The sequence below is a fragment of the Mytilus galloprovincialis genome, chromosome 5 (genome assembly GCF_965363235.1).
Source record: "Mytilus galloprovincialis chromosome 5, xbMytGall1.hap1.1, whole genome shotgun sequence".
In the NCBI taxonomy this organism is placed as follows: domain Eukaryota; kingdom Metazoa; phylum Mollusca; class Bivalvia; order Mytilida; family Mytilidae; genus Mytilus; species Mytilus galloprovincialis.
The window spans coordinates 72,375,834-72,484,676 of record NC_134842.1 but is presented as its reverse complement, the minus strand read 5'-3'; the positions used below and the strand labels follow the sequence as shown (position 1 = coordinate 72,484,676).

The window sequence follows — 108,843 nt, the reverse complement described above, 5'->3', positions numbered from 1 at the left end:
TTGCTTTTGAGAACCAGCTTTGAGAGTTGAAACCAGACATAAGTAGTTGTCGTTCAGCTAGATCTTTTTCTATTGAGGATTCCATTCCACATATTTTGTTATAGATATTTATGACAGCTTTATGTACATGTATTGTTCCTTGTATTGGAATTACTCCTGTCATAGTATAGACAGCTGCATCTGCCATATTATTTGGCAGTGATAGGATTTGTTTGATTGCTTTCCTATAGAATACTTCTAATGGCTCTATGTGTTTTTTGTCTGGAAGTAATATATCTAGTCCATAAATAAGGACAGGTAGGATATATATTTGAAAGATATGTAGACAAGTAATTGGGTTGAGCCCATTCTTTCCGTGAAGACCAGCCCCCATCAGGCTATACATTGTCCGTCTGGCTTTAGAAATATTTCCTTCAATATGATTGTTGATTTTTTTCTTTAAGTCAGAGCTGTGTTTAATTCCTATATGAGGAGCCGAACTTGGCTGAAGCATAGCTGTATCTTTGATCTAAAATTCAAAGTCTGTATTTCTTGTGGCGGGCACATTTTTCAATACAACATGATACAAGGCTCTTGGCGGGTTGGAGTTTGTATTTTTCATGAATACTGTAGTTTTCAACTGCACTTATCATCGACTGGAGATCTGAAGGTGAATTTGCAACCAGGGCGACATCATTAGCGCAGGTCGGGGAACCACAATTATATATATTCCCAATGTAGGAACACAGACTGCTATTTTCCAGTTGGTCTAGAATGTCGTTTATATATACTTTATAGAGTTCGGTACTGAGAATTCCACCTTGTCGTACTCCTTGGTGAACAGGGAATGGATTTGATATTAAACCATTCCATTTGATTGAGGTTATGGCATACATTTGTAAGTACTAAGTTGGCGTATTAAGAGCCAGAGCGTTCTACCTACTCCTGATAATATAAGAAGAGTTTACAATGCAAGCTATCATGGTTGACGGCATGGAAAGCAGCCTTAGCATCCAGTAGAGCAACAAAGACAGGTAATTTTTAGTCCATGGATTCTGCAATTGATTCTAATAGTATGAGAGCACTGTATAGTGGAGAAACTCCGGGAATAAAGCCTCTTTGTAAACGATTTTGAAGATTTCAATAATGTCTCTGATCAGCTGTCTGAGGAGTATTTCTAATATTTTCCTGATAATTGGGAGTACAGTGATACTGCGGTAATTTTTTGCATCTGTTGGTAACCCTTTATTTTTGAAGATTGGGGTAAGTATTCCATGTTTTAGGCAATCTGGAACTGAGGCTTCCTTGCATATGTTGTTAATTATTGTGGTAATTCCTTGTAGTAAAGCATCACTGCCATACAGGCAAGGGGTAATCGTAATCAGTAATCGTAATCAGCTGTAATCGATTACATTTTGCAGTGTAATCCTATGTAATCAGTAATCATGCCATTTCTGATTACAAGTAATCATAATGTAATCGATTACATTGCAAAAAACAGGTGTAATCATGATTACTTTTAGATTACTTTAAGATTACATTCATATGATTACTTGCTGATTCAAATCTTGTATGTATATGAAAATAGTTTTTGAAAGACAAGTTGAAAATAAGAAAATGTAAAGCTTGAATGAAAAATCATGGAACTAGTATTATTCACAATGATGGGACCTTGTTTAATGTGATAAATTGTATCATCTATATAACAAAGGAGTAGGTCCGGTAAGACCCCTTTTTGGCCCCAAAATATAACAGTTTTACAAAATTGTTAAAATGTAAACTTTTAGTTATTTATTGGACAGTTGAATGCTTCTGCTACATAAATATGGGCTGTTTTTGACAATACAATGCACATATATCGGGTTGTAGCACCAGTAAGTCATGCTAAATTACTGAAATCTTCAAAATTCTATCATTTTAGTTAAATTTTAGACGGTTTCCTTGTAAAACGAAAGTGGCCGCATTCGTGTTCATCCTTAATATTGAAATGTAAGTTGTATTTTATGATAATACATAACATATATAAAGGTTGTGGATGAACACGGATGCGGCCACTTTCATTTTTGACAAAAACCATCTGAAAAGTGACGTTTTTTGGCATATTTGAGAGATTTTTCATATTTGAGCTTGAATCGGATCGTTTTAATGACTAAATCAGTTAAAATCTTTCACTTATACTAATTAAATCAAGTGAAATAGACACTTAAGTCTTTAAAAAGTGGTCAAAATCTTTCGTCAGATGAAACTGAAATTTGAGGCCAAAATGAGTCCTTACTGGACCTACTCCTTTATATTTTGTTTCAAAAAGATTTCCCACAATTATCAATGAAACGTCACTTCACCCGAATTTCCTGAATGTTCGATTCACATTATCCGGAAATTCGGGTCTGTCAAAATATACTGTTTTTTATATTTTATATTCACGGGAAGTGACGTTTCATTGATAATTGTGGGAAATCTTTTTGAAACAAATAAATATTTGCCCGACTCCAATGGAATCGTATCTTAGTTACCACTTCTTCTGGATATTTCTGGAAATATTTTACATCTATAAGCACAAAAAAGGTAGGACTTTGTAACTACATAAACACTTTAAACCTGCAAGGAAAACTTTATGTCAAAATTAGGTCTCAAAGTTCCCCCAAAAATTTGCTCTCAAACTCCAGATGTAAAAAATGGCTTCAGCGTTATCATGGTTATGACGTCATAGGAAGGCGTCCCTGAAAAAAAATTAAAATAGCCTTGCCAGACGTCATAATTATTTGGACTACCAGTGACCCAAACTAACTATTAAACCAACAATCTAGGGAAAAAATGCACCCTTGATATCTCTGTGATTATCCTAAATATTCTTCAAGAATCCATAGAGAGACATAATTTTCTTGAGCAGTTCTCAATTTTTGTAAGAATATGCCACTGCCCATAATTTTGGACCAACAGCCCAGGGATGATACTGGACCCAGGGTAGATCCGAGAATTGTCACGTGAATAAATGTAGGTAAATACGTTTATCTTATACTCAAAGTAAAGTAAAGATAACGAATTCCTATACTTTTCAACGGAAACCATAATTTTGTTTAGGTATATTTACGTTTTTATCCCTTCATGTGATGCAGGAAGTCAATAAACTAAATTAGTAAAGAACCGGTTCCGGACAAAAGCGGACTATCCGGTCGCGGTATTAGGATATTTTGTTCTTTTGGTATACCCGAGACATGTAATACAATATTGTATTAAGCTAGTTCTCTGCTGACTACTATACTTTGTTGAAAGACAGCTGTTCCAGTTTCATATTGTATAATATGTCTCCGGGATAAAAAAAAAAAAAGATAAAAAAAAGGGGGGGTTAAGGTGTCAAAGGAAGATTGTCCTTGACCTTATAGTTAAATATTTTTTAAAAGGTATTTTCTCTACTATTTTAAATTTAAATATTTTTATATAATCAATGGTTACAGTGTCTCAGATTGTTATCTCTTTTTCACCGGCTCTATTTTTTTACCCTGGTTATTCACTGTAATTTCACGGGAACCTCTATCTTCAACCTCGCTAATGATGTCTAGTTTAGTTTAATTAAACAAAAATGCGTAACGTAAAACTTTTAAGTTTTAGGCAGCGTTCAAATAATGTGTTGTTACTGTTTCAAAAAGTTTGCTTTTTAATGAATATTCTGTACAGAGTGACTTTAGGAACAAGTTTTCTTTAATAGCACAATAAAGGAAATTGGGGGGAAAAGTCAGAAAAAGCTTCCCAAAGCACTGTCTTGCTCAACTTAGTATTATTTATAGAAGAGTCATTTTAAAAATGTTTTACGGGGGATGGGGGTCAAATAAAAACAGACAGATTTTATGGTGGGGGTCAAGAAAATTTTATGTTTGATTTCAAAACCAGCCCCCCTTCCAGGTAAAAAAAATATGTGCTTTATATCGATCCGATGAATAACAAACATTATTGCCAAACAATTATAATCTCTTTAAAAGAGGGAAGAAATATACCAGAGGGACAGTCAAACTCATAAATCGAAAATAAACTGAAAACGCCATGGCTAAAAATGAAAAAAAGACAAACAGACAAACAATAGTACACATGACCCCACCCCCAACAAAACTAAGGGGGATCTCAGGTGCTCCGGAAGGAAAATCAGATCCTGCTTCACATGTGGCACCCGTCTTGTTGCTCATGTTATAATATCAAATCCGGTAAATAGTCTAATTCGGTAGGTCACATTAATGAAAGGGAAGCGGATTGTTTTCTTATTAGTTTCGACATCAAGGAACATATCCGATATCATTTGTGAAACGGTTATTCCATAACAATAACGGTCAACCAACTCGTAATGGCGTCCGTAAAATTTACGAAGTGATGATTTCAATCTCACCATTTGGAACTCTTGATTTACGATGATCAGAATCAAAAAATGAACCAATAGATTTAAGCAGCCGCAGAGAGAGATGAAAATATAGGTTCCACAACTGCAACAAGTGTATTACGATATTTCTCCACCACAGTCGAGATAGTTTAATTTTAATATTTAAAGCGAGAGGCGTGCCGAGCTTTTTAAATAATTAAAATTTAACTGGTGAGAGTGGAGAAATATCGTCATACGGCACGAGTTACAGTGGTGGAATCTGTTTCTCTTATGATTTTTATCCTTCCTTTTCAAAGATTTGAGGAAAGTTGTGTACTTTTGATTTCCGGCAGATCACAAGTAATAATAGTTGTCGAATGTAAAGTATCAAAATAAAAGTAAAATCTGGAGTGCAACAAGTGTCAGATGGACCAAGTTTATTTCTTCAATGTTAATGATCTACGAGAAGTTATCAAATCACTGATCAGACTGTTTTAGTAAATTATTTCGTCCCTTTGACTATTTCTTTGACAAAGACTACCATCAACTTCGAGAAAATCGTACAGATTAAAAAAATAAGAAGTTAAAGGTTTCAAGGAAATGTATCACTCGCCTAGTATTTTGAATAAAACTGATTCAAATAAATAAAAATATTGCTAAAAGTGTCCATCAAAAACGAAAAAAAATAAATTTAAATCCTTAAAGGAGTCGATTGACGATATCGGTCATGTTCACTTAATTGTAGGCATTATCCTGCTGACCATTCTTGTTATTCTTATTCTCTCTCTTTCTTCTATAGTTCTCATAAAAACACACAATGCAAAATATCGTCATTCAAGGGTAATAACTCTTATGAGGAGTCATCTGACGTTTTCACGCATCTGACGTATTAGATCTTGTCATGCTGTACTTTTTTTGTCATATCTACTTAAGTTTCTGCAACAACAAAAAACGAATAATGGTAAAAAATATTACCCGATGACCATCATCACATAAACATAGAGTCGAATGGGCCATGGTTGCTTTCATGTAAATCTTGTCCAACTGTTATTTGTTCAACTTTCTTGTTGTACAAACATGCCTGTTAAAAGTAAAATAACACAAATACCGAACTCCAACGAAAATTCAAATCGTAATTTAAAGTCCCTTATAAAATCTAAAGCTCAAACACATTAAACCAATGGAAAACAAATGTCATCTTCCTGAATTAGTGCAGGTATTTTCTTAAGCAAAAAAGGTTGGATCAAAGTCATCAAACCTGGTTTTAAAACTAGCTGAACCTCTCTTTCCTAACGTACTGGAAAGACATAAAAAAAAAAAAAATAGGGGTACAACAGTCAACATTGTGTTATAATCTTATTCGCTATAAAAACCAACAAATATGTCAGCAAGGTAAAACTAAATGGCATGTATAGACACGCTATAGACAAAACACGTGACATAAGCACAAATGGAATTAATACAAGAATACACTAAATGATCAGAACACAATGGCGGGATGCACAAGTACCTAGCCAAGCCAAAAGGATATTACTAAAATGGAATACACAGTTAAGGTTAATAATTGTCAAAGACAAATAAAAAGAACACCATAACACGTAATAAAGATGATTAACAATTAACGTCATTACCTAGAATCTATACTCCAAGACAACTTTTTATGCATTGTGGCTTGGATGGAGAATCGTCTCATTAACACTCATTCCACATCCTCTTATTCACATCATGTATTATTTGTGAAGTTGATGATACGAAATATTTACTAACAAGGTCTTGGTATTTTCCGATGAACTTTTTTTGTAGAAAAAGGACGTGATGTTCTTGGACTTACCCCTAGTTCATCAACCTTCTGCTCAGATTATGATGTTGTATTATAAAGTCTGACATAGCAGCTGCAATCTTTTGAATACCGAAAGAGTTGGTAAATGTTTATCCCATTTGCAGATGAAGTCGGTATATTGCTACTAAGGTGTTCTAGATGATATATTATTGGAACCCAATCAGAAAAGTTTGGATTGTTAATGGAAAACATATCATCAATTTATCTGAATGTGAAATTAAATGGCTTCTTTGATCTTCTTGTTTTTGACAAATGTCTGAAGGAACTCCGACTCATATGAAAACAAGAAGAGGTCGGCAAGGAGAGGCGCACAGTTCGTTCCCATAGGAATGCCGTCAATTTGTGGGGAAAGTCAACCTCCAAATTCAACAAATAAGAAACTGCGGCATACTGATCACTTGTTCCTCTATGTAGCATGTTTTACAATTTTTTTCTCTATTAAAAATTATTTGCCATATGATATCCCAAAGAAATACATTTATTGTCTTATTTGCAGATCTCTATCTGATTACAAATGTGGTTTAATTATAGATGTGATTATGTTATTGTTCTTTCATAAATTTGAAAATACTGTGAACGACTAACGAGAAAATTATTTTACTCGCGTAGTAATGTTATTAACCAAATGTGAATTCTTAAAAATTCTAAAGAACTTCAGGATAATTTTATATCTAGTAAAATTGAGAATGGAAATGGGGAATGTGTCAAAGAGACAACAACCCGACCATAGAGCAGACAACAGCAGAAGGTCACCAACGGGTCTTTAATGCAGCGAGAAATTCCCGTACCCGGAGGCGTCCTTCAGCTGGCCCCTAAACAAATATATATTTACTAGTTCAGTGATAATGAACGCCATACTTAACTCCAAATTGTACACAAGAAACTAAAAGTTAAATTAATACAAGACTATCAAAGGACAGAGGCTCCTGATTTGGGACAGGCGCAAAAATGCGGCGGGGTTAAACATGTTTATGAGATCTCAACCCTCCCCCTATAACTCTAGCCAATGCAGAAAAGTAAACGCATAACAATACGCACATTAAAATTCAGTTCAAGAGAAGTCCGAGTCTGATGTCAGAAGATGTAATTAAAGAAAATAAACAAAATGACAATAATACATAAATAACATCAGACTACTATAGCAGTTAACTGACATGCCAGCTCCAGACTTCAATTAAACTGAATGAAAGATTATGTCTTCATTATTAAATATCAGGCACACTCCTTCCCGTGAGGGGTTTAGTATCATACCATCATAACATATATATGAGAAGAACATAACCCGTGTCATGCCAACAACTGGTTTTCAAATAAATGTGTTGAGTTCCGACGCAAAGACCCTGGTCTGTTTCTGAAATTAGTCTGTTTCAGAAATTAGTCTGTTTCAGAAATTAGTCTGTTTCAGAAATTAGTCTGTTTCTGAAATTAGTAGTAACATAATTTTTGATTTTTAATCCTGCATGTATACCATTATTCCTCACGTGAAATTATATAAATTTAAAAAAAAAAACTTTGAACGACAAAATTTTGTGACGTTTACAAAGAAAGGGTTGCTGCTCACAAGAAAGCTATTAAACCAAGTGTTCTAAATGGTGAAGTTGAAATCATCCCTTCGTAAATTTTACGGACGCCATCACGAGTTGGTTGACCGTTTCCCTTTCATGAATGTGACAGTACCGAATTAGACTATTTCCCGGAATTGTTATAACATAAGCAACGCGACGGGTGCCACATGTGGAGCAGGATCTGCTTACCCTCCGGAGCACCTGAGATCACCCCTAGTTTTTGGTGGGGTTCGTGTTGCCTATTCTTTAGTTTTCTATGTTGTGTCATGTGTACTATTGTTTGTCTGTTTGTCTTTTTCATTTTTAGCCATGGCGTTGTCAGTTTATTTTCGATTTATGAGTTTGACTGTCCCTCTGGTATCTTTCATCCCTCTTTTACAATGAATGTGGTTTTTAAATTTGATAAGAGGTTTTTTTTTTTATTAAATATTAATTTGTTTATTTTGAGATTGTGACACAGTGATGACTGCTGTACCCATATTTTTACAATTTTACATATTATGTCTGTCTTGTTCACGCATTGTTGTAAATATAATGGAATTTGATGCGACTGTCATACAAGTGAGAGGTTTAGCGCTATTAAACAAGGTTCACTATGATCCACTGTTTTCTACACTTGAAAATGCCTGTACCAAGTCAGGAATATGACAGTTGTTGTCCATTCATTTGATGTGTTTTATTATTTGATTTTGCCATATGATTAGGGACTTTCCGTTTTGAATTTTTCTCGGAGTTCATTTGTTTTGTGATTTTACATTTTTTTCTCCATACCTTTTATATTGATAGTTAAACGTGTGATTGGCGTACCAAGCTATAATTTTGGTATCTTTGATAATCTTTAACAACCACTGAGTCGATGCCACTACTATTGCTTGTCTTTTTGTTTGTGATATTTTCGTATTCTTGTTTTTTGTTTTTGCTGATTTGCTTTGGTGTATACATTTTGGTGCTAATTTGATGCATGTGGCGTGGCTCTGTGCTTAAACATCCCGTTATTGTGCTATGGTTAAACTTGTTTCTCGCTTGTCGTTCGCGTTTTGCTTTGTGCTTTGTCTATATGCCTTTTTTATGTTTCTTCGTTACATATATGACGTGGCTCTGTAATTATACATCCCGTCACTGTGTTATTGTACTATGGCAAAATTCATTATTGTGTATTCTTGTCTCTAAATTGTTATGCCCCACCTACAATAGTAGATGGGCATTATGTTTTTTAGTCTGTGCGTCCGCTCCAGGTTAATGTTTTTGTTGGTCAAGGTAGTTTTTGATGAAGTGATTCAACTTGAAACTTAGTACACATGTTCCCTTTAATATGACCATCGAATTTTAATGCCAAATTAGAGTTTTTATCCCAATTTCACGGTCCATTGCACATAGAAAATGATAGTGCGAGTGGGGCATCCGTGTACTGAGGAAACATTCTTGTTGCTAATATGCTTGGTCTATATGCCTTTTTGTGCTTTTTTGTTACATTTTTGTTTGTTATTCTTAGTGATTAAGATTATAACGCAATGTTGACTGCAGTATATTTGACATTTTTACCTATTATGTCTGTCTGTTTTGTTTACGCATCGTTGTCAATATAATGGAATTTTTATGCGACTGTCATACAAGTGAAGGTTTAGCTAGCTATGAAACCAGGTTCAATCCACCATTTCCTACATAAGAAACTGTCTTTACCAAGTAAGGAATAATACAATTGTTTTCCATTGGTTTGATGGGTTTGATTTTTGATTTTGCCATTTGATTAGGGACTCTCCGTTTTGAATTTTCCTAATGGTTCAATTTTTTTTTTGATTTTACTTTTTGTACACATTAACTGTTTAAAAGATGTTAAATTATTCAAAATACGAAGGATTTTCCGACCTTAGGCTGACCTCATCTGGATTTGGCACAAGTTTTTGAAATTTTTAGTTTTCAATGCGCTTAAACTTTGAACTTGATTACATTTTTATTCGATCGTCACTGATTATTCTTATGTAAACGAGACATGCATCTTGTGTATCAAATTGTAAGCATGGTCTCTTTGATAAGTTTTCACAGAAACACGAAAATTGGCAAAATCAATCTTCAAGATAGATATGGACAATTTCGGCCATTTGTCTCATTTGGAGATCTTATCATTCCGATCATTTTTTGGTGCTACAGTTTCTTTTTATCTTTTATAGTTTTAAAGTTAATATCCCAAATCGGAAACAAAACTAGATAAAATCCTTCCAGAACAAAAACTCCAATAAGAAGTCGTATGACAGTTTTGGTCAGAATAGACAGATGAAAGATCTTTGGTAGATCTTGAAATTTTCAACATTTCTGTCAATTTTCGATTTCATTTATCTAAAAAGAAAATTATGATTACAAATACTTGCATTGTACCCATATGTTCATTTGTATCATTGCTGTTACATTTGAACTGTTTTTTTTTTTTTTTTTCGGGGGGGGGGGGGGGGGGGGGTTGGCTTCTGTCCATTTCAGATTGGCTCTGACAAAACTTTTGTTTAGCTTCTCTTTATTATTATTAGTATTCGAATCTTATCTTCATCGATTTCTTTTCATTTTTCTTTCTTGTCTACCCATTCTCCACAATTCTGCAATCGCATCTTATCTTCCTTTTTTTAAAGTCCAACGTAGGTTTGACAAATTATTTAAGCCTTAAAATCGTAAAACATAGACTATTGGCTTCTCATTCTTAAATTATAAGTGAAAACACAATAATGACAAAAGTTAAAATTTGAATTTCTTTATGCATTTTTAAGTTTCGAAATATCATCAACGTTCGAACAAGATTTTTGTAAAAAAAACAATAAACGAAAAACAGATATAGTATACAGCAACACACAAAAGCCGCTGAATTACAGACTATTGACTTAAAACAGTCACATGTATAATGTGGTGGGTAAAACATATTTTTTTGTCGCCCAACCACCTAACCTGGGAAAGTTGTGTAACAGCACAACATAAGAACAACCTATACACATCAGGTGAAAAGGCTTAACTCATCATATGGATAAAAAGAAAAACCACCTAACAGTTACTGAAGGCTAGTTCAAGATGTTCAAAGCCTATATAAACTAATAAAACTCATAACTATGTATATGAGCCTAAAATATCAAGTAGTACACATCAAACATCCAATGGATTTAGTGTAAAGACGTCAATAAAAAAAACCATGGTCTTGTGCAATTCCAAAATATAGGTATCGACAGAATGTAAGGCCATGAATGTACAAATGTATTGAGCAATGATATTTAAGTGGGTTCAAATATTTTGATAAAAACAATCAATATTTGAACCTAAAAATCATTATTTAAAGAATTATTCACGGTGTAATATATATAACCTTTACCCGGATCGTATCTAAATTGACGAGTTTGTACAGCATCACTGCAAATATTAGAGGTACAGCCAAACTTCCAAGCCAAATCTGTGTATATATGAACGAATTTAGTAAAGGTTTTGAGTTAGTTGTTGTAACGAAATCATTGGCTTTATTATCTACAAGTAATACATAGATTACGTTCAGTAATGTGTTGTTGAATTTACCAATGCACTTTGGGCGGGTCTTTACAAACTTTGGCCATACACTGTAATTTATGACAATAAGGAACCCGTTTGCTGTTATAAAGGGGCGCAATTGAAGTCTATCGACGTACTCTGAATTAAAAAGAAATAGATAAATCTATTCAAAAGTGTAGGGTTGCTTTCGTGCTCGTCCATCAAAATAACGTTTTCTTTTATGTTCCGATTTGCATTCGTTTGGTCATTTTAAATAAGTTTTACAGGACAATGGTAAGTTCAGTTGTTAATTTTACGTGAATGCACAGGTACCAATACAATGTACACAATAAGATTACATAACATATTCTTTTATAAATGTCCGTTCCAAGCACACGCCCGTAAAGGTACATGTTAAAGTCTCAAAACTCTGTAACAAAACAAAAACCCAAGAAAATTTTCAAAATCTACTGGAGCTTTATGTTATCAATCTATAAGAGAATTTCAAACATCTCTTCAGTTGCTTATAAATGCTTCTATTCACGTCATTTGAAATGAAGTCGATAGTTGTCTCATTTGCAATCATACCACTTCTGCTTTTTTTTAAATGTAACTCCAGACTATATATATCCTTACGTTAACTGCCAAACAAAAGGTCCTCCAATTTGTAAAATTATTCAAACATTTTACTCCAACTGCTATCTCTTGGTATACTTCAAACTATTATATTGAAGAAAAGCTGTAAATTGGTACTGTTCAGGCTCTCCTGTCTATTGAATTATAAAGTGATAAGTCTCCTCAGGATTCTTGTACTACATTAAATTTATCCCTGTGCTAGATTAAAACAAGTATGTTGGAAATGATCAATAAAAAGATGTGGTTTAAGTGCCAATGAGACAACTCTCCATCTAAGTCACAAGATGTAATGTAAAATGTAAACAATTATAGGTCAAAGTACGGAGCCTTATCTCACATCGAACAGCATCATAAAAAATGACGTGATATGAGAGTCTAAGGGAATTGAACTAAGCATATTTAAAAGATATAGAAAACGTCACGAATCTGACTTAATCCTGAAAACGTAATGTTGATCACTAAAGTGTCTAATGAAGTCAAGGTCAGACGAATTTTGTCTGGCCAAAATATATATACTAGTATCCTAAACTTTCTGTAGATACCAATTAAAGTTGATCTATTTCTCATAGTTGACGAAACATTTTTGAATATAGTTATCAAAGGTACCAGGATTATAATTTTTCAAACTATTTATTAAGCCAAAAAAGAACAAAGTTGAAGAGCATTGCGTTGAAAAAAATTGTCAATGAACAATAACATGAATACAAGTTTGTCATATAATTACAAATGGAATCTTCAGACGATAAGTAAACGCAATAGTAGTATACCGCTGTTCGAAAGTCAATTGAGAGAGAGGAAAAAAACCCGATTACAAACTAAAACTGAGGGAGACACATTAACTATGGACGGAAAACAACGAAACAACAGAAACACAAAACCAAACTACAATGCAATACACACAATATAAAACATTTATATTCAACATATAAATTAAAAACCTCTTCATTGACGTAAATATAAAGGCTTATCCAATTTTCAAAGCGGAGTATAATGAAATATGGACAAAATAGCCACGATTGAGGTAATTATAAGGTTTTATTGTTTAATTTTACAAATTGTCGAAATAAAAGCATTTTTAAAAAGATGTTTGCATTGTTTTTAATTATTAATTATTTTAAGTAGTTTCGAATTTAATAACATTGTTCAAAATGATAATCATATTGTATGTTTGTTCTGTCTTTGTGTGATTTTTCATTACAGCAATATCTTGTGGTGTGAGTTGTCCTTTACATTACATCCCAGCTCCTTTGTTCTAACAGGGGTGATCTGAGCCGGATCACCCCTACCAGATCACCCCAGTTTGAGTTTATTTTTTATGAATGCTTTCCTTTGTTCTGTAACATTTTGGCGGGAATGTCAAATCCACTATAAAACTTATAATTAATTATACACTGACACACCGCGTCCTTGTGGGATACCTTTTAATTATTTGCATTGTATTAATAACATTTCAACAATCTCAGTAGGTAGCACTTCTGTAAATAAAGACAAATTTGAATGCTATATCCAAAAGGAACTCCTTTTTCGGATCAAATTTTTACTATGAAATTTCTTTAAAAAAATAATATCTGGAACGGAAAGTTCACATGCACTACTATCCATGCACTACTATCTTTTGAAAAGGTCCAAACAAAGGGTTGTGCAGCATATTATCAACATTTGAATTCCTCGAAGTTATAAGCCCTTTTTTCTAACGACTACAAATATTTTATTCAATTAATTACTGATATCTAAATACCTAAGTAGCCCTGGTCGCATAATTAGGAACCCCTGTATTTTAACAGCCTCACTTGACCAGGAAAAATATCAAATGAGTTTAAACTTACAATAGTTTTACATACATATATTTAAATAACCAATATAATTGATTTCACCTGATAGGCACCACTGTCTACATTGTAAAACATTAAATCACTGTCGTATATCCGGTTCACTGAACAAACATGTGTCGATTTAAATTTGAAAACAAAAATTTGACTGAGAAAATTGAGTTATTGCAGTTAGAATTGGAATTAATGGATGTGATTGAACACAATTTGAGATTATTCTGTAATATAAGGTTGCAGTCTTGTAATTGACTGCTCCATAGGCTTACATGCTAAACAGCTGATCTTTGAAAATAAAAAAATAAAAAATGCTACATAGAAAAAAAAATCATATTCATATCATGTATGTTCTAATGTGAAATTGTGATTTAATTGAAAAAAGGTGGGTCATGCCACGAGGAATAAAAAGTTACGTAACCCTGAAGTCAAAACATTTTTTTTTCTACTTTCTTCTGTTTGCTGTTTTTACTAGGCCGCACCGATCTCAGTAAACATGATATCCTTCCACTTTCCTGGATTGATATCCCAAAGAAGATGCATTTTTTTTAAATCTATATACATGTTTTAATTCAGCATAAACCTATAATCAAACAGTAAAAAATTAGTCCAGAAAAAAAATCAGAAAAAAATGGACTATTTTGTTTCCCTCCATGTTTTGACATGCACCGGAAACTGGAGTTGTAATACGAGACTGGTACCATAATGATTATAAAAAGGATAAAGCACATGTGGTGAGTACTAATTAATGTACTACAAAGCACGCTATATGTAGTAATTTACTAATATGCATTATATATACTCAAGACATATATTCAAATATGGATTTCAATAAAAATATTGGTTTTCTTTCTATAAAAATAACATATTGTTCACTACGTTATTCCTTAGATACAATAAAATTATTATACATGGAATCGAACTCACTTTTCGTTTAGAGCAGTGGAACCAAGTAATGTATTCCTCCATTTTTTCGATAAAGAGTTCAATCTTCGATCTGCATATATACTTTATATCCGATTGTAGCAATAGTATTTTTAATTCTTTTTTCATGTGCAGTTTCAGCAAAGCCTGTACAGACTGCATATTTAGTTTAATTTTATCGAATATGCATTTATTACATATTTTCCAATTAGCCCATTTAAGATACAAAATGGCCTTCAGCTAAAGACTGGGAATCTATGAAGGGTGATTGGCCAGAATTGGAAGAGGTATTTGAATCTATAGATGGCACCTGCCATTGAATAAATCGCCCAGCAAAAAAAAAAACACCATTTTTTATAGTGAACATTGTCATATACCCTGTATTAAAACGCAAGTCATAAAAGACATAGGAAAGAAAATAAGATACATCAAATCTGGTTTCCTTGGTCATATCAATGACTAACACATTGGTGGATGCGATCGGCCCACACGAGACATTTTCGTTTCATCGTGATTGTTACTTACTTGACTATACCATATATCCATCTGAATTTCATATGGCATCATCATATACTGTAAGGCAGATACGCAATCAAAATTCAAAAATCCGCAGTCAACGCAAATGTTTCAATGAAACGGTTCGTGAAAGAAGACTTAATGTAGAACATTTCATAAGACAAATGACAATTGATAAAATAATAGGTTCCCTTTATAGACCTATAAGAACGATGTTGCACCTATTAAAGAACTATGTGCAGCTCTTTCCCTACGATACCTGCCTCATGAATTATGTACATCATAAATAAATTACCTCAACATCTTACATTGTATATATTTGTATTACTGTATTCAATAATGGTTGAATTTAAGTTTGCTTTTTTGATAGATTCGTGTCAATTGATGAATTGAAAAACATAGTTATCAGAGGTACCAGACTTATAATTTGAAACGTCAAACGCGCGTTTCGTCTACATAAGACTCATCAGTAACGCTCAAATTAAAATAGTTAGAAAGACAAACAATAAAGTTGAAGAGCGTTGAGGACCCAAAATTCCAAAAAGTTTTGTCAAACACAGGTAAAGTAATCTTTGCCTGGTATAGGATAGTTTTAGTTTCGAATAAGGTTTATGACCCCTTCTGTAGCCTTTTTAGTACGAACTTTTCAAACTTCAATTGTATCAAAACTACAGATATAATGAATAATAGAGATACGCCATTTTGTACATTTTCCAAGGGTAAACTTGATGCAAAGCATTATTTCCTACTGTTTCATTGCATTTAATAGAAAAAGAGGACTTTGTGGCAAATAAATCAAGATTTTTATAGAAAATTTACAGCCTTTATCCTTGTACTCTCATACTTGGCAATTTGATGACTGATAGATTTAGGATTATTGCATGCAGTGCTAGCATTGATTTCCTTAAAACAAGTTTATAAATGTAGTTATTGGTTAAAACAAATATAAATATGGGCAAAATCAAGTACACCCTATAGAGTGCGCTCGATTTTAGTGACTCAGCACGAGGTGTTTTGGAATTTACAGGTTGCTTAGAACTTTTTGTAAAAAATAAACACTAGCACATCATAGAAAATCAAGTCAGTAATTTGTGTTTCAAATTTTATAAGAAAAATCTCTGAATGAAAGGCTGTGGATTTTCTATAAAAATCTTGATTTATTTGCCACAAATTAAAGTCCTCTTTTTCTATTAAATGCAATGAAACAGTAAAAAATAATTCTTTGCATCAAGTTTCCCCTGTGAATATGTACAAAACGGCCTATCTCTGTTATTCATTATATCTGTAGTTTTGATACAATTGAAGTTTGAAAAGTTTGTACAAAAATGGCTACAGAAGGACTCATAAACCATAAGTCATAGTTTTGAAGTAAATACTCCATTTCGTGCATTTTAATTTCAAACAATGGAGGTAAAGGGTTAGGTTAATTAACATTATGAACATTTATCATTTACCTCAATACTATTTTTGGTTTCGGTATCGGTATCGGTTTCGGTTTCGGTATCGGCTTATGGTGAACATGTCTAATAAGATATCTTTTTCAACGAGATCCTCGATATTTATTAGGTTACAACCTCAAAACTTTATTAGTCGATTTTTCGTTCAAGTAAACTAACGTTATGTAAAATAACATCCGTGATATGCTTTCTGTTATTATTTACATTGTTGTTACATCTTATTTTAACGATTTCAAATAAAATTTAGCAAAATCAATTCGTTATTAAAGAGTTTTTGTTTATGTGTAACCCTACGAATACTTTGCATTTAAATTTCAATTTAATTTCATTTTTTTAACGCAAAATGTAAAATAATTAACATTTATATGATACTTCATACATTTATACCTTTATTAATCAATGATATCAAATTCAGTTATCTCAGAAGCATTATTTCAGCAGTTCAAGCCAGACAAAATTCATAACGCTCATATGACTGAGCTATTCGAAGCTCATATACAGCCTCTTATAGATACATATACGCAATTGGGATGTGATGTATTACTTACATTTACATACTGGGATATGTTCCTTGAAGCAGTAGATATTTAGCCGTCAAATGTTAGAACAGAACGAGAGGGAAATTAGTCACTTTCTTGAGATCGTCATCTTAAATGTAACCTTATATTTTTGTAACCAACTGTACCGCACGAAGGTGGATGCCAGTTAACATACTCCATATGGTTCAATTTTCTGAGAACATTCGATCACCTTTTATATATGGCTACTTTGCTTTTTAGTCTGGACATTTTAATAGTACTAGGACCGACATGGCAACATAAAATAAAATTGAGAATGGAAATGGGGAATGTGTCAAAGAGACAACAACCCGACCAAATAAAAAACAACAGCAGAGGGTCATCAACAGGTCTTCAATGTAGCGAGAAATTCCCGCACCCGGAGGCGTCCCTCAGCTGGCCCCTAAACAAATATATACTAGTCCAGTGATAATGAACGCCATACTAATTTCCAAAATTGTACACAAGAAACTAAAATTAAAATAATACAAGACTAACAAAGGCCAGAGGCTCCTGACTTGGGACAGGCGCAAAAATTCGGCGGGGTTAAACATGTTTGTGAGATCTCAACCCCCCCCCCCCCAATACCTCTAACCAATGTAGAAAAGTAAACGCATAACAATACGCACATTAAAATTCAGTTCAAGAGAAGTCCGAGTCTGATGTCAGAAGATGTAACCAAAGAAAATAAACAAAATGACAATAATACATAAATAACAACAGACTACTAGCAGTTAACTGACATGCCAGCTCCAGACTTCAATTAAACTGACTGAAAGATTATGATTTCATCATATGAACATCAGGCACAATCCTTCCCGTTAGGGGTTTAGTATCATACCATCATAACATATATGAAAAGAACATAACCCGTGTCATGCCAACAACTGTTTTTAGAATAAAGGTGTTTAGTTCCGATGCAAAGACCTTATCAGTGACTCAATATTAACGCCAAAATATGCAATCTTTAATGACTTGACAACATTATCGTAATTATATCCCTTCTTAATAAGTCTATTCAAAGGTTTTGTAAGTTTCTGAGGTGAATACTGACACCTTTGTGCTTTATAAAGAATATTTCCATAAAAAATTGGATGTGAAATACCTGAACGTATTAGAAGTCTGCATGTTGAGCTATATTTACGAATGATGTCTTTATACCGATGATAAAATTTAGTAAATGTTTTGACTAATTTGTGATATCGAAAACCCTGGTGTAATAATTTTTCAGTAATACATAAATTTCTCTCGTTAAAATCTAAAACATTGTTACATACACGAGCGAATCGTACAAGTTGAGATATATAAACACCGTAAGATGGTGACAAGGGAACGTCACCATCTAAAAACGGATAATTAACGATAGGAAATGAAAAATCATCCCTTTTATCATAAATTTTAGTATTCAGCTTTCCATTAGTGATATAGATATCAAGATCGAGAAAAGGGCAGTGGTCATTGTTAGTATTAGCTTTATTTAAAGTAAGTTCAACAGGATAAATTTCATTAATATACATACTGAAGTCGTCATTATTGAGAGCCAAAATATCATCCAAATATCTAAAAATATTATTAAATTTGTTTATCAGATGTTGTTTCGATGGGTCTTTGCTTATTTTTGTCATAAATTGTAACTCATAACAATACAAAAACAGGTCCGCAATAAGTGGTGCACAGTTAGTCCCCATTGGAATTCCGATAATCTGACGATATACGGAATCCTGTTATAAAAGCCTCAAGGGGATTAGGTGGCACTGTAGGCATAACAAATCAAAAGTCAGCGCTTGTAAGATGGACCCTTACTAGACATTTCATAGAATCCATTAGTCGAGTAATACTGAAAAGGGATGGAACTGCTGCAAATTATGCAAATTCACAAGAGGAAACAAAGCCAACAGCAATGAAAAGAGATGAAGAACATGCTATTGCCATTGTGAACCATCTAAATGGTCCATGACTGATCCCTTTGGTGTGGAATCCCATTCTCTAGGTCTTATCAATATCTCTTCTAAAATGCATGCTTCAAGACATATTCGAGGTTTTTTGCTCGCAGCTGTTGAGTGAGGCTTGAACATGTCTAAACATTTTATCACTAGTGCTCTTTCTTAAGATCACAAAGAGTTTAAATAGTCCAATATTAAAGTCAAAAATAAATGCGTGTGAAAACATGATCACAAACACAAACCTTAAATATAATTCGGGGGAGATACTTTCAGGTCTCATAAATCCATAACTTGTATTTAGACGTGCACTGATTTCGGCAAAATGTAGAGATGATTTTATCATAGAACATGTGTTGTCGCACCCATTCCACTATCCCCTTTTCAAAATGACGGCACCATGAAAAAAAATATGCAAGTCGGATTTTGTGAAGCAATTCGAATCTTAAGTATCTTGTGCACTTTCCCTTCCTTCCTTTATACCATCACTCACAACTTACATCAGAGATGGTATGGCATTGTTTCGTTTCTGTGTGTGTTACATTTTAATGTTGTGTCGTTGTTCTCCCCTTATATTTAATGCGTTTCCCTCAGTTTTAGTTTATTACCCCGATTTTGTTTTTTGTCCATAAATTTACGAATTTTGAACAGCGGTATACTACTGTTGCCTTTATTGGTTCAATTTTTTAATGCTAAGAAAGGTAAAACATGCGGCGACCTTGCAGCTGGCTATTGAAATAATATATCCCAATGAGTTCCAATGGCGCACACAATAACAAATGTTTATGACTACTACAACATGAACAACTCTGCAAAGTCTACCGAAAGGGAACGCCGCAGAGACTACAGCTTCCATCAAAGTGTATCAGATTATTGAGGGGAGAAGTATTCCTGACTGGAAAACTTTGACAAATCGCCTTAGATTCCACCTTATGTGAGATTTACATAGGCAGACTGTTTGATAATTCGGAAATTATCAAAGTTATTTATACCAACACTGTTCATGACTGTCGTAACTTGTTTAGCACTCAAGAGAAGGTCTATACCCAATGCCTTACACTTTGACACGGAGTTTAGGGAAACGTGAAAGAGTGGAAGACCAATCATATGGACCTCTTATACAATTGTAATTGTTCTGTGTGTTCGCTACTATAAAAATAGGACATATACAAGCGAGTTGAGGTTGCAGATGGGGAACATTAGCAGTGTAAATGATGGGCGAAAATTTTCACCCATTCACTAACTACTAGTATTTGTCTGTCTTTCCCAAACAATTTTTAAACTATTGCCTGCTGCACATATACTTACCGGATGCGACGCAACTTCGTCTCTGTTTGGAGTAGGTATACAAACTGTCTGCAAGCTTCGAAGTACACGCACGACTATTTCAGTTGTTTTTAGAGTTTCGGTAATATTGACAATGATGAAGCCCTTGTTTTGGCATGAAAGATAATTTCAAAGCTTTATGATAAGAAATATCTCGTTAAAACCACTCCATCATAATAATTATTCAAGTTTGCCACTAGTAAAGACGTAAGTTTAGTCAGGTTACCTTCCTGTGAGACGGCACTGAAACACTATGTTTTACGTACTTCGTTTCAAACTAAAAATTTGTACCGCATTACACATTGATAAAACCCTATCCGGTCACTTTTAGAATACGGTTGGCGAGAGTAAAATGATTCATTACACCGCGTCTATTTTAAAAGAGGGCACAATTCAGTAGAATTCTTACAGGATCTTTTGTCTTCATTGAAAGAAAAATCTCAATATGAAAGAGTCATGTGCTTGTTCACTACAAAACCTTTCATGTCCGGAGCTTTGCTCCTGTAAAGGGTCAGAATTATGTAGCAATTTCAAATCATGTTCCTTGACAATTAACCAGAAGATATAACTCTGTTGTGTGGATCCCTTTAAGTTTTGAGTGCTTTTTAGTTTCAATGAATTTCATGAATGATCTTATTCAAAATATGTCTTCATGACAGTAGGATGCAGGTAAAAATAATATTTATCATTTATTAATGAGGTTGAATGTCAGCCGGCAAGGTAACTACTGTAAATTTAAAAGAAAATGACTTGTGTTGATCTTGTATAAAACAAAAAATGTTTGAAAAACGCCAATTTCCAGAATAAATCGATTTCTTATTCATTTTTTTAAAACATTTCCGAGATAATTCATTGCTAATTGATATGAGAAAATGTCTGTATCTGAAATTAACCTAAACTGTTGTATATTTCTTTAAATTTTGAAAGTATGGAAGAAAAAAATAACAGAATTTGATCTTTGACCTCATTTTATGCAAAACTGTTACCACATTTCTTTTTGACGACATCGATATTTCAATAGTACTCGTTCTTCCGAATCCAATGATATATAATGTAGCCATATAGCATGTTTGACGATTAAATCTAAAAAAATATTGGGTCTGGTCATCGTACTTATAGGTGACATTTTCCATTTGACATATGTATTATGTTCAGTCTGTTGTCGGTATATATCATTCTGTGTATACTTTTCAATTGAAATTCTTAAAGGTAGATTCATAGTATACCCCCATCTTGGATTGTACAATCACAGTACAAAATCGGTCTATTTATTTGCCCAAATCTGCAAATTGGGAGACGGATTTGCAATTTGTTTATCTATACAAAGAAAACTTTGTGATTTATTGTTTTATTCAAAACATTTTAACAAATATCATTTTTGTTTGTTTTTAGAATATTTATTTTTTCAAATGAGCCATGTAAGGGGAGATAACTCTTAGTAAAAAATATATACTGGAATAATTTGGATTTTTTAAATTTTTTACTTGTAGCAAGAAAGCAAGTTCGGTGACACCATTTTTTCTTTTTCTTTTTTTAAAACATATGATAAAACGTATCTTCTTACAATTTATTTCAAAATTCCATTTAATAGAATTTTTTTATGCACACAAATGTGTTTTTCATGAACAATCTAACCAAATTTGGGCAATTTTAAACGACTCATAGTTTGGAATATAGCATGGTGACCTATACTTTTTATTATATTTTTTGAAAAAAGCATAGTACAATCTTGATTTTAGTAAATTATAAGAAAATTCTGTCTCAAAAAGTCTATACTTATGATCTACCTTAACTTTTCTATTAATATCTGTTTAAGTGAGATTTACCCTATTTTTTCCCAACTCGCTATACAAATTTTCCCATTTTGTTTGACACTTAGGGGTCTCAGTTATATTAATGTTTAATTGAAGATATTTTAATCTTAAATCTTTGATTTTTATATATTATTTTTATATATTATTATATATAACTAATCATACTTAATAGATAATAATCTTACTGTACAATCTTACTGGTTAAACAGTAACTAATTTACAGGGATACCCGACTGAATGCTGTGAGTCGAGTAAGTTGTAAACAGCAGAGAAATGTGCAATAAAAGATTTATTTTATTTAAAAAAAAAATAAATAAAAAAATTATTATTTTCGCTTTTCAATATATATGTTAAAATGAATGGCTTAAAAATTCCATTTAAATGTTCTTTGTATCTGTCATATTTATTTCAACAGCACAAATAGCATTTTACCCTTATTTTCCATTTTAGCCATAGTGGCTTTGTTTCTTGACGTACAAGGAAATAAAATACAAAATCTATACTACTAAGATACTCTGAAACTCATTCAGCCCAAGTTTGGGTGAAATTGATTCAGCAGTTTCAAAGGAGAAGATTTTTTAAAGTAAGAAAACTAGATGAACAAATTGTGAAAAATGTCTTTAAAGGGCAATGACTGCTTAAGGGGTCAATTGATAATTTTGGTCATATAAACTTATTTGTAGATCTTATTTTGCTGAACATTTTTGATTTTTACAGTTTATCTTTATCATTAATAATATTCATGATAATAACCAAACACTGCAAAATTTCCTTAAAATTACCTATTTAGTGGCAGCAACCTGACAATGGGTTGTTAGATTCATCTGAAAATTTCATGGCTAATAAAACTTGACCTAATGAACATTTTCACCTCATATTAGATTTGCTCTAAATGCTTTAGTGTTTGAGATAAAATCAGATGCTCCGCAGGGCGCAGCTTTATGCTCTTCAACTTTGTATTTATTTGGCTTTTTAACTATTTTGATCTGAGCGTCACTGATGAGTCTTATGTAGACGAAACGCGAGTCTGGCGTATACAATTATAATCCTGGTACTTTTGATAACTATTTATTTGACCACAGAGGTCGAACCCTGAACAGTTGAGACAAGTATGGACACAATAGTCCACCTGGATAGAGCTCTGAGTTTGGATTGTGATTAAATAGTTGACACATTATAGGTTTCTGACACAGAATGAACGTGGTCTAATGAACTTACATTTTTTTTTTTGCTTTTGAGAAATTCACTATCATGTTGAATATTAATCCTCTAGAAGAAAAATATTTGAAGAAATTTTCTTTTTAAATTCTGAAATCTGAAATGAGAAAAAAAATTGACCCCCACCCCAATTTTTTTTTCACTTCCCCCTTTCCCTTATTCCAAAAATGATCTCAATTCAAATGGAGTTTGCAACAATAACTACTCATTTAAATACATCATAAAGTATTGAAAAATAAAATGTCATACAGTCATGGTTAAAACTAATATAGATTAATAGTAACTTCTAAAAAAATAAATGGGGAATGTGTCCAAGAGGACACAGATGATGCCCACGCTAGCATATAACGTTATAAAGGGACATAACTCAAGAACTGTAAAAGTGAAGCTGCCAAAAATTTAACTTAAACTTAGTTTAGAGGTAATAATCACTTACTTAAGACAAACTTCAGTTAAGAGAACAGAAACTAAAATATTCTTCAATTTTTCCACTTATAAAGGGGCATAACCCTAGAATGGTAATTACAGTGCTTGTAATCACTGAGTGGTAAAGATTGCTTTAATTTATCAGTTGGTAGTAAAGTGAATATTGCATAGTATATTGCATTGATTTGAGTTGATTCAACTTCTATTCTGGACAAAGAAAGATAACTCCAATTTTCAAAGAAGATTAATAAAGCAGTGGTTTTAGGTGATTCAACAACCATTCTGGACAAAGAAAAGTAACTCCAATGTATTGACTTGAAACTACAAAAATGCCTTTTTTGGCCCTTTATTCCTAGACTTTTTGTCCCATAACCCTTAAAATATATCTCAACCTTCAACTTATGGTATTAAACATTTTGGTACAATTTCAGATCAATTGAAATACTTATACACAACTTATTGTTCTGACACTAGATAAATGCTATTTTTGGGCCCATTTGGCCCCTAATTCCTAAACCTAAGAGAACCATAACCCCCAAAATCAATCACAAGCTTCCTTTTGTGGTTATAAACATTGTGTTAAAATTTTATTGATTTCTGTTTACTTATACTAAAGTTATTATCCGGAAACCATCCGTCTTCGGACGACGCTGACGACGACGACGATGACGATGACGACAACGACGTGATACCAATACACGACTTTAAATTTTTTTGCAGTCGTATAAAAAACTGCCAAAAACTGCATTTACCCCTATGTTCTATTTTCAGCCATGGCGGTCATGATTTTTGACGAAACAGAAAATAAAACACAAACTTTATTCTAGATACCCTAAGGATCATTTAGCTAAAGTTTGGTAGGAATTGGTTCAGTAGTTTCAGAGGAGATGTTTGAAATAGTTTACATCAGACGGACGACGACGGACGACGACGGACGACGACTGACGACAACGGTAAGCTAAAAATCAAGGATGGTTTATGAATCTAATAAATGTTTTAAAAACTTTAACTGCAGACTGTATGTAATGCAGGGAGGGAGCTCACGTCAATAGATATAAACATTTCACCAAAGTTTCATGCAAATTAGTTAAAGCGTTTTTGAGTAAATATCTGACATATTGATGACAGATGTACAGACAGACAGATGGAGGGACAACTGTATACCATAATACGTTAAAACGGACGTATACAAACTAAGTCCATTTATAAGTAATATACGGGAAAACAGGAAATAAATTTTTACAAAATTTCCTTCTAGATACTAGCTTTTCATCATAAACAAGCTTCGTATAAGAGAGTTATTATTAAAAGTTCCAAAACTTTAACCACAGAGTGAATGAAATGTTAACTGGCAGAAAATCTAAGTTCATTTATAAGTAAAATACGGATAAACAAGATTTTTATTTTTTACAAAATTTTCTTCTTGATACTTTCTTATGATCATAAATAAGCTTCTGTCCAAGTTTGGTACAAATCAAACTTATTAAAATTTCAAGAACATACAAAAACTTTAACCACAGGGTGAATATTTGTGGAAGCCGCCGCCGCCGACGGAATGTAGAATCACTTTGTATCGCTTTTCCGACAAAAGTCGCAGGCTCGACAATAAATGGGGAATGTGTCCATGGGACAAAGATGATGCCCCTGTTTGCATATCATATAAAGTTATAAAGGGACATAACTGAAGAATGGTAAAAGTGACACTACCAAAATTTCTTATTGATCTGAGTTTTGTAGTAATAAGTCTTGTGTACAAGTTTTATAACATTTGGTTTAGGCAAACTAAATTTAAAGAACAAAATCGAAAATTCCGCAATTTTTCCATTTGTAAAGGGGCATAAAATATAATAACTCTAGAACGGTTGAAGTGACGCCACCAAAATTCAAACTTAATCTGTTTTTTTGTGGTAGTTAGCATTGTTTATAAGTTTCATAACATTTGGTTGAAGCAAACTAACGTTAGAGAACGGAAACCAACTTTGGGACGTACTGACAGACAAGGGTAAAACTTAATGCCCCCTCCCCTACGGGGAACATACAAATACATTTCAACTATACTTGTTATATTTAGGAAATAATGGGTGCAAATAATCAATTGCCAGTCCAGGTTATGGATTATTCTCACCTTTTGAAATATAAAATTTCATACAAAAAAGGTTTACACCAATGACATTTGTTGCAAGACAAAAAGAATCTATGCATGCTTTGGTAAATTCAATTAGAAATATCAAAACTGACCAAATATAACTTACACCAAATTGCAAGTCTAACTGTCTAATGAGCTATTAGACAGAATTTTATATCAAAATCTAAAACTAAGCAACATGGTTTTATTACATAGAATGTTTTTAACAATGCATAACAAAAGTATTTTGAGAGTTATTTTACATTTAGTAATGTTTATGGTCAATAAGTTAAATGTGCTGTGAAATCATAATGCTGTTTAATATACACATCACAGTTTTTATCTATTTAGTCTCTTTAACAAACAAACAACATTGGTATGATTTTCTCTTCTAGCTAGCATTTATATTTAATGATCGCAGGTTTATTTTGTTTAATTATATAATAAGCAGAATAGTTCTATTGATTTATTTTATCATGTTCGCCGAACTTCTAATGCATATTATTTCTAATTTTTGTAACAAATGTACAATATTGGTATGATTTTCTCTGCTTGCAATATCTAGTAATGTTAGTCCTCTCCATTTAATGTTACAATCTGCTTCATGTTTTAACAACAATTCAACAATCTCTATATGACCTATATAACAAGCTATCAATATGGGGGATTCTCCTGTTCTAGTACACTTATCAATGTCACCTTTATTGTTTATTAACATCTGTACTACTTCAGTGTGTCCTTTCTGACAAGCAATGAACAGAGGTGATCCTCCATCATCATTACACTTATTAATGTCAGCCTTATTGTTAATTAACATATGTACTACTTCAGTGTGTCCTTCCTGACAAGCCACGAACAGAGGTGATGTTCCATTATCTGTACACTTATTAATGTCAGCCCTATTATTAATTAACATCTGTACTATTTCAGTATGTCCTTCCTGACAAGCCACGAACAGAGGTGATATTCCAGTATCTGTACACTTATTAATGTCAGCCTTATTGTTAATTAACATTTGTACTACTTCAGTATGTCCTTTCTGACAAGCAATGAACAGAGGTGATGCTCCCACATCTCTACACTTATTAATGTCAGCCTTATTGTTTATTAACATCTGTACTACTTCAGTATGTCCTTCCTGACAAGCAAAGAACAGAGGTGATACTCCATCTTTACGACAATAGTTTACATTACTGTTACAATGATATAAACACCATGCAACCAGATCAATATCTCCTATATAACAACACTGTAGTAATGACGTGCTATTGTTTTGTTTGTCATATAGACTTGCTAATTGTTTCTGCTTTAATATTTCCAAACCTTTTAAATGTACAAGTATTCTTTGTTTGAAGATTTGATCATCCATATTGATGTTACAGAAGACATCTACTATCTTTCCTCTAAACCAGTCATCTACCAATCTATTTATATACATTTGCTGATATCTTTCTGATACATTTATTAAAAATTCATCTCTGTTGCCTTTATCTTCAAAGACAAATCTTTCACAAATAAACTGACTTGACGCATTCTTAATTAAACAATAAATCATAACACGGCCAAAGTAAAAAGCAAGAAAGTCAAACAGCTTGTTATGAATAGTTCTGTACACATCACCATCCTTTCTGATAAATGTATGAGTTAGTGAATCCAGCTCATCACGAAGTACCAATCGTGATGTTCCTTTTACCACTTTACAAGCTTCAAATGTGTTCTTTATAATTGTTTTGATATCTTTATTGACATCGTCTGTGAGCCATTCTTCTTTGAAACTATTGTTAAACATGACACATAGAGCAAGTGCACAGTATTTCGCATGTGCTCCCTCTGTCTGTAATTTATCTATCTCTTCTTTGTAAACTGTAAATGGATTCCGAAAGAAATCTACCATTCTTAGATTTGTGTTTTTGCTGTATAATTTACATAAAAGAGGAAAACAGTCAAACATGTCATAATATTCCTTGATCTTAAATGCATTTGTTTTCAAGTAAAGTTCAGCAATAGATTGATTTTCTTCTTTCGATAAACGTATATCTTCAGACAAAAGATTGCATTCACAGGATTGACAAAATGATAAAGATTTCATTTTTTCACTCTTAAAAACCTGAAGTCTACAAGACATGATTAATTTGACAGGTTTCTTTTCTATTAATGTTTTGATTTTTTCCATTAGATTTTTCCAGCTTTCCAACTTTGTAGGATTTATTGTATATGTTCCACAAAAGTCATCCACAACAAAAAGGATTTTCTTTCTTGGATTGTACCACTTGATAATTTCTTTAGGGCTTGTTACCGGAAAAATAACATAGCCGCCTTCTTGCATTTGTAGAGCAACATGACGCACTAATGATGATTTTCCTGTTCCCGAACTTCCAGTAACAACAACACAACCATTTTCTTTAATACATTTTAGTACACTCTTTGCTCCATTTGTTTCTATAAACATTTTGTCATCTTCTGTCCAAGTTTCCAATTCCTCTTTAATTCGACCTAGAAAGAAAGGATAAGATATTTCTTTAATATTAATATTTATTATGAGACGGACTACTGTTACCTTGCTATACTGATATGTACTTGTACTTTATAAAAATATTTAACTTTTGGTCTTGAGCTTACCTGATGAAAGTTATTCCTCAATAAAAGAAATGATCAAGACAAAATCGTTTAATAGAAAAAACTTTATCAGCAATGCTCAAGACCTAAAATTTGGAAAAATCAAATGTATAAGAGCTAAACAAATCAAAAAGCCAATTTCTATTTATTGTTGTGTATTTTGTTTTTGTGTTGTTCTGTTGCACCACTGATTGAAGTTTAGGGGAGAGTTAGGTGGTAACCGACATGTTTAACCCAACCACATTCTGCATGTTACTGTCCCAAGCCAGGAGCCTGCAATTCAGTGGTTGTCCTTTGTTACTGTTTTATCGTATTTTGTTTCGTTTGTAGTGTGTGCATATTATAGGCCAGGCTTTTGGTTTCTTCATTGGAGCTTGTATTGGTTTTGCTCATTGTCAAAGTCTGTACAGACCTATAATTGCATTCATTATAGTCTCTGGTTGATAGTTGTCTCATTAGCAACCATACCACATCTCCTTATTTTATATATACAAATCATCAGGGTTAATTATGCCCGAGGGAGTTAGAACTAATATTTTAGCATATAACTTAAATTATGAACGAAAAATTAAGAAACAATTATCAATTATCCAGATGTCCCCAGCACTGTACAAATCGGGAATTAAATTAATTTGGTGTTACAATGTTTCATTATCATACAAGAGTCAAATATGGCATATTGATTGGTTGATTGTTGGTTGCTTAAAGTCCAGTGGCAAATATTTCATGCATGTTCAGGACGAGAACAAGTTAACAATAAATACAATAGGTATGTCTTGTAATGATAGTGGCCATCCGAGATGATGGTCGGTGAAATTTAGACTGCCACTGGAAAATGAAGGTATATTGGATAGGGACAGAAATTTTGCCTTGCAACATTCTACCCTACGGACCCCTTAAAGAGTTGTTGCAAGGGTTCTTAACGTGCAAACAAAATATGGCATAAGTCTCATAACTCATGTACAATATGGTAAACAAAATGATGTTCAGCAATCCTACCATGTATGAGAGCTTTCTGTCAAATTGCTGTCACAAGCTGAAACCATTATAATACTCCAAACTAGAGGCTCTAAAGAACCTGAGTTGCTCACCATGGTCTTTGTGCATGTTTAACAAAGGAAACTCTCCAACTTTGTAGAAAATAGAATGTATGACACAAATCTTCGTGTTTTTTTTTATCTTATATTAATGATCCTTTAATTTGTTAAAAGGCTCTTTACCTCCGTAAGTTTATGCTCAAAATACAAAAGAGGGTAAAAAAAATCTGCATTTCAGGGCAATAACTCCTTTAAAGAGTCACAGCTATATTGGCAAAACTTGACTTGTTAGTAAATCTTGCCATGCTGATCATCTTTGTAATAAAAAGTGTCTATTTATCTATCATAATATTTATCATATAAGGCAAAACATGGCAAAAATCATTAAAGGGCAATAACTCCAATAAAAACCTGTTGGACGTTTTCTTCCAAATTGTCTTAATTGTAGATCTTGTCTTGCTGTTCATTTTTGATTTTTAAGTTTTTATCTATTATAATTTTTAAGATATAAGGCAAAAACGAAAAAAAAATGTAAAAAATCTTCATCAAAGTGCAATAACTCTTATAAAGAACTGATTGACAAATTCGATCATGAGACTTGTTTGTAGAACTTGTCTTCCTGATCATTTTGGTAAGTTAAAATTTCTCTCTATCTATCATAGTTTTTAAGATAGTATGCAGTCCGATTTTGTCAGTTTATCTCTATCTATGATTATAATGTTCAAGATACTAACCAAAACATTTCCTTAAAATTACCAATTCAGGGGTATCAACCCCACAACAGGTTGTCTGATTCGTGTGATAATGTCAGGAGAGATATATTTTACCTGATGAACGTTTTTACCCCATGTCAGATTTGCATTAAATGCTTTAGTTTAGAGATATAAGCCAAAAAACTGCATTTTACCATTATGTTCTATTTTTAGCCATGTCGGCCATGTGGTCAGCTGGCGGGGTCATCGTGCACATTTTTTAAAACTAGATACCCTAATGATGATAATAATGTGGCCAAGTTTGGTTAAATTTTGCCCAGTAGTTTCAGAGGAGAAGATTTTTGTATAAGTAAACAATGACGGACGAAGGATGACATTTGATGAGAAGAGATCAGATGACATCAGCCAATTGGACATCTTCACCTTACAATCATCCCATACACCAAATATAGTAGACCTGTTGCTTATAGTATCTGAAATACACACTTAAACAAGAAAACCTAACCTTGTTCACTGATCCATAAAATAAGGTCGAGATCAAGTGAAAACTGTCTGACAGGCATGACGGCCTTGCAAGGTACGCACATACAAAATGTAGTTATCCTGTTACTCACAACACATGAGAAATTAAGAATACTCAAAATCTCACTTTTCAAGTAGTCACTGAACCATGAAAATGAGTTCAAAGACAATAGACATATGACAGATGGCAACTTCATAACAAAAGGCATCTATATACAAAGTATGAAGTATCTAGGTCTTATACCTTCTGAAATATTACGTTTTAAAGATGTTAGCTCACGCCGCCACCGAAAGATCACTATCCCTATTTCGTGCTTTCTGCGACAAAAGTCGTAGCCTCGACAAAAACGAGGTAAAAGACGAAGGACATATGACACATAGAAACTTTATAACATAAGGCATTTATATATATTCAAAGTATGAAGTAATCCAGGTCTTCTACCTTTTGAAATTATAAGCTTTCATGGAAATAATTCACACCCCGTGACCACTGCCGCCACCAGATCCATATTCCTATGTCACACGAACATATTATACTTAAGTTATTGTCTGTGAACCAAAATGTGTTCAGACGCAGAGGCAGACACAACCATAACATTACACTACCATGACTCCTGCCTGTATAAGAATGAGTTTTTGTTGACCAAACTAGTCAATCAAAAGTTTTACTCTTGATTCACTTTCAATGTTGACATTATTTTCCTTTAATAACTGAACATGCTTTATTCATGTGTAACCCATATCTATCTAAGGGGTTCAATTGGAATTCAGGTTAATACAGATTCAATTAGGTCGGAATTATTTACTGGCAAACGAATAATTTATCAGCGATCTTTTGTAGCTCATTTTGAAAAAAATGAAGCAAATTGGCTGCTAAAAGCAATTTATTTTTTCACTATTTGATTTTCAATAATATTTGAACAAAAACAATCAAATATATCGTAGTTAATGCCCCTTTAAGCAACCAACAATCAATCAATCTAAAGTTCATTGTTGATAAACATTGTTGTGTTCATCACACTTTTAACCTAGCTCTTATATTTTTCACAAAAGCAGCCAAAAGTGCAAAAACTAGAGAAACTAGATATTTCTGACAGGGGCAATTACTCAAAACAGATCGAAAGTTTTTATGTATTTTCTCGGTGGATACATCTCTTGTTGAACTGATTATTTTTTACTAACGAGAATTTTAACTATAACTTCATTATATTCAACCAGATGCTCCACAGGGCGCAGCTTTATACGACCGCAAAGGTTGAACCCTGAACGATTGGGGCTAGTATGGACACAACATTCAAACTGGATACAGCTCTGAATTTGTATTGTGATTAAATAGTTGACACAGCATAGGTTTCTGACACAGAATGAATGTCGTCTAATGAACTTAAAATGTTTTATTTGCTTTTGAGCAATTCACTATGCTGTTGAATATTAATCTTTTGATATTTGAAGAAATTTTCTTTTTCATTTCTGAAATCTGAAATAAGAAAAATTGAACCCCACCAATTGTTTTTCACCTCCCCCTTTCCCTTATTCCAAAAATGATCTCAATTCAAATTTCTAATGGAGTTTTCAACAATAACTACTCATTTAAATACATCATAAAATATAAAATGTCATACTGTCATGATTTAAGTTGATTTAACTACTATTCTGGACGAAGAAAGATAACTCCAATGCAACATTTTATATTGGCAAATTTCCAATGAAGTTCATTAAACTAACGTTTTTGGCAAATTTCCAATGGAATTTATTAATACCATAGTTTTTGGCAAATCCAATATACATAATTTAAGAGCAGTTTAGGTGAGCTATTAAAATGAGTTTCAATTACCAACCTTACACTGCTTTTTAATTATGTTTTGTACTTAAGTAATTGTCCATTAACCTGGAAACCCTTTTTCCCCCTTTTTTGCACCTTTTTCCTTAACGGTTTGAGCCATAACTTCCAAAGACAATTCTTACCATCCCTTTGTGGTATTCCAATATCCAAAATCTAAATACATGGTTAGATTCATCATATCAAAGAACCCCAAGAATTCAATTTTTGATGAAATCAAATAAAATTCAATTTTGGACCCTTTAGACCTCAATGTGGACCAATTTAATAACCGGTCCTAAATATCAAAAATCTAAATACATGGTTAGATTCAGCATATTGAAAAACCCCATATATTGAATTTTTGTTGAAATCAAACAAAGTTTAATTTTGGACCCCAATTTGGACAAACTTGAAAACTGGGCCCATAATAAAAAGAAAACTAATTACATGTTTAGATTCAGCATATCAAAGAACCCCAAGAATTGAATTTTTGTTAAAATCAAACTAAGTTTAATTTTGGACCCTTTGGACCTTAATGTAGACCAATTTGAAAACGGGACCAAAAATTAAGAATCTAAATACACTGTTATATTCGGTATATCAAAGAACCCCAATAGTTAAATTTTTGATGAAATCAAACAAAGTTTAATTTTGAATCCTTTTGGCCCCTAATTCGTTAAGACCAAAACTCCCAAAATCAATCCAAATCTTCCTTTTGTGGTCATAAACCTTGTGTTAAAATTTCATAGATTTCTATTAACTTATACTAAAGTTATTGTGTAAAAACCAAGAAAATGCTTATTTTGGGACCTGTTTTTGGCCCCTAATTCTTAACTGTTGGGACCTGAACTCCCAAAATCAATCCCAACCTTCCTTTTGTGGTCATAGACCTTTTGTTAAAATTTCATAGATTTCTGTTTACTTATTCTAAAGTTATTGTGCGAAAATCAAGAAAAATGCTTATTTGGGCCCTTTTTGGCCCCTGATTCCTAAACAGTTGAGACAAAAACACCCAAAATCAATCCCAACCTTCCTTTAATGGTCATAAATCTTGTGTTTAAATTTCATAGATTTCTATTTACTTTTACTAAAGTTAGAGTGCGAAAACCAAATGTCTTCGGATGACTACGACTACGGACGACGACGACGCCAACGTGATACCAATATACGACCAAAAATTTATATATGGTCGTATAAAAATCAAAGAACCTTTGTGAGCAGGCTCACATACCCCACACTTCCACATTGTCACTGGACAAACAAATACCACCAGATCCTAAGTTCAAAGACCCATAACTCAAAAAATGTCAACTGATAAAAAACTTCTTACAGGTATGCACATTAACATATTATATATCCTCATTAACTACAATGTTTTTTTTTAAATTTTGTTGTGTGGTTTCAAAGGAGTTGCAATTACAAACTGTTGTAGTAGTATTAGGCCAAAATTCTTAGTTCAAAGGGGCATGTATAACTCCTAGAAAAAAAATGAATCATAATTTCCTGTCGATATGCACATCTACATAGTATGTCCTTATAATAGATCTTCAAGGTTTCAAGAAATTCTGTTGTGTTGTTTCAGAAGAGTTGCGATGACAAACTGTTGCAGACAGTAGTACCGTATTTTCGCGGGTGTAAAATTCCGCGATTTTCATTGAATAAGGTATACGAAATATTTTGGCGGATTCAAAACTTTTATCAATACATTTGCATGTGCTGTTTTAAATTGGCGGAATTTATTTTGACGATTTTGTTCCATGCTCGAAAATAGGCGAAAAAATTTGCACCACACGAAAATAACCAGCTATACGGTATATTGAGGCAAATAAGTTCAAAGGGGCGCAACTCCTAGGAAAAAAATTAAATCATAATTTCATGTCGATATGCACATCTACATAGTTTGTCCTTACGATCTACAAAGCTTCATGAAATTCTGTTGTGCAGGTTCAGAGGAGTTGCGATGACAACAACAGGACTGACGGATGGACAGACAGACAGACAGACTGACGGTACAACAGACAGATGGACGGGTCAAAAACATTATATATGCACATCTACATAGTATGTCCTTACGATCTACAAAGCTTCATGAAATTCTGTTGTGCGGTTTCAGAGGAGTTGCAATGGCAACAACAGGACTGACAGATGGACAGACAGATGGACGGGTCAAAAACATTATACCCTCAACAACTTTGTTGCATGGAGTTTAATAACAACAGTGAAAATTATTGGTTTTCACCTTTATTTCAGGGGCAATATTCCCATATGGTCTTCAGGTTATCCTCACTTTTTAGGTGGATAGAACTTGCTATTCTGAAGATTTTAGCATGTTTCAAAAACGTTTTCAACCTAGATCTTACAGTCAGTCAGGGGTACTACTTGTACAAGATATTTTTAACAAGCATTCTGTGAGTATTGCATGGCAATACATAGTCCCCTACCGGTTAAAAGTTCACTGTATTGGAAAAAAATTAACTAGATCTATAACTTGCCATGGTGTGTAAACTATATAACAAATATCAATTCAATATCATCAAGTATGACGAAAAAAAGTGCAGAAAACTGAATATTTAAGTGAATTTTCTAAGTCAAAGGACCACAACTCTGCATAAAATCTTCAGACCGGAACCAAATTCGAACTTAATCTGTAACTTATCATGATATTATATTTTAGCTGTAATCGCCGTGACTGGATGAAAATCACAAATCTTATAGTTGACATATTTGAACAGAACAAAACTTTGATTTCAATATATTGGAAAGTCTATAGAGAAGATGATTTTTCTCGAAAAATTTGGCAACAACAGATTATAAAATAAAACAAAACCTGCATTTACACCTATATTCTATTTTACTAATGTCAGCCATGTAAATTTGTAGACAGTATAACCAGACTTCATTCTAAAACTAGATTATGACTGTCACAAAGTTTTGTTCTATGTTGCAAATTTGTAAATTTTAGAGAAGAACGTTTTAAACAAATATAAATCAATTGTTTTAAAAACAATCGTTAGACAGTCTTTCCTCTCTGAGACATGAATAATTTATGTCTTTGATTGATTGGTTGACTGATATACTAATTAAACCCATGGGATAAGGTTTATTTGAACAAGTGAAAATGTAACAAATGCGATCTTGGACCCCTTATTAAACAGATTTATTGATTAGTTGGTTGATTGATTGATTGATTGAAAGTCTGCATGGCACTCTCCCTCTCTCAGCGAGGCTTAGGACTTATTTAAAGTCGATATTCTGACCGACGACGTGGCTGTGTACTTATACATCCTGCACTCCCAAAATGGACAGCCTAGGGATATCCAAATAAATAAAAGTCCTTACATCTTCTTTTATTTTAAATTTACTCTATTTTCTATTGGAACTCGTACTTCATGGTTTCTTTAACGTGATGTGTGTGCATTTTGTTTGAACTTGTAGGAAAAAACTGAGTAACATTTTGTCTTGGAAGTTTCACTTCCTATATTTGGATATGGAATGTTTGATTTTAATTTTAGGTCTGCGCGCACGAAGGTGTTTTGAAGAATGTGAAGTTCAAATATATATGTGTGGAGAATAAAAATTTCTTTTCAAAGGAGACCGCTGAACAGGGCACATGTGTATTGATCGGAGAAATACGATCACTTTTGGTTTTCTGATTTACAGGTTATTGATGACGGATCATGCATGCATCTTACATACACATGTTTACGGGAGCACATAATTGTATTTTAATGCACTTTTACTAATTTGATTGTAGGAATTCAGCAATATTTACGAATTTAGGAGCAATTTCTACGTCACTGAAATTTATTTCTCAATCAAGCGCACTGCACCTAACGGGAACTTTTTTCTCAGTTATTTTATATATTTTACAGGTTAACTATTGTCGTTCAATGCATTCACACAAACGGTGGAGGATGATGGACCTTGGTTGATAAATCACAATAAGATGCATGTATACATTATGATATCTGCAAAGTTTCAGGCTGTAATTAGTTCATTTTGTTCATTTTCCCGTTTCAGTGGCATGGAACCCCTAAAACAAGGACGCGTACCATTTTGACAAAAACCTTCCACTAATATCATGTCGCGCAACATTTCGGTCCATTTTTTTTTATACAGTTTACAGTTCATTTGTTTCAAAAACATAACGACAAATGTATTTGCTAAAGCCAGATAACTCCAATAAAATTTCATCGAATCACTTCGAACCAAAATAGCAAAAAATTCCCGAGGATGTAACAAACAATTAAGAAAAAGAATTTGGTCGATTTCTTTTTTGAAAATGTACACATATGATAAACAGTGAACAGGGAGATAACTCTTACAAAGAAAATTGTTTGGCTTAGCAGGGTGAAATTTAAAAGGGCATAAACTGTATGATACTATATAAGAAATATCTAAGCGACATATTGCGAAATAAAAATTTATTGCAAGAACAAAATTTGGCGGAATAAAAAATAAAATAAAAATAATAATCAGAATACAATAGGTTTTTCCACAGAAAAGTGGAAATACCTGATAATAACCAATAGATAACAACAACTAACACCTAGTGACAAGAATAGCTATTTGGATGCTTTAGGTCAGCTAAGATAAAAATAAAAAAATACAAGGAATACATTAAATGTTTAACGTAAATTCCCTTGTTTCACATCCTTAGCTATATAACTCTACAACCTTTTCTATATGAGTATAATATAATATACCTCTAATGTTCCACGGTATTGGGTCAATTAATAGTTCTGTGACTTCCGTGTGTTCAGCCTGTAATTTACTGTGAGAATCTTGTAACTTCCTCAGATTTTCTCTCACTTCCGAGTGTTCAGTCTGTAAAGTACTGTGAGATGTCTGTAAAGTAATGAGTTTTGATTTTTCAGTTTGCGTTTTGGGGTAATATTTATCAACTCGGAATTTGATCAGTGTTTGGGAGTTTAGGATATCGCTTGTACCGTATATGTAAGGCCTTTTATAGCGTTCTAGTCGATATTGGTTTTCCCCATTGTTGAAGGCCGTAGGATGATCTACTTTTACTAACTTCTACGTCGTTTGGTCTCTGGTCGATAGGTGTCTCAAGATAGATTAGATAACATATAATACCATGGACTAAAAAGGATGAGATAAAGATACATTTAATTGGCGTTAATAAAACATTGCAAAATTTGTGTGCATTTAACTCCTTTTTATTATAAAGGATGTTGGCCAATAATTTCGTTTTTCCTACATGTTAACCAAATGAAAGGACTTACCAGATACACAAAACAACCAGACTTGATGACATTTAAAATATTCTCCTCCCGTCATCATATTTCATTTCCCCCGAATCCGGGTCCGTCCGTCCTGATTCTGGTTCGCCCTAGTATCTGTTCGCCCTAATACCTGTTTGCCCTGAGTCCGTTCGCCCTGATTTTATTTTTAAGTATAGTGTTGCGTTGTGTGTATATAATTGAATGTGTTGAAGTCGGTCTACAATTTCGCCGAATATTTACGATGACGATGTATCATGTTAAATTGTCTAAAGCTAGCTGCTTTACATGCTATACTAGGTTATAAGTTTCAGTACATTTCAGGACTATAAGTTTTTGAGGACTAAGTTTGTATCTGTATGTAATTACGTTACTAGGAAATATAAGTTTCTGTAAATTTCAGCACCACATTGTATTTTTAAATGTAAAACAACTGAAGACTAAATTATTTGTATGTAATTGAATATGTTGAAGTTTACATTCACCGAATATTTATTTATGATGTGTTCTGTGGTACTGCTATTAGGAAATAAGTTTCTCGGAATTTCAACACTACATTGTATTTTTAAATGTGAAACAACTGAAGACTAAGTTGTTGTCTTGCTTCTACGAGGATAAGTTTCTGACTTATACCTGACATAAAAAAGTTATTTATATATTTAACTTTATTGATACATTTTAACAATTTAAAAATATTCAGTAACAGTTATAACAAGATCAATTCCGAACTGTACGTCGCACACATTTATTTCTTAAACAAATATTTAAAAGCACTAAATAGAATTACTATTAGTGAAACAAATACCAAAAACACAGTCACACTGCTGTACATTGATCACTTGTCATCAGTGTTTTTACCCATCCTTTTTTTATTTATTTATTTTTTTATTTCAAACTGAATTTTACCCATCCAAGCTGACTATTTTATTTGAAAAAAATGTTATTCTCATTATTAATCCATCAAAGACAATTTATATAACAATCAGTGATATCAATGGTTTCAAATGACACCTACTCAGCAATCAAATTCCATCAACAGTAATATTAAAAGTAATTATAAAATAAAGTGTAACAATGCAGCCAAGACTTTTATTTAATTAATATAAATTTGGCAAATATTCTGTATTTAACTTTTAATAGATATACATAAATTTTAATAAATTTTAATATATATATATATATTTCGTTCATTGATGTAACATATACATATCATAAAATGAATATAGGGCGAACAAACCCAGGGCGAACGGACTATCAGGGCGAACAAACTCAGTGCGAACGAACCTAGGGCGAACATGTAATCAGGGCGAACGATCCCGATACCATTTCCCCCCCTCACCTTGACGGATTCAAAACGGGATAATTAAGGATGTACTTAGGTGAAATTAAAAGAAATAAGAGTTTAATATTGGTTCTATAAGTCAAAAGAGCATTAGTGAAGGAACTAAAAAGCTAAAAATATTGATGGGTTGTGGAGCTCTTTTTCGAAATATTTGAGCGGTTAAAGGCTGACTCGGACTTTTACCCAATATTTGCATTGGTATTATTTGGGCCTAAAATCGAAAGAAAAGAAATCAAGAATCTGTTTATTTTTTGGTAAATGAACTTTCATTGGCTATTGAAGTCGTGTATGAAAAGAGAAATGGGTGTTATGGGACAAAATATTTTACCCTGTATCTTAGAAAAAAAAACAAGGAGTCCGAACATCTGACACAAATTCAAAACCTCACCTAAGTACATCCTTAAGTATGCTGTTTCAGACGGCGGTGACTTTGTTAAAGTTGTGGTTATGTCAGTTTAAGGGGAACAACGAATGATAAATCAATGATATTCCGTATGCAGTTGCATAACCATTGGCACATGTCATTTCCATGGAGATTATTAGCCGTCTTTGGCAAAACATTTCGAAATTTTAAATCGCCTTTTTTAATTTTTCGATTTGGTCGTCACTGATGAGTCTTTTGTAGACAAAGCGTGCGTCTGATGTACAATATTTTGATTCTGGTATCTAATAGGAATTTTTTTTAAATTGTGAGAAGGTCAGATTAAGGTTAACCACTTATGATAAATCAAAAATATTTGGTATGCGGTTAAATAAGGACTTGCACATCTCATTTTTGTAACCAGGTTATTTTGGTCGTGTAATAAAATAAAAACCTCAAGATCAATGGATTCGTTTTATTGTTTAATATAAGAAATGACCCATGTTTTTTTCGAAGGTACCAGGGTTCAGTATTTAAAATATGGAATCTTCTACATGATATACGAACAGTATGGTTCAAATATCTGATGATAAAATCAAAGATGTCCATAGATATAAATAAATCAAAGCAACAACACAAAATTATACAACTCAAATAGAATTTCCCTCCAAAATGACATATGACAAAATAAGCCAATTATCACTTAGAAGAGAAAGCTTTAAAATTCAAACTAGTCAAACCATGAGAGTAAACAAATAACCAATATATCAAAACTCACTGAGCAAGAAAAGATCATACAATAAACATAACCAGTGGAGCATGACTAGAAACTACTCACTAAAATTTAGAATTAAAAATATTACACTCATCAAATATATAGTATCACAATATCAACGTATAGTACACAACTAAGAAAACTAAAATCAACACACTACCACATTCCATGCAGATATTTTGGTCCCACGCCTCCAGTAACGGTCTGATGACTTCAATTTCACAGTTTATGTATTCAAGTTTGTGATTAGGTCAGTTTAAGGGGAACGACTAATAATTAGTAAACAGTAGTTTGATATGTACATTCAATCATGATTCATATAATTTGAATACTTGTGAATATTTTACAATTTGATGTATTGAATGTATTTCACCATTTGCATTGTGCTATCAAAATGACACACAGGCGAGAAGCATGGTTTTAGCTGCAATATTTGCATTTTGCATTGAGGTTAAGATTTTGCAAGAGGTGCGAAATATGTCAGAGAGAAATGCAATACATTGTAAATCAAATCAAAGAACAAAAAGAGTTATAAGTCCTTGACATATACAATTCAATAGAATGGATTGCAATATATGTACAAATATGTGTGTATATAAAAACTAATATGTACACACTATTGTGTCTTTATTATGTTATAATGTTACACTATTGTCTCAGATTAGGTTGAAGATTGACGCCTGGTTGAACGTTTAAACTAGCCGCATTGTTATGCACCTGTCGTAAGTCAGGGCTATGTCGATTAGTTGTCGGTTGCTGGTGTGGTTCATAGGTGTTTCTTGTTTCTCGTTTTTTTTATATAGATTATTCCGTTTGTTTTCCTGTTTGAATCGTTTCGCACTAGTCATTTAGGGGCCCTTTATAGCTTGCTATTTTGTGTAAGCCAAAGCTCCATACATTGACCTATAAGTGTTAACTTTTCAAACATTGCGAATTGGACGGAATGTAGAAGATATGGTATGAGTGCCAATGAGACAACTCTCTACAAGAGACCAAATGACACAGAAATTAACAACTATAGGTTATCGTACGGCCTTCAACAATAAGCAAAGCCCATACCGCATAGTCAGCTATAAAAGGCCCCGATATTACAATGTTATAGTGACTTGAGTTACACCAGTATCACTCAGATTGCAATTCTACCTTGACATCTAAGTTTGTATTTAGCCTAGAAATACATATTAAGCCTTGAAAATTGAAAAGTCAGGTTATCCCATTGAACAACCGATTTAGACTTATTACAGGGACTGTATTACATGAGCAACACGACGGGTGCCACATGTTGAGCAGTATTTGCTTACCCTTCTGGGTCACCGAGATAACCCACAGTTTTTTATTGGGTTTATGTTGCTCAGGCGTTATTTTTCTAAGTTGTGTTTTGTGTACCAATGTTTGTATATTTGTCTTTTTCTTGTTTGGCAATGGCGTTGTCTGTTTATTGATGACAAACGAGTTCAAATGTCCCTCTGGTATCTTTCGCCCCTCTTGTAAAAAATAATTTTCTTATCACTGAGTAGTCTTTTGTAGACAAAATGTGCGTCTTCGAGCGTCACTAATGAGTCTTTTGAAGACGAAACCCGCGTTTGGTGTAATTTTTAATTCCTGTATCTATGATGAGCAGATACATGTTTACATAGTTTTGGCTGCTGGATCCAAATTATTGTCACTTTACTCAATTATGATTGTTGCTCAGCATTTTTTTTCAACGAAACTATAAACAACTGTCATACAGGCGGAACGTTTATGTAGCTCAACATATTAACTGGTGAGTGACAATGCCTGTCCAAAGCAGGAGTATGACAGCTGTTTCCCATTCGTTCCATTGGTTGGTGTTATGTAGCTTTTGATTCAATCAGGTTATATATTGATTTACATCAACTGGGTTAATGTCACTGCTGGTGGAAGTTTATCATTGACATGGTCTTAAATATGAATTAACTGTTAACAAAACTTTTTAATTTTTGAAATACTTAGGATATTCTACTCTATGAGTAGATTACCATAGCTGTATTTGGCCATACTTTTCGTAATTTTTGCTCCTCCTCTACAACTTCATACTCTATTTTGTCTTTTCTGATTCGATCATCACTGAATAGTCCTTTTTAGACGAAACGAGCGTCTTCGAGCGTCACTGATGAGTCTTTTGTAGACAAAACGCTCGTCTGGCGTACGATATGTCATCCTTACATTTTGATGAATTATTTTGTAAGTACATATACAAAATCAGTATGGTCCTTTTATATTTCTGTCAATCCATTTTGAGAGATTAAAAAAGGAAAAACATAAAAGGAAAGTGTTTTTGATATCTTAAAACAAAATTAAAAGTATTTTCGATCTTTTGTTTCCTTTTAAAAACAAAATTGAAAATTTCAACATTTGCATTCAATTCCTAATTTCCATTCCAGAAAAATACCAATTGAAGATTGAATACTGTTAAGGTAACTGGGAGGTCTTAATTAAAATCCATAGAATTTTTTAATAATTTGTCAAACTAGTTTATATCATTCTTTTTTCAAAAATATGATAAAAAGTATGGGTCACCAGGCTTATTTTCACGCTACAGGTTGTGCAAAATTGTTAGATTTTGTATAGATAAAACATGGAAAACCCAATTTTCTGTCATAAAACGAAAACGACACCATAGAATTTAGAGATAAAATATGAGAAGATAGCTCTAATAATAATATGCTTTCAGATAAGAAAAAGAAAAATTGGGTCACCGAACTCGTTTTCTTGCTATAAAATAAAATTGGTTAATACCCAACACATTCTATTGTAAAAGTTACTTTATCTGAATTATCTACCCTTACATTTGAGTTGTCTCCCCTTATGTGGCAAAGTTGAAAAAAAATGAATCAAACAAAAAATTTATGTTTTTCTGTAAAATACATCCGTAAATATGATAAAACATGTCATTTTCTGTATTAACAGAAAATGTCTTACATATGAACCACCTTCTACACTCGAAATTTGCACATTTCATTAAAGATCTTGACGATTGTTATCTGGTTTTTCAAAGTTAAAGATGGAGGAAGACACCTTTACATCCACCAAAAATCTATAATGATTTTAATTCTAAGTTGTAAACAAAAAATATAACTTAACTTTTTGATTGAGATATTGTTGCATATGAAACAGTGATTCTAAAATTATCTGATTTCTATCAATTACGAAAAAAAATATTATTTTAAATTCTAGTATCACATTTTGTAAAACGTTCAATTCATTCAGCTAAATGTATTTAAATGAGGAATTTGCCAATTTTTTACATATTGGTACACGCATTAATAAGAGGAATTTTTAGTGATACGAAAACTAGTCTGGTTCAGTAATAAGATCTGATATCAGACCAGAGATGAAGGGGGCGAAGAAAAATCTTCACAATTAGACGCTGGCGCTATTAACTTTTTAAAGTTGAAAGGTAGACATCTAAAGTTATAAGATACTTAATATCCTGCAATCAATGTAACACGCATAATTATTCAGGGCGATGATATTTTATTTTATGTGGAATAAATTAAATTTAATCTATACTATTAAACGAGAAGACCTCATTTTGTGTGTCGCTTCTCTTCCTTCCACAATAAATCAATCATCATGCCTCTGTGTCCTATAGGTAACATGCAAAGTCGCATTTGTCATCCATTCTTATGATTATTCAGATTGAGTTATTTTGGGAGAAAAACGACAAACAAGGAGTTTGGATATGATTCCGTCATCAGACTATATTTAGTCATAGATCAGACTTCCGGTTTGTAACATTCACAAATACAACCAATCGTATGATAGATAACAAAAAAAGAAAAATAAATAAGCCAATCAGAGCGTTCTTAATATAATCATGGTGTTTAGATCACAAGAACCACAACTATTATACCTCCTTATAGATAACAATTATTTTTCGCATTTATCTACATGTAAATAAAGGCAACAGTAGTATACCGCTGTTCAAAACTCATAAATCCATGGACAAAAAACAAAATCGGGGTAACAAACCAAAACCGAGCGAAACGCATTAAATATAAGAGGAGAACAACGACACAACACCGAAACGCAACACACACAGAAACAGACCAATCATCAGACAAAACACCACGAGAATAACAAATGTAACATGAAAACCAAATACATGAATTTGGGATAGACAAGTACCGTGCCACGTCTTATCTCAATATCTCAAAAATAAGAGAAAACACAAACGACTCAACGTTAAAATGCAACACAAAGAGAAACGAACAATATTATAACAATGACCATCTTCCTGACTTGGTACAGGACACTTTTAAAGGGGAATAAAAGTGGTGGGTTGAACCTGGTTTTGTGGCATGCCAAACCTCGCACTTTTATGGCCATGTGAAATATAACATCAAAATGACAACACAGGACTACAATATAAATAAATTGGAGAACACAATTGACAAAGAATCACACGAAAAAACAGCCAACAAAAGGCAACAAGTTCAAAATTTTTAATACGCCAGAAGTGTATTTTGTCCACACAAGACCTATGTGTGACGCACAGATACAAAAGTTTGAAAGCCGAAACGAGTACAAAGTTGAACAGCATCGAGGACCAAAAGATCAAAAACGTTGTGCCAAAAACGGCAAGGGTTTTCTGTTAAGTTACCAGAAAATCCCTATAATTTAGAGTAATTTATACTTTTGCAAACAGTAAATTTAATAAAATGAATATTCATAAGATGTACATGATAAAGCTGAAGTATTAACTAACTACAGGAAACAACTGAAATACATTTACATAACCAGACATTTGAAACACAAAAGTAGACACATCCGAATACGTTTAAACCTCTACTACGATTATCATGGTGTTTAGATCGCAAGAACCACAACTATTAAACTTCCGTATAGAGTACAATTATTTTTCGCGTTTATTTACATGTAAACTACGATTATACTTCTTCAATATATAGAAACTCTCTGTACTCTGTCTACTGGTTTCTTTGAAATGTTAACGTTTACTATCTAAGGGGTCTTACCAGTTGCATATATATTAAGATAAGTAAAACATGTGACACAAGTAAAACCAATCGTATGATAGATAACAACAAGAGGCTGTCACAACGACAGCAAACCGGATTTATTAACATTTATTTGTGTCCTGCAAAATTTAAAATTTGTAAAGCTTTGAACAGTTCATGAGTAAATACACGGACACGACTGGAAACGTCATTTTTCAATCTTTCAAGAACCATAACTCCTGAACGGTAAAAGTCAAAATCGTCATTATTGAACTTGACCTCCATTTCGTCATCAGTAACAACATATTAAAATTTGGGAAGCTTTGTTTGAACAGTTCATGAGTAAATGCAACAACGTGAATGGAAATGTCATTTTTCGATCTTTCAAGAACCATAACTCTTGAACGGTAAAAGTCAAAATCGACATTATTGAACGTGACCTCCATTTTGTCATCAGTAACAACATATTAAAATTTGAAAAGCTTTGGTTGAACAGTTCATGAGTAAATGCACGGACACGACTGGAATAGTCATTTTTCAATCTCTCAAGAACCATAACTCCTGAACGGTAAAAGTCAAAATCGTCATTAATGAACTTGACCTCCATTTTGTCATCAGTAACAACATATTAAAATTTGGAAAGCTTTGGTTGAACAGTTCATGCGTTAATGCACGGACACCACTGAAAATGCCATTTTTCAATCTTCCAAGAACCATAACTCCTGAACGGTAAAAGTCAAAATCGTCATTATTGAACTTGACCTTCATTTTGTTGTCAGTAACAACACATTAAAATTTTAAAAGCTTTGGTTGAACGGTTTATGAGTAAATGCCCGGCCCTCCGCTGTACATCCCCAAATCAATAACCGACATTTTTGTCACAAAAATCGGTTAAAAATGAAAAATAAATAAGCCATTCAGAGCGTTCTCCATATCATGGTGTTTAGATCGCAAGAATCACAACTATTATACCTCCTTAGAGAGGACAATTATTTTTCGCGTTTCATATCATTGTGTTTAGATCACAAGAACCACAATTATTATACCTCCTTAGAGAGGAGAATTATTTTCGGCGTTTATCTACATGTAAACTACGATTATACTACTTTTATATATAGAACCTCTCTGTATTCTGTCAGGGACTTTCTATGTTAGTATAGAAAGTCCTTGATTCTGTCTACTGTTTTCTTTGAAATGTTTACTATTTAAGGGGTCTTACCACTTGCAAATATATTATTAAGTAAAACATGCTCAACTTCATCTAAAACTACCTCGACCGAAAACTTTAACCTGAAGCGGAACAGATGAACTGACGGACGACCGGATGCACAGACTACAAAACATAATGCCCATAAATGGGGCATAAAAATTTATGGTCGAAAGGAAAAATAGTGATTTAACAAAAATGAAAGTAAGGTAGAGATTAGAGGGAGGCATGACCTTTTTCGGGGCGTCGGATCGGGTGTTTTTAAGCTCGGGATTTGGGGATTGATCTTTACGGAATCCGGGAATATATTTTTCGATTTCAATATAAATTTCTTTAAATTCTACATCTCTGGATTTCATGATTTTAGCCCCGGGATTTCGGGATCAGGACCCCTCCGACCACCCCTCAAATTAGCCTAAGTCGGTCTTAGTCATTTATACACGATTCAAATCCTACCATTGGTATGTTAATAAGACTCTAAAAAAAGGCACTGAGGGATTGTCCTAGAAGCATATTTTATTTGACTAATAATGGTCTATATATAAGCAGTTACATTTATTTCATGTTTGAAACGGATCAAATTTTTAATTTGATTTGACTTTTTTCCAAAAGAAGCATTGTAGCAAAGGAGAAGAATACTTGTGGTCTGAGGCCAGAAACACGAAAATAATTGAATTTAACAGAAAGGAAACAAATATCGGACTTTGGAAAAAGGGAGTGGGCTTTAAATTCGCCATACATAATATCTTTTACAAAAAATCATCCTACAACAGTTCACAAGCTGTATATGCCCGCGATTTCGCGGGTGTGTTCTAGTAACTTTTTAAAGTTGAAAGGACAAACCATTTATCACATTTCTTTTTACTGAAGGGTAGAAAGGACCTTGTTTACGCTCGCAAACAAATATTCATTTAATTCATCCATGTCATCATCCTCATCAAAAAAGGTTGGTACTAGGTTTTTTTTATCTGATCTTTGGATGTTCACTGCTCAGTTTCACAAGAAATAACTTTTCATAAAACTAGTATGTCTTGATAGGGAATAAATTGAGGAATAAAAAAGGCAAAAAAATATAGGGGTCAATGTGCTTATTTTCGAGATATTAGCCATTGTAATTTTGGCGGGAAAATGTTCTCTCTTGATTTTTCATAGCTTTGTCATTGACCAGTTAAAGTTCTCAAATACTATTAAAAAGTAAATAAATTTAATAAGAGTTTTACAAATGACTTATATTTATACATGTAAAAGATTTATAAAAAGAAAAATGGGGGTTAATGGGGAAATTTCTTTAAGGATTTCAAATGGATAAAACGAAAGGATTCCGAAAATCTGACAAAAATTTCAAAAAATGACAAGCAGTCATCCTAAAGTGAACAAAATTAAGCCTGAAAATAAAGGCAACAGTATTTTACCGCTTTTCAATAGTGATAAATCGATGGAGGAAGAGGAAAACAATGGAACAACAAAAACAGGGAACTGCAACAAAAACAAACGCCAATAGAAATGAACTATTTGATAACAACTACCAAATTCCTGACTTGCTACGGGACATTTTATGAAAACATGATGAGTTGAACCTGGTATATGGCTTGCAATGCCTACCGCTAATATGGCAATGTTTGAAATAACGCTAAAAGGACAACACTACGTGACAGGAATACATTACAAACACACGATAGAGCACTGAACACAGAGAAGTACATAAATACATAATATGATAGTACACTATAACATGTAAACCACAGAATAACAACGAATTCATGACATGAATTTACGACAGCACAGGACACAACATATAAAATATCAAAAAACAGATATACTTTTTATCCAAGAAACCCATTTTGTTGTAGAAATAGAAAATAAAGTAAGCAATGAATATGCCGCAGATATTTTTCACAGTTTTGGCACAACACAATCAAAAGGTGTGGCTATATTTATTAAAAAAAAACACATAATTCAAAGATAATTGATACTTTTACTGATCAAGAAGATCGCATAATTCTTGTAAATGTTGAAATTAACAACAACATATTTTCTTTGATAAATTTGTATGCACCTAATGAGGAAAAAATGCGAAACACCTTCTTTAAAAATGTAAATAAAATAATTGAAAAACACAGTCTTGGAATTTTAGTAGAAGGGGGAGATATGAATGAAACATTGAGTAGTACAGATAGAAAGAATAATAAAAAGAAAATAGAGAACAAAAAATTACAAATAGTTTGAAAACTTTAATAAAAACAAATAAACTAGAAGATACATGGAGACAATTCCATCCGAAACTATATCAATATACATGGAAACGTAAAAATAAGGACGAAGAGGCAAGTAGAATAGATTATTTTTTAACCGGTAAGGAATTGAGAACTATGATAAAGTCTACAGATATAAGACCAGCCCTGTTTTCTAGTACAGACCATCAGGCAATTTCACTGAAAATTAACTTGTCCAATGATAAAAAAGGTAAGGGTTCTTTAAAATAAACAACAGTATACTTACTGACAAATCTTATAAAGATAAAATAGAAAATGTTATAGACTATGTTATACTTAAAAGTAATTACACTGAAAATCTATCACTATTATGGGACTTGTTTAAAATTGAGTTAAGAGAGTAAACAATACAGTTTTGCAAAAATAAATCTAGGCAAAGGAAAAATGAAATTCAAAATTTGGAAAAAAACTTCAAACATTAGAGGAAAGAAAGGATAATGATTAATTAAGTGAAGAGGAAAAGAATGAAATCAATTTATTAGAAAATGAGATAGAATCTGTTTATAGTTATAAAGCAAAAGGTGCACAGATACGTTCAAGGATAAAATGGATAGAAGAAGGGGAAAAGAATTCTAAATTTTTTCTAGGATTAGAGAAAAGTAGACAAACAAGAAAAAATATAATAGATTTAAAGAACGAGAAAGGGGAGATAATTACAAAACAATCAGAAATACTAAATTTAGAAAAGAAATATTATGAAAAAGTCTATACTTACACTAAACCAGATAAAAAATGTATAAACACATATATTAAGGATACAAATATTAAACAATCATTAAGTAAAGAGGAAAGCAATTCTCTAAATGGACTTCTAACAACAGAAGAATGTACAAAATCAATTTTTCAAATAAAATCAAATAAATCCCCAGGCCTAGATGGACTTTCAGTAGAGTTTTATAGAGAATTTTGGGACAAATTAAAGAATTATGCAATTCAAAGCTTTAATTATTGCTATAAAAAAGGAATGTTATCTGAATCACAAAAAATAGGCCTAATTTCTCTAATATTTAAAAAAGGTGACCCCACTGAATTAGGTAATTACAGACCAACTACAATATTGAATGTTGATGTTAAAATTATTGCATATACATTAGCCCAAAGATTAAAACTTCTGATGTCAAAAATTATCCACACTGACCAAAATGGATACATTAATAACCGTTATATAGGTTTTAATATACGTCAGATACAAGACATTATAGATCATGCAAAAAAGTTAAAAATAAATGGAGCTATACTTTTTCTAGATTTCCCAAAGCCTTTGATTCCCTAGAGTGGGAATTCATGTATCAATCACTAACGACATTTGGTATTGAAAATTCTATGTTAAGATGGGTCAAAACCTTGTATGCAGATATCAAGGCATGTATCTCAAATAATGGATGGATCTCAAGCCCACTGAACATTTTTAGAGAAATTCGTCAAGGATGTCCTTTAAGCGCCATTTTATTTGTCTTTGCAGTCGAAATATTAGCCTGTAGAATAAGAAACGACAATAATTTTAGGGGAATAAATATAAAGTTAGATGGAAAAACACACAGCCTTATAATAAGCCAGTTAGCTGATAATACTACATTGTTTCTCTGCTCTAAAGACGAAATCTCTCAGTGACTTAATATAATTGAAGTATTTGGTTCTTTATCAGGACTTATTTCAAATCGAAGTAAAACTGAAGGATTAGGTTTCGGTAAATTAAAACACATTCAGGACAATTTTGAGAATATTAACTGGAGCAAAGAGACTGTTAAAAGTTTAGGTATTCACTTTGGATATAATAAATCTCAATGTATGAATTTAAACATAGAAAAACAACTTCAAAAATCTGAAAAAAATTCTTAACTCATGGAAAAAAAGAAATTTAACAATGATCGGAAAAGTAACTGTTGTGAAATCTCTCGTTATACCAAATATAACATATTTAGCTTCTGTTACTGATATCGACACAAATTCACTATTTAAGTTTAACTAAATGATTTATGAATTCATTTTGGACCATAAAAAAGAAAAATTAAAAGAAAAACAATTAACATAAAAAACTGAGGGAGGTCTTGGAATGATAGATATTGACAAGTTTATTGATGCAATAAAAACTAAATGGGTGAAAAGATTAATAGAAGGTGAACAGTCAAATTGGAAAATTATTCCCACATTATACTTTAATCAATATGGATCAAATTTTTTAATATTTCACACGAATCTGGATAGTTTAAAATCTACAAATAAAAAAAAACCCACAATTCCTAATTTTTACTTTGAAATATTTAAAACTTGAGTAAGATATGGTGGTGGTCAAACTAATAATCCAGAAAACTTTAGAACCATCAGACAACAAAATATATGGGGTAATAAATACATAAAGTTAAATGGGAACAGTTTAGTTTGTAATCATTGGATAAAAGACAACATAATCTATGTAAATGACATAATTGATTACAAAGGTAGAATATCAAAAGAAAAAAATACTCAATAAGTTAAAATGTAAAAGAAATTGGATTGCTGAAATAATACAGATAAGAAATAGTATGCCAAATCATTGGAAAGATATATTACAAAAACAGAACTCATCAAAAACTATTGTTAAGTGTAAAAAAACAACTATCTTTAAAACAAGGCGCAATTATATATTCTATCAAATGTAAGTAAAGATATTCCTATAGGGTTTACACAATGGCGGAAAGAACTAAATATAGATAAAAATCAACCAAAGATTAAATACACATTAAATTATATTTTCAATTATTTAGAAGACATTAAATTAAAAATGATTCGATGGAAATTATTACATTATATATTACCTGTAGGTACACATCTTTTCACATGGAAAATTAAGAACACCAATTTGTGTTCAGTGTGTGGGGTACCAGATACTTATCAACACAATTTCATGGAATGTACTTATTTTAAAGTTTTTTGGAATAAAATTTGTATTCTATTTAATAAGCTTCATATTGGTGAGCATATAGTTACTTTAAAACACTTAGTAGTAGGATATAAAATAGACTCATTAAATGATATTAACTATCTCTTGACAGTCATCTTATACACTCTACACAAATGCAATTGTATTTCAAATAATAAGATAAATCAAGTTAATGTTTATGAAATATTTAAACAAGAGTATAGATACAGATATTATCTGATGGAGTATAGAAATAAAACAATAAGTAAGATGCTTAAAAATATTCAAAAATATATGTAATTGAAATGTATGATGAGTGAAAATGAATAGCTATGCTAGATTTTATATTGTACATGTATGTTGTAGTTGTTGGTTTTTCAATTTTTGTATGTATAAACAAACAAAACAAGACACTTTATTTATTATACTTTTTAAAAAGTAAAATGATTATAATTCAACACTGATTTGTTTTACACCAAATATCCTCAGGTAATTGTGTGTATATAAAAAAGAAGATGTGGTATGATTGCCAATGAGACAACTATCCACAAAAGACCAAAATGACACAGACATTAACAACTATAGGTCACCGTACGGCCTTCAACAATGAGCAAAGCCCATACCGCATAGTCAGCTATAAAAGGCCCAGATAAGACAATGTAAAACAATTCAAACGAGAAAACTAACGGCCTTATTTATGTAAAAAAAAAATGAACGAAAAACAAATATGTAACACAAAAACAAACGACAACCAACGAATATACAGGCTCCTGACTTGGGACAGGCACATCCATAAATAATGTGGCGGGGTTAAACATGTTAGCGGGATCCCAACCCTCCCCCTAACCTGGGACAGTGGTATAACAGTACAACATAAGAACGAACTATAAAAATCAGTTGAAAAAGCTTAACTCATCAGATGGACAAAAATATAAGTGGACGTGGCCGGGTACTTATACATCCCGACACAAAAAGACACAATGAAAAGATCTGAGAGTACTCGCAGTTATCTGACAGCTAGTTCAAAGCCACTAACAACTAATAAAATAATCATGCATCTAAGACTAAACTATCAATCCGTACACATCCAACATCCAATGGATTTAGTTTAAAGACATCATAAACAGCCAGAGAAAAACATGACCTTGTACAATGCCAAGTTACAGGTATCGACAGAGTGTAGATCCGTGAATATGTATATATATAACATACTTGTAAAATTTAGTTAGCTTTTAATCTACTGATAACAAAATCAATATTTATTCCAATAAAAACAATATTCAATGATCTTATTACGGTGTTGAATAGCTAACCTTTAAGAATAAGCTTTTTTAAAGGAGCGACAAGTTTACATGGATCATTTCTAAATTTCCGGGCACGGTTAACAACCTTTCCGTAAAAATGAGGATGTGCTATCCCGTTTGAAAGTAAGTTTTCTACAGGTACATCCAAACTTCAAAACCAAATCTTTATATCTATGGAAAAATTTAGTAAAGGTTTTCAGTAATTTATGGTAACGATATCCCTGGTTTAATAATTTACCAGTAATACATAGGTTGCGTTCGTTAAAATCAAAAACGTCACAACAGACACGGGCATAGCGAACAAGTTGTGAAATATAAACACCGAAAGATGGTGCCAATGGAACATCACCATCTAAAAATGGAAAATTAACAATAGGGAACGAAAAATCGTCTCTTTTGTCGTAAATTTTAGTGAATAAACTGTGGAGTTTCCCATTTAAAACCGAAATATCTAAATCCAGGAAAGGACAGTTATTACCGAATAAATTTGATTTATTTAAAGTAAGTTCCTTGGGGTAAATTTCAGCAGTATATTGAGAAAATTCTTGATTATTTAACAAAAAAATATCATCAAGATAACGGTAAGTGTTGTTGAATTTATCAATTAAATACAATTTCGACGGGTCTTTACTGAGTTTAGTCATAAACTGTGGTTCGTAACAGTACAAAAACAAGTCTGCTATTAAAGGGACACAATTAGTGCCCATGGGGATACCTACAACCTGTCGATAAACTTTGTTGCCGAAACGTACATAAATTTTATCAAGGAGAAAATTAACAGCTTCAATCATCTCATCACACCTCCAGTAAGTATATCTAGCATATTTATCTTTCTCATTAGAGAAGAAGGCTTTAAATGAGTTGCAGCAAATATATCTATATTCAGCTTTACCAAACGACCATTTAATTAAATAGGAAAACTTTTGTTTAATAAGATAGTGTGGAAGTGTAGTATAAAGAGTAGAAAAATCAAAACTATTAACAGAATCAAAAGGACCATCAAAAGCCCGTAATTTATCTAAAACATCCAAATAATTGTTTACACTCCAAAAATGGTTATCCCAGGCATAGATTACCTTAGCCGTATTTGGCACAACTTTTTGGAATTTTGGATCCTCAATGCTCTTCAACTTTGTACTTGTTTGGGTTTATAAATATTTTTGATTTGAGCGTCACTGATGAGTCTTATGTAGACGAAACGCGCGTCTGGCGTACTAAATTATAATCCTGGTACCTTTGATAACTATTTACACCACTGGGTCGATGCCACTGCTCGTGGACGTTTCGTCCCCGAGGGTATCACCAGCCCAGTAGTCAACACTTCGGTGTTGACATGAATATCAATAATGTGGTCATTTTTATAAATTTCCCGTATAAAAAACTTTGAACTTTTTGAAAAACTAAGGATTTTCTTATCCCAGGCATAGATTACCTTAGCCGTATTTGGCACTACTTTTTGGAATTTTGGATCCTCAATGCTCTTCAACTTTGTACTTGTTTGGGTTTATAAATATTTTTGATTTGAGCGTCACTGATGAGTCTTATGTAGACGAAACGCGCGTCTGGCGTACTAAATTATAATCCTGGTACCTTTGATAACTAATTATACCACTATGTTCATATATTTTATTACAATAGTTTATGATAAGCTTTTTAATAGTAGTTAATGAACTAGTTATGAGCACTGACAGATTAGTTGTAGAACACTTACTAGAGACCGAGATGAAACGATATTTAAATGTTGTTTTTTTGTGTAGTTTAGGTAGCCAATACATAGTAGGGACCTTCAAATGTTCAGAAGAAGCCTTAAGCTTTGATGTGGTTGTGATATGCTTGTTTACTATATGACTCTCTGTGAAGCGGATGGACTTGAATGTAGATGAATTTAAAATTTCATTCTTAAGAACGTCCGTGTAGTATTTACGGCATACCACCACCACATTGTTGGCTGCTTTGTCGGCTGGTACAAACACAAACCGCTTTGAAAGTATTTGAAGTTTATTTCTTAATCTGGAAATAGGTGTATTATGTACTCTATTATTTACTTCTAAATTATTTTCAAAATGTGACATTTTCTTATCTACCACATTCATACATTTATTCAAATAAGAATCAAGAGATTTTTTATCAAATTTTTCCCGTTTTCACCATTTTTTACAAAACGAGGAAAGAGCATCTTTGGTGACTTGACGACATTCTTTCCAATCTATTTTAGATGGAAGACGATATTTTGGTCCTTTTTTCAAAAAGTGTTTAACCTCTCTGTCCTGGACTATATTGAGGTCCCCTGTAATAACATGGCCATAGGGAACATATCTAAACCTGGACGATTCACAGTTTCAAGTTAAGGGAGTATTACTATCTATATTCACGTCTGATGTAACCGACGTATAATTAAAAATTAAACTTCTGCTTGGTTTTTTGTATGTGTATGTAATTATAGGTGGTTCTATATTATCAAAATAGGGAGGTATAAAGTTTTGAACGGTAGAGTCATTAAATATACTAGATAAGTTGATAAAATCAATACCTCTGCTAATATATTTAATTTTCAAAAAATGACGTTTATGATCTTCAGGTTTGTCGATACGGGGGAACAGCCTATGGTGGCAAAAAGCTGTAATGATACGAGAATATTCATACAGTGGGCTGAAGAATGAGATGGTGTCACACTCTTTGAAAATATCGTGTAATTTACTAATGGGTATTTGACCCAGTTTACATAATAATTGATGCCTACCATTATTTTTAAATACAGATAGGAGATTATCAAGTGTATAATTTATACGATGTTTAACTCGTTGATTTCGATTGATACGTTTCCCATGAGACCTATTATTTCGTTGTTTTTTTATCAATAATATTCATGATATCAATAGAGGAAGTAGTAGATATGTTCCCTTCTCCAAGTATATTGTCATTTAGACCCAGGGGATAAGCTGTTTGAAGTCGTTTAATCCAAGACAGTTCGATAATTTTACGGGAATCTTCAAATTGTTTATGCGACTGCCCTTGTTGTTTCTGGACCGTTTCGAGCGGTTGAAATCTAATAAATTTAATATTGTGGTTGTGTTTACCTAAATGTTGATAAATTATGCTTTTGAATTTCTTAGGTTTTCAGAAGCGATATAGATGTTCCTGTGTTCGTTTAAAAAAACTCCCGTCCTGTTTGTCCTACATATTGTATACCACACTTGGGTTTAGTTCATGTAACCAGATAAATGAGGCTTTGGATTTTTCATGTTATGTCACAGAAAAGGGAAAGCGAAAAAGCTCTACCGTTCACTGTTGACCTTATAGTATTATCAGAAGATAATCTAGAACAGGTTTGTCATTTTCTGGTATTGCACGGAAATATTTGTGGATATCCACGTGCATTTTTATTGAATAATCTGGCTGCAGCAGCATTGCCACCTTTAACACAATTATAAAAACTGCTAAATTTAGATGGGGAATTTCGATTGACGGCGGTAGAATTTATATTTGGAATAACGTTTTTATAGTTTTTATATGTTGGTATTAAATCACATGTTAAAACCTTTATTCTTTCTATTATATTTCCAGAAACATTTAAACTTTTTCACTCTAGATACATTTATTTTGTTTCTAGGACAATATTGCTAACGAATAGTATACAATACTTACCAAACAAGTTTTATCTAGCCCAACAATTTATTTTCACAACAAACATGTGCTTCCTTTTGCACTAGCTTTCGGACAATGAATTGGTAACTAATCCAGCACAAAAGGTCAAGTACAAATAATTAACTGTGTCAATGATTATAAACATTGGAAAATGAATACAAATTCGGAAGGCAACTTGATGTTCCGTAAACACGTGATTTATACCATGGAATTTTATTCTTAATATGTATACACTGTATTTAAAAGAATGTATATGTTATATAATTAACACTTTAATAATCTAGTATACTTTACTGAGCTTTTCCCTGGAAATTCAGTAACTAATAACAGGGATACTCGGGCTAACGCTGTAATTCGAGTAAATTGTTAAAACAGCAGATATGTATTAAAAGATATTTACTTGGAAAAAACACCCAAAAAAAATTTAAAAAAAATATATAAAATGGGCGTTGCCTGAATGGATAAACGTCACAAAAAGTGATATATTTTGTGACGTAATATTATCAAAGATAAATTTCTAAAAATAAAATATATCATTATATTTATAGCGTACACGTACAACTGTAATTTGGGATTGAGTTTGTAATGATGTTATTTTATGTTTTTTCTCACCATGACAAAATTAATAAAATAGAAATGTGTTTGTAATGGTGGTGTTATTGTGTTTTTTTCTTACCATGTCGTGGTTTTTTTTCTAAATCAAAACTGTGTATAACAAACAAACCCTGTGCATATAGTTGCTTTATATTAAAATTATATATTAAATGGAATAGTTGATTTATTATCTGTTAGCCTCCCTAAACTTTCATTTTTCAGTAACAGAGGTTGACAACTAGGCATATATAGATGTCCCTTAGTGGGTGTTGAGTTTATTTCAGGTTCACCCCAAGTTGATTTTTTAGTACCTGACAAATAAGACATATGGGAAATGTACCGAAAATACAGAATTTCAACCACAAACGATAAGAAAACACACAATATCCAACCGGACTTACAAAAGAAACTTGATAACTAAATAGATGAATGTTGGTTGTATGAATACCGAGAATCGTCGTGTAGCAACGCTACTTCACAGGCTTAACTCAATCAAAAAACGTAAATTAACACACTATGAACGAATAAGTTTGATCTGCGATGTCTGAATGCAAATGCACAGTTAATAAAATATTAGGGATGCAACGCCCGAATCACCAGTAATATATTCAAAGAAAATGACAAAATAATGAAAACATAATCTGATCACTTGATGGTTTTAAAAGCGGCGAAAGATACCTAAGGGACATTCAAACTTATACTGACAACGCCGTGGCTAAAAAAGAAAAAGATCAACAGACAAACAACAGTACAAAAAAACAAGTCGCAGAAACTAAGGAGCCTGTATTTTGGTCTTTTTCGTTCTTTAATGTGTGCCATATTTGTTTTAATTATACTCTTAGCATAAATCAGGCCGTTGGTTTTACCGTTTGAATTATTTTCCATGTTGTCATGTCAGGGCTTTTATAATTTACAATACGATGTAGGTTTTCCGCATTGCTGAGACCGTGATTCCTACATTCCCGTCTTTTGCTGTTTAGTTGAAAGTTGTTTAAAATGACATTATACCAAATCTTCCGTATAAATTAAATATCAAAAGTGAAAGCTACACATGGTATATGCTCCTTGTTTATTGTTAAAAAACATTATTTGTGACCTTAGACGTCGTGTTTTCATATGTTATATTCCATCTAATATATAGTAATTAGAATTTCTCTAGCTCATAACCATTAAACATGTAAAATATGGTTAACATTTTTGTGTGTTATGTATTATATTACAATGATTTTGAAATAATAATAGGTAATAACTTGTTTTTTGAGCAGGAAAAATCGTATTGCAAAATTCTTCGAATTTAGTTTCAAACATATTGATTTTATCCTGTTACTCAATAAGTCACTTTTCAGTAAGTGCTTGCATTTTTATATATTTGATTGACTTTAAACTATTGTCCTTAAATGCTACTAATAGCCGATTGTTTTATTTTTTTCAACATTACTATAGACAGACAAGATGAATGAAAAATATAGAGAATGCTTTATGGTTGATTTACGCCACATAAGTATAATGCTTTATCGGTGCAAACGGTTACAAAAATGAAAACACAATTTCAAAGGAACAGACAATCAGAAATAGGAGATAAAAAATTAACGAATTCATCACAGATAAAAAGATAACATTTATCGCAAAACACGCGCATTCTGTCTTAAAAGACTCATCAGTAACGCTCGAATAAAAAACGATGAATAGGCAAAAATAATGTACGAACCTAAAAAAAACATTGAGAATCCAAAATTCCGAAAGGTTTTGCCAAATACAGCATAGGTAATCTGATCCATGGGTAGAAAATCATTAGTTTTCGATAAAGTCTTCAAAAATATGTCGCATGAATGTTTTCACCACATGTCCGTTTATTTTAATAAAAAAAAAAAAAGGCTTCAAAGGGAAATTTAAAACGGAAAGTCACTTAATAAAAAGCACAAACACATTTAACGAATGGCAAACAACTGTCATACTCCTGACTTGGTACAGGCAATTCATTATGTAGTGGAATAAACCATGTTTTATAGCTAGCTAAACATCTGACTTGTATGACAGTCGCATATAATTCCATTATAATGACAAGAAATTGTGAGCAAATCAAACAGACATAATAGATAAAAACGTCAAAAATAAGTGTACAGCATTCAACACTGTTATATATCAAATATCCAAAGGGATTTGGTAGATTTGGAATGCCAAGGATAATCGTGTGGTGACACTGACAAATGCGAAAAAAAAAATAATGGCAATGTTTTTATTTTTCAAAGATGTGATCGTAACGATCATAAGTATAAAAAGCCACATAATTTCAGGAAATAACTTGATTAAAACGTACCTTTGCCTAAAAATCATTTAAAATAACATCTGATTATCAAGTTAAATATTCCATAATTCTATTTAGAACGATGATAGAAAGAAAAAAAAACTTACAGTTGGATTGTGTTTTAACCAAGTGTTCTCTATTTCGTCTTTACTGTGTCTGTTGCCATGTTCTTCACAGACATATTCTCCATCTTTACATATAATAGTAAGATCTTCATAGCTGATGCGACCTCCACTAATAGAAGGATCTCCATTACTGCATTTTGCTTTTATTTTGTAATCTAATTTATGAAATTCCCCCTTTAACTCTTCAATTTTATAACAAAGCTCGTCTATGATATTTTGGTATATATCATCACCTACAGGTTTCGATTCCCATATCTGTAAGGATATAGCATTCCTTGAGAAGCAGATAATTAACCGTTCGAATTTTGATTCATCTAAAAAGACAACTGCTTTTCCTGTATATAAAGCTGGATGTCCATTTACTTCACAAACTGTATGTTTTCTAATGTAACTGAACAGAATGTGATTATAGTACGCAATGGGAAGAAATATGAACTCAAACACCAACCAAGGTGAGCAATGAAAATTTTCAAGATGAAATCCCTTTTTTATTTCTTCAACGGTATTTGAACGGTCAATCATGCACGGCAAATAGTACGACGTTGTAGATTCACGTTCAACTATGATATCAAATTTCTCCATTACATCCAGTATATGAGTTTCATATTCACCAAATCGTAAGTCTGGTACCTTGCTGAATAGTTTATTGATTAAATGTACAGATAATATACCCCTATATTTTAGCTCATACAGATCTTCCAGGTTGCACTTTTTCTTGTTATCATCACACATAATGCATCTGAAACAGTCGACTAACCATTGTGGCTGTAGAATGATATAACCAGGTTTATCCGCAAAAAATATGATGTTCCCAATTTTGTGCTGGTAGTTCAAGAAACAAATCAATTCATCTTTTGTTATTGAAATTTTCTGAGCTAATTTAAGAATATTTTCCAATTTTTCACAAGATCCCGTCTTGTTTTGTTTCTTTAGATCTTTTAAAACTGCTAGTACATTTTCTAGTTGGATCCATTTTGTAGGAAGTTTGTTAGTAAAATAATTCATCTCCTTTGCAATTTCTGAAATATGTTGTTTCAAATTTTCTAAATCTTCTTTATGAAACTCTGTGTTTGAAATAAAGTGAATCATGCCTCTTTTGTGACGGCTCTTCCTTTGAGTCCCGAACGTCTTAAGAAATTTATTTTCATATTCTATTTTCTCAGCCTGAAAAGAAAATAAAAGTACAAAGTTAATCCTTGACGTATTCGTTATAAACTACTATATAGTATTAATTTGGAAGAGTTACACGACAAAGATAACTATGAATGACTTTTGTCGTGTTTTTTTTAATTAACAATCGCAACGGATCTTCAACTGTGGCTAAACATTACACATGTTTAACCAAAAATAGAAGATTTTATCTTTTGCCTAAAATTGATAAAAACCCAGGAAAAGCAGTCGTTTCACTAAAACAAACGGAATGTGTAGCCTTTAACTTTCGGCAACATGTTATAGATGTTATTATTATGTTACATGAAAAAAACTTGTTACATTAGTAAAATGCAGGCTTTTTCAGTAACTTTCTTCCTGCTGGTACCACGCTTGTCTCTGAAGATTTCACATCCCACTACACGAATATTCCACATACAAATTACATTGAGGCATGTACAGAACTTTGGGATTCTCAACTAGCGAAATCTCCTTCTAATAAATTTGTTACCAAAATGTTGGTACTGAAGAACAACAATTTCGCCTTTAAAGGAGAATATCATCTACAAATTAAGGGTTACACTTATGACTGGACCGAATGACAGGACCAAATGAAAAATGCTAATAAGTTACCAAAATGTAATAAAAAATATAGATTTTGTTCAAAAACTTTCGAAAACGTGACATGACCATCGCTGACTGTCATGACCAACCTCGACAATGACCGTACCAGAAATTGCTAATTACTCTTTTATTTCTTAAAATATTTTTCTGTAATTTGAAATAATTTAATTTTGGATGTAACGCGTGTTCTGATTGGCTGACGTTATTTTGTTATGAGCCCATAGACATAATTTAGTCATGTGACCGTGACGTCATCAACCTTTTTTCATGGTTTTCTACGGTTTAAAATGGAATGTAGAATTAAATTATAAGAAATGACTGTAATATTTTTTCTGGCTATTCGAAATAACATAAAAAATGTGGTGCACACTGTTAAATAACCCGCTACGCGCGTTATTCAGTGTGCAACACATTTTTAATGTTATTTCTTCATAGACAGAAAAAATACTACAGTCGTTCCTTAAATATAAAAAGATTTCATCATTTGATTAGATACCCTGGTCTTAAGGTACTAACAAACAGGGATCTTTACTGAAATAGCTGTACCAGTGAAGAAATCTGTTAACAGCATGTGATATACTGTTGTTGAATAAAAAAAAAAAAAAAAAGATATAGATTTATGAAAAAGAAAGAAAATAATTGTAAGAAACTTTAGAAAACGTGACATGACCAACTCTGAGAATGACAGGACCAACGTCGACAATGACAGGACCAAATACAAATGCTAATAACTTTTTTTTATTTTTCAAAAGAATTATCTCAGATTTGAAACATAAAATGATATGTCAAATTTGAAACCTAAATGTTAAAAAGAAATATAGATTTAGTTTCAAAAACTTTCGAAAACGTGACATGACCAAACTTCAAGAAATGTTTATTTGTTTATTATTAGAAAAAAAACCTCTCAAGATATACTCTGCATATACTCGAGCAATCCTTAAGGAATACATGGAAATAATTATTCAATGTTCGGACAATATTAATAAAACAACGACATGAACTATAATGTGATTTTAATTACTGTCATCACAACCTTTATTTGATTTATCAACTTATTTATGGTTTATGTCACATCTTTTGTTTGTTATGGTACCTTATAATTGTTTTCAGACGTGTCAGATTCTGACCGGTAATTAATATACAAAATATTCTGAATGAATGCATGGATGATCTTTATTCTCATAAACCAAATACATAGTTATAGAGAAGATATACAATGATATATATAACATATATAAGATATAGCATGACATTGTGTTTTTCCCCTTATTTGCTAAAAACTTAATCATTCAATCTTAATGTGTGTTTTTTTTATTATTAATTTTAACCAGGATGTGTATAGTAGAAAGCTAAGTTTCACGTTTTCACAATCTAACAAACATCTAGATTTTTCTTTAATTGATGTACAATGTATAAAAAGATGAGATCTTATTATATCTTAATCTGAGATAATTCGTATGTAGGACAGAAAGTCACAGGACAAAAAGTCACAGACAAAAATACAGAAATAATGACACATTTCCTAAACTTCATTATGAATATATGTATAAAAAAGTAAACATTTCAAGATATTTCTCTTACATATTCAAACAATTGTCAACAGATAATTTGTGACGTTTTGTCCTACCAAAGGAGAAGGTCCGGTAAGGACTCATTTTGGCCTCAAATTTCAGTTTCATCTGACGAAAGATTTTGACCACTTTTTAAACACTTAAGTGTCTATTTTACTTGATTCAATTAGTTTATGTGAAAGATTTTAACTGATTTAGTCATTAAAAACGATCCGATTCCAGCTCAAATATGAAAAATCTACCAAATATGCTGAAAAATGTCACTTTACAGATGGTTTTTGTCAAAAATGAAAGTGGCCGCATCCGTGTTCATCCACAACCTTTATATATGTTATGTATTATCATAAAATACAACTTACATTTCAATATTAAGGATGAACACGAATGCGGCCACTTTCGTTTTACACGGAAACCGTCTAAAATTTAACTAAAATGCTAGAATTTTGAAGATTTCAGTAATTTAGCATGACCTAATGGCGCTACAACCCGATATATGTGCATTGCATAGTCAAAAACAGCCCATATTTATGTGGCAGAACCATTCAACTGCCCAATAAATAACTAAAAGTTTACATTTTAACAATTTTGTAAAACTGTTATATTTTGGGGCCAAAAAGGGGTCTTACCGGACCTATTCCTTTGTGACTTTCTGTCCGTTTACCGATAATTCCTGTCAGTCATCGATGGTCACTTCACGTTTTCGCAATAAAAAAAAATCTAGATCTTTTATTTAATTGATGTATTAAAAGATGAGATCCTATTATATTTTAAATCTAACATAATCTCTTTTCAAAATTAAAAAAAGTGAATAGCATTTTTCATGTTTTTATTTGGTCCTGTCGAGGTTTGTCCTTGTCAGTGTTGGTCAGGTCTTTATGTATAAAATGGTTAAATCTAATTATATCTCAAATTTCAGAAAAAATATTTTTAGAAATAAAAGAGTATTATTTTTTATTACATTTTGGTTTCAAAATATGACATATAATTTTAAATTTGAAATCTGAGATAATTCCTTTGAAAAATAAAAAAAGTTATTAGCATTTGTATTTGGTCCTGTCATTGTCAGAGTTGGTCATGTCACGTTTTCTAAAGTTTTTTACAATTTTTTTTAATTTTTTTTTCATAAATCTTTATATCAAATGATAAAATCTTATTATATTTCAAATTTCAGAAAAATATTTTAAGAAATAAAAGATTAATTTGCAATTTTATCTGGTCCAGTAATTGTCGAGGTTGGTCATGTCAGTCAGCGATGGTCATGTCACGTTTTCGAAAGTTTTTGAAAAAAATCTATATTTTTTATTACATTTTGGTTCAAAATATGACATATTATTTTATATTTGAAATCTGAGATAATTCCTTTGAAAAATAAAAAAAGTTTTTAGCATTTTTATTTGGTCCTGTCATTGTCGATGTTGGTCCTGTCATTATCAGAGTTGGTCACGTCAAGTTTCTTACAATGCTTTTTACTTTTTTTTTAAATTTATATATCAAATGATGACATCTTATTATATTTCAAATTTGAGATCAATCCTTTGAGAAATGAAAAAGTTATTAGCATTTTTCATTTGGTCCTGTCATTCGGTCCTGTCATTCGGTCCAGTCATTAGTGTAACCCACAAATTAATTGAACTGCCAGGGGCACCAAAATGACCCAATTCTACGCTTATATATACTTTTGTGCAACACTTCTGAAATGGCAATAAAAAAAAACTGCTTTCCCTGTTTATATTCTTAGATTGATAGATGATGTGGATATGGAATGAAATAAAATTCACTGGCTTTTACTTTATTCATCCATAATGACAACAACAAACAACAACCTACTAGTTTTACTAATGATTACTGACGTTGGCATGTTTGAATCGAACAACTTTGTACTACGGAGTTGGGAAAGAGAAAAATATACAATTTTAGAGAAATTCCAATATTTATTCTTCGGATATTATGCGTCATTTTATTATTTGCTGTATTACTCTTCCTTAAAAAAAACTACAACGCCTTAAATTGTGGTTTGACATCTGCTTCGTCTGGTCTGCTTAGTACCGACCGTGACCTATTTCCGAATATAACTCGAATTGCAATACGACGTACCTGTTTTTATATATTTAACATTCATGCTTTAGTAATGAGAGGGGCAGGACCTTGTTATGGGACGTCGGGATCGGGTGTTTTTAAGTTCTGGATTTCGGGATCCGGGAATTTTATTTTCGAATTTCGGGATGTCAGGATTTGATATTTTTTTAATTTAGGACCTCGGGATTTCATGTTTTTAAGCCAGAGATTTCGGGATCAGGACCCCACCGATCCCCCCTCAGTAAGGGTGTTTCTTTTACATGTTTTATAAGTCCAGTGATATATATTTTTTAGTGTCCTGGTGTGCTGTCGTAAGTTGAAAGGAGCTGTCCGTTGTTATTCTGCATTTTACATAATGTTATGCACTATTTTATTATTTACTAATGTATATCTCTGAGCTGAGTGTTCTTACGTTTGTTTGCACTGTATTCCTGTCAGGACGTGTGGTATTTTAAACATTTTCATATAAGCGGGAGGTTTTGCTAGCTATTAAACCGGATTCAACTCCCCACGTTTTTTTAAATTGTCCTATACCAAGGTCACGGTTTTTGTGTTGACTTTTTTTCTGGAGTTTCTGTGTTATGCATCTAGAAACAAAACAGTGCGTGTTTTTATTTTATCTTAACTAGTAATTGTGAACGGTTCGTTTTCTGTATACTTTTTATACTGATCCAATCGTTGCGAAAACCTTTTATTTGTCATATGAATTTTGCATATATGAAAACATGTTTTTAAATTTGGATAATGCTATACATGTAAAAAAAAATCATGTTCCCCCTCAAGCCAAAAAGTAATATGATCCGTTGCCTAGTTTTGTAAAGAAGTGTCATAATCAATATGAAAGTGCAAATTGGTCATAACATACAATCGCTCGACAAGTTACAGATATCACTGGCCGCGCTAATACTTACGGGTAGACATTTGATAACATTATTTTAAACTTGTATCGTACGACATTCAACCATGAGCAAATCCCCTACCGCGTAGGATGAATTGATGTTAGCTAGTTAAAAAAAACCCACCTAAGGGCTTAATTCATAGTACAACAAGAAAATAATTTAATGAAAACAATAAAACCATTTTAAACCGAAATTAAACAAACCAAATGTTAAATTTGTCTAAAGTTGTCTTTTTTGAACATATATTTTATCTTGAACTATACATTTAAGAAATTAAATCTCGTTAGCTCTTAATTCTTACATGTAACATAATTGCGACGAACAGGGGGTCTATAACAGTCGAACTCAACTAAGTGTTTGTTTATTCCACATTTGCTAGAGGGATAAAGGGGGAGTTGTCTAGCAAAACATGTTTATTTTCCACATGTATTGCTGTGTCTTGTGTGTTTTCTTATTTTTGGTTCATGTGTATGTTTCGAAGTTTAGTGTGACATCATTTCGTTGAACTAGTATAAAGTATTATTTAGAGCCAAGCTAAAACCTATTTCCAGTTGCGGAATGTCCTCGCTGCGATAATGCATTTGTGGCATCGGGTTGTGTTCTTGTTTTTGGTCGGTTTGGTGTCTCTTTAACACATTCTCAGTTTCAATTCTCTATTTTAATAACGAATATTGAAGACTAAACAGTATTCTGTTTCCTTATTTTACTAAATACGTGTTGGTTCGTGGTTGACTCGGGGCGTTGGAAATTTAAGAACATTACAAGGGTGAGTTTCACCCTCCCACACACTTCTCTGGTAACTAGACTGGAGTTTTTAACTAGAACGGGTATTTTTGGGGCCTCGGTTGGTCATAGTTGTCCCTTACTTTGACCTGGGTATCATTCTTCTGATATCTCTCCGGTTTGTCCGTTCAACCGAGTGTCCCCGTGGTTCTCTTGGAGTTCAAATAGTTTCTTAACTATACATTGTTGATAATCCAAACACAGTACTAGTATAGGGTTGTGTGTAAGCCACAATATCGCATTTTATATAACACACTTAACAGTACATTATACTGTTTATGACTTCTTAATACCAAATCCGGTGGATGTGTTAGGGTTGATTCTTTAGCCTGGGAGTATATGTTTCAGATATTAATTTTGTTTTTGCTTTGAACTAGCTTTCAGTAACTGCAAATAATCTTACTGTCTTTGTCTATTGTATAAGTGCCTCGTACCAATTAAGCCCAATGAAATGATTTTTGCAGTTTGTTCTGCTGTTACACCACTTTACCGGTTTTTTTGGGGTTGTACGCTCACGTATACGTTTAACACCACAACAGTCTTTAATGAGTCTGTAGTACAGTGGTTGTCGTGGTCATGCATGGTTTTTTTTTATTTTGTTATATAAAATATGGTCGTTCTTTCTTCTCGTTTGAATTGTTTCACCATTTCATGTCCGGGACGTTTGTAGCCGATTATGCGAGATTGTGACGTAATATGATATATTTTAATATATACACGAATGCAATACATTTCAAACCCAAATTCTGTCAATCAACAAAACGCCTTTTTCATTTTTGTTAAACCAAAACTCCCTTCGAATATATACATATTTCTGAATTCTATGTCATACACTCACAAAATTGATGACCAAAAACTTCATTTGCCCATCTTTGGATTACTTTGAAGCAATCATTAATTACTAAATGACCACTTTTGAAAAAGAGCGTTGCATTTGAAGAAACCTATATTAATATGTGATTGTAAACAACTTCAACACCAATTTAATAGTCGAAGTATTTTCGCGAAGCTAGGTAAGACCAATTCTATGTTTTTATTTTATGTCATTTCATTACTGTTTAATATTGATTGTAAGTCATCATTTACACATAACACATAAGCTAAAATTTGAGACAAGAATGCAAAGAATACCATAGCACAATAACACAATGACGGGATGTACAAGTACTGACCAACCTCTTAACAGCATAGACCTTTCAAGACAAATAAAAGAACACTAACACGTATATAAGATGATTAACATCTTCAGTACCTAGAATCTATACTTTAAGACCATCGTGTAATATTTCAGAAATAGGTAAGGAATATATATATCAAAAAGGTCTTTGTATCTTTCGATGAACTTAAAAAAAAGGATGAGACGTCCTCTGACATAAACCTGGTCATCAACCTTATGCCCAGATACTGGTTTTACAAAGTCTGATTAGCAGCTGGAAGCTCTGCAATACCGAATGAGTTCAAATCATTTGAAAAATGTTTATCCCGTATTCAGATGAATTTGGTATATCGCTTCTTATATTGTTTCTGATAGTTATATATAAAAATATACAGATGATTTAAGGTAAGGTTTGCATGATACCTTGGTTTTTTTCTTAGTGATATTTAAACCAATATGATACATCATTTTGTACCGGGAGGAGTACTTAATTATTTAATGAAAAAATCAAACATCGTATGTTCCGTTTTAAGGTAAAAAGCTCAAAATTTATTATTTGAATTAGATTTATCTCTCTGTGTACGCAACATTAACCTTAAAGAATACAATATATACCTCTATATCTGTAACCTTGTCAATACCAGTGCAAACTATGATAACAGGTGGACATAAATGAGCTGTAGTATCTTCATCATCTACACGAAAACAGTGAATACTGTCAAGCCAGAAGTCAATGTATTCTGTAAAGACATTATTAAGAATACAAGGGTTTTGTCTGTCATCTATATCTTATTAAAGCAATTATAATCCGCAGGCGCGAATCAAGGATTCAAGATATGTTTGTATATTCTCGCCTTCACGTTTTTTGACGTTTTCGTTTAAGCAAAAAAAAAAATATATATATATTCCGTGTGTACGCTTTACGGACAATAAAGAGACGACATATTCTGAATGAACTTTTTTAACATTCTTAATTGTTCTTAACCATTTCTGAAGACATACATGTATAGATGTAAAATTTCTCTGTCTTTTGATCTCTTGTGGAGAGATGTCTAATTGCAACATGAGACATCTTCTTATTTTTATAATTACAGAAGACATTGGCAATGAGGGGCGTTAAAGAAATTATTCATCTTCCCAAATATAGACCTTACATTTCTATGTAGCAACACCCAAGCAGTACATGGAGTATATATCTACACAACAGATGATTTCATCTGGATTTCAGCTTGACTTTTTGATCGACAAGATGTTTGTTGAGTTTTAAATTGATGTTTTTTCGGACATTAATTATTCCTATTAGTCGACTATTTGGACCTCATAGATATAAAATTAAATCAACAACATCCAGAAAAACAAAAAGAAACACGGTTCTTTAATTACACTTTCTTATCGATAAGATGTCATTCAATAACCTAAATTTTTGTGAGTTGTTGTATCGCGTTAAAGTAGTTTCATATTCTTCCTGAACATTTTATAACTAAAAATTTATCGTATTTCCTTTTATGGCATTTTGATAAACTGTGATTTTGCATGACTTTTGATGCATGCTTACACTGTCAATATAAAAAGAACATGTGGTATGATTGTTAAAGAGAAGACTCTCCACAATAGACCAAACTGACACAGAAATTAACAATTATAGGTCACCGTACGGCCTTCAACAATGAACAGAGCCCATACTGCATAGTCAACTATAAAAGGCCCCGAAATGACAATGTAAAACAATTCAAACGAGAAAACTAACTGCCCTTTTTATGTACAAAAAATGAACGAAAATCAAATATGTAACACATAAACAAACGACAACTTCTGAAATACATAATCTGGGACAATGGTATAACAGTACAACATAAGAAAGAACTGTTAAAATCAGTTTAAAAAGGCTTAACTAATCAGATGGACAAAAATACAAGTGGACGTGGCCGGGTACTTGTACATCCCAACAACAAAAAGACACTAGGAACAGATCTAAGAGAACTCGCAGTTATCTGACAGCCAGTTCAAAGCCATTTACAACTAATAAAATAATCATGCTTCTAAGACGCATTTTAGTTCGCCTTTATCGGAGTTCATAAAGAAAGGCAATATACCGCTGTTTAATAGTCATTAATAAATCAAATGAATACAAATCTTGGTTACAAACCAAAACCAAAACCGAGGTGAAAATAAAGGCTACAGTAGTATACCGCTGCTTGATATTCATAAATCGATATAACGAAAATAAATCCGGGTCACAAACCAAACATAATATTCCTGACTTGGTACAGGAAATTAAAAAAAAATGTGGGTTGAATCCATTTATGTTCAGCTTAGTCAAAACTACTGCTTATAACGCAGTGTAAACAATATTGATACAGTGACAACACTGAGTGATAGGTATACAGTAAAAACGTACGCAGGCGCTTATCACAGGGAAATACATAAAGTTAGAATATTACAATACATTACAAAAGAGGGAAGAAAGATACCAAAGGGACAGTCAAACTCGTAAATCTAAAACAAACTGACAACGCCATGGCTAAAAATGAAAAAGACAAACAGAAAAACAATAGTACACATGACACAACATAGAAAACTGAAGAATAAACAACACGAACCCCACCAAAAACTAGGGGTGATCTCAGGTGCTCCGGAAGGGTAAGCAGATCCTGCTCCACATGCGGCACCCGTCGTGTTGCTTATGTGATTACAAATCCGGTAAATAGTCTAATTCGGTAGGTCAAATTCATGAAAGGGAAGGGGATTGTAGTTACGACGTAAGGAACATATCCGATATCATTTGTGAAACGGTTATTCCATAACGGTCAACCAACTCGTGAAAAGCGTCCGTAAAATTTACGAAGGGATGATTTCAACTTCACCATTTGGAACTCTTGGTTTAATAGCTTCCTTGTGAGCAGTAACCCTCTATCAAGAAAATCATGATAGGAAATACAAGCACGGGAATATCGTATCAATTGGGAGATATATACCCCGTATGCAGGTGCTGCTGGAATGTTGCTACTAAGAAATGGAAAGTTCACAATTGGAAAGCTGAAATCATCTCTTTTGTCGTAAAGTTTTGTCTTCAACCGTGTATTCTGCAGAATAACAACAGACACCTCTAATCAATTTACGACAGCATAGGCCAGTACAAAGTATAAACTGCAAGTCACATGATCAACGCCACAAAAAGTGACGTATTTTTATGAAGTTATATTATCAACTAAAAACTAAAGCAAATGCTGTATATATCAATAATAGAAACTTTAAAAGAGTTGTTAATTACAATTAGAATTTATACTAGTGTATTCTAACTTGGTTTACAGAAAGTCGTGGATTATACCTTGTGGTAAAGCTATCAAAATCTATCAATTGTATGACAGTTGCATAGAATTCCATTATATTGACAACAATGTGTGAGACATAATAGGTAAATATTTCAGCAATTTGGGTACATTAGTCAACATAATGTTATAAATGTATTCACACAAAAAAACTACTATGAAAAAAAAGATAAAAAAATGGCATAAAGACACATTATAGGAAAAACACAAATTAAGGAGTTTAGTATGACGTCCATTTTCACTAAACTAGTATTCATTTTTGTTTAGGGGGCAGCTGAAGGACGCCTCCGAGTAAGGGAGTTTCTCACTACATTGAAGAACCGTTGGTGGCTTCGGCTGGTGCCTGCTCTATGGTCGGGTTGTTGTCTCTTTGACACATTCCCTATTTCCATTCTCTGTGAAATGCTCTTGTGTGCGTTGACCTTTCATGCTGTTAGATTAACATTACCATGTTTAATCAGTCTGTCAATTCTCAATTTTATATGCTTGCAAAAATGAAGATGACATGATCTTTGCTCAAAGTCAGACACACTTTTTTTCATAGTGTAAATAGTCAAAAAGACCAACAATAAAACACATTCCACAAAATCAGAACCATTATCTATCACCAGTCGGAGACAATTCGACAACACGCATGTATCTGAAATTGTTAAAGTTAGAAATAATTTCTAAAGAGTATTTTACGTATAATACCAAGACTTCAACTGTTCAAATTGAACTCAAGAGAAATTAGAAATAAGAGAACTAATTTGAATGAATGTTTTAAAAGGGATCGCCAGATACCAAAATTACACAGAAATTATAGGTCACCGTACGGCCTTCAGCGACGAGAAAAGCCCACATCGCATAGTCAGCTTTAAAAGGCCTCGAAATGACAATGTAAAACAATTCAAACGAGAAAACTAACGGCCTTATTTATATAAAAAAAAGAACGAAAAACAAATATGTAACACATAAACAAACGACAACCACTTAATTCCAGACTATTAGCTATTAAACCTACTAATCAATTGATAAGAAATGCTTGCTTCCAGCCTAAAATACATACCAAAATACTTCACAAAAGACGGACGAAAGATACCAAAAGGAAAGTCAAACTCATAAATAGAAAATAAACTGACAACGCCATGGCTAAAAATTTAAAAAAAAAAGGCAAATAATAGTACAGAAGACACAACATAGAAAACTAATGACAAAGCAACACGAACCCCACCCAAAATTGGGGTGATCTCAGGTGCTGCGATAGGGTAAGCAGATCCTGCTCTATATGTGGAACTAGTGGTGCTTATGTTATTACAAATCCGGTAAATAGTCTTATTCAGGTCATATTCGTGAAAAGGGAATAGTATTGTAGTTACGACATAAGGAACATATCCGATATCATCGATTAGACGGCTATTTCATAACGGTCAATCAACTCGTGATGGCGTCCGTAAAATGTACGAAGGAATGATTTCAACTTCACCATTTAGTACTCTTGGTTTAAAAGCTTCCTGGTGAGCAGCAACTCTCTATCTAGGATCATATTAAGAAAACTCGGTCATATCGTATTAATTTGGAGATATAGTCTCCATATGCAGGCGCTGTTGCTAGATAGAAATGGAAAGTTCACAATTGGGAAGCTGAAATCATCTCTTTTTTCGTAAAGTTTTGTTTTCAATCAGCTCTCATTGACAATTTCTAGATATAGTCAAGATATAAGGCAGACTTAGCTGTATTTGTAGAATCCGTTATCTCTAGTTCAATGGGATTTCACAAATTTATTTCGATAGTAGTATAATATTAATAGTGTTATATGTACAAAAATCTCATCCCCACCCTTTCAAAAGGAAGTCAATATGTAAGGGCAGTCAAAACCAAAAATCGTCAGGACATAAAATACAATATAAAAAAATCAAAGAAAACCACATAAGAACACTACAAACTATACACTACAGAATATTCTAAACTGGACTCCAAAGATCCTGTTCTAACGGGAAAGTTCAAAAAAAAATATTCTCATGTATACAATTTGGAAGTCATGAAATGTTCCGTTTTCCAAAAGGAGTACTTCCAGAAGAAACCATTTTATATAAAGAATATATTTGATTTCTAAATTGATACTCATTTTGGGGGAGTTTGTATTGCCTAGCAAACAGGTTTGTTTTGTGTTAATTTGTCTTTTTTTGTCATGGAGTTGTCAGTTTATTTTTAACTAACGAGTTTGAATGTATCTTTGGTATCTTTTGCATCTTTCATAAAAAAAAAACAATTTATTTACAATGGTTATCTTTGTTGAATTTGTCAAGTCTTGACACACATTTCTTTATATAGATTAGATCGTTGGCTTTCCCGTTTGAATGGTTTTACACTAGTAATTTTGGGGCCCTTCATAGCTTGTTGTTCGGTGTGAGCCAAGGCTTCGTGTTGAAGGCCGTATATTGACCTATAATGGTTTACTTTTATAAATTGTTATTTGGATGGAGAGTTGTCTCATTGGCATTCACACCACATCTTCCTATATCTATGTATACATTACGTTGATATATAGACCTATTAAACCATTGGTTTCCCTGTTTGAATTGTCATTACGCTTGTCATTTTTAGACCATGTATAGCTTTTTGATCGGTGTGAGCCAAAGCACCGTGTTGAAAGCCGCACTTTGACCTATAATGGTTTATATTTTACACTTTGTGGCTTGGATGGAGTGTTGTCTCATCGGCACTCATACCGAATCTTCTTATTTAAACTAATAACAAATAGACAAACACTACATGTTTCTATTTTCAGTTTTTCATTTCAGTTGTTATCTGAAAGGTATCAAAGACCTTATTATTGATTGCGTAATAAAGCAAATAAAAACAATTGGATAATTACTTTTTGGGGTGTTTAGAATAAATCACTTGCCTTTTATTGTCAATGTAATGCAATTTCATTTATTTCAAAGGACCATTTTTGATTTTTGTTACACTTCACTTCTAATTAACCAGAATGTTTCATATTTAATTGAATTGTACTTCAAAATCTTTATTGTGAATGTATTCGTTTTAACTACAACGGAAATATAAACAAACAAGAGATGTTGGAACTGTGATTGAATCACTAAAGCCGTATCTATTCTTCAAGACAAAACCTTTTTGGAAAGGTGATGTTGTTTGATTGGTCATGCGTTCTTATGATACATAGAAGAATCGCTAACCGAACGGCATTGAAAAACGAACACACTCCATACCGTCTTTTGATCTATAAAAAGCTTCGGTATGATATATCGAAAAATATGAAAGAAATTAAAAACACTTTTATTTTTATTTATAAGCATTAGTGTAACAGAACAACAAGATTTAAAGATTTATTATAGTATTAAAGATCTTACCTCCACTTAAATCAATATTAAACTGTTTACTATGTTGCACAGCTTCTATGTCGTCCTTTATATCTACAACCAGAAGATAAATAGCATCTTGGGTGAAAAATGTTTGGTGTGTGGCATAATAGTCTTTTTGGCCTGCAAAATCCCATATGCCGCATTCAACCAAACCCTCTGAAGTCATTTTGTGTTTTTTATCTTTTACATAAAAGAGAATGTCATCCATATATTCCTTAATAGCTGCAGTTATCAGATCGGATTTATTTGAGGTTTCTGAATTTTGTTTCTGAAAAGTATCTGGCATTTGTTCCACCTCTTCCATATCTCTTTCGTCGAGGTTTTCAAAATTTTTAAATGGTATGTCTGCACTAAAATAAACAGTGTCAGTAACGTTTTCTTTGTTATTTGAAGCATCTGAAGTGTGCTTTGTGTATTCTGTTGCTAGTTCATTATCATTATTTTCATCAGCTGAAATAATTCGATTGGTTTTCTTGTCATCAAGCAATGAATGAACCTTGGATGGATTTATCATATTTGTCTTATCTTTAGTTTCCTTCGGGTGATCTTTAGATGGATGATCTTTGACTTCCTGTTTCATGTTAACAGCCTGTTGTATCCTCTTTTCAATTTGTACCTTTTCTTCCTCAACTACAAAACAAAAATTTAAAAACTCAGACAACGTAACAATCTTTACATGCTTAAGGGAATTCTTTGAAACCTCAAGGTGTTTTTAATGGTGATAAAAATAATGAATTATGTGTTAACAGGCAAGTTGCTTTCGAGAAGCAATGATTAAAGTAAAATCTTAGCCATTAAATTAATTCAAAGTACTAATCATAAAACCTTTTATAAATTAGTTAAACCGTATTCATGTTATAGAAGCTGTAATGTCTATTTCCTCAAAAGTGATTACTTTACAAGCAAACTAATTTTGACCTGAACTGGACAATAGTGGCAACAGTAGTATACCGCTTTTAAAAAGTCATAAATAGATTGAAAGAAAAAAAATACTGGTTAAAAACTGAAGCGGAGGGAAACACATCAACTGTAAGAGGAAAACAACGAAATAACAGAACACAGAAAATGGGACATAAAAGCATAACGTATAGTCCAGTATATACATATTAGAAAACCTGCAGGGATATTACAAAAAAGGGGGACACATACCAGAGGGACATTCAGGCTACGTGATAACACAAGTTCATAAAATGATCATGTAAAACATTATCGAAAAGGTTCAAAGTAAATGTCACAACATGGAAATGTTTATTGAATTTACAACTTTCATTGAATATTAAATAGAAAGTAAAGTTCCCATTTATTTATTTTCCCCTTGAATAGGACAATAGATTATGTATGTACTATGCTTAGATGAAACTGAAACCTTTTTAAAAGATCAGGGAAATCATAGGAAGTAAAGTTTCATTATAACTTTATTTTGGGCATATAAATGCAAGAATTACTAAGAATAATAAAAAAAATTAAGAACATGCTGATTTGCAGACAATTGCCCTAACTCCTTGAATTCTGCCTAAATGCAGGTAGGAATAAGATGATGTTACTCACCTTCACCAACAATCCATTTACCATCACTTGTTCTAATTTGACATGTTTTATCAATATCTATTCCATCAGTGCTTATTACATCATCTATTCCTTTCCCTAGTAATCTACGTACAAGACTTGTCTTTCCAACACGATCTTTCCCAATAACTTGAATTCTAACATAACGTCGTTCTTCTTCTCCAAATTGTAGAGCGTTCAAATATGTATTTTTTTCTTCAATAGTTGGAAGTTCTGAAAAAATGAATAAAAAAATGAATAATTGTTGCAATCAGCTTAAAAATTGCAGCTTTTATAAATGCCTTCGGTATTTTTGAATAGAGACAAAAATAAATTGTGTTTTCTTCTAATGACACTACAGCTTAGATTGTTAAACTATGTAGGCGGTTTTATCTTATTTTAATATCCGTTTTCATCCCCCATACGTTTGACATTAATTCAATTAGTTGAAGCCTTTTATCGATCATAAATTGCATGATTTTTTTTACAGAACAAAAAGCATGTTATTTCAACTTCATTGTTGTGTAAAATGAATGCATACATTGTAAATTTTTTATTTTAGACTTTTAAAAATTTCGATATACGTTTCAACATTTTATGAATCAAATACTGTAAACCAACTTATTTTCGCGAATACTTTATTTCGCGTTTTACTCTTTCAAGCTAACTTCGCGGCTATTTAATTTCGCGATTTTCCGATTGACTTGATGAAGTTTAATAAGAAAAGATCCAAGATAAACATATTCGCGACGATTTATATTCGCGTTATTTTCCTACTAGCGAAAGTCACGAAAATAAATCGCTCGCGAAAATAAGTTGGTTTACAGTATATGAATTAAGGGCATACGATACAGTTACAGGGAAGGTAATGACGTTGCTAACGTAATTTGTTATTTTCGCGACGTCAAACTGTGACATATCGGGAAAAGATGCATTTTTCGACTGATTTTTATCATTCAAACTGATTTAATTTGAAAACGAGTTCATGGACCCCTATTTTTCAAAACAGCATTTTGTTTTATTTTGCAGGGAGATTATGTGACCCAAATTTCATAAAACTGTAAATAGAGGATTTTTTTTAATTTTGATAAACATGCAGTAAACCAGGTGCTCCGCAGGGCGCAGCTTTATACAACCGCAGAGGTCGAACCCTGAACAGTTGGGGCAAGTATGGACAAAACATTCAAGCGTGATACAGCTCTGAATTTGGATTGTGATCAAATTTTTGACATTACATGTTTTTTTTTACACAAAACAAATGTCAAGATTTTACAAATCAATTAAAGATTTCTTCTTATTTAAATCTAAAATTAAATAGTTGACACAGCATAGGTTTCTGACACATAATGAATGTGGTCTAATGAACTTAAAAGTTTTTTTTTGCCTTTGAGCAATTCACTATGCTGTTGAATATTAATCCTCTCAAAAAAATGTTTGAAGAAATTTTCTTTTTATTTATGAAATCTGAAATGAGAAAAATTTAAACCCCCCCCCTTTTTTCACATCCCCGTTTCCCTTTTTCCAAAACTGATATCAATTCAAATTTCTAATGGAGTTTGCAACAATAACTACTCTTTTAAATACATCATAAAATATTAAAATGTAAAATAAAGTGCTTGTTATCACTGAATGGTAAAGATTGGTTGGTAGTAAAAGTGAATATACATTGTTTATTGTATAAAACAATAAAAAAAACTTCATCAGCAACATTTTATATTGGCAAATAAAAATAGAAAATGACATCATAGTCATGTCTGGCAAATTTCCAACATACATTATCTAAAACATTTTAGATAAGATAAGGAAAAAAAGCTTCATCAGCAACATTTTATATTGGCAAATTTCCAATGAAGTTATTTACATAAAGTTATTGGCAAATAAAAATAGAAAATGACATCATAGTCATGTCTGGCAAATTTCCAACATATATTATCAACTACTATTCTATACAAAGAAAGATAACTCCAATTGAAAATTAATTGCTATTGCACAATATTGTGCAATTAGATATTTCTTGCTATTGTGCAATACTGTGCAATTGAAAATTTCTTGCTATTGCACAATACTTGATATGGAATCCTGATTTGGATCAACTTGAAAACTGGGCCCATAATCAAAAATCAAAGTACATATGTAGATAAAGCATATCAAATAAGCCCAAGAATTTAATTTTTGTTAAAATCAAACTTAGTTTAATTTTGGACCCTTTGGACCTTAATGTAGACCAATTTGAAAACTGGACCAAAAATTAAGAATCTACATACACAGTTAGATTTGGCATATCAAAGAACCCATTTATTCAATTTTTGATGAAATCAAACAAAGTTTAATTTTGGACCCCCATTTGGACCAACTTGAAAACTAGGCCAATAATTAAAAATCTAAGTACATTTTTAAATTCAGCATATCAAAGAACCCCAAGGATTCAATTTTTGTTAAAATCAAACTAAGTTTAATTTTGGACCCTTTGGACCTTAATGTAGACCAATTTGAAAACGGGACCAAAAATTAAGAATCTACATACATAGTTAGATTCGGCATATCAAAGAACCCCAATTATTCAATTTTTGATGAAATCACACAAAGTTCAATTTTGGACCCTTTGGGCCCCTTATTCCTAAACTGTTAGGACCAAAACTCCCAAAATCAAACCCAACCTTCCTTTTATGGTCATAAACCTTGTGTTTAAATTTCATAGATTTCTATTTACTTATACTAAAGTTATGGTGCAAAAACCAAAAATAATGCTTATTTGGGCCCCTTTTTGGCCCCTAATTCATAAACTGTTGTGACCTCAACTCCAAAAATCAATCCCAACCTTCCTTTTGTGGTCATAAACCTTGTGCTAAAATTTCATTGATTTCTATTTACTTATACTAAAGTTATTGTGCGAAAACCAAGAATAATGCTTATTTGGGCCCTTTTTTGGCCCTTAATTCCTAAACTGTTGGAACCAAAACCCCCAAAATCAATCCCAACCTTCCTTTTGTGGTCATAAACCTTGTGTCAAAATTTCATAGATTTCTATTAACTTAAACTAAAGTTATAGTGCGAAAACCAAGAAAATGCTTATTTGGGCCCTTTTTGGCCCCTAATTCCTAAAATGTTGGGACCAAAACTCCCAAAATCAATACCAACCTTCCTTTTGTGGTCATAAACCTTGTGTTAAAATTTCATAGATTTCCATTCACTTTTACTAAAGTTAGAGTGCGAAAACTAAAAGTATTCGGACGACGACGACGACGACGACGCCGACGCCAACGTGATAGCAATATACGACGAAAAATTTTTCAAATTTTGCGGTCGTATAAAAATGACGTTTTTTCTTCAATTCATGAACTTTTGATAAATATGAGTTATTTCTGAATAAAACCAGATGCTCCACAGGGCGTAGCTTTATACGACCGCAGAGGTTGAACCCTGAACGGTTGGGGCAAGTATGGACACAACATTCAAGCTGGATTCAGCTCTAAATTTGGATTGTGATTAAATAGTTGACACAGCATAGGTTTCTGACACAGAATGAATGTGTTCTAATGAACTTAAAATTTTTGTTTTCTCTTAGAGCAATTCACTATGCTGTTGAATATTAATCCTCTCAAAACAAGAATGTGTCCTCAGTACACGAATGCCCCACTCGCACTATCATTTTCCATGTTCAGTGGACCGTGAAATTGGGGTAAAAACTCTAATTTGGCATTAAAATTAGAAAGATCATATCATAGAGGACATGTGTACTAAGTTTGAAGTCGATTGGACTTAAACTTCATCAAAAACTACCTTGACCAAAAAATTTAACCTGAAGCGGGACAGACGGACGGACGAACGGATGGACGAACGAACGGACAGACGGACGGACGGACGCACAGACCAGAAAACATAATGCCCCTCTACTATCGTAGGTGGGGCATAAAAATGTTTGAAGAAATTTTCTTTTTTATTTATGAAATTTCAAATGAGAAAAATTGAACCCAATTTTTTTAATCACATCCCCCTTTCCCTTATTCCAAAACTAATCTCAATTAAAATTTCTAATGGAGTTTGCAACAATAACTACTCATTTAAATACATCATAAAATATTAAGATGTAAAAAAAAAACTGCTTGTTATCACTGAATGTTATTTATTATAATTTATCAGTTGGTAGTAAAAAGTGAATATACATTGTATATTGTATATAACAAAGATTTAAGTTGATTCTGGACAAAGAAAGATAACTCCAATTAAAAAAAAATCTTGCTATTGCACAATATTTTGCAATTAGATATTTCTTGCTTACTATTCTGGACAAAGAAAGATAACTCTAATTAAAAAAAAAATTGCTATTTCACAATATTGTGCAATTAGATATTTCTTGCCATTGCGCAATACTGTGCAATTGAAAAGACTTGCTATTGCACAATACTTAATATAATAATTTTAGATCCTGATTTGGACCAACTTGAAAACTGGGCCCATAATAAAAAGTCTAAGTACATTTTTGGATTCAGCATATCAAAGAACCCCAAGATTTCAATTTTTGTTGAAATCAGACTAAGTTTAATTTTGGACCCTTTGGACTTTAGTGTAGACCAATTTGAAAACAGGACCAAAAATGAAGAATCTACATACACAGTTAGATTTGGTATATCAAAGAACCCCATTTATTCAATTTTTGATGAAATCAAACAAAGTTTAATTTTGGACCCCGATTTGGACCAACTTGAAAACTGGGCCAATAATCAAGAATCTAAGTACATTTTTAGATTCAGCATATCAAAGAACCTAACTGATTCATTTTTTGTCAAAATCAAACTAAGTTTAATTTTGGACCCTTTGGACCTTAATGTAGACCAATTTGAAAACGGGACCAAAAGTTAAGAATCTACATACACAGTCATGACAGTTAGATTCGGCATATCAAAGAACCCCAATTATTCAATTTTGATGAAATCAAACAAAGTTTAATTTTGGACCCTTTGGGCCCCTTATTCTGTTGGGACCAAAACTCCCAAAATCAATACCAACCTTCCTTTTATGGTCATAAACCTTGTGTTTAAATTTCATAGATTTCTATTTACTTATACTAACGTTATGGTGCGAAAACCAAGAAAAATGCTTATTTGGGTCCCTTTTTGGCCCCTAATTCCTAAACTGTTGGGACCTAAACTCCCAAAATCAATACCAACCTTCCTTTTGTAGTCATTAACATTGTGTTTAAATTTCATTGATTTCTATTTACTTAAACTAAAGTTATTGTGCGAAAACCAAGAATAATGCTTATTTGGGCCCTTTTTTGGCCCCTAATTCCTAAACTGTTGAAACCTAAACTCCCAAAATCAATCCCAACCGTTCTTTTGTGGTCATAAACCTTGTGTCAAAATTTCATAGATTTCTATTAACTTAAACTAAAGTTATAGTGCGAAAACCAAGAAAATGCTTATTTGGGCCCTTTTTGGCCCCTAATTCCTAAAATGTTGGGACCAAAACTCCCAAAATCAATACCAACCTTCCTTTTGTGGTCATAAACCTTAAATTTCATAGATTTCCATTCACTTTTACTAAAGTTAGAGTGCGAAAACTAAAAGTATTCGGACGCCGGACGACGACGACGACGACGACGCCGACGCCAACGTGATAGCAATATACGACGAAAAATTTTTCAAATTTTGCGGTCGTATAAAAAATGCATATATTTTAGGATATTTATAAAATACAGAAATTACCGATTATTTAACAAAAAACAATTTGTGTTTATCTTCTATAACAAAAAAGTTATGTCTTTCTTTCGAAAAAGAAATTACGGCCACAAATCTGAATTTTGAGCAAATATACAAAATTTCGACCTCATTTTACTCAAAAAGTAGCACATGAAGGTATATTTTTTATTACATATTTGATTTAATCGAGTAAAAATTAGCCTATATGCAAATTTTCATGAACTTGTAAATACAGGATCAAAACTGTATCGTATGCCCTTAAATTCAAATCGGTTAACACGAATTTTACAGCTAAAGCTCCTGTAATAAATGTTAAATTTGTATAGGATTACTCATGAGCGTTTTTAGACGCAATGCGCGTCAGGCGTACATGAATGTTAGCCTGGTATCTATGATGAGTTTATTCACAACCTCTCAGTCAATGCCACTGCAGGTTGAGGTTTGCTCCTCCCTGGAGGATTGAATCAAGCAAATAGTGTGTTTTTATTTTTATTTTAAAGAAATACTAACCTAAATTGTGTTATTGTTAAACAAAACACGCACATCTAGAATACAAAGTTTGAAGCAAGCATAGAATCTATAATGAGTTTATTTATCAAATACCTTTTATATTTAGCTGGACTTTTCGGGAAGATTGTCCAACTTGCACAATATATTCTCCTGCGTCAGTATATTTTGTGTCTATGAGTTTCAGTTCATGGTGTATACCCTCACTTGACATTTTGCAATTATCGTTTTCCGTTATATCCTTGCCATCTTTCAAAAGGATTACAGAAGGACTGTTAGAACAAATTTGAAACGTAAAAATTGCTTCTTCTCCTTCTTTGCATTCAATATCAGAAGGGTCTTTGAGAAAATAAGCTGTAAAGACAAAAATTCTATTACGATATACAACATGTATCCTACCACGATACACTGTCAAGAAATAAATGTAAACCCCTGTACGTATCCATTGCTTTGTTTACTCATAGTCAAACTTATAGATTGAAAATAATCTAACAACGCCATGGCTAAAAATAAAAAGACAAACAGGCATATAATAGTACAGAAGACACAACATTGAAAATTAAAGACTAAGCAACACGAACCCCACTAAAAACTGGGGTGATCTCAGGTGCTCCGCAGGTGCTCCGGAATTGTAAGGAGATCCTGCTCCACATGTTGCAACCGTTGTGATGCTTATGGTAATACAAATCCGGTAAATAGTATAATTTCGGTAAGTCACATTCGTAAAAAGGAAAGGGTATTGTAGTTACGGCAAAAGGAACATATCCGATATCATCTGTGAAACGGTTATTCCATAACGGTCAACCCACTTGTGATGGCGGCCGTAAAATTTTCGAAGGGTTAATCTTTGGGCTTTGGATCACGGTAGAACCATTGTTGAAAATATCTTATCTATCACGAATTTTTTTAACAAAAAAAATTATATGGGAAGAACATATTTTTGGTGAAATCATTTCTTTGTACTCCTCACCCATTTCCCCAATAGTTAAGCTGATGAGTTACCGGATTGGTTATAAAATTTGAAAATTTTATCATTCAAAATTTACTTATTGAAAGTCAAACAAGGTTTGCGCAGAGTTTAATTAAATCATGATTTTTGTTTTAATTCATTGATATTTTTTTTTTTATTGTATCACATAATTTGGAAATAATTTCCGAACGAGATTTCAACGAGACTGAAACACCATGAGAATTGTTGAACATCGAAAGAACATCATAACTATTAATATTTGACGGCACTTTCGGGCACAAAAAAACTTAATAAAAAAGATAAAAAGGGACACTAGCTTCGAGTTATATAAAAAATAATGTATAAATTTGTTTTGTTCAATCATTGATCAAAGTAAAATTATAGTAAAACCATTATTCTATTTAAGCATCCAGTTAAGTACAATTTTGTCATAATAAGCTATGAAACATCGTTGATAAATTATTCATTTGTTAGTGAATAATTAGACGTGTTGTGACTTTCATTAAAACCCCTTACAAGAGATAGGCTGTGCTTGAACTATGCGTGTTCAGTTATTAAACCAAAACGAATATCAACATCGAAAGTAAAAACAAGGGAAAACCATTCAATTGACTGATTCGATCCACACAAACTCAGGTAACCTTTACCTTCATTATGAAATCAAACAGACCTAGAAAAATAAATTGCACGAGTTCGCTATCTATTTATATCTAAAATTATGTTTATATCGGAATATATGATCGTCGGTCGTATTTGGAGGTAATTTCTATGGTTAAATAAATGGCATCTAGACTTAACTACATAGAAATGCCGATACATATTATCTAGCCCATACATTGTAAATTGTTTATTTTAGAATTTAATAATTTTAAAATACGTTTTAATATGTTATAAATCAAATATGCGAATATGAGTAAAATCGGTGAACATGAATTTAACAGCGAAACCCGGCCCCCTTTTTAAAAGCAAATTTTGTATAGAGTCACTGATGGGATTTTTTAGACGCAATGCGTGTCAAGTGTACATAAATGTAAGCCTGGTATCTATGATGAGTTCATTCACAACCGCTAAGTCCATGCCACTGCAGGTTGATGTTTGCTCCTCCCTCGAGGATTGGATTAAGCAAATAGATTTTGTTTTTAAAGATATGATCTTAATTGTAGATTAACGCATTAAAAATTTCTAGTTGTTCGAAATACTGAGGATCTTTTATCCCAAGGAATACTAATCTAAATTGTGTATGGGCAAAACTTTTATCATTTTGGATCCTGAATGTCCAAAATCTTTGTTATTTATTTGATTAAGCATCACTGATTTGTCTTCTTCACTCGACACGCGCTTCTAGAATACAAAGTTTGAAGCATAGAACCTTTGATGAGTTTATTTATCAAATACCTTTTATACTTAGCTGGACTTTTCGGGAAGATTGTCCAACTTGCACAATATATTCTCCTGCGTGAGTATATTTTGTGTCCATGAGTTTCAGTTCATGGTGTATACCTTCACTTGACATTTTGCAATTATCGTTTTCCGTTATATCCTTGCCATCTTTCAAAAGGATTACAGAAGGACTGTTAGAACGAATTTCAAACGTAAAAATTGCTTCTTCTCCTTCTTTGCATTCAATATCAGAAGGGTCTTTGAGAAAATAAGCTGTAAAGACAAATATTCTATTAAGATATACATGTATCATACCATGCTGATCTGTCAAAAAATAATAATACAGAAAACAAAGACTAAGCAACACGAACCCCTTCATAAACTTGGTGTGATCTCAGGTGCTCCAGAAGTACCTGTTTTTGCCCTATCAAACTTTGGAGAAACAGTACCTTCTTATAATCAGTTGAAGGTATGTTGAACCTTTCAGCACAGGTCAAGATAAGGAATAGTTTTGAAATGAAATAACTGCCACTTTATTTGAACTTAAGAAAAAGTAGACATCTCAGCTTAAATTGCAGAATTTAACACATTATGCAATTGAGCTATGAATCATGGTTTTATAACAACTGCCATACAAGTTGGAAATCATGAAGCTATAACACTAGATTTAAAAAAAAAAAGAACATGTGGTGTGAGACATCCCTACACAAGAGACCAAATGACACAGAAATTAACAACTACAAGACATTGTAAGGATTTCAACAATGAGTAAATCCAATACCGCCTAGTAAGTAATAAAAGGCCCCGAAATGACAAATGTAATACTACTATTCAAACGAGAAAACTAACGACACGATTTAGGAACAGATTAATGAACAAAAACCAAATAACAGCAAAAAACGTTTATCACTGCATTACAGGCTCTGGACTTTGGACAGGCACAAATAAAATAAAATGTGGCGGGGTGCAATATGTTTCGAGGCGATAAAACCCTCCACTATCCTTGGATAGTGGTGCAATAGTATACAGTTATTTAATATGTAACTATGCAATAGATCAAAATATATTTCGCGAGTTATGAAGATCAGCTCATTGTTCTATTGCCCGAAGCCAACGGATGAGGGCAATAAAACAATGAGCTGATCTACATACCGAGGGATTAGATTTGATTGAACAGCATGAATACCTTTCAACTTATCAGATTTCAGACTAAGAGGTCATAACAGGTCAATGCAATAGACTGCACATAGGTGCAATAGAACGATAATTTCAAGTGCAATAGACCACCATGGAACAAAAAATGGCAGAAAAATTGCAAATAATATAGAAATATTAATAAAACAGTAAAATACTCTTTATTAGGTAATAATGCAACATAATAAAAAACTAAACAAAATCAGTAAAAGGCTTAACTCATCAGATGGAAACAAATAGAGATACATTTTTTTTTGATTTTCAGATGTCTGATAAAAAAAAAGTCGAAAATTGAGGTACAGCAGTCAGCTTCATGTGATAATCTTTGGGAAATACTATGAAAATTACAATTTTGAGCTAACTTAATAATTTCAAATTTGTCATAAATTTCAAGTGCCTGAGGAATGTCTTGATTTTGATTTACCAGTATCGTTCAAATCTGAACATTTGAAAGTCTTGAATGTATAGATATCAAGTAAAATACAGGAGTACCTACTAGTAATTAGATATAGGAAGATGTGGCGTAAGTCTGATAAAATGGACCTAAACATAGCCGACTTCTATTCTGTTGAGGCTTTCGACCTTTAGTACTGTAGACTTTTCTTCAATTGGGTCTGGTTTTTAATACATTTTTTCTTAGAGATCAACCTCATATCAACTCGATTTATGTTTTTCTTTCATGTACTTCTTTAAAAAAATACATTACTTTTTTATTATAAACTCTTTGGAAAGATAACATCAGCTCGTTCTTCGTAGTTGATCATTATATTATTGATTGCTATATACTTTCGAATAGATGAATAATCCAATGAATATATATATTAAAGAAAACTTCGACTAGTTCTAACTCAAACAAAGGAATCGCTTACCTTCACTTAGTAGTGGCATTTCTTCAATTGGAACTGAAATGTTTGAAAAAGTTATTTATTAAATACAAAAATGATTTGAGGTAATACAAGAAAGTTATAAACTCAACTCATCAACTTATTTAAAGATATTACAAGAATGTGTTATAGAGCGTGAGTGTTTCCTGTCAACACTTCTTTCTGGATATTATATTTGAGTCTAGAAGAACTATATTTCATTTTCCATCTTGGGTGTCAAGCTTCAGTTGTGATTTATATTTGAATTTTTCCATTATTTGTACATTACGATGTTTTTTAGTCCAATGTAATATCCAGAACTGCGTATACTTTCATAGATCCTTTTGTTACCCCGGTCATTGCTTTAGTTCGTGCTGCTTATTTTCGGTGCTTTCTGTGTAGTTTTTTGTTAGCGCTGTTTTTATCTTTATTTTGTTTTCTTTTGACGTTATTGTGTATGTTTTGATCACGAAAAATGATATATTTAATTTCCCGTTTGCTATTTTCACAGTCATCGTTTGCAATAAACAACTATCATCACGCAAAGTATGTTTCGTTTCATATGCTCTAAGGTGCCGTTTCAGAGTAAATTTGGTTATTGGTATTGGAACTCATAAATACACCGGCAAACACAGTAAAACCTTTAAAGAAGGACGAATAATACAAGAGGGACATTCAAACTCATATATCGGAAATAAACTGACAACGCCATGGCTAAAAAGAAAAAGACAAACAGACAAACAATAGTAAGCAAGTCACAACATAGAAAATTAAAAAAAACTAAGGAACACGAACCCAACCAAAAACTGGGGGTAATCTCATGTGCTCCGAAAGGATAAGCAGATCCTGTTCCACCTATAGCTCCCGTCATGTTGCTCATATTATGACAAACCCGGTAAGTAGTTTTTCTTAATAAAAAAAAATAATCACTGTGGAATCATTATTATTCGTTGGATACCAATTTTTGTGGGTTTCGTTGGTACAGGTGAACCACGAATTCAAATGTTCAACGAATAACATATTTGCAATGGGCTTTGTAAACAGAGCTCGGCAAAACCACGAAATCAAATATCCACAAAAATGCAAGTTTTCAGCAATCCACGAAAATTGATACCCACGAAAATAAATGAATCCACAGTAGTGCAAAAGTTCTATTTATCAAAATAGCTAATTGACCAGGTTGTTTGTAAACTAATGTCAAGCAGGCAGCATTGGGAAGTATGCAAATCTTTTTGTCAGATCATTGTTATATAAGCAAGTATAAGTAGTGTTAAATGTCCTTGTGGTTACCTTGAAAGAAACTTGTAAGTATGTCATTGGTTTGGCAAATTTGATATACGCCCCATTCAATAAATCTTAATACTTGATATATATAATAGATAAGTGTATAACTACGTCACTTGGCCTCAAATGGATAGTTGTCGTGTTGGAAATAATACCACATGCTTTTTTTCTTTATACAAAAACTAATACTATAATTGATAAGCATTGAATTGGGAAATCTATTTTCTTTATTTTTACCATGAAATTTAACATCCATAACTTGTGCTATCATCATTAGTACCGATTATATTTCGGCAATTGATATTTCTTCAGTGAAGATCAATCATATATATTAGAAAATCCTAAAGCTGATAGAATCTTTAAAGATGTATTAGTATTTTGCTACTAATATTCATTCTGTTGAATGTTGTTATTTTGTGTACTATTATGTGTATGTTGGTCTTTTTCTTTTCAGGCATGGCGTTTTCAGTTTATTTCTGGCTATTTTCAAGTTGGAATGTTGTCTCTTACGCCTTTTTTGTTTGAAAATCCATCAAGTTCTCTCATACATCATATTGGTGCCAAACATATGTTTTTACATGAAATTTTATACCTATGCTTTTATTTATCAAATACATTGGTGATCACAATTGCATTCTTTTCTTTTGCCATTTGACTGCTTGCATTTGTTGTGTTAACAAGTTAGATGTAAATAAATGATGCTTGCGACGTATATATACCGTACTAGCGCTGGTAAATTAATACTCCATTCAAATAAAATTACCCTTTTCCCTTGTAGTGAAATCAAATAGTTGTATCCTTATAAATTGTAAGTTCATTTTTAATCTACCGTGTGGTATATCAAATAACCTTGAATTTGGATGTTTCTTTTCCTTTTTTTCCTTTGTCTCCAAAACAAGAAAACAGAAAACACAACTGCAAATAGAGCTGTAACTCCAACAATAATACCAGTACTGAAATTAATAAAAAAAATCATTGTCATAAAATTGTGCCGTTAACGATATACTATGTCTGAAGTCTTTAATTGCCAACAAAACAACGCAGATTTATAAATAATACCCGACGACACTTACTTAAAAGGATATGATGAACAATAGTAAGGTGGTATTGGTGTCTAAATTTAGAATGATAGAATTTGTTCATACTTTGCCAAAACGTAGTATTTATTGATATATGTTAAAATATATAATAAAAGTGATAGGTCACCGCGCCTTTTAACGCTGTAGGTTGTGATAAAATGACACATTTTGAATGGACTAAACAGGAAATACATCATTATGTGAATAGAGGTTAAACTAAATGATAGAATTGTAAAATAAATTATGAGTGGAAAGCTTTTAGAAATAGCTTTCAGGATATCAAAAAAAAAGACAGGGTCACCGTGCGTTTTTTTTCCCGTCTTCAATACTAAATATCAAAAGTCCATGTAGATTCCTTCAGAAAATGCATTATTTCTGGGTTACATCCCCTTAAAATACCAATTTCAAAACATTTAAAAATCAAGCAAAAATAATCCACACTTTGGAAAAAATGAATATTTATAAGTTATAATCTAATAAATTTGTTCTTTAAATGCAAGTTCATATAACATGTATAATTTATCTGAATACCTTACTCAGATTTTGCTAATTTAATTGAAAATATGGACCTTAGATTCTCTTTTTTTTACAATCCAAGATGGCATAAGACATCAATACCACCTTCAGATACACAGGCAAAATTTGCTCAAATGAATTTAACCTGAATCTCACATGTAATTCACATGAGAAATTTCACGTGAGATTTACCTCGAACGAGCTTATACATGAAACTCACGTGAAAATGTTAATGTGAATTTCACGTAAATTGAGAATCACATGAATTTGATGTGAAATTTACAATAAAAAAAATAATATTTTTCATGATTTTGATTAAATTTGAAAATTTAGATGTTATTTGAAATTTCTTTTTTTTTTAAATTCATGTGAATTTCACATGAAAAATTTTACGCGATTTTCATGTGAAATTCACATGAGTTTCACATGAGATTCACTTGAAACTTACAAGACAGATTTCACGTACTTTTCACTTATAAGCTCGTTTGAGGTGAAATTCATATGAATTTCACGTGAGATTCAAATAAATTTAAATTCACGTGAAATTGATGTGAGTGTAATTTGCCTGTGTATGATTTACGTTCCGTTTGTATCGAGGCTAGAAAACAGGCTTATTAAGATTATGGCGAGGATATATAATATATGTGCGTTAGAACTCATCAATTCCTTCCCCGAACAACCCTCAGACTCTTAAACCTTCTTTCATGATTCAACTATGTTCGCGATATCTAATTTATACAGTCAGGCATTACAGATAAATACATTTGACAATTTATATTTTCAATCAATTAAAATTGTCTTTGGACCACTCGTTCAACTAAATATTTATCTTTTATATTCTGCCTCTAATCACACACTTATAGAGAATATTTGTATAAAACTCATTGTCAAGCTTTCACTAGAACACTCGCGAGCATAACCCCATAAATTTGAAACAGCTAATTCGAATATTTTTACAATTTAAAGCACATTTTTAAAATAAGACAAAAAGTCCTTCAATGAACTAAAATACAAGACTAAAGCAAAGATTTAATATAATTGAAAATGATGCTACATTCATACAAGTGAGATGTTTAGCTAGCTATAAAATCAAGTTCAATTCACCATGTTTAACAAGAAAATAATTCAATTTTGAATGTAACGCATCTTCTTATCTTTCGTTGACCGTTATGGAATAACCGGTTCAAAAATGATATCAGATATGTTCCTTACGTCGTAACCACAATCCCCTTCCGTTTCATGAATGTGAACTACCGAATGAGACTATTTACTGGATTTGTTATCACATTAGCAACACGACGGGTGCCACATTTTGAGCAGGATCTGCTAACCCTTCCGGAGCACCTAAGATCACCCCTAGTTTTTGCTGGGGTTCGTGTTGTTTATTCTTTAGTTTTCTATGTTGTGTCAAGTGTAATATTGTTTTTCTTTTGGTCTTTTTCATTTTTAGCCATGGCGTTGTCAGTTTGTTTTAGATTTATGAGTTTGACTGTCCCTTTGGTATCTTTCGTCCTTCTTTTCTTATAGGCTGAAGTTATTTTGTTATGAGCCCATAGACATAATTTAGTCATGTGACCGAGACGTCATCAACGTTTTTTCATGGTTTTCTACGGTTTAAAATGGCATTCGAAATACGCGCGTTATTCAGTGTGCACTAATTTTTTTATGTTATTTCTTCATAGACAGAAAAAATATTACAGTCATTCCTTAAATGTTGTACAAAGCAAGGAATGTAACAGTTGTTATCCATTCGTTTGATATGTTTGAGCTTGTGATTTTGTTTTTAGATTAGGGACTTTTCGGTTTCGAATTTTCCTCAGAGTTCGGTATTTTTCTGATTTTACTTTTTACTGTTTATGCATCCAAGATGTTTGGGATAAATGAAAGTGCAGCAAAAGTCATACATGGGAATATTTTTTTTTATGTAGATAATGGCAACATTGGTATACAACTGTTAGAAATTCATAAATCGATTGAGAAAAGACAAAACAAATCCGGGTTACAAACTAAAACTGTTATGTAAATCTTTAAAATGGATGTTTCTTTATATGCCCGCGTCATACTGTCCCGATTTTTACGCCGATGGCAACACGATTATGAAAATCTTCAAAATCGTGACGCCATCTTTAATCCTCGTAGAACCATCGGCCACTTTTTCTAGTGGAGACAACTTCGGGAAGGGTTCTAAATTTTAAATGTTAAAAAATCCCCGAAGGTGCGTCCGATGTTGAGGGTTCATATTGAGTTCGTATCACCATCCTCACCATCCTAATGTCACCGGGAATGCATCTTTGATCATCGTATTGCATTCGTGTTTCCATCGTTTCCATCGGTAATTTTTGACATTACGATGTCTACTCGAATGAATCACGAAGCTACCCGAAGGTCTTACGATAGCAACACGACTTCGTGAAGACCTCATAATCCCGTCGTGTTGCCATCGAATAAAAGTACGATGGCGACAAGATTGAACTACGACGGTAATAAATCCAGCTAAATGTAAGTTAATTTTCGTGCTAAAATACATTTAAAGTGCCATGCGCGATATGCACTGGTCAGTCTAATATGACAGTTAAGAAAGACGTTCACAAAACATGGAGCTCATATCATAGGATTCTATGAGAACAAGAAAGGCGACAGCGTTGTTTCTATTAATTCAAAAGGAACAAGCAGAGCAGCTATTACAGGCTCAGGATTTACTTTTACAAGTTAAATATTATTTTTTGTCAATTTTTCATATCAAGTAACATAATGAAAATCATAAACGCGCCTTGTACACCAACACTGCAGGTACACGTATATAGGGAAACCAACTATTTCTTCATTATTCTGATTTTTTTATGTATCGTCTGAGTTGTTGTCACACGAATGATTACTCCATAACCATTTTGTTTTCTATATGTCATATTTTGCCGCATTTGTTGCTTTCCCCACATCCTTCCTTTTGTCTATATTATTATGATACTCTCCTGGAAAGAGCTCTTTTTGAATAAAAGGGATCAATGAACCCATTACCTTACCTGTAAGATAGACTCATACCCCTCCCTTTTCTTCTCCATCTCTCTCTCCCTGATTTAGGGCATTATATGCAGAGACTCCGAGTCAAGTTTTACCCTTCAAGCCCACGGTCTTCCGTCTTATGATTAAACCAGAAATGAAATGTACAATATGATATACAAATGTATATCAAATATTGATCAAACAATTTAAAACGCGTGATGCCTTCGGCATATAATTTAAATGCATCGTAAGCTGTACACGACGTGTGTTAGACATCGCATTGTAATCGCGCCATCATCGGAATCCATCGTGTAGTCATCTGATCCATCGTGTAGCCTTCGTGATTCATCGCGTAGGCTTCGGCTGAGATATGAAGTTTAAATACCCGTCTTCGGTTTACCTTTGTATGTCCATCTCTTACTATCGTATATAATTTTGGCACTATCGTATAGACTTTGTTATTCGTCGTACTTGCTTCGGTCACTTTTTATGCCCCACCTACAATAGTAGAGGAGCATTATGTTTTCTGGTCTGTGGCTCCGTTCGTTAGTCCGTCCGTTCGTTTGTCCGCAGGTTAAAGTTTTTGGTCAAGGGAGTTTTTGATGAAGCTGAAGTCCAACCAACTTGAAACGTAGTACACTTGTTGCTTATGATATGATCTTTCTTATTTCAAAGCCAAATTAGACCTTTGACCCCAATGTCACGGCCTACTGAACATAGAAAATGAAAGTTTGAGTTTCAGGTTAAAGTTTTTGGTCAAGGTTGTTTTTGATGAAGATGAAGTCCAATCCACTTGAAACTTAGTACACTTGATGCTTGTGATTGTGACCTTTTATAATTTTAAAACCAAATTAGATTTTTGACCCAATTTCACGGTCCATGGAATATGGAAAATGATAGTGCCAGTGGGGCATCCGTGTACTTTGGACACTCTTTTTTGGTATTTTAACGAGATCGGGACCAACTTCGTACGAACTTACAATTTTTGGATTCGGGTGTCCATCGTATATAATCGAAACAGTGTGACGCGGGCAATAAAGATGTTATAAATGACACACAAATTCAACAAAAAAAGAATATTGAGGCAAGATATAAAAAAGAAGCACAAGAATACACTATTTGTGCATATTAAAAATAATCTGTTAATAAAGATTAAAATCTTAAGCATAAAACCTTGGTATTGGTCAAACACGGAAATTGGAATAGGCAAAGGATAACCTCAGCGGGGATGATGTTCCTTGTCCGATTGAGGAAACTCCTTACATTGAATGAGAAAAATTCTACGTGTTCTAAAGGGAAGGGATGATTATAAAAAATAACACAAAAAGTGTTTGTTTCATAAATTCAAAATAAAAAATTGACAGTTTATACAGAAAACATATAATTCCTAATTTTAATCAGGAAAATAAATCAAAATATCATAAAAATCAAATAAGAATACTGAGTATGCTTGCTAACGAAATCGACTTCCACTAGAGACCAAATGACATATCTATAAGCATCTATAGGTCGGCATTAAACGGCCCTCAATAATGAAAAAAATACAAACTGAATTTTAAGCTAATACATAAGGTCCCGCCACAAAAGAAATTCAAACGGAAAAAAAATACTCTTCTTTTTAAGTTATACAGTTTATAACAGACATGTGTCGAAATAAAAAAAGTTTTAAAAAAACTGTAATTTTGAGGCTGCTATCTATTGCTTTGCTACAGGGCCGTATTTCAGTTTGATTATTTGTGAAAAGGTAAATTATATTTTTTGTAGAGAAAACAATATATATTCCAAAAATACATTTATTATCAATACCGGTTCAATCAAGTGAGAGCCGTGGTGTAGTGGTTAGTGCATCGGACTACTAACACAAAGGTTCCTGGTTCGATTTCCGTTCGGGATGAGAATTTCAGGAACTCAATTTTCGGCTCTCCCTTGACACCATTTGCGAGTATGGTCTTGAGGAAACGATGATAGTCCGTCGGAATGGACGATAAATGGCTGACCCGTGTTAAGAGAGAGCCATATATCTTGCACGTTAAAGACACCCTTGTAGATTTCGAAAAAGAGTAGGCTAATGCCGCTACAAGGCAGCACTCGCACCCGCAAAGTGGAAAGGGATTAATATAAGTTGTAAAACTTGTTTCCCAATCCACTATAAATAAATATGTTTAAACTAAATCAAATGCGCACTTTTTGTATTACCTTAAACAATTCGCTATTTTACTCAAATATTATTTTACAGGGGTTCTTTTGGAAATCATCTTCTAACCTTGTGGATTTAGAACCATATACTTGAACTTTTAATCTTCTTTTTTAAACGAAAGCTGGAATGGTGATTTGTCTTTTACGGAAGATTAAATGGATACGTTTGGTCCCGTTTCCGGCAGTTAAGAATTTAGATATCAAATAATCGGAAGTTTCTCTTTAGTAGTATGGAAGTATCAACGAAAGAAGACAATAGGAAAATAACAATCAAAACCAAGGAGTAAACAAAGACTAAAAAACCAAAGGACATTTACATCAACTTTGCACTTTGCATTTTATTGCATTTTACATCAATTTAGAACTTTTTATTATAAAATTTTCCAAAGACGTCACATACAATGTGATATTTTCTAAAATAAAATTTAAAAAAATATTGATCTGTCAACGAGTGTGTTTTCAAATTAGCAGTTGTAAAAACACAAAACATTTCGTATGGATTATTCAGAGAAAAGGCATAATGATATGCATAGAAATTGAATTAAAAGATCAATTTTGAAATGAAATGTGAGAATAAAGCTCATATCATATGCTTTCAGAAAATCCGTGAAAGAAAAAAATGTGAAATCGTAGGCTATATCATGTTCTGAAATAAATGCCATCAGGGTTTCCGCTGGCGGTCACCATTTTCGCAATTTGCGAAAAAAATAATAACTGTGGTGATTAAAATTCGTCATTGGCGAAAGAATTTGGCGAAATATATATATATTACGATTTATTTACAGCCATCTTGTTTATTTACTTTTTCGGGTTTCTCTGACTTTACCAATCAGACAATACTCGGAATTCACCTTGAACTCGTTATGATTTTGACAGAAAATTAATTATCAGCTGATTACATTTATAGCTATCGACACCAAAGAACTAATAAATAAAGGTTTTGATTGTATGATATGACAAGATGATATGGTTAAATGGCTTCTGTCACATGTCACAAAAGGGATTTATTAACCACATTGCGACGCATGTGTCAGAAGCAAAATCTACCTCTCTTTCCAGAAAAGAAAACGGTTGTTTTGACAAAAAATTTTCAAAAGAAAGAAAGGTCTCTGATTTTAAACTTTGTCATTTAACTTTCATATAGATCATTGATTTGAGTTGGTACTTTAAAGTCTTTTCAGTGACAAAGGTGTTTTAAGCATATAGTTTTACTGATTAACGATGGTCTAGAAAGGAAAACAGTTCTTGTGAAGAAATCTATTCAAAAAGTTGGCATGAGAGAAACCCTTCAATGTAATGACTACACCTTGCACGAGGGATCAATTTCAAGTGATAAGATGTTTTGTTTTGTTGTAAGAACCACTTCTTATATAGGGGGAGGGGGTAGGGGCTGGAAGCTAGAGGCTCAAAAGAGCCTGTGTCGCTCACCTTGGTATATGTGAATTAAACAAAAGAAGCAGACAGTTCATGACAAAATTGTGTTTAGGTGATTGTGATGTGTTTGTACATCTTACTTTACTGAACATTATGCTGCTTACAATTATCTCTATCTATAATGAACTTGTCCGTGTAGTTTCAGTGGAAAATGTAAGTAAACATTTATAAATTTTATGAAAATTGTTAAAAATTGATTATAAAGGACAATAACTTCTTAGGGGGTCAATTGACCATTTTGGTCATTTTGACTTATTTTTTAGTCTTAAATTGCTGTACATTATTGCTGTTTACAGTTTATCTCCATCTATAATAATATATTCAAGATAATAACCAAAAACAGTAAAATTTCCTTAAAATTACCAATTTAGGGGCAGCAACCCAACACTGGGTTGTCTGATTCATCTGAAAATTTCAGGGCAGATAGATCTTGACCTGATAAACAATTTTGCCCCATGTCAGATTTGCTCTAAATGCTTTGGTTTTTGAGTTATAAGCCAAAAACTGCATTTTACCCCTATGTTCTATTTTTAGCCATGGCGGCTATCTTGGTTGGTTGGCCGGGTCAAAAACCACAAATTTTAAACTAGATACATCAATGATGATTGTGGCCAAGTTTGGTTTAATTTAGCCCAGTAGTTTCAGAGGAGAAGATTTTTTTAAAAGTTAACTAAGATTTACGAAAAATGGTTAAAAATTGACTATAAAGGGCAATAACTCCTAAAGGGGTCAACTGACCATTTTGGTCATGTTGACTTATTTGTAAATCTTACTTTGCTGAACATTAGTGCTGTTTACAGTTTATCTCTATCCATAATAATATTCAAGATAATATCCAAAAACAGCAAAATTTCCTTAAAATTACCAATCCAGGGACAGCAACCCAACAACGGGTTGTCCCATTCATCTTAAAATTTCAGGGCAGATAGATCTTGACCAGATAAACAATTTTACCCCATGTCAGATTTGCTCTAAATGCTTTGGTTTTTGAGTAATAACCAAAAACTGCATTTAACCTCCATGTTCTATTTTTAGCCGTGGCGGCCAGCTTGGTTGGTTGGCCGGGTCAAAAACACAAATTTTAAACTAGATACATCAATGATGATTGTGGCCAAGTTTGGATTTATTTTGCTCGGTAGTTTCAGAGGAAAGATTTTTGTAAAAGATCATGGAGATTTACGAAAAATGGTAAAAAATTGACTATAAAGGGCAATAACTCCTAAAGGGGTCAACTGACCATTTTGGTCATTCTGACTTTTTTGTAAATCTTACTTTGCTGAACATTATTGCTGTTTACAGTTTATCTCTATCTATAATAATATTCAAGATAATAACCAAAAACAGTAAAATTTCCTTAAAATTACCAATTTAGGGGCAGCAACCCAACAATGGGTTGTCTGATTCATCTGAAAATTTCAGGGCAGATAGATCTTGACCTGATAAACAATTTTACCTCAGTCAGATTTGCTCTAAATGCTTTGGTTTTTGAGTTAAAAGCCAAAAACTGCATTTTACCCCTATGTTCTATTTTTAGCCATGGCGGCCATCTTGGTTGGTTGGCCGGGTCAAAAAAAAAATTTAAACGAGATTCATCAATGATGTTTGTGGCCAAGTTTGGTTAAATTTGGCCCAGTAGTTTCAGAGGAGAAGATTTTTGTAAAAGTTAACGCCGGACGACGGACGACGGACGACAGACGACGGACGACAGACGACGGACGCCGGACGCCAAGTGATGAGAAAAGCTCAGTTGGCCCTTCGGGCCCGGTGAGCTAAAAAGTAAAATTAAAATAAAATATATATATTTGTGTTACTTGGCGAAAAAATAAATAAAGTGGCGAAAAGTATATTGTTTTGGCGAAAGAAAATACTTGACTCAGGGGAAACCCTGCATGCCATATACTTGTAACATTGGATAGTGGGAAATCATGTACATTCTTTAATTATATGTCGGAGTGGATAAATACATATTTTTTTTTGTTTCATGTATTTCTGCATAACTTATAGAAATACAGATTAATTTCGATTTTCAAAAAGCAGAATCTTAAATTGTATTAAATACTAGTTTGATTTCTAGTCGGTGTTGTCATGAGTCTTAATTATATGGTCATTTTTATAAATTCCTGTTACAAAACTCTGAATTTTTCCGAAAACTAATATATTTTTCTTACTTACATTTCACCTCCAGAAAATATGCCTTCATCGTTTGGAGCATTTGTTTGGGTATTACTAATGTCTAAAAGCAGATCAATTATTACACTATAAAGCATGATAAGATGCATCTTTTATTGTTTTATATGAATAATGAGAATGTTATCTTTAAAACGAGTTCATGGACCCTTCAGTTTTTAAATGACATTCGGTTTGATTACGTATGAAGATTATTTGTACAAATTTCATGAAAAAGTGAATAATGCATTTTTTTTAGATTTAAGTATACAGCAGAAAATAATTTTTCTTAATAAAAAATATCATTAATTTATGGCATAGTTGTGCATTTCTGTCAGAAGAAAAATTACGTCCACAAATCCCAAATTTGAGAAAATATCTAAAATTGCTACCTCATTTTTATCAAAAATTAGCTCATGAAATAACATTTTTTTTATTACATATTTGATTAAATCAGGTAAAAAATAGCGTATTATCAAGTTTTCATCAAAATTTCATGTGAGATCAAAACTGTATCGTATGTCCTTAGTCCATATCCTGATATGATCTTAACTTGTTGTTTTAATAGTTTTTTAAAATATCAAACTGTATCTTTCAAATAGTTTGTCCTCTTTTATAACAGACGAGACAAAAAATGCCAAAATATGCGTTGCTGCTGTTAAATATGTAATTTCCCCCTTTTTCTATTTCAATGCATATAAAAACATTTTGTGTATTAAGAAATCGTATTCACATAAGTCTGTATCTTTACTTTCGTTTTTTAGCATATCTATCACATTTTTACCACATTTCATAATACTTACATGTGAAAACATCTTGTTCCAATAGAAGCTTTTTTTCTCCTAAAGCTCCGTCGTACACGCAGGAATACGAAATATTAAGGTCTTGTTTTGTTAGATTTTGTATGATTAAGGTGTACCCACCACTCACAACCATTCCGTCATACTTTCTATTAGGTCGTCCTGTTTTGACATCTAAAAATAACATGTTTTGGTCAGGAGTCCACCTATCCCACCCTGAATACTTTGGACAGCAGTTTGAAACATTGCAAAATAGTGTGACGTTTTGTCCGTAATCTATAGCCTTTCTAACAACTGTCCATTCCATGACACCTGAAACTGATTTCTTTCTTAATTAAGGCGCTATAGTGTACGTAACAAGTATAATTATATACATATATAGAATAGTAGATTTCTTAACAATGTTATTTCAATTTGAACATGTTATATATTTTGAAACATGTAATATTTGTAGCATTCAACATGTGGGAGAAACAATGGATACATTCTGTATTTGGCTCACCATAACCATCGTTCATGGTACAAAACAAAAACAAAAAACCTGTCCTATTACAAGACAGCTTCGTTCAAATAAACATCCTTTTAATAATGTTACTTTCATATTCATAGAAGTCAACACCAAGTGGTACACCACGGCGAGAAGTAGAAGAGAAAACGTTTGGATTCACTAGCTCCACACTTTAAAACCCGATGGTCTTAATGAGAATGACGAGAAAGATACAGGAAAGATATATAATAATTTGGGGTACAGAATCGTCCTTTTTATCCTGTAATATTAGTCGAAGACCGTTGCAAGATTCAATCCACAAATTTTGTCAAGAATCTTGAACTTCATCCAAATATTGAATTCTTCACAATGCAGGCAAATGAGTATGCAATATGTACAATGAGCTGCAAAAGTGTCTATCCACATCCGATTTCACCTGGATATATGCACACTTGGTGAAGCTAGTTTGCCCAGCTAAATATTGCGTTTACTTTTTATCGTATTGTAAATATTTTAAACATTGTAATATTTACATATTACAAGGTGTGTTAAATTTACATTGTTAGGCACTCTACAATTGTATTTGTTTAATTGAATGTATATCTGTATCGATTAATCAACACCCCAATAGATTTGTATGTCATGTGTTCAAAGCTATTATACCTTTTCAACAACTCTCGACATCGACTAATGACACCCACAGTTTACAGGGAAAATGGAGTGGTCGTTTCAAAGACAAACATCTGATTAGCTTGATTGATTGATTGTTGGTTGCTTTACGCCACATTAGCACAAGAAGGCTATATCGCGGCGATTAGCATTACCTTTCTAAATTCGATTTGGCGTTTGTATATAGCTTAAGAAGATATATTGTAAGAAAAAAATATAAATAAATATATTTCTCTATCATATAATGTCATGAAAGCTCTTTGTAGGGCCCTTTAGTTGGAAATAAAACATTCTTATTCTTATAATATTTTTAATACAGTCATGTATTTACAATTGATTAAAATTTTACTGTAATTAATCTGCATTCTGATCAGCTTTCTCTTCAACTTTATGATTATGCCGCATGTCTATATCGATAAATGTGTGTCTGTGAAAGGTGTCTTTTTTTTCTAATTTATGCGAATTTATGAATCATAATTACTGGACTGGTTGTCCGTTTGTAACCCACTTGTTAACACGGTCGACGTTGTGTTTTTCAAACGATCTAAACCTTACCCGATGTACATATTCAATTTCGGAAGGGGCAAAAATATATAGTATTAAAAATTCGAAGAAAAAGATCACATTTTTCATTTTTATCAACGAGGGACTATGCCGCTTCAAGATACCTTGTTAAAGTTGACACATTTCCTTTATTAATTAAGGAGGGGATGTAATTGACTTCACGTTCCAACATATCAACATTTAAGCAGTACATATATCTTTGTATTGAATTTATAATTCAACATGCTAGTTACTATAGAGCTTTGGCATTTCAAATTCTTATCGGACAGTGCTTAGTAGGTGTTGGGATTCCATATACTTAGGTTATCTCCCATTTAATTACTATGGTTGTCCTCACGAACTGATTGACCAATACAATTGTCCGTTGTCCCTTTATCGTAGAGACATTCCCCACTTCTTTATGACCTCTGGGTTTCTATTATCTTTTCTATTTGTTCGTAAACTTAAGATTTTTATTAATTTTCGTCTATGACTATACATCAGGAAGGTTTTTGAGACGACCCCTCACATCTTACCTGTCGTAGCCGTGCTCAACTGTAGGTGTAGACAATTGTTAAAAAGGTCTATTTATAGGCACTCATATATAGAATTGTATATATAATTTAAAACAATTGAAGGTCTTTCCACCAATAAAGATCTATTTTGATATGATATTGATCATGGTATTGGCTTTACTTTGTTGTTTTATCAGTTCTTCAAATCGTAAATATCTCATGGTCTTTCGAATATTTTGATCTCTTTCATCGCGGACGAGATTATCTCTTGAATCTTTCGATCCTCTTTTTTAGCATACATAGCACAATTGTGTTTGATGCACAGTTTTATAATACTTACATGTGAAAACATCTTGCTCCAATAGAAGCTTCCTTTCTCCTATTGTTCCGCCGTACACGCAGGAATACGAAATATTAAGGTCTTGTTTTGTTATATTTTGTATGATTAAGGTGTACCCACCACTCACAACCATTCCGTCATACTTTCTATTAGGTCGTCCTGTTTTGACATCTATGACTAGCGTGTTTTGTTCAGGAGTCCACCTATCCCACCCTGAATACTGTTGACAGCAGTTTGAAACATTGCAAAATAGTGTGACGTTTTGTCCGTAATCTGTAGCCTTTCTTATAACTGTCCATTCCAAGACACCTGAAACTGATTTCCTTTTTAATGAAGAAACTATAGTGTACGTAACAATTATCAGTGGATAAAGAATAGATATATATGTATATATAATAAGTACATTATGACGATGGCATACCATTCACTAATTTACAACTAAACTTAAAAAGGATTGAAAACAGATATTCAGTTATTCATTTTCAATAAACTAGATAAAATTAAATAGCTCACCTACTGCCATACAAGATCTATCGAATGGGATATCAATTCTGAACAGACGTCCAGTCGTGTAAGGTTCAAACTTGAATGTTTATGGGTAATAAATGCAAAAGTTTTATACAAATATTCTCATTTTCAGGTACGCTAATGACAAAAACTGACTGAAACATGTATTCCTCGTCACAAGTTAAATCGAAAAAAAATATCACTGAAACCAAGTTAAGTATGCCATTTACTATGACCTCTGATATGATAGGTCTAGACAATATAGTAAACGGCAACAGGACATTTACATCTCACAAATGATTAACTTATCGAATAATTAATTCCAATTCTAGTATCTATGATTAGTATATTCCTTACAACTAGGTCGATTACTTTGATGGTGGAGGTATTTTCCAGAGCTCACTTTAAATTGAAACTGATAATCATTACTAAGTTATGTTGACAAATTTTGGTCAATCAACCGAAAGGGTTCTGACACAATGAAACACAGGAAGATAAATATACAATGTCCACAACCATCAGTAACCAGGATAAAAATAGAAAAAAAACCACCAAACACAAAAGAAGATAATTGTTCATTCGTTTTTGGAGATTTGTTCTCTAGCGACAACATAGAGTTCATTAACATTATTGCGTGTGTACAAAGTTAGACATAAAACAATACGAATTTTGTTCGTGTTATTTTCATTCATTCCTAATTTTAGTGAACTTTTAATACATTCATTAATATAGATTTGTGATTTATTTTCTATATAATAGACAACGTTTATAAATTGTATTACCTTGTGTTATATGACAGTAAACTATAACCAGAAAAAATAGCAAATTTCCCATGTCTGAAAAATATCATAGAACATGTGATTGAATCAATCCGCTGTCAACTGATTTTATGGATACTTTGATCATTTGTAATCATACCACATTTTCGTATTCATATTCAAATCAAAGAGAAAAACATTAAAATGAGGTCATCAATCCCCATTACGTTTGAGGGAAATCAATCAAGGAATTTTGGAGGTTTCTTTGGTAAAATAATGTCTTAAATGTATCTGTTCAAGCGAAATACCATAGAAGTAAGTATTATTTTAAGTCTAAGGGTCAAATCTTTGTATCTTTGGAATGATAATCCAAAAGTAAACCGTTATCGAAAAGGAGCATTTCTACCGACAATTATAATGTTAAATATATAAGAATTGGTTAATTTGAGTTATCGTACGAAGTCTTGACAAGAGGACGGAAGGACACACGGACGATCATGCAAACGAAAAGCTATTATAAAATATGGCCAGTAAGTATTTAAGCATTAGTATTAAGCTTGCAAGACAACATTAAAGATTTATAATAGCTGTTTTTATTATCATTCAATAGAAATAGAAACGAGTTATCTGCTGAATAAATAGATATTACTTCCATGCTCTGGCAAGTTTTGCATGAAAGCTCTTTTTTTTACAGCACATATTATTCTGTTACCGGTTTCACCAAACAGTGAAGCTTGTTTTTTTAGGTTTTAAGAATAAAAGAATGGAATTTTCAAGTTATGAAATTGCATAGTCCCAGTGTTTATGATATGTATATACATTTTTACATTTACAGTCTTTATAAAAGTTATTAAACATTTGAACACCAGTATACTACTGTTGCCTTTATTTATGTATCCTCAAACCTTTTTAAAAATCAATGTTCCATCGCTAATGTTTGTGGATGTGTTTATAACTCCTGTTTTGATAGTTTCTATTGCCCTAACTCTACATGTCTTCTGTCTGACTTGAAACTTTATTCCAATGTTCTACCTGTAAAATATAACAGAATACATTTGCTCATGAATTTCAAATATATTTTGAAAGAACAATACAATTGAAAAACTATCTCATAAGTATGGAGTATTGAGAAACACATCGTTATAACCAGTCTTTTAGAACGATGTTGTCAAAGTAAGTCGATACATGAATGCTCTATTTATAAAAACAATATTTATACCATATCTTTTTAACAATCAAACGCTTACCTATTATGCCTATTATTTAAACCTTTGTTTGAGACATCTTTTCAAAATAATTTCTAAAATTCTAAATCTTTCAGTAATTGTGCCCTTTTATCAATGAGGTCAAATAACCACATATTCATATGGATGATTCACAAATTATAACAAATAAATAATAGATATACAGGCTGTGAATTTAAATCACGAAATTATATCTAAAATCATAACCGCATGCAGTTAAGCATGCTGTACTGAAATTGGTATTGAATTGTCATAAATGTAAATATTATCTGTCAACTAAAATATTTGTCATAATTGATCTAAATTCGTAATATTTATTTTGTTTATCTTACCGAAATTTAACCAATAAACCTGAGTTTCGCTATCACAGTGATTTGCAAATATGTTTATTTTAAAGATCTGTATTAAAGCAGATAAAATCAACGTATATTGTATTAAAAAATGACAAATTCAATGCTATCATTTTCGTTTGAAATAAAGCGATTAACAATAAAAAAAAACAAAAAAAAAACGGGAAATTGTATGCCAGATTTCTACAAAATACGATTCTGTTCTTAAGAGGTCCTGTGTGATTAGGCATATTTTTTCCTTATAGTATTTAATGACCAGTGGTTATTTAGTCTGGTATCAAATTTGATTTTGAAACCATATTGCAGCTATGTTACATATATATATTTTATCGCTTGTTTGCTTTTGTGATTGGGAACCTGTTTCTTTATTAGCGCTTACTCTTGATTCTTCTGCATTGTTTTGTAACACACAATTTTCGAGAACCGTAATTTTCAATAAGACATGAGTGCAGGCGGATATTAGATGAAATTATTGTCAGATCGTGATGAAAAGTAAATTCAAACAGCATTCTTTATGTGCTGGTATCCTTACAGATTTGGGACAATTCAGAAAACAAATTAAGTCAGGAGGACACGAAAGCAAACAAAAAACACAAATTGATTGGTAAAGTTTTAAAAATACGATTAAAAGATCTACACGTAACAGAAAGATAAAACGACGGTCCAAATAGCATTCCAAAATCCATTACAGGACCTTTTATGGTTATGCCATTTGATTAGGGACATTCCGTTTTTTTATTTTCCTCTGAGTTCAGTATTTTTATGATTTTACTTTTTATATCTACAAGAGTGAAACAAGGGTATTTGGCTAAAGTGAACGCAGTGAGATAAGATTAATATTGATATCATGAATAAGAAAAAAGAGATTGGCAACCATAAAAATACTGTGGATTTTTTTTTCATTGGTATTTATTTTCGTGGTTGTGAAAGATTATAAAGTCAAACAAGATAACAAAAAAAACATTTACACTTTGTAATCATAATAAAAACCAATTTACAAAGGCGTACAATGATTAGAGGTCACCGATACGATCTACCTTTTATTGAGGACCAAGAAGTTTGTTGTTCTTTAGACACTTGGTATTCTCAACTATTTTATTGGTAGTCGGTACTTCAACCTTTGAATAGTTATCAAAGGTTCCAGGCTTATAATTTGATACTCCAGACGCGTGTTTCGTCGATAAGAGACTCATCAGTGACGATCAGATCGAAATAGTTTAAAAGCCAAACAAGTTAAAAGTTGAACAGCATTGAGGACCCAAAATTCCACAACACAAAGTTGTGTCAAATACGTCTAAGATAATCATTGCCTTGGATAAGAAAATGTTTAGTATTTTTCATACTTTTGCAAACAGTTAATTTATAAACTTTGTAACTAACGGTCATACAGATGACAATATTTTTTCTTTCTGTTCTGAAATTTAAAAATTTTGATAAGATAAACTTAATCAAATGAATAGTGTTGTATTCCAAGTACTTTATGTCGGTCATCTGAAACTTGGCGGCCATATTGAATTTGTTAAGTGGATCTTTATCGAGAAATATTCATAAGGATCATAACACAAACAGCAAAGATTTATGATTTTACCGATAAGTGACGAATTGCTCTGATATCCCATGAACTTATTCCACTAACAGCACTCACGATTACATGCATAATTTACTTCCGCTACTCACCAGTAGAAGCAAATTAATAACTTTAATCCTAAAGTATCAAATTATCACGTGATAGTCATTCGTTGAATGTCGTGATTTACGCTTGGTTTGTTAAACGTAGCTTCAGGTATTTAAATGAGATAATTGATTTTGTATCTATGTTATATGGTGTGGAAAATGTTGGTTTTTTTTTATTGTTTTGGTATCGTTTAAAAAACACTTTTGTTCCCCAGGATATTTGCAGAATATCTAAACACAAGGCTCCCTTCTGCTTACCAGGGCTGCTTTTTATATTATATTCGAGAAGAAAAAATATTAAGAAAAAACGACTCAGGTCAGCTTCTTATTTAAAAATGTGTCATTCAAAAGTAATAAATGGTTTGTCCATAAAACAAACCAAGAATGAGTTTCAGATATTTTTTTGTTGATTCAGAGTGAGTTTTTTTAGTTGTTTTTCAAAATGATTTGTCCCTTCCTTGAAGAATATATTTCTATCAACGTTAGACAAACAATTTTGTCCAACAATGAAAGGTCAATCCTTCATAGAGTGTCACTTCTAATGTAAAGAGAAAATATTGAGACTCATATGAGTCAAATAAAGCAGACAACATTTCGACAACAAAAAATCAACAAAAACATAATCAATAATTACAAAATATTATACAGAACCAAAACCAATCTATCAGAAACCCAACAAAAATTAAAGATATACTCTAGTATTCCCGAAGGGTATACAATTTCTGAAATACACAAATCCGTTATGTACAGTAAAGATTGAAAGTTTGAATGTGTAAGTCTATCGCATTAGGAGAGGGGCTTCGAATGTCCGTAATTGGATATCCAGTTAAACTGTCACGTTTGCTTGAGACCTAGCATTGAAGCCTTCATCTGATAAATATCAAAATATAATTAGACCCATTTCCTATCTTTTTTTAATTCTTTTTATTTGAAGTGACGAGGAAGTACGAAATGCTATTATTAACATACATTGTATATGAAAGTGAAATTAAAACAGATATTTAAAACAATTACATTTTACAATTGAAGTAAACTCATATACAAAGTTACGTTATGTTTATGAACAATTAGATAAGAAGGTTTGTAAAATATTTAGTGACGTATAACAAGAAAATTTGTTTTAACTCAAGTAGTAGCTATGTTAAATTTTACTTGTGCCAAAAATTTCATTTGGTTTATTACACTTCAAACAGTACATTTATATCTTAAGTACAAAAAGAATAATCAAAGATATCTTTTTTCATTTTAGTTACATGATTGTTTACCGTGTATAATTTACAGTTCTAACCTAAAATTTGAATTCCTGGGTTTCTAACGGACTTTCTAGACTTTTTTATGAGGTTCATTTTGATGAATTAATGAATTTATAAAATGCTTCGTGTTTTACGTGGTCGTGGTTAGGGTTAATTGATTTCGCACAAAACGTTCTTTTGGTGACTTTCCTATTTGAATTTCCTCGGAGTTCAATATTTTTGTGATTTTACTTTTTACCTTGATTCATCAATATCAATATGGTACATTTTTTAATACTTTTTTAAATAATGGAGAATCTACTGAGGTGAATATCCGATCACGTTTCTAAAAATACACATAAATATGTGGCTAAAAATAAATATATATCCAAAATAACCTTCCCAAATCAGTTACCAAAATTTAAATACCCTCTCATATAATTTAGGTTAAGGTTACTAGTAACCTATACTGACAGACTCTAGAAACACAACACACATTTTGTGGATTTTCTTTTACCAAATCATGATCGATCCTCATAGAAATACCAGTCATGCTTACCATACTTCTTTATGGTTAGAAAACATCAATACCGGATTATTGAAGTAGTACGAATTTTTAATGCGAAAATTTCAAACCCATAAACGATTTTTCTAATGATTTTTTTCGTGAAACAATTATTCCAATTCATACCAACACTTGAATCATCAACAAAATAGTGCACCTCTATATTGTCGAAACTAAGCAATGAAAATCTAAATCTTTCCATCAGAAAATTGCAGGCAGGAATACGTGAACCTGCTGTAAACAGACATTTCCACGTTAGAAACTCGTTTTACTGTCCTTACAACAACGGTACAGTCAGATAAGATTTGTTGATGGCCATGCATTACCAGATCAGTATGTAGTGAAATGCAACGTAAATAACAATTTATAATGCAACGCCATTGCGAGATTTGTTTACGGCCGCAACGTCAACTGCTTATCAAGTAAATGAAAACCATAACATAAATGATTACCAAAACACTGAATTGATCGCAGATTTTAAGCACTAAAGTAGTATGCCGCTTTTCAAAAGTCATAAATCGATTGACAGAAAGCAAATCCCGGTTACACTGTAATGCAAGCGACAGGGCCCAAATCAGAAGTTTCAAAACAGAATGTGTCGACTTTTCTGACAATTATTTTGGCGT

General features: G+C 32.4%; 2 protein-coding genes and 1 long non-coding RNA gene across 4 annotated transcripts; all 3 read right to left on the bottom strand.

The window, feature by feature from the left end:
* Positions 1–26,116: 26,116 nt before the first annotated feature.
* On the bottom strand, positions 26,117–60,386 carry LOC143076365 (uncharacterized). The gene is made up of 3 exons (XM_076252094.1): positions 59,731–60,386; positions 37,400–37,541; positions 26,117–28,476 (listed from the first exon to the last, which is right to left on the bottom strand). Exons 1-3 carry the CDS (start codon positions 60,328–60,330, stop codon positions 26,450–26,452), a joined length of 2,769 nt encoding a protein of 922 aa, XP_076108209.1. The 5' UTR covers positions 60,331–60,386; the 3' UTR covers positions 26,117–26,449.
* LOC143074137 (uncharacterized) lies at positions 60,356–86,883 on the bottom strand. Its single transcript, XM_076249684.1, has 8 exons — positions 86,865–86,883; positions 84,817–85,074; positions 82,548–82,805; positions 76,249–76,479; positions 74,689–75,330; positions 68,622–68,746; positions 60,420–60,912; positions 60,356–60,378 (listed from the first exon to the last, which is right to left on the bottom strand). The coding sequence occupies exons 1-8, from the start codon at positions 86,881–86,883 to the stop codon at positions 60,356–60,358; spliced, it is 2,049 nt and encodes a 682-aa protein (XP_076105799.1).
* A 2,108-nt stretch (positions 86,884–88,991) lies between these two features.
* On the bottom strand, positions 88,992–106,479 carry LOC143076364 (uncharacterized). Of its 2 annotated transcripts, none has more exons than XR_012978628.1 (7): positions 106,424–106,479; positions 104,058–104,184; positions 103,177–103,230; positions 101,888–102,202; positions 99,337–99,651; positions 98,540–98,600; positions 88,992–89,095 (listed from the first exon to the last, which is right to left on the bottom strand). It is a non-coding gene; the product is annotated as an uncharacterized LOC143076364 (long non-coding RNA). The 2 variants fall into 2 exon arrangements; XR_012978627.1 differs by having other exon boundaries at positions 106,335–106,446.
* Positions 106,480–108,843: the final 2,364 nt, after the last annotated feature.

Bases quoted from the DNA above. Each gene is read 5' to 3' on its own strand.
- LOC143074137 (XM_076249684.1), bottom strand. The intron at 82,806-84,816 runs GTATTTGATAAA...TTGTCTTTACAG, and splicing joins AGTCCAGCTAAGTATAAAAG to CTTATTTTCTCAAAGACCCT. The intron at 68,747-74,688 runs GTAAGATCTTTA...ATGTCTTTACAG, and splicing joins TAATATTGATTTAAGTGGAG to AATACATTGACTTCTGGCTT.
- LOC143076365 (XM_076252094.1), bottom strand. From the start codon at position 60,330: ATGGAGAAATTTGATATCATAGTTGAACGTGAATCTACAACGTCGTAC. The intron at 37,542-59,730 runs GTAAGTTTTTTT...ATTACTTTACAG, and splicing joins GGTTAAAACACAATCCAACT to ACATCTCACAGTACTTTACA. The intron at 28,477-37,399 runs GTATATTATATT...CTTTCTTTCTAG, and splicing joins AATACCGTGGAACATTAGAG to GTCGAATTAAAGAGGAATTG.